Raw genomic sequence first — 126,500 nt, forward strand, 5'->3', positions numbered from 1 at the left:
GAGAGTGGAGGAGTTGCGAGCGCGACTGAGCCTGCTGTGCCGCGCGGAGCTGCGTGTTCGTGTGCGAGCCGGAGAGAGCTCGCCACCTAGCTCCGAACGGTTTGAGGTGATCGGGCTTCAGAACGGTCCAAGCATCGCTGAGGGACGAACGGGTTCTTAAAGATACGATCAACTCCAAAAGAGCAAAGGCCCGTTCATTTCTCTCAGGCGTTGCCGGCCGAGGCCCATACCACCAGGCCGCGGCCGAGCCGTGGTTACGCTAGCTGCCGTGGGGAGGGAGCGTCGTGGATCGCCCCAGCGAGGAAGGTAAGCTGCGCGGTCTCGCAGAGTCTCTGCGGTCGACACGGCTCCGTGCAATAAAGACTCAAAGAGGTCCAGCTTACCCTCGTCTGTCTGGGGCTTTTCTTTGCTTTCGAATGAATGTTGTGGTGCCATGTCTGCAAGTAGAACTGTATAAGGACTGTACATAATAAATAGATGCTCGTCGCACTTTGTCTTGCTCGCGTCTTGTCCCTTCCTGCCAATTCATTGCTTGATTGTATACGTGTAAAAAATAAATGTGCTTGTTTAAATGGCACCCGTTCGTTGTGTCCTCTTTCCCCAATTGAACTGCTATCTTACCTTTGGAATAATAGCAGGCTTTTTGATAGCCGATAAAAGAATCGGGTCCAGCGAGGTCTCGTGATAATGCCCCGCTCGGTTATCCCAGACCGAAACGAACCGCTGAAGCGGTTCGTGTCCAAGCAGACCTTGCTGAGGTACGGTCTCTCGGTAGGCTGCCCGCGCGAATAATTAGGTATATCGACAATTTCGTGATTGACCCTGTCGCGCGTGGGTAGAATATTGACTAGGCCGTGGTGTGCGCTTAGCACACCCGTGACTGGTTTTCGGCGTTGTTCCGGAAAGTCGCGACTGAATTGTCCGTCCCGTGGGCGTACGGCTGCGATTCGGCTAAAAAGCGGCTGTCCGCACTTCGGCGAGCGTGAATTCGTAACAATATTAATGTGATTACAAAACAACATGAAAACGAAAAATAAACCCCTCTCTCCAAGGGATTTTCCCTCATTGGACAAACATCATGTTCACGTGGATAAATAACTCATGGTGGAGTTTCGTGGGGAATCCCAACTGGAAGTGAAAAAACTAAATAAATCATAAACTACAAACACATTTGTTTACATTTTTAAACAGTTGATGTTGCTGTTTCACACGAAACTGAAAGGGAGGAAACTTGACGTTCTTGAGGCCCTCTATGCAAACCTATGCAAACATCCTCTATGCATCCTCTATGCAAACATATTAAATATGAGTTTTATATCGGACTGGTAGGATGAGCTCGAGGTACGCACACAGTTATAAACTGTCATCCCGTTGTTTCATGGACAGGGTGACGTGTCAATGTTTGTGCTGTCCCTCGGATGGACGTTAAACGAGTGATCTGTCTGTCAGCATTCATTGTTCCTCTTTCCTGGAAACATGCATTCGTCCAACCTGTTATGAAGGAGGGTGATCATTCAAATCCTTCCAACTCCCTTCCTTTTGCTCAGCCTTCCACCATTTTCAACGTTTTCTCAAGTATCTTGAACCTCACAGTCTTCTGCCTGATCATCAGTGTGGTTTTCGCAAGGCGAGATCTACCTGTGATATCCTTTCCGATATTACGAACTAAACGTCTGTTCTTATTCTCTGAGAGTTTGAGGAATCCTTTGTTGGAGCTGTCGGGGCCGAGGCCGACTACCTCAAGGAAAGGAATCAAGTAAGTTGATCTACCAGCCGTTTATTTAAATAAAACAGAAAGACACCCCCGTGCACGGAAGGAAGACCCCAACCTGATACATGGTTACAAGCTGAAGACTTAAGGTTACAGAGCTTTTCTGAGTGTTTTATACAGTTGTTACCAAGATATCAGATGGAACTGTGTTGACTTCAAATAAGCCACATACAATGGTATTAGTCTGTCACATATGTCACAAACAATGGTTTTGATTTGTTCAAAGATGCCTCATCCAATGGTTTACAATGGTTGGAGTTTGTTTTCTGAACCAAGGAGAGGAGTGTGGGGAGGGGTAAGAGAGTCATTGTTTCATTCTGCTGACCACATGATGACAGGTCAAGAGTTTATTTAACAGATCTGACTTAACAATAGGTTATTTGGACTAAAGTAAAGATCATGTGTGTGTTTTCTTACAATCTCACTCTGCACGTACACCAAGCTCACTCTGCACGTACACCAAGCTCACTCTGCACATACACCAAGCTCACTCTGCACGTACACCAAGCTCACTCTGCACGTACACCAAGCTCACTCTGCACGTACACCAAGCTCACTCTGCACGTACACCAAGCTCACTCGGCATGTATATTTTCGTTTTTTTTTTCGCATGCTTGTCGATTCGCTCGACCAGTAAATCATTTCTAAACTAAGTTCATTAAATAAATTTTTTAAGAACGAAGTAAATTTTGCTTTTTACGTGATTATTATATTACATTTAATAATCCATCTCCCACAGACCCTTTGATGTCTCAAATGCTTTTGACAGATTGTGGTTTCATGGTCTGATCTCCAAACTCCCCTCTTCCTGATTTCCTCCTTCACTTTGCTTTCTCATTCAGAGTTTGCTGTTCAGAGTTAATTCAGCAGCCAACGGGGCTTGAACTCAGGACACTGGGATCCCAAGCCGCCACCCTAACCAATAAGCCAACACCAGGCTTAGCCAACACCAGGCTTTGTAGGTATATATATATATATATATATATATATATATATATATATATATATATATATATATATATATATATAAATATATATATATATATATATATATATATATATGTATATATATATACATATACAAGTTATTATATTATATATATATATATATATATATATATATATATATACATATACAAGTTATTATATTATATATATATAACCAGGCTATCCCAAGGTATATTTATTTGTCTCCCCTTTTAACCTGGAGGTTGAACCTCATTGAATTGAACACCTGGGGGTTGAACAGCTCACTCATTGAACCTATAAAGATTTGTTCATTCTCAAATTCCTTCAATAGTTTAATTTTCTTTGCACAATAATGCCCATCTAAAATATTGAAAAACAAAACATTTGAATCTTTATATTTTTTAAGATACCCCTTTTGTGCCATTACGAAATGATAAACTTCTCTTAATGCTCTTGTTTGACCACCTCCTGAGCCACATATCATTTTGAGATTATTGTAAATTGTTTTTTCATTGTTCAATTGATAACCATCAAAGTTTTCAGTCCATTCAAGGAGATTCATTTTTTTCTTTACATCCTCCAACTTACTACTTTTTAAATTGATTCACTTATTTGTTTTATTGACCTTTGTTTTAGTTATTTTTTCAATCAGACTTATTTGATATTTTTCACATTCATTATGTTTTCCATTTATATACCAAGACTGAGATTTTCTCCACTCTTTAGTTTGATTAATACTTGGTTTAACCATTTATATATTGCGAAAAAACATGGCGGTAGCCCTTAAAAAAACCCTAACCCATCTTCCCATCGTTAAAACACAACCTATTTTACACACTCTATCATACAATATCCATATGGAACACAATCTATTCCATTATCTAAAATAAATCTCTTATCATCAAAGGCTCCTAATGCCTTTTTATTTACTTCTTCACTATATATATATATGTTATGTTTATAACTTCTTATTGCATTCATTTTCCTATATTCTTCTTTCTTATTCATCAAACAATTATAATAATTTCTAAAAGTTATTGATTTCTTTATTACATATTTCTTTATTCCCTTTAACCTCTTATCAATCTGATCACCATACTTATAAGCATATGCCTTTGCTCTCAATCCAATAAACTCACTCATTACTTTTCCACCCAACTCATCCTTAAACTTACCAATAACCTTTTCATTCTTTTTGGAAAATAACTCACTCTTCTTGCTGAAATTACTTGTATCATATACTCCAATATTTTTCTTCATATCTTCATAAACATCATCAGTTTTTATATCTAGGATAAAACTATCAGTGTCCATATACAACAATGAAACATTTTCACCATACTCTTTCTTTAAGTCATTATACAAATAATCATACATCAATATCTTTGATAAATCAAGAACTGCTGTTCCAATATAAATTGGTTTATCCATTACAATACTTTCCTTTTTCATATGAATTGCAGAAAAGTTCTCTGAAAAAACCTCTTCTCTCTCAAAACTTGGTTTATCTATCAATCTCGAAGCTTCTTTCCAAGATGTTGCGAATCTAATGTTTTCCCTGTTTCTAACATTTTCCATAGTCTTTCCAAATACAGCATTATTCATTAATTTATAAAAGTCCCCTTCAAATTTTACTTTTGTATTTGCTCTCATATCTGTATTGAATTGAATATACTTTTTCACCCAAGGACTTTGTTTAAATTTTTAAACTCTATGAATTTTAGCGACTCTCAATCCTTCTCTCAAAAACTGTTTCAAGCTTCTCTGATGCAAAACATATCCCTCTTTATCATAGAATGTTGTTAATAACTTTTCTGTTGATTTGCCTTTAATATTAAAACTTTTATGATAATCACTGAACCATTCTTTCTTTGGGGTTTCTTTCTCACATGCAAAAGGAAGGTCTTTTTGCTTATTATGAAGATCACTCAGGTACCTCAAATCAACTTCAAAATAATAACCTTCTTCTTCCTCATTCAATTCCTCTTGAGAAGAAATAACAATATTCATCAAAGCCTTTTCATAATCCTTTTCTTCCACCAACTCTAATTTACCATAAGGCAGAGATTGAGACATTGCCCATCCATACAAATTATTAGCATTAAAATACATCAAATAATTACGATATTTTTCACGATCATAATTTGGAAGATATTTATTATTTGCTTTAGCATATCTTTTGAACATACTTGTGATATTCCACTTCTCTTGGACTTCTCAATCATCAAAAGCATATCTACATCGCTGATTAAATCTATATCTTGTTTTGTCATTTTCAACATTGCACTCCAAGCGAAACCATGAGCTGTGAAATAGTGGGCAGGATCTAATCCATAACAATTTCTATTTTGACAGAGTGATCTAAAAGCTTCAAACACATCAGCAAACAATAAAACATCTGTTTTTAGATATAAATCATGATATTCTCCAAGGTTCTTTATCTTAAATATTTTCCAAATTTCTTGTGCGTGTTTATATTCCTTATCACTTATCTCTTCTTCATAAAGGTTATGATAGAAACTTTCTGTTGAAGGAAGTTGTGTTTCTTTAAATCTCATAAATGAATCCATATAATCAGAAGGATAAATTCCCTGACTTGTAAGAATTTTCTCTTTACTTTGAATTTCATTCCTTGTTTGAATTTCCTCTCAAGTTAGAATTCCCTCTTTAATCAGAATTTCCTCTTTCGTTATAATTTCATTCATTGTTTGAATTTTCTTAATAATTTCATCTTCAGTTAGAATTTCTTCATTAATTTCCTCATTTATTAGAATTTCCTCTTTACTTTGAATTCTCTCTTTAATCTGAATTTCCTCTTTGGGAAAGAAAGAATTAAGATTTGGAAAAGTTCCCGTGGAGCTTAGATTTGATGCGAGGTAGGTTAGTGGTGTTCCCATAAACTTGAAAGAATCGAGAAACCTAATACGAGTTCAAGGTTTTGTGAATATCATTTTTGTAAATGAAATATACTTTTGACTTGTGTTTGTTATGGCAGAAATATTCCCTGGTGTTTTTGAAAGTTCATTCATAAATAGACTAGTAGTAATGCCGGGCGTTGCTCGGGATAGCAATAAAGCCCGGTGTTGCCCGTGCTTTCTTGCAAATTTTCTGAATAGCTGTTAGGGGTTCGCGGTTATGGGTTAGTGGTTAGGGTTAGCGGTTAGGGTTAGGGTAGCATTTAGGGTTAGGGTTAGCGGTTCGGGTTAGCTGTTAGGGTTAGGGTTAGCGTAAGGGTTAGTGTTAGGGTAGCTAACCCTAACCCTAACCCTAACACTAACCCAAACCCAAACCCTAACCCCAACAGCTTGGCGTAGTGGAGGTAAACAGCGCCCAGGGCAAAGTGGAAATTTGCGTCCCCCGTAGGCCTTAAACTTGAGTGGATTTGAATGGAAAATCCCATAAGGGATATCGATTTATCGATTTTTTTTTTTCGAATATCGGAAGTGTTATGGAAATTTTTTTAGCCAATGACCTAAGTTGGACCAAAAGCCATAATTGTACCGAATTTGAATGGAATCCGTTGGAGTTTGTGAAAATGCATCAAAACGAATTTTGAGGGGCCTCTAAAGGAAGACAATAATATCATTCGTATATGTGCCAAATCTTGTTTCATTTCATGCAGTAACAAAAATCTGATGGTGGAACAAAGAAAGGGGCATGCCGAAATATTAATATAGATGTGTATCATAGTTGGCGCTGTTGTGAAGAAAGACTAGAATAAAAGAAGGAAATTTATAATCAAGATTATAACAGGAATGAGCGGGCCCTCTATATTTACCAGTAAGATGACAATGATCCCAAACTTTAGACTCCTCAATTTCCTCCTCGCAAATATGACAGATATTGTTCTTTCATAATTCTAATTTTTCTTCTTCAGTTAATTTCATTGGTTCATTTGTTTCTTTCATTAATTTAGTTAGTCTGATACAATCCTTTTCTAATCGTTTTACAAACTCTTGTGAAGCTTTTTTTCCACTATAATGTTCAAGTTTATTATACTTTTCTCCAACAGATGATTTGATATAATAACAGAAACCACAAGGAATATGTTTTTGATATTTATTTGCATATGATTCTTTTGGATTCGGAGCAGCAGTATTTATCTTTTTTCGGATACATTCAAAATCAGCGTATATCACAAATGGGTGCATGATAGATTTATTATAATCTTCAAAAGAAATCTTTTCACCAGGTTTAGGCATTGTAATTACAGCTGATTTATGATTAATACAATATTTTGAATGTTGTTCTAATCGTTCTTTTGTATGAAATGAATTTAGACATCGCTTACAAGAATATATTTTGTTTGATGTTCTGAATACCTGAGAAGAGATTAATCTTGATAAATTATTGATGTATGTATAATGTGAATTCTTTCCAACACGAAAATTCTAAAGATCAATGTGTGTTTCTTCATTTTTATAGTTGTTTGAAATTTTTAATATTTGAACTTTGTTTGTATCCATTAATCCATATACATTAATAGAAAGATTATTCTTGTTCTCAAATTTAGGAATATCTGTCAGTGGCATTGGGAATTTAAAATCTTTCATGTCCAAGGTATTCTCTTATTTCATATATTGTTTTACTCTTTCTGAATTACAATTTGGTGGATGTAAGTGAGCAATGACAGACCAGAGAAAACATTTATTATCATTGTTCTTAATATTAACAACTGCCTTCTTGAGTTTTATTTCTTTTGGTAATTCAATATAAGAAGAAGCTTAAAGAGGGTTTGATTTTAGAATGTGTATATGTGAAAAGATGACTTTTTTCAGATTAAATCCACTTCCTACCACTGTATTATCAACATCCTCCTCTTGTCTTGATAGTTCTTCATTAACCCCACTAATCAAAAAATTTTGAAATGTTATAAGATGAAGATCTGTTCTCATATAAGCAGTTTGTTCTTCATCTTGTCTTTTCATATTCATTTTCACTCCCATATAAAACTTTAAAGTTTTCATTTCTTTTCATGTATTTTTAATAACTTTTTCAACATCAGGTTTCACAAGTTCAATTTATTCAGCTATTGATGATGGACCGGGTTCTCCAAATTGAAAAATCCTAATTTTGATATGCCCTTTAAATGCCCCATCAGTGTTTTCAATGTAATAGTCTCCCTTTACTTTGAACTGATTTTTCTGATGTTTTTGTGATTGAAGATGTCTATTATAACTACTCTTCAAAACATCCTTTGAGCAGATATCACAATGTTTTCTTTCCAACTCAAGAAGAGATATTTGATGAAATAGATTAAATGTGTGTTTGTTGGTTTGAAGGTGTTTTTTATAATATCGACATTCGTGATTACAAACATTGCAGTACGTTGTATTCACCATACTTATATAATAAAACTTTGCTTAAACTAAAATTTTCTTGATGAAAATTTAATTTAATTTATAGGTGAATCTGTGCTTAAAACCATTTTATCCTCCAACTTTTTTTCACTTAATAAATACAATGTTTCAAGACACAAAAGACAAGTTTCAATCAATCTCTTCATTTGTAAAAGATACTGAGAAATATGTCAAGGATGTGAGAGATATGGTGTTTGCAGCTAAATCTTGTGTCCCAAACCCATCACTATCTCTACCCACTTTACCCAGTCGCACCCAACTGTCCCTGGACTCTGTATCCTTTTCTCCTGACAAGGTGGAGAGCTTGCTTTCAAACCTCGAGTCAGATTCTGCAACCGGTCCAGACGGCATCAGCCCACGTGTCCTCAAAGCCTGCTCTTCTGCTCTTGCTCACCCTCTCTCTGTTCTATTCACCCTCTCATTTTCCCAAGGTCATCTGCCATCTGCTTGGAAATCTGCTAACATCACTGCCCTGCATAAAAAAGGTGCAAAAACAGATCCCTGTAACTACAGACCAATCAGCCTTCTCCCAATCATCAGCAAGGTTATGGAATCCATCATTGCTTCAGACATGAAATCCTTCCTCTTCTCCAATGGCTTGATTTCCAATCATCAATTTGGTTTCAGACCAGGTCACTCTACCCTGGATATGCTGCTACTGCTCTCCCATCAATGGATGGAGGTCCTCAATGCCAGACAGGAAATCCGAGCCGTATCCCTGGACATATCACGTGCTTTTGACACAGTCTGGCACCCTGCCCTACTCACCAAACTCTCTTCCCATGGTATTCAAGGCCATCTCCACTCATGGCTCGCAGACTTCCTCTCCTGTCGCAGTCAACGTGTGGCCCTAAATGGAGTTCTTTCATCCCCTCTTCCTGTGCAGGCTGGAGTTCCTCAAGGTAGCGTTCTGGGCCCTGTTCTTTTCTGGTTTTCATCAATGATCTCTCGGACTCTCTGGAAAATCCTCTATTTCTCTTTGCCGATGACTCCACCCTCTGCCGTACCATCTGTCATCCCTCAGACCGGCAAGCAGCAGCTTCTTCGCTCACTGCAGATCTGGATAAAATCACAAACTGGTCCAACACGTGGAACATGTCTTTCAATCCACACAAATCTCACACTCTCACTATGTCTCTTCGAAAGGACCGTTTACAAAACCCCCCATCCACTTTCTCAACAATCCTCTGGAAGAAGTCTTTTCTTTCAAGCTTCTGAGTCTCACTATCTGCCATGACCTTTCCTGGGAAAGTCACATTTCCAACCTTGCCTCAAAAACCAGTCGCCGACTGGGAATCCTCCGTCGTGCAAAGTCCTTCCTCGGCCCTCTTGAGCTCCTGACTACTTACAAAGCTTTTGTCCGTAGCCTGATGGAGTACTGCTCTCCCCTCTGGGCTGGTGCTCCTGCCTCCCACCTTTTCTCGACTTCACGCTGTCGAAACCAGGGCTTTTAAGATCATTGGCATCTCCCGCAATGAAGCTGAGTCTTTGGGCCTCTCACTCAATCACCGCAGGTTGGTCGGTGGTCTTTCTGTCTTCTACCGACTCCTCTCCAGCCTTGCCCCCTGCTCTCTCTGCGATTTGTCCCAACCACATTTCCACAGGGCGCTCAAGGTCCGCCAACAACCCCCTTCTGGTAAAACTACCAAAATCACGAGTCACTGCTCATCTTCACTCTTTTCATTCCTCTTTTTCCCGCCTTTGGAATAAACTTCCTCACTCTATTCTTTCCCATTCTTCCCTCCAGGCTTTCAAAACAGCTGTTCACCACCACCTCTTATCTTCCCCCATCCAAATCCTCGATCTTTTCTACCCCCGATAATCCACCCATGCCCACTTCCTTCAATTCTCCTGCTTTCCTTCCTGAAAGTCCCTGTAATGTCCACCTTCTCCTCGCCATGTTCCCCGTCCCATCCCCATCCCTCTCCCTTCCACAGTTCACCTGTGTCTGTTCCCCAATGTTTTGTCCCTTCCACTCCCACCCCTCTTGTCTCATGCCTCCTTGCTGTGAGTTGTGTGTTAGCTCTCATACGAGCCTCGACCAAGGTATACAAAAAAAAAAAAAAAAAAAAAAAAAAAAAAGGATGTAAAATTGAACAAAGATAAATATAACAACTACTGGATAAAAACTATTATGGCAAATAATATGAGTTCATAAATTTCCTTCAGTGGAAGGGCTTTTTTGTATACCTGGAAGAACATCAATTAAAGTATCTCCAACAAAAGTTTCTCCTCTCCTTCCAATAATATATTCAAAATGAGAAAAAGCAATGAAACAATAAAAAGTATCAAAAAATAAAAAACCTTATGGATGAAGCTTTCGAAAGAAAAGATAAGACCATCTGTAATATGCAAGGAGAAATTTGTATTTTTTTTTCAACAACCCTAAAGATGTAAATCCTGATGAAATAAAGGATGTTAATATATCAGGTGAAATGACATTTTGTTCAATTGTAGTTAAGGATCATTTTAAAATTTCCTTGAATATAAAAAAGGTTGAGGTTGAATCTGGAAATGAAAAAAGTGTATAGATACCAATGGTAATGTTGTTTCTACTAATTAAATATGAGTCTATATTCAACTGAAGATTTTGAAAGTATCGATGATTCTTAAGATGAACTTTAGTTTAAGTAAAGTTTTACTTTATAAACATGCGAGACTTTCGAAATCAAATCACATTCAAAATCTCAACCCCAACCCTCACATTCAAAATCTCAACCCCAACTCTCGCCCAACACAATGTCTTTTTTTTTTCAATACATATTTCAACAATATATATTTTTTATGTTTTTTTTTTTTTCTCTTCTTCCAATACTGTCTTTTCAGACTTTCAGGTTTGATGAAGTAGAAAGGTCGAGTAAGCCTGCACTTTCTTCCCAGAACTAACAATATATATATATATATATATATATATATATATATATATATATATATATATATATATATATATATATATATATATATATTTGTTTTTTTCTCTTCTTCCAATTCTGTCTTTTAAGGCTTTCAGGTTTGATGAAGTAGAAAGGGGGAGTCAGAACTGTCCTGCACTTTCTTCCCAGAACTTTCTTGATATTGCTCTCATCAAGCACCATCCAACAAAGAACTTCATCGATAGGTTTAGATCCCAAAGAGTGGTCGCATTTCAAGTCTCCAAAATAAACCCAACTTTCCAAGTCTTCAAGGTATTACCACTGAGTTTCCAAGATATGTATCACATTGTGAGTTATCAAGCCAGAACCCACATTTCAAGTCTCCAAAATAAAACCAACTTACAAAGTCTCCAAGGGATAACTCATTTCCTGATTTTTTTTTTTCAAAATTTGTGAGTCTCCAAGGTAGGCTCCATATTTTGAACCATCTTGGCAGAACCCTTTTCCCAAATCTCCAAGGTAGTTATTTAAACCATCAAGGCAGAACTCATTAACTGATTTTTTTTCAAAATTTGTAGGTCTCCGAGGTAGGTTTCATATTTAAAACCACTTAGGATAACTCATTTACTAATTCTTTCAAAATTTGTGAGTCTCCAAGGAAGGCCCATATTTAGAACCATCTTGGCAGAACCCTTTTCCTGAATCTCCAAGGTAGTTATTTAAACCATCAAGGCAGAACTCATTTACTGATTTTTTTTTCAAAATTTGTGAGTCTCCAAGGTAAAACTTGTATTCTGGCTCATCAAGGTCGAGCTCGTTCTGTGGGTCTTGGTCGATCACAAGGTCTCCGAGGTATAACTCTTTGGTTGGATCATCAAGGTCGAGCTCGTTCTGTGGGTCTTGGTCGCTCACAAGGTCTTCAACCAAGCCAACAATTTCGCCCCAAGTTGTGTCAAAAGCAGTATTTTCATTTCGTATTTCAGATACAATTTCCTGTGAGAGAAAATAATAATGTATTAATTAAGTTATTTAATTATTAAATGAGTCTATGCTTCAATCAAACTTTGAAAATAGGAAAATAAAATCTTACTTCAACGGATAAGAGGTTTGAAACCAGTTCATAAACTTGAGGGTTTAGTTCCAGACAAGTAGTAAAACTCCAAGGAACGCCAAAATCATCCCACTCAAGGTCTGGCTCGTTCTGTGGGGATTGGTCGCTCACAAGGTCTTCAACCAAGCCAACAATTTCGCCCAAAGTTGTAGCAAAAGCAGTATTTTCATTTCTTATTTCAGATACAATTTCCTGTGAGAGAAAATAATAATGTATTAATTAAGTTATTTAATTATTAAATGAGTATGCTTCAATCAAAGTTTGAAAATAGGAAAATAAAATCTCACCTCAACAGATAAAAGGTTTGAATCCAGTTCATCAACTTGAAGGTTTAGTTCCATACAAGTTGTGGAGCTCCAAGCAAGCACACAGCACTCCATTGCCAGCAAAAAATATGTTTAAAATGGAGCCTGGGCTTGAGGCTTTTATAGAGAAAGACTGTTGGGCATGGTTTCCCTGGGCAACCCCAGGCAAGCCTTGTGAGAATGGAGAAAATTTTTTTTCAAAATGGAGGATTCTTTGAAAATTCCCTGGGCAAGACCAGCCAAGCCTTGTGAGATTGGAGAAATTTTTTTTCAAAATGGAGAATTGGTTAAAAAAATTGCCTTGTAGCCCAGACAAGCCTTGGAAATTTTTTCAAAACCACAACATTCTAGAATTTTCTCGTGATTTCTTTATGAGTCAGAGATTAACTGGAAATGATGTAAGAGTAGGCAGGGCTTGGTAAAAGTGGGCGGGGCCTATGAAAACCTCGTGAAAAGTGGGTGGGGCTTAGTAAAAGTGGGCGGGGATAATTGAAAAGTGGGCAGGGTTTATGAAAGTGGGCGTGGCTTATGCAAAAAATAATCTGAGGCTCAGGAGGTGGTCAAACAAGACCATTTAGAGAAGTTTATCATTTCATAATGGCACAAAAGGGGTATCTTAAAACATATAAAGATTCAAATGTTTTATTCTTTAATATTTTAGATGAGGATTATTGTGCAAAGAAAATTAAACTATTGAAGGAATTTGAGAATGAACAAATCTTTATAGGCTCAATGAGTGAGCGAAACAATATGCATTGCTTATTTGAAAAAGAGTGTCCCGAGGCTTACATGTTTCAGATATTTCTTTACAATCACCTTTAACAAATCACATTACTACTTTACTACTTGAACAAATCTTTATCTTATTGCATTGGTAATTTGAAAAGAGTGCCCCTAGGTTAAAAGGGGAGACAAATAAATATACCTTGGGATAAAAAGGGGGTTTACTTTTTCGGGAAAAAAATATGAATCGCTGAAAATCCCCGATTCACTTACAAGGGGAAAAGTGAGCCAGAATCAGTATATTTACCCTACTCATGGGGGCTGCATTGAGCAGCCCGTGCACCGTGTTTTGCATCCATCCATCCATCTGTACACGGGGACTGCGTTGATGCAGCGTGTGCACCATTCATTCTTTGTGTTTTGCTTGCGTCACTGCCCATCCAGTGCTCTACAGGGACTGCCCTGGAGGCAGCCACACACGGGGACTGCATTAGTGCAGCCCGTGCACCATTGTGTTCACTGCTTAACTGCGCTCATTTCTAGGCGGAGGCTTGGGATGCATTGGGCAGCCGGCCACCTTCTTTGTTCATACCTGCATTTGCTTCATGAGCCAGAGACTGCATTTGGGCAGCCTGTCTCCCTGCTTCAAATATGGCCTGTGGGATGGCATCTGGCATGCCGGGTTGGGGTGAGTGGCCTCCAGCAGCTGAAGACATGAAAAAGGTAATGTGACAGTCAATGGGGCCTTTTGAACAGGTCCCGAAGACATCCGACCTTCAGCTGCGGAGCGCTCACCCAAGAATACTGACAAACTTTGCCATGCCCTTTTTCCCACAGAGTCCATCAGTCCTGGGCCATGGTTTAATGTAAATGTATAAGGTTAAGATAAGGGTAAAATGTACGTGAGTTTTGCTCCCCCTGCATGTTTGTTGTAGTGCAGACAATTGTAGTTAATTTGTCTGTATGAGTGAGTTTGTTTAGTTAGTTACACAGCATGTTGGTTATTTACTTTTGGGACACGGATACATCAAATATCGTACTCAGGGATCCGAAGGTAAATCGTACTCGGAGAAACTTACACATGAAGGCACACAAAAATTTGATGACCCGGGACGAGTCTGTAAAAAAGGGGAGGGGGTAGTGTTAGGGTTGTGGAAATTCACAGAACACCATACAGGTTCCCCAGAGGTCAGTTATGTCGAGAAGTGCGTGTTTAGATTAGATTTCCCCACCGATGTCTCAAGGGAATTATTTGAGTGCCAGGCTGTGCATCTTCAGTTCGCCGTTATTCTTTTGCTATCGTTATTTTAAACATCTCCTCACCACCTTCTCAACAACCAACAACGTCTCCCCACCACCTTCTCAACAACCAACATCTCCTCACCACCTTCTCAACAACCAACATCTCCTCACCACCTTCTCAACAACCAACAACATCTCACCACCTTCTTAATAACCAACAACATATCCCCACCACCTTCTCAACAACCAACAACATCTCCTCACCACCTTCTCAACAACCAACATCTCACCACCTTCTCAACAACCGACATCTCCTCACCACTTTCTCAACAACCGCCAGCATCTCCTCACCACCTCAACAAACAACCGCCAACATCCCCTCACAACATCAACAAACAAACAACGTCTTTTCACCTTCATCTCCACGGCACCTCCGCCAACACATACGACAGCTGCCTTGTTGCATGTCGTGGTCCGGTGATTTCTACATAGTCCGCTTGTCGAGGGAGTGATTTCTACAACGCCCGCTCCCCGCGACAGAAACGGATGAAAATCACAAAAGGAGCGGAGCCCGGGGGGGTGAAGGGTCGGAGGTGAAAGTCCAAACCCTCCACCCACGCACTCAATAAAAGGGTTCGCCGGAGCGCCAAGCACAGTCGAGTTCGGGGAGTGAGTCGAAGTCGGTCGGCAGGGGAGTTGACGGCGAGTTGAGTTCGATCGGGAGCTGAGGAGAGGAGCGTCAAAGCGCAGTGAAGCTTGGAGTCCTGGAGGGGTTCGAGCCCAGTGCAGGGCTGTTGGTCGGTGAAGGCAGCCGGCGAGAAGTTGCCAACCGGCAGCATAACAGTCCAAGGCAATGGGGCCCCGAGACGGTCCAAGCGATGCGGAGGAGTGAGCGGGCTCCTAAGAGAGCGTCAACTCTGAAAAGAGCAAAAGCCCGTTCGCTCCTCTGAGGCGTCATCGGGCAGGCCCGACTTCGTAGGCCGCACAGCTAGGCCTGGACCAACCAAGTCGCCACGCCAGCTGCCGTGTTGATGACAAAATCTCGAGGGTCACCCAGCGAGTCACCACGAAGGTGGCCAGGTAACCTGCGTGGTCTCGCGGAGCTCCTCAGGTCTCCCAAGCTCCGTGGAACATTAAAGGCCTACGGGTCCAGTTCTGCCCCCTTCCTGTGCTGGGGTTTTCTTTGCATGAAAGTTGTGGCGCCTTGTCTCTAAGTTGAATTGCAATAAGTGTACATAATAAAGAGACAATGGCTGTAGGGTCTTTTTCTGCTCGTGTCTTGTCCCTTACCCCATTGCTTCATTGCTTGAATTACGTGTATAAAATAAATGTGCTTGTTTGAATATTTACCTGTTCGTTGCATCCCTTCATCCATTGAGCTGCCATAATTGCTTTCGGAATACACAGCTGGTTGTTCATAAAGATAAACTGATCGGGACCAACGGGGCTTCGCGATAATACATCGCTCGGTATTCGCACAATGGAGTGAGCCGCTTATTTAGCAGCTCGTTTCCAAGCAGGTCCCGTTGAGGTACAACCTCTCGGTAGTCTGCCCATGCGAATAATTAGGTAAATTGACAATTCGGCGATCAGACCCTGTAACGCGTGGGTAGAGTACTGACAAGGGTGTGGTGTGCTTTAAAACACACCTGAAGCTGGATTCCAGCGTTGATCCGGTAAGCTGCAACTGGATTGCCATGGTCGGTGGGTGCGCGGCCGCGATTTGGCTCAAAGCGGTCGCCCGCACGCCGGGGTGGCGGAAACCGACAACACCAGTCAGACGCCGACAATCCAGGGTGGGTGTCGTGCTCATGGCCTATCCCAGACAGGCCATGGCAAGAATCCATGTAGATTTTGCTGGTCCTTTTCAGGGCAAGATGTTTTTGGTTGTTGTTGATGCGTTCTCCAAGTGGCCGGAGATTGTGGTCATGCAATGCACGACGGAGGAAAACACGGTTGAAAAGCTACAATCAATCTTGGCAAACAAAGGGATACCCGAAGTTTTGGTTTCTGATCATGGTCCGCAATTTGTTTCTGGTGTTTTTCATAGTTTCATGGTTCGGAATGGTGTCAAGCATCAAAAGTCAGCACCACGCCATCTGGCAACGAATGGCCAGGCTGAATCGTTTGTTAAGGCGTTAAAGCGTGCTTTGCGGAGAGGGGAGGGTCATCTATGCAAGCGTTGGTTGATGTGTTTTTGTTACAGTATAGAAATGCTGTTCATCCAATCACCAGTGATACACCTGCTAAGCGTTTGGGCGTGCATTGAGATTTAGATTGGATTTGCTGAGGCCTGGGAGGTCGGTGTCGGGGGCGGAATCGCGTCCAACGCTGGTGCGCACCTTTGAAGTAGGGGAGCGTGTAATGGTACGTGATTATTTCCATGATTGGAAATGGGTGCCGGCAGTGGTCTCCGTGATACTTGGGCCAACCAACTGCATGGCTAAAACTGATGATGGGAGAGTGTGGAAATGGCATGCCAACCAAATTCATGATCGCTGTTCAGCGTCACCACCCGTACCGGGTACCATGGGGGCGGGACAAGTGGGTCCACCACCTCTGGTTTCTGTTGAATCGCCAAGGTCAGACTTGCCGGCACCGACTGGGCTTGCGGGTTCGAGGTGTTTACCTGAATCAGTCCTGCCCAAGGAAAACGAACAAACTTGCCTACCTGGTGCTCTTGATGCTAAAAATGGGACGAGTCCAACTGGTATGTCACCCCTTCCGAGTCGGGAGGAATTTGAGACTGTATCTCGTAGCTGCCCCGTTTGTCCGAGACGGATCAGAGAGCGGCCTCAGTATTTGGAGGATTTTGACTGTTAATCGCTGCCATTTGGAGGGGGAGGAAATGTGCTGAATGTCGATTGGATGCTTGCAGTCAAGTGATTGGGGTTTATACCGCCTGCTCGGCGGTGTGCCCAGTACATCTGTGCCATGCAATAAAGCAGAGTTGCCTCTTGCTGCTGTGTCTGCCTGGTTCGTGAACACCAGAATGATCTCAAGGCACCCATCATTCCCCATGACAAAAACCGGAAGCAAAAGGGTCAGAGCCGAGACACGGATTTCAAATTGCCAGAGTATTGTGTTGTTGTTGTTGTTGTTGTTGTTGTTCTTGTAGTTGTTGTTTCCTATTCTCTCATGTGCACATGTGCTCACTTCGTTCGCCAATAAAGATATCTCCCGCATCATCAAAAAATAATTTTTTTATCGTGATTTACATTCGTTGATCGCTGATCCTGAATCCAGACCGAAGTAACCGGAAATTGCATATACAGTTGTGAACAAGTTATCGGTGAAGTCAGAAGCGAATGTCAGAAGAATTCTACATTGGCTTCTGGTATTTTTTTTTTTGATGAGATCATGTTCTCGGCGGTGTAGTTGTTGTGAAGGTAATGTTGAGGTAATATTAATTTTTTAACAAGAGATCCTGTTCTAGGCGGTGTAGTTGTTGTGAAGGTAATGTTGAGGTAATATTAATTTTTTAAGAAGAGATCCTGTTCGAGGCGGTGTAGTTGTTGTGAAGGTAATGTTGAGGATTTTTTAATTTTCAGATGAGATCCTGTTCTTGGCGGTGTAGTTGTTGTGATGAAGGTAATGTTGAGGATATTTTTTTTTCAGATGAGACCCTGTTCTAGGCGGTGTAGTTGTTGTTGTGAAGGTAATGTTTAGGATTTTTTTTTCAGATGAGATCCTGTTCTAGGCGGTGTAGTTGTTGTTGTGAAGGCAATGTTGGGGTCATATTAATTTTTTTAGATGAGATCATGTTCAAGGCGGTGTAGTTGTTGTGAAGGTAATGTTGAGGTATGATAAAGATATCTTTCGCATAATCAAAAAATAATTTTTAATCGTGATTTACATTATTTGATCGCTCATCCCGAATCCAAGCCGAAGTTACCGGAAATTGCAGCGTCGAATGTCATAAGAATTCTACGTTCGCTTCTGGGCTTTACCTATTCCATATTATATTTGACTGGAATCGATGAGTTTGGGTTCATGGCGTTTCTGGGGAAACGCGGCTCTGATCACATCGTGAAACACGAGAAGAAGAAGAGGAAGAAGACCGACATTAAAAATCAAAGTAATAACAATAATATAGTCGTCATCAACGAAAATGGAGATCACTGAATCAAAGGAAAATAAAAGAGGTGATGAGGAGAAAGAAGAAGATTAATGATGTGAGTTAACCGGAAGGACAAAGATAAACTTCCGGGTTGATGTTCCTGTGACCCTTATTCATTCACTCCAACCCAAGTCGTCGTGGTCGGGGAGGAACTCATGTTTAGAGGTATTTTCATAATTATTATGATATATATATATATATATATATATATATATATATATATATATATTGTTTAAGTTTAAATATAAAATCATTTTCTGCTCATTCATGACGGAAATGAAGGGAAGTTAAAGGAGTTTTTATTCAATGTTTGTTGAGGTGTTTGGTTGTTGATTTAATGAGGTGTTTTTCACTCGTTTTGTTTTATTCACCACGTTGTTTATTAATCATCATCACGAAACTTCCTACAACGAGGATTAAACCTCATTCTTCCTTTTAACTACAAAACTACCAGAAACCTTTTATTATTAACTTGTAAATCCAATTTTATCTCGAAATGAGGAGGTGAAACGAGGTACGAGGTCCGATTACCTACTTCCCCCCCCCTCCTCGGCTCGCTGCCCCCTCCCCCAGGAAAGTGGTAATTCATGGTGTGTGTGTGTGTGTTTGTTTGTTTGTTTGTTTGTTTGTGTGCGCGCGCATGTGTATGTGTACTTGTCCGTGGACGTACACATGTGTTTAATCTCCAATATATGTACAACATATATTTTTATGTCCACACACACACACACACACACACACACACACACACACACACACACACACACACACACACACACACACACACACACACACACACACACACACCCTTTTATTATTTATTTTGCCTGTAAATTAAAACAATTCGGAGTCACCACACATGATCGAGCTGCTGACGTAATACTTCGTCATTCACTTCACCTCACCACGTCATTCACTCAGCATTGTCGTGTTGTAAAAAGATACCTCTGGACACCGTGGGGCCACGCCGTATGTCTTGCAAAATACCACTCGGCACTTGCAAATGCCACCAGTCACTTCATTGATGATGTTGGAGAGATCTTTTTCTTTCTAAATTTTATGGCATTTTCAGACCCATGCAGGCCTGTCGGGAGGGGGGGGGAATTTGGGTGTAATGCCGCCCCTCATAGTGCATCTGGTGCCCCCCCCCCCACACTTGTACGCCACCCATTTCTGCCCTGTTTCACCTTGTTAACAACTTAGTGTTTCAGGACGAGCGCCCACTGTGACCTTGCTGTTTAAGAGTTTACCTGTGTGAACTAAAATCCTTATTCCAGATGTTCAACGTGGTGAATAAGGCCTTCTTGGATAAATTGTTCTTGAATAATGTCCTTCTTTGAACAACAGTCAAGAGCTAAGTGTGCGCTTTCCAGTGCATCTCCAAAAGCAATTGGCAAGACAATACAGTCCAAGCCTACAAAATATAAGATAATAATGCAAGCACCAATGCTAGCAGCCAAGACGACAGACAGCCGCAAGACCTCATGTGTGTGTATATATATTGTTGCGGATTCCGCGCCCGCCGGCGTGCGACGGCCACGTAACTCGAATCGCGGCACGTCGCCCACCGGACGGACAATCCAGTCGTGACCCTCTCGGACTAACGCCGGGAACCAGTCACGGGTGGACCTTTCGGTCTCACCGCGATCGAGCCAATCAGCCCCCGCGTGGGATAGGGTTGCTCGCCAAATTCGAACTACCTAAGTACCCACGCGGAGGGTAGACCGGGCGATCGCACCTCGCCGCAGGTCGACTTCGGACACGGGCCACTTAAGCGACCCGTTCCGTACTATCAGAATAACCGAGCGGTGTTATCGTCGACCCGACGGTTCGATTAATTTATCGGGCGTATTCAGCCCACTACCAACCCTTTACGTGAAGCAAGATGGGGATTCAATGGAGGAAAAGACGAAGCGAAAGCGGGAGAACAGTTCAACAATAAAGCACATTTATTCGCGACGAACGGAAAGCACACAAATACAATTCCACCAAATGCACACAAAAAAGAAAACACAATTCCATTTACACAAAAAGCAAACATAAAAGTGAAAACACAGTGCAGAGCTAATACCGACTACCGAGCACACGGCAACACTTATACAATTCTACTTCACAGACGGCGCCGACAACACATACCCAAAACCAAGGAAAAGAAATCCCCCAAGAATGAGGTAGGCCTGAGGCCGAGACCGGGTCGGGCCTACCCGTCTGGTGATGAGACGCGGAGCGGCGATGGCCCCGCAACCCGCGGGCCTCGTGGACAGTGCCTGGCAGGGGGTGGGAACGGGGCCCCCTTGGTCGCACTATCTCAGCGCGGGGGAAACAGGAGGGGGTTGCTGATGCTCGGGGTATAGAGGATCTTTATAATGTGCGACGAGCGTCTCCACCTCGGCCAGGTCGCGCTGTCGGCCTCCCTCGGGTGCAGCTTCCTGCACGACGCGAGCACCCCCTCGTCTGGTGTCGCCGCCTTTCCACAGCTCCGTCCCTCCGTTCCGACTCCAACGCACACGACGAGCAGCTCCACCGCCCGCGAAGTCTTGACCCTCTGCTTCCGACTCTCCTCTTCTTGACTCTCCGACCGCGTTCTTGTTTGCGACTCTCCTCTGACTCGTTCTGCTGACTCTCCTTTTTTCGTTCTCGTCCTGCTCACTCCTTTTCCGTTCTCTCTCTTCGTTCTTTCTCTTCGTTCCCTTTTTGCTGACTCCTTCTGACTCTCGAACACCGTCCTTTTATCCCCCCGTAACTTCGCCTTTGACCCCCTCCCTTTGACCTTTCACCTCGCTCCCCATTGGCCCGAGAAAAAGTGGGCGTGAAGGCTTTTTGATCCACAAATTTGCATATATCGATCGTTCTGGAGGCGGGGCCAAATCGCCCCTCGCTCACCGATTGGACGGCAAAAAGTGGGCGTGTGTCGTTTTTGATCCGTTTTTGAAGCAGAAAATCCGTGATTTTGTACACGCTGTTCAACGTGCGCCCTACACGAGTCCAGCATCGGTGCCCATGAGTGGCGCGAGATGACGGTGATGCGATGGTGGCGAGTTGTGACGGTAAAGGTCATGGCGGTTGTGGTGAAGCGGCGTTGTGGTTGGTGGTTGATGTTGTGGTTGTGATCATGGCGGTTGGTCCAAAATAAAGATAGTAAAAGAAAACGGCTATCCTGAAGAGTCGCAGCTCGCATAAATGACATGTATTCCCACTAGACAACGGGTTTGGGCCTAACTACACATGCACTTACCGAGATACCTCACCTAAGGGACCTGAATGGTGGTTTGCGAATCTGGTAACCACAACACTACCCCCTTCCCTTTTTCAGACTCGTCCCGAGTCGTCAAATTTTCGTGTGCCATCATGTGTAGTTTTCCCCTAGTACATTTTACCTACGGATCCCTGAGTGCGACATTCATGGTATTCGTGTCCCCAAAATAAATAACCTGAGGGCTGCGTAACTACCTAAACAAACTCACTCACACGGACGACTTAAATAAAATTGCCGGCGCTAAGACATACATGCCGGGGGCGCACTCATATGTACAGTACATCTTAACCTTAACTTACAAATTTTACACTAAACCATGGCCCAGGATCATCGAACTCTGCAAAAAGAAAGCAGTTAGCAGGGAGCCAGGCTGCCCGCATGCAGTCTCTGGCTCAAAACAATGCAGGTGACAGGGAACGTGGCTGGCTGCTCACACGCAGTCCAAGGCCTTCCCTTTTGAACTGAACTCAGTGAACCACAACGGTGCTTGGGCTGCACAAACGCAGTCTCCGTGCCAGCTCAAGTGGCACACGCAATGAGCACAACGAATGAATGGATGAATGGATGGACGCAAAACACGGTGCACGGGCTGCCACTGCAGGCCCGTGTTGTAGCTGCCAACAGGGCAGTTCTCGCAGCTTGCAAACTGTTGCCTTGATCCTGGCGCACATGGAAATGAACAGGGGGGGCAAAGCAAAAATTGAACGGGGCTGGTTAACAGGGGCAGTGGGCATGGCATGGCAAAGGCAGCAGGCAAACACAGCCCGCAGAAGAAGGCCGCTGCAGGCAAACACAGCCGGCAGACGAACTGGCCGGCACAGGCCTTGAAGAAAAAACAGCCAGCCGGCAGATGAAGTGGGCCGGCACAGGCCCTGCAGCACAGCAGCTGCAGACGATCCAGCCGGCACAGGCCTTGCAGCAAAACAACAGCTGCCGATGAAGTTGGCCGGCACAGGCCTTGCAGCACACAGCCAGCAGATGAAGCTGGCCAGCTTTGCCGTTCAGTGGAGGTTGGTGGAGGGAGTGCGGTGGTGCTGGCCACTTGGAAGGTGGGCTCGGACCTACCTACCTGTCTCCTCCCACCTATCGCCTTTGCCTGTCACTGTCCATACCCACTCCCTTAATTTGTCAAACCCCAATTTAGCCCCAACTTATTTTTTTATTGTTTTTATTTTTACTTCCCCACTATAAATCGTCCCCTAACCCCTTTATCGTCCTTGTTCGGCTAACCTATTCTGTCACCTAGCCTACTCCCAACCCCCTACGTTCCCTTCCCAGAGGGAACAAGGGAGAGCTAGCGTCCTGTGTCGAGGCCCAACGAAGCCTCAGAATGGCCTCCCCAGAGTTCGGCGATCTATAACCAAAGTGGGTCCAGCGGCCCACAACGACAGCGAGGGGATGGATGGTGCGGAGGGGTACATCTCCTAATCTACCCTAACCATTTAACAGTTAAACTACCCCGGGGCTTTCAACAAGCGCCTCTCGCTTAAACTATTGGTTCTAACAACCCAGATTCCCGTCGCCTGTGTTGGTGTCCTCACAATTTCGGGCCTCGCCCCAATTTTCTCTCCGTGCCCTCACACGGTCTCCTGGCTGGGACACGTGGCTCCCTTTGGCAGGCACGACCCTCTGCCGAATCTCCCGCTATGGCACCCCGGGCACTACACTGCCTCCGAGCGTCCCAGCTCGCTAACGCCGCGGAGTCCCCCCCATGCCACCTCCCCTGAAACGCACACGTGGCAGGCCGGCCTCCCGGGCCCCTTTCCGAGGGTCCCCCGTGCCCACAACACTGCCCACGCGGCCAATGGCGCCCCGGGCCCCCGCACCAACCAGGCGCACCCGTGCCCCCAGCTCTATCCCGGCCCCCATGGGCCCTTGGCCTGGCCTACCGAGCGGCCGACTAGCCTGGTGCCCGGGGTACCCACTCAGCGATACTCACCTTTCGCAGCCACGCTCCCAAGCCCGTCAACAGGGCTCCTGCACCCCTCCAAATGGGTTTCGAGCCTACACTCCCACCAACAACAAAACAACCTCCATTTTTCAATTTGACTAACCCAGCTAACTCACTCTACACTGACCCCGGGGTCCCTTGGGCGGGAGTCACTCCTCCCCCCCATCACTCATCGCACCATGCATTCCCCATTCACTCCACACACACAGACCCGCTGGCCTCACTCACTCACCAAGTACTCACCTCACAACTCACCAACTCTTCAACACACACACCGCTGAACTCTGCCATCCTCCTAACTACATCCCCTAACTAACTCGTGCTCCCACGTCGTCCCTTAAACTATAGCACGTTCCATTTAACACTACGTAGCTGAACTACGTCCCCGCTACACATTCACCAGTCTGTCTCTGTCTCCTAACTCAAAAATTCATTTTATTTCCCAACCTAAATCTGGCTACAATCCCTCTAACTAATCCATTCCACGGACTCCATGAGGACTTACCCCTGCCCCATGAAGTCGGTCTAACTAAGCTAACCCTTCCCCCTAACTAGTTTCCATCCTGTGCCCAGGTAAGGGGGTCTTTCACCCCTTGCCCAGGAATCCTTTGCACCCGAAAGTGAGGCTTGCTTTCTCTTTTTTTTTTTCCATGCGCAGCACCTGCGCGGCAACTCAGAGCTCGCGCACTTTGCACCTGCCCGTGACGTCATGCAGCTGCACGTGTTCCTCGTCCCTCCTTGGACGCTACCATCCGGCAGAGATACCCCTCCTGCCGGATTCCAACCACACGTGCAGCCATGACATCACCGTGCGCATAAAAAAAAAACACAAGCCCCACGTTTCGAGGGGTTCCCCACGCGAACACATGTGCTTTGCCCGTTGGAGCTTAACACACACGATCGCGTGGAGAACCCGTCCGGTCCAAATCCGTAGTCCTGCCTAAACTTTGTCCCGTCCGCGGGGATCGGCAAATCCACCGCGTGCGTTTCCGGACCGGGACTTCACTCTCGCAAGCGAGCACGTGGTGGTCTCGTGCGTTGCACAGCACGAACCGCGTGCTCACTGCTGGGTGAACCCGGCACGGTCCTCGAAACAACTACAGCCGCTACTCGGCTTTCTCTCCTCTGTCGCCGTCTCTGTCGCCATTCAACCCACGCACACCTGCGTGTTACGACGCACACAGTCCACTCCATTAAACTCACACCGGGAGACGCGGCTGCGTGCTCCCGCATGCCAACCGACATCTCCCTCACATACCGCTCTCTCACACACACGGTCTCCCTGGCACACAGCGACCTTGCACACGGCCGTTCACTCACGCGTGCGGGGGCACTCACCCGCGGTGCCTCATCCACACACCGTGCCCCACTCATACACGCGGGGGCACTCAACCGCGGTACCTCACTCATACACACGGCGACACTCACACACGCGGTCTCTTCCACACACGGTGCCTCACCCACACACGCGGGGGCACTAACCCGCGGTGCCTCACTCACACTCCGTGCCTCATCCACACACGGCGTGCTGGGAAGCACGCACTCTGGCACCATCGCCACCACACCACTCACACGTGGTGCCTCACTCATACTGGCCGTTTCACTCACACACACGGCCTCACTCACACACGGTGCCCCATCCACACCCGGCGTGCTGGGAAGCACGTACTCCGGCACCATCGCCACCACACCAATCACACACGGGGTCGCTTCCACACACGGGGACGCACTCACACCTTGCACCACACACACAGGGACAACCATACTGGGGATTCGTGTCCCCACAAGGGTCTCCGGGGCCTCTATACCCCCAAGCTCTCCGTGCACCTGTCCACAGCACCCGTCCCCTCAACCTCGCAAAGCACGACCGAACTCACCTGGTCGTGACTCACCTCAAGGGGGCAGACTCCCTCCCCTCGTTCCTGGAGGAGGCCATCCAGGTGCTCGCACCGGGTCTCTACCCAGTCCGCCAGCTCACCCCCATTATCCTCCACTACCTCCGTGTGTGTGTGTGCGTCACTTACCCCGTCTTCATCGTGTAGTCTTCCCTCTATCGTTCCCATCTCCCGTGTCTCTGCCAACTCTTCACCCTTTACCTCTCTTGTCTCAACTATTATTTCTGTTGTCGTCACCTCGTGTCTCGTCTCACACGTTTTGGTCTCCCCATTTAATTTTTCCCCTTTCGGTCATCGTCACGACCTCGCCCAACACGTTCCACGAATTATTTTTTCACCCGCCTCCACCGCGGCCCTGTCAGCCGTTGCACCCCCACCCAGCTCGCTTTGCTCCCACACGTGGAGTCGCCATTCCCAGCTCCCTGGTCACGGCCTTCATGCCCGCCTGCAGGCATCGGCCCATGTTCTGCGTCTCACCCCGGAACTTTTTCGTTTCTTCCTTCATGTTTGTTACCATTTTAGTTTTCATGCGTTTTATTTCGTTTGTGAATGTATCCATCTTTTCGTTCATGCCTTTCATTTCGTTTTTCATTTCATTTGTGTTTGCATCCATGTTTTCGTTCATTGCCGCTAGCATGGCGCATAGCTGGGGCATGTTGGATGCACTCAGCTGAGCCGTTTCGGCAAGGGTTGGGGAAGGGTCTTGGTGGAGAGGGGGGGGAGGTGTCATACACCGCGGCCGCTGCCGCACCCACCTCGGGCCCTGGGTTCAGTTGGGCGAGTCCGTGTTCCTGCACAATCAACATTTCCTGCTCGGGGATTCCATCCTGGACCATGGACTCTACATTATTACACATATACATTTCTAATACCCCCGGCTCCCGCTCGCCTTGAGACGCCATCTTGCTTCTCGTGAAGGGTTAATTTGCTCGCTCGTAATTTGGAGGGAATCGGGGGTCGCTTCTCTCACCCCTGGACCGATTCCCGTAAATTTAGCCGGAGACAGGAGAGCCCGTTTTCCTGTTCTCCGATACCAGTGCCGCGAGGAGGGCGATGAATTTGTATCCCACTCCTGACACCAGTGTTGCGGATTCGCGCGCCCGCCGGCGTGCGACGGCCACGTAACTCGAATCGCGGCACGTCGCCCACCGGACGGACAATCCAGTCGTGACCCTCTCGGACTAACGCCGGGAACCAGTCACGGGTGGACCTTCGGTCTCACCGCGATCGAGCCAATCAGCCCCCGCGTGGGATAGGGTTGCTCGCCAAATTCGAACCACCTAAGTACCCACGCGGAGGGTAGACCGGGCGATCGCACCTCGCCGCAGGTCGACTTCGGACACGGGCCACTTAAGCGACCCGTTCCGTACTATCAGAATAACCGAGCGGTGTTATCGTCGACCTCGACGGTTCGATTAATTATCGGGCGTATTCAGCCCACTACCAACCCTTTACGTGAAGCAAGATGGGGATTCAATGGAGGAAAAGACGAAGCGAAGCGGGAGAACAGTTCAACAATAAAGCACATTTATTCGCGACGAACGGAAAGCACACAAATACAATTCCACCAAATGCACACAAAAAAGAAAACACAATTCCATTTACACAAAAAGCAAACATAAAAGTGAAAACACAGTGCAGAGCTAATACCGACTACCGAGCACACGGCAACACTTATACAATTCTACTTCACAGACGGCGCCGACAACACATACCCAAAACCAAGGAAAAGAAATCCCCCAAGAATGAGGTAGGCCTGAGGCCGAGACCGGGTCGGGCCTACCCGTCTGGTGATGAGACGCTGAGCGGCGATGGCCCCGCAACCCGCCGGCCTCGTGGACAGTGCCTGGCAGGGGGGGGGAACGGGGCTCCCTTGGTCGCACTATCTCAGCGCGGGGGGAAACAGGAGGGGGTTGCTGATGCTCGGGGTATAGAGGATCTTTATAATGTGCGACGAGCGTCTCCACCTCGGCCAGGTCGCGCTGTCGGCCTCCCTCGGGTGCAGCTTCCTGCACGACGCGAGCACCCCCTCGTCTGGTGTCGCCGCCTTTCCACAGCTCCGTCCCCTCCGTTCCGACTCCAACGCACACGACGAGCAGCTCCACCGCCCGCGAAGTCTTGACCCTCTGCTTCCGACTCTCCTCTTCTTGACTCTCCGACCGCGTTCTTGTTTGCGACTCTCCTCTGACTCGTTCTGCTGACTCTCCTTTTTTCGTTCTCGTCCTGCTCACTCCTTTTCCGTTCTCTCTCTTCGTTCTTTCTCTTCGTTCCCTTTTTGCTGACTCCTTCTGACTCTCGAACACCGTCCTTTTATCCCCCCGTAACTTCGCCTTTGACCCCCTCCCTTTGACCTTTCACCTCGCTCCCCATTGGCCCGAGAAAAAGTGGGCGTGAAGGCTTTTGATCCACAAATTTGCATATATCGATCGTTCTGGAGGCGGGGCCATCGCCCCTCGCTCACCGATTGGACGGCAAAAGTGGGCGTGTGTCGTTTTTGATCCGTTTTTGAAGCAGAAAATCCGTGATTTTGTACACGCTGTTCAACGTGCGCCCTACACGAGTCCAGCATCGGTGCCCATGAGTGGCGCGAGATGACGGTGATGCGATGGTGGCGAGTTGTGACGGTAAAGGTCATGGCGGTTGTGGTGAAGCGGCGTTGTGGTTGGTGGTTGATGTTGTGGTTGTGATCATGGCGGTTGGTCCAAAATAAAGATAGTAAAAGAAAGACGGCTATCCTGAAGAGTCGCAGCTCGCATAAATGACATGTATTCCCACTAGACAACGGGTTTGGGCCTAACTACACATGCACTTACCGAGATACCTCACCTAAGGGACCTGAATGGTGGTTTGCGAATCTGGTAACCACAACACTACCCCCTCCCTTTTTACAGACTCGTCCCGAGTCGTGAAATTTTCGTGTGCCATCATGTGTAGTTTTCCCCTAGTACATTTTACCTACGGATCCTGAGTGCGACATTCATGGTATTCGTGTCCCCAAAATAAATAACCTGAGGGCTGCGTAACTACCTAAACAAACTCACTCACACGGACGACTTAAATAAAATTGCCGGCGCTAAGACATACATGCCGGGGGCGCACTCATATGTACAGTACATCTTAACCTTAACTTACAAATTTTACACTAAACCATGGCCCAGGATCATCGAACTCTGCAAAAAGAAAGCAGTTAGCAGGGAGCCAGGCTGCCCGCATGCAGTCTCTGGCTCAAAACAATGCAGGTGACAGGGAACGTGGCTGGCTGCTCACACGCAGTCCAAGGCCTTCCCTTTGAACTGAACTCAGTGAACCACAACGGTGCTTGGGCTGCACAAACGCAGTCTCCGTGCCAGCTCAAGTGGCACACGCAATGAGCACAACGAATGAATGGATGAATGGATGGACGCAAAACACGGTGCACGGGCTGCCACTGCAGGCCCGTGTTGTAGCTGCCAACAGGGCAGTTCTCGCAGCTTGCAAACTGTTGCCTTGATCCTGGCGCACATGGAAATGAACAGGGGGGGCAAAGCAAAAATTGAACGGGGCTGGTTAACAGGGGCAGTGGGCATGGCATGGCAAAGGCAGCAGGCAAACACAGCCCGCAGAAGAAGGCCGCTGCAGGCAAACACAGCCGGCAGACGAACTGGCCGGCACAGGCCTTGAAGAAAAAACAGCCAGCCGGCAGATGAAGTGGGCCGGCACAGGCCCTGCAGCACAGCAGCTGCAGACGATCCAGCCGGCACAGGCCTTGCAGCAAAACAACAGCTGCCGATGAAGTTGGCCGGCACAGGCCTTGCAGCACACAGCCAGCAGATGAAGCTGGCCAGCTTTTGCCGTTCAGTGGAGGTTGGTGGAGGGAGTGCGGTGGTGCTGGCCACTTGGAAGGTGGGCTCGGACCTACCTACCTGTCTCCCTCCCACCTATCGCCTTTGCCTGTCACTGTCCATACCCACTCCCTTAATTTGTCAAACCCCAATTTAGCCCCAACTTATTTTTTTATTGTTTTTATTTTTACTTCCCCACTATAAATCGTCCCCTAACCCCCTTTATCGTCCTTGTTCGGCTAACCTATTCTGTCACCTAGCCTACTCCCAACCCCTACGTTCCCTTCCCAGAGGGGAACAAGGGAGAGCTAGCGTCCTGTGTCGAGGCCCAACGAAGCCTCAGAATGGCCTCCCCAGAGTTCGGCGATCTATAACCAAAGTGGGTCCAGCGGCCCACAACGACAGCGAGGGGATGGATGGTGCGGAGGGGTACATCTCCTAATCTACCCTAACCATTTAACAGTTAAACTACCCCGGGGCTTTCAACAAGCGCCTCTCGCTTAAACTATTGGTTCTAACAACCCAGATTCCCGTCGCCTGTGTTGGTGTCCTCACACCGGGCCTCGCCCCCCAATTTTCTCTCCGTGCCCCTCACACGGTCTCCTGGCTGGGACACGTGGCTCCCTTTGGCAGGCACGACCCTCTGCCGAATCTCCCGCTATGGCACCCCGGGCACTACACTGCCTCCGAGCCTACCAGCTCCTAACACCGGGGAGTGCCCCCCATGGCACCTCCCCTGAAACGCACACGTGGCAGGCCGGCCTCCCGGGCCCCTTTCCGAGGGTCACCCGTGCCCACAACACTGCCCACGCGGCCAATGGCGCCCCGGGCCCCCGCACCAAGCAGGCGCACCCGTGCCCACAGCTCTATCCCGGCCCTCCATGGCCACTAGGCCCACCGCGGGCGACTAGCCTGGTGCCCGGGGTACCCGCTCAGCGATACTCACCTTTCGCAGCCACGCTCCCACGCCCGTCAACAGGGCTACTGCTCCCCTCCAAATGGGTTTCCCGAGCCTACACCCACCAACAACAAAACAACCTCCATTTTTCAATTTGACTAACCCAGCTAACTCACTCTACACTGACCCCGGGGTCCCTTGGGCGGGAGTCACTCCTCCCCCCCATCACTCATCGCACCATGCATTCCCCATTCACTCCACACACACAGACCCGCTGGCCTCACTCACTCACCAAGTACTCACCTCACAACTCACCAACTCTTCAACACACACACCGCTGAACTCTGCCATCCTCCTAACTACATCCCCTAACTAACTCGTGCTCCCACGTCGTCCCTTAAACTATAGCACGTTCCATTTAACACTACGTAGCTGAACTACGTCCCCGCTACACATTCACCAGTCTGTCTCTGTCTCCTAACTCAAAAATTCATTTTATTTCCCAACCTAAATCTGGCTACAATCCCTCTAACTAATCCATTCCACGGACTCCATGAGGACTTACCCCTGCCCCATGAAGTCGGTCTAACTAAGCTAACCCTTCCCCCTAACTAGTTTCCATCCTGTGCCCAGGTAAGGGGGTCTTTCACCCCTTGCCCAGGAATCCTTTGCACCCGAAAGTGAGGCTTGCTTTCTCTTTTTTTTTTTCCATGCGCAGCACCTGCGCGGCAACTCAGAGCTCGCGCACTTTGCACCTGCCCGTGACGTCATGCAGCTGCACGTGTTCCTCGTCCCTCCTTGGACGCTACCATCCGGCAGAGATACCCCTCCTGCCGGATTCCAACCACACGTGCAGCCATGACATCACCGTGCGCATAAAAAAAAAACACAAGCCCCACGTTTCGAGGGGTTCCCCACGCGAACACATGTGCTTTGCCCGTTGGAGCTTAACACACACGATCGCGTGGAGAACCCGTCCGGTCCAAATCCGTAGTCCTGCCTAAACTTTGTCCGTCCGCGGGATCGGCAAATCCACCGCGTGCGTTTCCGGACCGGGACTTCACTCTCGCAAGCGAGCACGTGGTGGTCTCGTGCGTTGCACAGCACGAACCGCGTGCTCACTGCTGGGTGAACCCGGCACGGTCCTCGAAACAACTACAGCCGCTACTCGGCTTTCTCTCCTCTGTCGCCGTCTCTGTCGCCATTCAACCCACGCACACCTGCGTGTTACGACGCACACAGTCCACTCCATTAAACTCACACCGGGAGACGCGGCTGCGTGCTCCCGCATGCCAACCGACATCTCCCTCACATACCGCTCTCTCACACACACGGTCTCCCTGGCACACAGCGACCTTGCACACGGCCGTTCACTCACGCGTGCGGGGGCACTCACCCGCGGTGCCTCATCCACACACCGTGCCCCACTCATACACGCGGGGGCACTCAACCGCGGTACCTCACTCATACACACGGCGACACTCACACACGCGGTCCCTTCCACACACGGTGCCTCACCCACACACGCGGGGGCACTAACCCGCGGTGCCTCACCACACACTCCGTGCCCCATCCACACACGGCGTGCAGGGAAGCACGCAGTCTGACACCAGCGCCACCACACCACTCACACGTGGTGCCTCACTCATAGTGGCCGTTTCACTCACGCACACGGCCTCACTCACACACGGTGCCCCAGCCACACCCGGCGTGCTGGGAAGCACGTCCCTCGGCACCATCGCCACCACCCCAATCACACACGGAGTCCCTGCCACACTCGGGGACGCACTCACACCTTGCACCACACACACAGGGACAACCATACTGGGGATTCGTGTCCCCACAAGGGTCTCCGGGGCCTCTATACCCCCAAGCTCTCCGTGCACCTGTCCACAGCACCCGTCCCCTCAACCTCGCAAAGCACGACCGAACTCACCTGGTCGTGACTCACCTCAAGGGGGCAGACTCCCTCCCCTCGTTCCTGGAGGAGGCCATCCAGGTGCTCGCACCGGGTCTCTACCCAGTCCGCCAGCTCACCCCCATTATCCTCCACTACCTCCGTGTGTGTGTGTGCGTCACTTACCCCGTCTTCATCGTGTAGTCTTCCTCTATCGTTCCCATCTCCCGTGTCTCTGCCAACTCTTCACCCTTTACCTCTCTTGTCTCAACTATTATTTCTGTTGTCGTCACCTCGTGTCTCGTCTCACACGTTTTGGTCTCCCCATTTAATTTTCCCTTTCGGTCATCGTCACGACCTCGCCCAACACGTTCCACGAATTATTTTTTCACCCGCCTCCACCGCGGGCCTGTCAGCCCGTTGCACCCCCACCCAGCCTCGTTTGCTCCCCACACGTGGAGTCGCCATTCCCAGCTCCCTGGTCACGGCCTTCATGCCCGCCTGCAGGCATCGGCCCATGTTCTGCGTCTCACCCCGGAACTTTTTCGTTTCTTCCTTCATGTTTGTTACCATTTTAGTTTTCATGCGTTTTATTTCGTTTGTGAATGTATCCATCTTTTCGTTCATGCCTTTCATTTCGTTTTTCATTTCATTTGTGTTTGCATCCATTTTTTCGTTCATTGCCGCCAGCATGGCGCATAGCTGGGCCATGTTGGATGCACTCAGCTGAGCCGTTTCGGCAAGGGTTGGGGAAGGGTCTTGGTGGAGAGGGGGGAGGTGTCATACACCGCGGCCGCTGCCGCACCCACCTCGGGCCCTGGGTTCAGTTGGGCGAGTCCGTGTTCCTGCACAATCAACATTTCCTGCTCGGGATTCCATCCTGGACCATGGACTCTACATTATTACACATATACATTTCTAATACCCCCGGCTCCCGCTCGCCTTGAGACGCCATCTTGCTTCTCGTGAAGGGTTAATTTGCTCGCTCGTAATTTGGAGGGAATCGGGGGTCGCTTCTCTCACCCCTGGACCGATTCCCGTAAATTTAGCCGGAGACAGGAGAGCCCGTTTTCCTGTTCTCCGATACCAGTGCCGCGAGGAGGGCGATGAATTTGTATCCCACTCCTGACACCAGTGTTGCGGATTCCGCGCCCGCCGGCGTGCGACGGCCACGTAACTCGAATCGCGGCACGTCGCCCACCGGACGGACAATCCAGTCGTGACCCTCTCGGACTAACGCCGGAACCAGTCACGGGTGGACCTTTCGGTCTCACCGCGATCGAGCCAATCAGCCCCCCGCGTGGGATAGGGTTGCTCGCCAAATTCGAACTACCTAAGTACCCACGCGGAGGGTAGACCGGGCGATCGCACTCGCCGCAGGTCGATTTCGGACACGGGCCACTTAAGCGACCCGTCCGTGCTACTATCAGAATAACCGAGCGGTGTTATCGTCGACCTCGACGGTTCGATTAATTATCGGGCGTATTCAGCCCACTACCAACCCTTTACGTGAAGCAAGATGGGGATTCAATGGAGGAAAAGACGAAGCGAAGCGGGAGAACAGTTCAACAATAAAGAACATTTATTCGCGACGAACGGAATGCACACAAATACAAATCCACCAAAAGCACACAAAAAAAAGAAACCACAATTCCATTTACACAAAAAGCAAACATAAAAGTGAAAACACAGTGCAGAGCTAATACCGACTACCGAGCACACGGCAACACTTATACAATTCTACTTCTGACGGCGCCGACAACACATACCCAAAACCAAGGAAAAGAAATCCCCCAAGAATGAGGTAGGCCTGAGGCCGAGACCGGGTCGGGCCTACCCGTCTGGTGATGAGACGCGGAGCGGCGATGGCCCCGCAACCCGCGGGCCTCGTGGACAGTGCCTGGCAGGGGGTGGGAACGGGGCCCCCTTGGTCGCACTATCTCAGCGCGGGGGGAAACAGGAGGGGGTTGCTGATGCTCGGGGTATAGAGGATCTTTATAATGTGCGACGAGCGTCTCCACCTCGGCCAGGTCGCGCTGTCGGCCTCCCTCGGGTGCAGCTTCCTGCACGACGCGAGCACCCCCTCGTCTGGTGTCGCCGCCTTTCCACAGCTCCGTCCCCTCCGTTCCGACTCCAACGCACACGACGAGCAGCTCCACCGCCCGCGAAGTCTTGACCCTCTGCTTCCGACTCTCCTCTTCTTGACTCTCCGACCGCGTTCTTGTTTGCGACTCTCCTCTGACTCGTTCTGCTGACTCTCCTTTTTTCGTTCTCGTCCTGCTCACTCCTTTTCCGTTCTCTCTCTTCGTTCTTTCTCTTCGTTCCCTTTTTGCTGACTCCTTCTGACTCTCGAACACCGTCCTTTTATCCCCCCGTAACTTCGCCTTTGACCCCCTCCCTTTGACCTTTCACCTCGCTCCCCATTGGCCCGAGAAAAAGTGGGCGTGAAGGCTTTTTGATCCACAAATTTGCATATATCGATCGTTCTGGAGGCGGGGCCAAATCGCCCCTCGCTCACCGATTGGACGGCAAAAAGTGGGCGTGTGTCGTTTTTGATCCGTTTTTGAAGCAGAAAATCCGTGATTTTGTACACGCTGTTCAACGTGCGCCCTCCACGAGTCCAGCATCGGTGCCCATGAGTGGCGCGAGATGACGGTGATGCGATGGTGGCGAGTTGTGACGGTAAAGGTCATGGCGGTTGTGGTGAAGCGGCGTTGTGGTTGGTGGTTGATGTTGTGGTTGTGATCATGGCGGTTGGTCCAAAATAAAGATAGTAAAAGAAAAACGGCTATCCTGAAGAGTCGCAGCTCGCATAAATGACATGTATTCCCACTAGACAACGGGTTTGGGCCTAACTACACATGCACTTACCGAGATACCTCACCTAAGGGACCTGAATGGTGGTTTGCGAATCTGGTAACCACAACAATATATATATATATATATATATATATATATATATATATATATATATATATATATATATATATATATATATATATATATAGCCTGGTGTTGGGGCAGTGGTTAGGGCAGCGGCTTGGGGTCCAAGCGGTCCTGCGTTCAATCCCCGTTGAGCCACTGAATTAATACACCAGGGGGTTGACTCAGCCTGTCATCCTTCCGAGGTCGGCGAAATGAGTACCAGTGTACTGGGCCGGTGTATACCCCGGTTAAAAGAGGTGTACCATATCCCTGTGTCGTAAGAAGCGACCAGGGTTGCGTCAGGAAGGGCATCCGGCGTAAAACATGTGCCAAATCACTATGCGGATCATAATGGATGATCCGCTGTGGCGACCCCTAATGGGAGCAGCCGAATGAAGAAGAAGAAGATATATATATATATATATATATATATATATATATATATATATATATATATATATATATATATATATATATATATATATATATATACGTGTCTTCTGCTTCTTCTTCTTTCGGCTGCTCACATTTTGGGTCGCTACAGCGCATCATCCGTCATGATCCGCACACTGATTTGGCATGGGTTTTACGCCGGATGCCCTTCCTGACGCAACCCTGGTCGCCTCTTACGACACAGGGATAAGGATTGGGTTTCGCCATGATTCCAGGCTGCCTTACACCCTCTCATAGCATGGCCCAGCACAGAGTCCTGTCCTCAATCGATCCTCCAACCCAAGCCTCCGAGTTGCCGGATTACAGGCGCACACCACTACGCCCGGTACATATGTATGTATGTCTACATGTATATATTGTAACGGTGCCGGGCGTTGGCCACTCGCCGACCACTCTGACGGAGCCTCAAGTCGAGTCGGCCCGACCGATCGCCCGGAATATAGATCGCTGCCGGATAAGTCGGAGTCGACGTTCCTTGTACAAGAACCAAAGTACGCCAATGGGCAGACCACGTGGGGTAGGGTCGATTGCCAATCTTCAATTTACCTTAATACCCATGTGATCCAACTCTCGGGGTATTCCACCCTCGACAGAACTCGTACGGAACAGGCCGCTTAAGCGAGCCTGTCCCGCGCGCAATTCTGAGCTGCTTAATCGCCGAGAACCATCGGTCCAAATGTCCCCCTTTTACGGCAAACCAACGGCTTTCAAACTCCCAACACACGAAATGCTCAGTCAATGAAAGAATCGACACGATGAGCTGAAAACATTTATTAATACAAATGGGGAACTAGGGGAAGCACGAAAGAGCAGAACTATACCAACTATACGAAACGCAATGCAAACATTTACAGCACACAAAGCACTTAACAATTTCCTACTTATGAGACGGACCCATGAACACACGTTCGCACACCCACACCCAAGAAATGGTGGCTGAGGCCTTTAATAACAGGCTCCAGCTCGGAGGACAAGTGAGCTGAAATCCAGAACCTATCTCGAACCTCTCCACCTTGTGTGGTCTTCAAGTTGCTCAGACTCGGGCTCCAGCGAGAGCGAACTGGATCCAATCACCGTGAGCCGCGATCCTTCCCGAGCTCCAGCTAAACCTCCCGCGCTTCTGAACACGTGCTGGTGAGACGAGGCGCTGATCCTTCCTGTCGATGCACCGCTTCCCCGAGGAACCACCTCCAAGATGAGGCCGATGAGTCGCACCAAGCCAGGAACAAAACGGAGAGCAAAGAGCTCCATGAACCAAGAAGAAGAAGCCACCACCAGCAGCTCGAGCCAAGCAACCAGCTCAACTCTCTCCCGATGAACAAAAGCAGAGCCCAACACGCGAACCACCTCTCTTTTCCAAACAAAGCAGCTCTCCAAAAAGCCTCCCCCTCACCAAGCAGAACCCGAAGGCCCTACTGAAAGCCAAAGCAGAAGCTGAAGCTCACTGAACCAACCAAAGCAAAAAGCCTCCTCCCTAACCCAAGCCAAGCAGGACCCGAAGGCCTGCTGAACAACAACCAAGCCAAAGCAAAAAGCTTACTGAAAAGCCTCCACAAAGCCTCCTCCCTAACGCAAGCCAAGCAGGACCCGAAGGCCTGCTGAACCACCAAAGTAGAAAGCCTTCAAAAGCCTCCTCCCTCACCCAAGCCAAGCAGAACCCGAAGGCCTACCGAACCACACGAACAAAGCAAAGGATCTCCTCTTTATCCTTCTCCGCCCCCTCCCCTGCTCCCGGCATGACTCATCCCCCCGTGCTCGCACAACCGCGGGTGGGAGGGGGGTTGTTTACGTCCCGTGATTCGGGATGGGAGGGCTCTTCTTCCTCTTCGCAGAAGAGGGGGGAGGGCGTCTCGATTGTTTTGTGATTGCTCCCTAACTATTGATTTGAATAACAGTGCAACTAATCGATTTCTAAACATTTAAACAATGAAAGGTGAGCTATCTTGGGAACAAGCACTTATCGACATAACTGACTATAGGAATATAGGACTATATATCAAAGAGCGGAGGAGCTCCTTGTGAGCCAACGGCCATCAATATCTAGTGCCCAACTGTGTCTGTAGACGTCCTCCTGGAGTTGGGTTACTTTTTTTATTCGGAGGTTGGTGGCAGGATTTGCACTCCGGCTACCGTAAAACCCTTCATTCCGAAAAACACAAAAAAATCTGAAAACCCACTCCGTGGGAGTACCTCCTGTGCAGCTTCCCTTCGTAGGGCAGCTCACCGGATGACGGGATTGGGGCAAAGCCTTCGGGACCCCCAATCTTTGATGATAGGAGGGAAACCATGGGGTAACATCCTTGGGTCAGATTGTGGGAGAGTGTGTCAGAGTGGTGCTGAGGTGTCGTCCACCAGACGGCAGTCTCCTTGGGTTAACCTGAGGCGGTCCCTTCGGGTGGGTGCCTGGAATGTCCTATCCCAAAGAGAGGATGATCACCTGTCTCTGTTAACATCTGAGCTCAAGCGTTTGGACATTGGGATTGCAGCACTCTCTGAGGTTCGGAGACCGGATTGCGGCGAGATAATGGTGGGTGGTTACACCTACTATTGGTCTGGTCGCTCTGATGGTTACCATACCCAAGAAGTTGCTGTAGCTGTGTCCAATGAGCTGACCCCAATGATAATTGAGGTAACACCGGCAACGAGCATATAATGAGATTAAGGATTCCTCACTCCTTGGTTGTCATTTCCCTGGTCTCTGTTTATGCTCCGACTGAGGCGAGTGATCTCACCATGAAGGATGCATTCTACCCCACGCTTGAGTCTGTAGTTGATCATTGCTCCAGACGAGATGCACTTCTCGTCTTGGGGGGGGGGGGGATTTCAATGCATCGACTGGAACTGATAGGGATGGTTATGAGGTGTGTGTTGGTCCCCATGGGTCAGGAACTATGAAGCAGAATAGCACTAAGTTCCTTGACTTTGCAAGAAGTCATGGACTTAGGGTGGCTGGTTCATGGTTTCAGCACCCACAAGCTCATCGCTGGACTTGGTATTCCAACGCTGGCGGTGTGGCAAAGGAGATTGACCATGTCCTCAGTGACGGTCGTTGGAGGATGATCCAGAACTGCAGGGTCTACCGGAGTGCTCAGTTCCTCAATACTGACCACAGGCTTGTTGTAACAACACCAAAGCTGCACCTTAAATCCTGGAGAATGGTACTATCCCAGCCTCGGCTGGATGTTGGCAAGCTCAGGGATGAGAGAGTAGCTGAGGAGTTTGCGAACAGGCTGAGTGGACACTTGGGGGTCTGGGTGCTTTGGGGGGTCCTGAAGAGTTGTGGAGTGCCTTCAAGACCACCGTCCTTGATGTTGCCGGTGGATGTCATGGAACTCACCGCAGGGCAAAGAAGAATTTTGTCTCTCAAGGGACACTGGATACCATTGACCAGAGTCGCAGGGCCAGGCTGAATGGCAGAGCTGAGCTGTTCAGGGAGCTGAGGCGTAAAACTGTACGTGCACTGAGGGTGGACAAGGAGGCCTATGTGCGAGGAATCTGTGAGGGGTAGAGCTTCACCTGTGGACAGGTGATTCTCGTCCCGCTTACAGGGGAATTCGCGCATTGCGTTCATCCAAGCCCATCCCTCGGAGCACTGCATTTAGAGCAGAGAGTGGTTGGCTCTTGACAGGGGAGTCTGAAGTGAAGGCCCGCTGGGCCGGTTACTTTGAGCGGTTGTACCAGGCTGATCCCCCAGCTGTCGAGTTGGACGTCAAGGGTGTTACAATCCCTGTTGCTGACCCTCAAATCAACTGTGGTCCACCTTCGCTTGTGGAAACACGGGCTGCAGTGAACCAGTTGAAACGGTGCAAAGCTCCAGATATCTGTGGCATCCATGCTGAACTTCTCAAGGCTGGTGGAAATGCTGCACTCGTGTCGTTGCATGCAGTTTTGTGCTCTGCCTGGAACACAGGCATCATCCCAACTGATTGGAAGAGGGGCCTTGCTGTTCCTCTCTGGAAAGGGAAGGGTGATCGCCAAGACTGCAACAACTACCGAGGAGCGACGCTGCTCTCACTGCCGGGCAAGGTCTTTGCTCGGATAATTCTTGATAGGGTTCGCCACCATCTGCTTGAGCACCAGCGTCCAAAGCAGTCAGCTTTACACCAAAGAGGTCAACGATTGACCGTATCCTTGCTCTTCGTGTCCTCACTGAACGCAGATGAGAGTTTTGGCAGGGGCTGCTTGCAGCCGATGTTGATCTCTGTAAATCGTTCGATTCAGTGAATCGGGATGTCCTATGGAGGATTCTTGGTCTTCGTGGGGTGCCACTAAAACTGATCGATCTGATGTCTGAACTCTACTCTGGTACTGAGAGTGCTGTGAAGTGTGGTGGTACCATCTCTGACTTATTTCCAGTTGATACTGGAGTTCGTCGGGGTGTGTACTGGCCCCCACACTTTTCAGCACTTGTCTGGACTGGATTTTAGGGAGGATGTCGGAGAGATGAAGCTGCGGTGCATCGTTTGGGAATGTCAAGATCTCGGACCTTGATTTTGCAGATGATGCAGTCATCTTTGCGGAGACTTTAGATATCCTTTTGGGGGCCCTCGAGGTGCTGAATGAGGAGTCGGAGCCGCTTGCATTACGGGTTTATTGGGTCAAAACTAAGATCCAGGCTTTCAGTGACATCTTGGATGCTGCTGTCCTGTCTGTGTCTGTTTGTGGTGAGGATGTTGAGGTCGTGGAGAGATTCACTTACCTTGGCAGTGATATTCATGTCTCTGCTGGCTGTGAGTCAGAGGTCAATAGACGTCTGGTTCGGGCCTGGGGAGTCATGGATTCACTGGATCATGGGGTGTGGCGCTGCCGGTTCCTGTGCGGGAGGACGAAAGTCCGAGTCTTCAGGTCCTTGGTACTTCCAGTCTTGCTCTATGGATGCGAGACTTGGACTCTGACCAAGGATCTGAGACGGAGACTTAATCCCTTTGGTACCCGGTCTCTTCGGAGAATCCTTGGCTATCGCTGTTCGGATTTTGTGTCCAACGAGCAGTTGCTGAGAGAGACTCGGATGAGATTTGTTACCTGCATCGTCCGTGAGCATCAGTTGCGGCTGTATGGACATGTGGCTCGTTTTCCTGACGCTGATCCTGCTCACCAGATTCTCTCTGCGAGGGAGTCTCTGAGTGGAGGAGGCCAGTGGGCCGACCACGTGCCTCGTGGTTGCAGCAGGTTCACCATCATCTCAAGGAGATGGGGATGGGCCTGGCATCTGCCTGGGGGGATGGCCAGACGGAGGCCCCTGGAGTCCCGGCAGAAAGTGGACGCAGCGACGCGCTGTTCTGGCACATGCTCCCATACCTGACCTGACCTGACTATAGGAACCTGTATGTTGTGTGCAATCAAATTCCCAAATTCGTAACACTACCCCCTCCCCTTTTTACAGACTCGTCCCAAGTCATCAAATTTTCGTGTGACCAGCATGTGTAAGTTTCCCCCTCGTTCGTCTTGCCTTCGGATCCCTGATTGCGACATTTCTTTTTCGTGTCCCAAAAATAAATAACCTAATGCGCTGCATAACTAACTAAACAAACTCACTCATTCGGACAACTTAACTAAAATTTCTGGCACTAAAACAAACATGCAGGTGGGGTTCAACTTATCAACAATTTTCATTTAACTTATCCATTACTTAACCATGGCCCAAGACTTGTGATCTGTGAAAGGGGAAAGGCAAAAGTCATTGCAAAGTCATTGGTGCAGGGGAATGGATGGAGATGGTCGCAAAAGCAAACTAACATGATGGATGTACGGGCTGCCTGCAGGTTAGTCCTTGCAAAACTGGATGTTCCTGGCGCACATGGTGATGGACGGAGACAGGGGCAAACACAAACAAGGGTTTGCAGGCATGGGGTCATGGCAGAGGCAGGCAAACTCGGCATGGCAAGGCAAGCCCATGCAGAACAGGTGGCTGCAGCACAACAGGCCGGCAGGTGAAGCTGGCCGGCCTCTGGTGTGGTTCCATCAGGTCTGGAGGAAGTGCGGTGGTGCCGGCCGCTCTGAAGGTGGGCTCGGACCACGCCCACTGTCTCCCCCCACTCTATCGCCTTTGCCTGTCTCTGTCCATACCCACTCCCTTAATTTGCCACAAAACACAACAAAATTTAGCCCCTCTTTATTCTTTATTTCCCTTTTATAATTGTCTCCCTAACCCCCTTTATCGTCATTGTCCAGCTCGCCTATCATATCAACCTAGCCTACTCCCAACCCCTAAAATCCTTTTTGAGGGGAATAGGGAGAAACTGGCGTCCTATCTCGAGGCCCAACGAAGCCTCAGAATGGCCTCCTCAGAGTTCAGCGATCTACCAAGGTGAGTCCAGCGGCCTACAATGAGCGAAGGGATGAATGGTGCGAAGGGGTACATCTCCTTACTGCCCTAACATTTATTACACCCTGAAACTACCCCGGGGCTTTCCAGAAATGCCTCACACTTTGAAACGATCGGTTCTAAAACCATGATTCCCTTCGCCTGTGTTGGTGTCCATTATAAATTTGGGCCTTGCCCTCAAATTTTCATTCGTGCTCTCGCACAATTTCCTGGCTGGGCAGCGTGGCTCAACTGGCAGGAACTCCCCCTCTGCCGAACTCTAACCATGGCACTCCCGGGCTCACAGGCTGCCTCCGAGCCGAGCTGCTCCCTATGAATGTGGGGGGGTTGCCCTCTCTGGCATTGCCCCCCTCTGATGCCCACGTGGCGTGTTGGTGCCCCGGGTCCCTTTCCGAGGGTCGCCCGTGCCCAGTACACTGCCCCTGTGGCATTCTGGCACTACGGGTCCCGTTTCCGACCGGTCCCCCGTGCCCACTACACTATCCCGGCCCCTCTTGGGCCCTTGGCCTACTCTGGCGACTAGTCCGGTGCCCGAGGTGCCCTCTAAAAAAAACTCACCTTTCAGCAGCCACGCTCCCAGCCGGTCCATGAACTCTTGCACCCCTCCAAACGGGTTTCGTGCCTTCTCTCGACACCAACAAAACGACCTCCTTTTGGTAAATTTGAATAACCCACGAGCGAACATTAAACTCACCCCAGGGTCACTTGGGTGGGAATCACTCCTCCCCCCCAACCAGTCATTCGCACCATGCATGCCACATTCGCTCCACTCACACACTTGGGCCCGCTGTCCCACACTCATTCCTCACACACTTTCCATTTCACAACTCACACAAACACTCTATCCTGCCATCCTTTAACTAAATCTCCTGACTAACTCATGCTCCCAAGTCATCCCTTAAAACTCATGCCACGACGTCACTGCGCATCTCAAAGCAAGCCTCGCACTTCGAGGGGTTCCCCACGCGAGCACATGTGTTCTGCCCATCCGTAACCCATGCCGCGGAATCTCCGATGACGTCATTCACACCCCGAACCTGTGTGATCTCTCGCGCAAGCCGGGGTACGCGTAACGCATCGGAGAGGCCGCTTCGCACGCTCTGCCAACAGAATGCACGGCGCTGGCCACATGGAGCTTTACAAAAACACTTGCCCGGAGAACCCGTCCGAATCAAATTCACAATTCCAGCCGAGCTTCTGTACGTCCGCGGGATCGGCTTGTATTCACCACGGGCGTTTCCGGACCGGATTTCACTCGCGCAGGCGCGCACGCGGCGTCCTCGTGCGAAGCACAGCACGGACCCCGAGCGCGCTGCTGTGCAAATCCCGCACTGTCACCAAAACAGCTATGGCCGCTATACGGCCTTTGTCCCTTGTCTGGCTCTGTCTACGTCACCATTCAACACGCGCACTCCCACGTGCTATGATGCTTGCACACCTTGCCATGACACTCGGACACGCGGTTTTTCCACGGAGTTCTTATAATAACCTGGACCAGCAATGCCATCTACTCGCAGCAGTGAGAACTGAAGTCACCGGAAATGGCTCAGCGGCCATGTTGCGTTGCCACTCGCAAGTCGCGCGCGCAATTCACAAAACCTGAAGATGCATCAAGAGTTTTAACTATTTTGCCAGTATTTTGAACCGGTAAACGTAAAAATGCCACGGTGCGTGGTGTACGGATGCAATAATAAGTCTGGGAAGAGCTCCACATGCACCTTTCATCGGTAAGAATGCGATTATTGATGCTTTTTTTTCTCTTTCAATCGTCAATCTATTTTTAGAGTATTATTTTAAGAAGTTACAATTTAAACGGTAAACGCCAGTATAACAATCTAAATGATGGCCAAAGTACAGTCGATAATTTGAAAGAAAATGTAAAAAAACGATATTATCCCGGAATACGCCGGAAATGAGTTTTCCAGGCGTCGAGAATTCAATTTTTTTCTGGAGATTCATTCCCCCCATCGATCGCCGTGGCTGCGTAAATAGTTGGGCGGGTCGCTCACAATATTTGTCCATTTGGGGGCATAGGCCCTCCCTATTCCGAGGGTCCTGGCTCCGCGGTCTACCTAACCCGATTGTTACCCCCAAAATCATTTTGCTTCCTACGCGAATTAGGGTTAGGGGGTCGTATCTATCTTGATATCAGAAATCTACCTCCACTGATGCCAATTGTAGTACCCATCCTTCCATCCCTTCAAATGCCAATAATCGAAAACGTCATTCGGATCTTTTTTCTCCAGATTCCCTAAGGATGAAAAGTTGTGCAGACAATGGGGCCAGGCGCAGAGAAGGGAACACTTTACACCAACGCCTGGTGTGACATTACTTTGTAGTGAACACTTCCTGAACTCTGACTTTGACAGTACGGGCCAGACGAAACGGCTTAAACAAGGCGTCATACCAAGCGTCTTCAAATTTCAACCTCATCTCCAGAAGGTTAGTATACATGATTTATGACAATGGTCTCCACTAAAAAATACATATTTATTTGATACAAATATTACATATTTTCATTTGATACAAATATTTATTTGACACATTAAATTGTTTTGAATCTATAAAAGTTTTAGAATTGATTTTGGGTGCGAATACCCGGAAAAACGACCTCCTTTGCTGCCAGGATTTTTCTATGAATTTCTGTACGATTCTGACTGTCAGACGATGCAGGTCGTTTTTTGTATTCGTGCCCAAAAAAATTAATTCTTACACATTAATTTTATAAATTCATCCACATTCAAAATGTTTATAAAATGAATAAATTCCCGTGGAAATCAAATTCAGCGCAAATTTTCAAACTTCATGGACATCCTGTATATGCAATTAAAATAAATGGAATCTTGAATCGGAGTGCTCCAATTGTGATTCTATCAAGCGGTTCGCACTGTATTGAATTTGCCACTGAAATTTCCTTGAATTATCAGTTTTCTGTTCACCAGTTAATTCGAAATTTCGATACGATATTAATTATGTTATTTTCTACACAGAAACCAATACATCGGAAACCACCGGTTGACAGACACCTGGCCCCAGAGCCAGAATTCACAGCTGCGCCAGATTCACCACCAAGGCCGTCGACTTCAGCAGACCACACGTACTGCGCCGATCCGATTCCCAGTAAAATGAAACGGAAGCTGGGTACGGCAACCGAGACCATTGAGAACCTGAGGAAAAAACTGAAGGTTACACAGCAGAAAACGCGAAGATTGAAGACAAAGGTAGAGAAATTTAAGCTCTGTCGTTGAAGAACTAAAAAACAAAGGGATGGTTTCGGAAAATTGTGTCGAGATACTGAATTCGACATTTTCTGGGGTACCACTGGTGGTTATGAGTCGAATATTAAAGAATCAGGCGAGCAGAAAGAAATCCAGGCAAGAATATGACACTGTGATCAAGTCATTCGCCCTCACGCTAAATTTCTATTCTGCGAAGGCCTACGACTATGTACGCGAGGTATTCGATCTCGCTCTACCTCGTCCTTCAACGATCCGAACCTGGTACAGTGCCATAGACGGATCACCGGGATTCAACCAGGTAGTATTTTGACGCATTAGAGGCGAGATTTAAAGAGGATAGGTGTACGCTATGTGCCCTAATGTTGGACGAAATGTCACTGATGGAATCAGTAGAGATGTCTGGTGACAAGGTGCGAGGATATGTGGACATTGGAGCAGGTAATCTGGACGATACCACGCCACTTGCTAAAAACGCTTTTGTAATTATGTTGGTTGTGGTGAATGATCATTGGAAAGTTCCAGTCCCCCACTTCTTCATCAATGGTTTGACTGGTAAAGAACAGGCCAATCTTGTGTCTCAGTGTTTACTAAAGCTACACGAAATTGGAGTTAATGTCATCTCGCTTACCTGTGACAGGCCTTCAGCGCATTTGACAATGTTGAAAGAGTTGGGCGCAAGTATCAACCCGGATAATATGAATTCGTCGTTCCCTCACCCAGCAGATCCTCACAAGCTCGTTTGGGCATTCCTTGACGCGTGTCATATGTTAAAGCTTGCAAAGGAATTGCCTCGGCACACTGAAGACGATGAGAGACAGTTCTCAGAGGGTCATCTCCTGGAAATATATAGAAAACTTGTATGAACTGCAGAAACAGGAAGGACTACGGTTGGCAAACAAACTTAGTCGGAAACATATTGAATGGAAGACAAATATAATGAAAGTTATTACGGCTGCTCAAACGCTGAATTCAAGTGTCGCGGATGCAATTGAGTTCTGCCGCGAAGAGTTGAAACGACCTGAATTTCAAGGGAGTGAGGGAACTTGCATCTTCATCCGCACACTGGATCAACTGGTCGATCTGTTGAACTCCAGGAACCCTTTGGCACGCAACTACAAGGCACTGATGCATCCTGCTCGCGAGGAAGCTTTTTTGTCATTCCTGGAAAAGACAAGTAATTATCTCACGACCTTGACTAATACTTCTGGTCAACTCATGACAAAGACAAGACTAAAAACAGCATTTATTGGGATGCTGACTTGTATCGGAAGCATTAAAAACCTCTATCTGACATACGTCCAGCCCCAAAATTCATCTTTAAATTATTTGCTGACATATAAGCTCAGCCAGGACCACATCGAGTTGTTCTTTGGAGCCGTCCGTCTAGCATGTGGTGGCAATAGCAATCCAACAGCCAGACAGTTTATCGCAGCATACAAGCGTCTTCTGATGCGGCATGATATCAAAGCCAACAAGGGAACTGTTCAGCCCAGGATGCAGCACGCATCCTCACAGCTGTGTCATTCAAAAATATCACTAAGAGGGCTGTCCCAGATAAGACGCAGGATATGCTCATAGCCAGATGCTACGATTTGCAGCTTCACCAGCCAATGACGAGTCACCACGATTATGCCGATATTCCACCATTTAACAAACTTTCTGTGTCCCTAGAGTCAGTTGTAACCTATATTGCAGGATATGTGGTTAGGATGGTTATGCGGACACTCAAATGTCAAGATTGCTTGCTGGCTCTCACGCAGAATGATAATGTCAATTTACCTGCCTATAGGCTGATTACTGTTAAAACAAGGGGTGGCCTTACCGTTCCATCATCAAGTGTTGTTCAAGTATGTGAAGCCACTGAGAAATGTGTTAAGAGAATGCTAGCGGTGACAAATGGCAAGATTCCTCGTGATAGTTCCCTGAAATCTGCAATCTCTGCATCAGTGTTGGCAGAAGTAGGATCGAGTGCATTTGACTTGCTTTGTGATCACATGTTTGAGACGGAGGCAGACTGTAATCATGCATTTTCTCTCATACAGCACATCTGTGAGTGCTATACAAAGATTCGTCTCCACCATGTTGTTCGAACCATGAACACTGGATTGAAAGATAAACTCAGGAAAAAATTCAGCAAACTGATCCTATTTGCACATCAATAGTTTACTAACCATTTGCATTGAAGTGTTTCTCCTAGGTTTCGACATATCTTATGTTTCAACCGACTGCGATTATAATAGTTGATCGTCATCTTCTATCGGTCAATGCATATTAAACCAGTCTCATTAGTGTGTAGATTATAGATCAGTTTTATTAAGGTTGTCCAATGTCTGTTCAATGTTTTCATGATTGATCAATATATTATAGGCCATACAGGGTAGCTTTAAGCTACTCACAAAGGGGGTAGCTTTAAGCTACCCACTCAGGCCTATAAAATATTGATCAATCATGAAAACATTAATGAGACTGGTACTGGTTCAACATGCTTCGACCTACGACAGAAAGCTACCCTCTATAATATACACATATTAATAGGAGGCCATAGGTTAGTCTGTAGATTATAGAACATATTTATTAAGTTTGTCTGATGTCTGTTCAATGTTTTGATGATTGGTCAATATATTAATTATAGGCCATGAGGCTTATTATTATAGGGGGTAGCTGAAAGCTACCGCCTTGTGGCCTATAATACAAATATTATAGGCCATAGGGGGTTTGCTATACACATTACATTGATTATCATCAACACATTACACTGATTATCATCGGATCATATGACGTATGATATTGTTACGGCTGTGGAAATTCGCAAACCACCGTTCAGGTCCCGTAGGTGAGATATCTCTTAAGCACATGTGTAGTTAGCCCCAAACCCGTTGTTTAGAGGGAATAAATGTGATTCATTCGGGCTGCGATGCTTTGAGTCAGTCGTTTTTCTTTCTCTATCTTTTATTTCAAATAAAACCCAACGAGGATGCTCGGTGGGCTTTTCGCGCCATTCTTCTCCGCGCTTGGTGTGAGGGGAGGGCAGCTGGCGCCGGATTGGTGGATGCGCGGTGTGACGCGGCCAGGGAGGAGGAACGCCCCTCTTCGAGACATTTCTCGAAGTACCTCGAAGGGGGGTGGAGAAAAGAACGGGGCGGAGCAACAGGGCGGAGCTCCGGGATATAAAAATCGGGGACGGGCGAAGCAGTTTTGTGGATGCTCTTGCTCGGTGGATATTCTTGCTTCGTGGTTGCTCTCGTCTTCCGTCTCGCTCGTCCTGGTGGCCGCTGGCCGGGTCTTTTGTGGGGCAGTTGCAAGACCCCGCTGGCGGGAAGGAGCGTCCGCCATTCCCCTCTCCCCGACTTCGGGCATCCACGTTCCCCCCCCCTATCCGTGCTGGGATAGCGCCGAACACTCGGTCCGTGGCATCGAGTGGCCAACACGTGCAGGCGCTAGGCACGCCGGAGAGGCCTCGCCTACCACGCTCGGGCACGGAGTCGCGGCTCGGCGGGACCACGTCGACGGACGTCGGAGAGGGACTCGACACGCTCGGGGAAGTCACGACTTCCATTTATTTTGGGTTCTGTGTAAACGTGTGTGCGTGGCGCCAGTCTGGTGAAGTAAAATTGTATAAGTGTTCTGTGTAGTAAATCGTATTCGGTTGTAGCTCTGCATCGTTCCTTGCTTGTGTTTCTTTACGGTAATTGTAAATACGTGTATTGCTTTTATTGTATCCCTGTGACTGTAATATACCTGCCTTCCGTGCTTCCGTATTAAATGTGCTTTTCCGATTGTTCCCCGTTTCGCTGCGTCCTTTCCTTCGTTTGAATCTCCATCTTGCTTCACGTAAAGGGTTCGTAGTTGGCTTAATACGCCCGATAAGTAATTGGAACCGTCGAGGCCGACGATAACACCGCTCGGTTATCCCGATACTACGGAACGGACCGCTTTCGCGGCCCGTGTCCGGAGTCGACCTGCGGCGAGGTGCGATCGCCCGGTTTACCATCCGCGTGGGTACTTAGGGAGGTCAAGTTTGGCGAGCAACCCTATCCCACGCGGGTGGCCAATTGGCATGATCGTGGTGAGGCCGAAAGGCCCACCCGTGACTAGCTCCCGGCGTTGGTCCGAGTGGGTCACGACAGAATTGTCCGTCCGGTGGGCGACGTGCCGCGATTCGAGTCACGTGGCCGATCGCACGCCAGCGGGCGCGAATTCGCAACAATATGATAATCATTCATGAGAATTATGACACCTCATACTCACTCACCTTATTGATTCTTGCTGCAGAGCTTGTATTAGCTTGGTAGTGATAATGGGCGGCGGAGACTGTTGTTAGTGAAATGAAAATCCTGTTCTTCTTATTAAGCTGTACAAAAATGTTGTTTCCAGCGAGAAATTTGGCACAGATTAATATATTCAATCTGTGAATTCGGATTGGCAACGCAACATGGTGACTTCAGTCAACCTCTGACTTCAGTCGACAGAGGCCGTTGCTGGTCCAGGTTATTATAAGAAGTCCGTGAGTTGTGCCCTCTCGCATACCAACCGCCATTTCTCTTTCATACCGCGACCTCACACACGCGGTTTCTTTCACACATGGCGCTTCTCCCTTAAACACGTTTTCACTCAAGCACGCCATTTCACTCATGCTATGCGTACGTTTCAATACCCTCGCTGCACTCACACCTTTAACCACACACACCGAGACAATCACACTGGGGATTCGCGCCACCACAAGGGGTCCCAGGGTCTCCATACCCCCCAAGCTCCGCGTGTACCCGTAAACAGCACTCATCCGCTCTGCCTCGGTCAGCACAACCGGACTCACCTCGTCGCGATCTGCTTCAAGGGAGCATATTTCCTCCCTTTGTTCCTGAAGGAAGCTATCCTGCTGCTTGCATCGGGTCCCAACACATTCCTCAAGCTCAACCCCATTGCCCCTCACGAACTCCATGTGTGTGTGTTTGTCAATAGTGTCGTCCACTTCACCCCCTGTCTCCGCTGATGGCTGTGGCAGCCATTTTCCACTGCCTTCAAAAATTTTGAGATGGCCCAATATCCAAATCTGTTCATAATATGATAGGCCACTCGTGTGCCAAATTTGGTGCTTTCCTCACAAAATGCACAATTGTTATGCTATAATTAGCTAAGTTGCCCCACCAAAGTGGAAAAAAACCTTCACAAGAGTTTGTAAAACGATTAGAAAAGGATTGTATTAGACTAACTAAATTAATGAAAGAAACAAATGAACCGATGAAATTAACCAAAGAAGAAAAATTTGAATTTAGAAAGAACAATAAATGTCATATTTGTGATGAGGAAATTAAGAAGTTTAAAGTTCGGGATCATTGTCATCTTACTGGTAAAGAAAGAGGTCCCGCTCATTCCTGTTGTAATCTTAATGATAAATTTCCTTCTTTTATTCCAGTCTTTCTTCACAACAGCACCAACTATGATACACATCTATTTATAAATGAACTTTCAAAAACATCAGGGAATATTTCTGCCATAACAAACACAAGTCAAAAGTATATTTCATTTATAAAAATGATATTCACAAAACCTTGAACTCGTATTAGGTTTCTAGATTCTTACAAGTTTATGGGAAGACCACTTGCCTCCCTCGCATCAAATCTCAGCTCCACGGGGTCTTTTCCAAATCTTAATTCATTCTTTCCAAAAGAGGAAATTCAGATTAAAGAGAGAATTCAAAGTAAAGAGGAAATTCTAATGAATGAAGAAATTCTAATTATAAAGAAAATTCGAACAATGAATGAAATTCTAACTAAAGAGGAAATTCTGAGATGAAATTCTGATTAAAGAGGAAATTCAAACAAGGAATGAAATTCAAAGTGAAGAGAAAATTCTTACAAGTAAGGGAATTTATCCTTATGATTATATGGATTCATTTATGATATTTAAAGAAACACAACTTCCTTCAAAAGAAAGTTTCTATAATAACCTTTATGAAGAAGAGATAAGTGATAAGGAATATAAACACGCACAAGAAATTTGGAAAATATTTAAGATAACGAACCTTGGAGAATATCATGATTTGTATCAAAAACAGATGTTTTATTGTTTGCTGATGTGTTTGAAGCTTTTAGATCACTCTGTCATAATAAAAATTATGGATTAGATCCTGCCCACTATTTCACAGCTCTTGGTTTAGCTTGGAGTGCAATGTTGAAAATGACAAAACAAGATATAGATTTAATCAGTGATGTAGATGTGCTTTTGATGATTGAGAAGTCTCAGACAGGTGGAATATCACAAGTATGTTCAAAAAGATATGCGAAAGCAAATAATAAATATCTTCCAAATTATGATAGTGAAAAAGATAGTAACAAGTCTGAAGACGACGATGTCGATTGTTTCAGAAGTCAAGGATGAGAAAATGTGATGTTTGACCAAGTTATAAAAATGATCAACATGATGTGGTACGAGTGACAGGTTATTAGCTGCAAAATGTCGAAAACCCGGTTTCGTTCAACAACTTTCAAAATTTGACCTTTGCATAACCTTTAAAGGTCACAAAGCAATGTTGTGGACATTAAAATAAGGTAACAGGATAGGTGCTATTGCTTATTGGAGTTAGTTCGTCGAAGAAGGTCGAAAACCCGGTTTGATTCCCACAACTTTGAAAATTTGACCTTTGTGAACTTTAAAGGTCAAAGGTCAAGGATTATGACCTTTGGTGCAAAACTTCCTCTGGAAAATTCCAGGAACAATATAACGTCATATAGGCTATATGGCATTTCGCACAACTTGGATTATCCATACTTTGATGAAATCAGCGTAAAAACAAACTTGAAGGGGGCGCCAAGGGCAAGGTGTGAGAGATAGAGCAAAATGGTTTCAAGACTTTAGGTGGGGAATGACCTCAAGATTATGCATAAAAAATAGTCATCCAAGCTCTCAAAGTTTAGGCGGTCGAATGATTTTTCTGTCAAAATTCGAAATTTTCTAAGTTCGTGACCTTGTGACCTTGACCTTCTTGACCTTGGGAGGAAAATGAAAAATCGAGCTCTGTGGGGCTATGCAGGTGCCATTGAGCTAACCAAATACCGAAACCCCTGTCAGATTCGACAAACCCCCTGGGAGAAGATGCAAATTGAAATCGGCTACCCCCTAAAAACGCGTTTTTTTGGGCGTGGCTCCGCCCATCATGAGCGCACCACGACCATTTTCAGAAAAAACACAACCAGATCATGATATAAACCTCCCACCAAAATTTTATCAGGATCGGATCAAAACCCATGGAGCTATGCTCGGGACAGACAGACAGACAGACACAACAATAACGAATATAGTGGTCACTTATTTTTTTCGTGAAAATATTTTTTCACTTTTTTCGTGAACCAATTATTTGATGTATTTTGATATCAAAAGGCTTTGATGAATATTGTTATTTCTTCTCAAGAGGAATTGAATGAGGAAGAAGAAGGTTATTATTTTGAAGTTGATTTGAGGTACCCGAGTGATCTTCATAATAAGCAGAAAGACCTTCCTTTTGCATGTGAGAAAGAAACCCCAAAGAAAGAATGGTTCAGTGATTATCATAAAAGTTTTAATATTAAAGGCAAATCAACAGAAAAGTTATTAACAACATTCTATGATAAAGAGGGATATGTTTTGCATCAGAGAAGTTTGAAACAGTTTTTGAGAGTAGCTAAAATTCATAGAGTTTTAAAATTTAAACAAAGTCCTTGGGTGAAAAAGTATATTCAATTCAATACAGATATGAGAGCAAATACAAAAGTAAAATTTGAAGGGGACTTTTATAAATTAATGAATAATGCTGTATTTGGAAAGACTATGGAAAATGTTAGAAACAAGCAAAACATTAGATTTGCAAGATCTTGGAAAGAAGCTTCGAGATTGATAAATAAACCAAGTTTTGAGAGAGAAGAGGTTTTTCCAGAGAACTTTTCTGCTGTTCATATGGAAAAGGAAAGTATTGTAATGGATAAACCAATTTATATTGGAACAGCAGTTCTTGATTTATCAAAGATATTGATGTATGATTATTTGTATAATGATTTAAAGAAAGAGTATGGTGAAAATGTTTCATTGTTGTATATGGACACTGATAGTTTTATCCTTGATATAAAAACTGATGATGTTTATAAACATGTGAAGAATAATATTGAAGTATATGATACAAGTAATTTTAGTAAGAAGAGTGAGTTATTTTCAAAAAAGAATGAAAACGTTATTGGTAAGTTTAAGGATGAGTTGGGTGGAAAAGTAATGAGTGAGTTTATTGGATTGAGAGCAAAGGCATATGTTTTTAAGTATGGTGATCAGATTGATAAATGGTTAAAGGGAATAAAGAAATATGTAATGTAGAAATCAATAACTTTTAGAAATTATTATAATTGTTTGATGAATAAGAAAGTAGAGGAAAATGAATGCAATAAGAAGGTATATCGTGAAGAAGTAAATAAAAAGGCATTAGGAGCTTTTGATGATAGATTTATTTTAGATAATGGAATAGATTGTGTTCCATGTGGATATTGTATGATAGAGTGAATATTTAATCATAGAGTATATAGAATAGATTGTGTTCCATGTGGATACAAGTTTTAACGAAATAAAATATGGGTTCAGGTTTTTAAGGGCTACCACCGCCTTTTTCACAATATATTGTTCCGGCTGTGGAAATTTGCAGAGCACCATATAGGTCCTTAGATCAGTTATATCAATAAGTCAGTGTTCAGATAGATTTCCCCACCGATGTTTAAAGGGATTTTATTCGTGTTACCCGGGCTGTGATCTTTGAGGTAGCCGTTTTTCTTTTGCTGTCGTTATTTTGGACCAACCGCCTTTCAACCACCCCAACTACACCCGCATCTCAACAAACCACGCCATCCTCACCACCTTCCCCACAGCCACCAACATCACCTAATCACCTTCTCCACAACCACCAGCATCACCTAACCACCTTCTCCACAATGCCGACCGCCACGCCACCATTACAACAACCACTCCACGTTAACCACAACCTTCACAACCACACAACCGCGTTTCCACCTCAGCACAAGGTTGCGAGAAGCCTGGCATTCATCGGGGGAGAACGGACGACGGCCCCACCCTCCAACGAATAACATCTGCGCCGGCCAACGTAGCAGGAGAATAACCATGCGAGTGGAGCGAGATGCAACGAACGGAAGGGAAAGAAAGACCCCGATTCTGGCAAAAAACGCCCTCCTTCTGGAAATTTCCCGCGCGTGCTGGAAGAAAGGAGGGGCAAGGCGCCAGGGGGGATAAAAGGGCGAGCGCAGCGCCAAGCTGGAGTGAGTCGGGGAGAAGGGTGTGGTGTAGGTGAAGGAAGAGTGTCGTGTCGGAGTTGGGGGCAGTCGTGTGGAGCCGCGCTAGAGCCAAGAGACTGGAGTCTCTGCAGTCGGGAAGGAGCCGGAGAGATTGCGGAGCCAAGGCGCGCGGCCTGACGGACCGTGCCCAACCGTGGGTCGCTGGAGAGGGGACGTCGAGGTTCACCCTAGCAAGTCACCACGAGGGTGAAGGTATCCTGCACGGCCTATCGGAGCCCTTTCGGTCTACACGGTTCCGTGTCATAAAGACCCTAAGAGGTCCCGTCTACCCCCTTGTCTTTAAGGGGGTTTTCCCTTGCTTTTCTTTGTGTGAAAGTTGTGGCGCCGTGTCCGTAAGTAGAAGCTGTCGATGACTACACATAATAAATAGACGGTGGTAGCTCTTTTCCTTGCTCGCGTCTTGTCCCGTCCTGCATTCATGGCAATAACTGCATGCGTGTTTCACCCATTCATTACTTGATCGTACACGTGCATGTTGGTGTAATAATAAATGTGCTTGTTCAAATGTTAACCTGTTTGTTGTGTCCTCTTTCCCCAATTGAACTGCCATATTGCAATCGGAATACAGTTGGTCGTTGAAGTGACCGATAATCGAATCGGGTCCAAGGCCTGGCAGTAAGACCCGGCTCAGTTATCCCAACACGGAGCGAGCTGCTTCAGCGGCTCGTGTCCAAGCAGGCCTCGTTGAGGTACGGTCTCTTGGTAGTCTGTCGGTAGTCTGCCCGTGCGAATAATTAGGTATATCGACAATTCGGCGATTGTCCCTGTCGCGCGCGGGTAGAGTGTTGACTTGGCCGTGGTGTGATGAAACACACACCCGTGACTGGTTTCCGGCGTTGATCCGGAAAGTCGCGACTGAACTGTTGGTCCAGTGGGCGTACGGCCGCGATTCGGCAAGGGACGGTCGTTCGCACGCCGGCGGGCGCAGATCCGTAACAATATAAATGGTCGAACCAAGTATTAATCAAACTAAAGAGTGGAGAAAATCTCAGTCTTGGTATATAAATGGAAAACATAATGAATGTGAAAAATATCAAATGTCATTGAAAAAATAACTAAAACAAAGGTAAATAAAACAAATAAGCGAATAAATTTAAAAACAAGTAATTTCGAGGATGTAAAGGAAAAAAAATATCCTTGAATGGACTGAAAACTTTGGTTATCAATTGAACAATGGAAAAATTAGAATTTACCACAATCTCAAAATGATATGCAACTCAGGGGGAGGTCAAATGAGATCAATGAGAGAAGTATGTCATTTCATAATGACACAAAAGGGGTATCTTGAAAAATATAAAGATTCAAATCTTTTATTTTTAAATATTTTAGATGGGGATTATTGTGCAAAGAAAATTAAACTATTGAAGGAATTTGAGAATGAACAAGTCTTCAGTTTCAATGAGTGAGCAAAACAATATGCATTGGTTATTTGAAAAAAAAGTGCTCCGAGGCTAAAAGGGGAGGCTATTAAAATCTCCATTCACTTACATGTTTTAGATATTTCAACAGCAGAGAAGTCAACAGGTTGGGATAAAAAGGAGGTTTTTTTTTTTTGGGAAAAAAATATGAATCGCTGAGAATCCCCATTCACTAAACATGGGGGAAAGTGAGCCAGAATCAGGATATTCACCCTACTGACAGTACATGGAGCGTGAGGAATGGAGTCTGATGAAGAGAGCAACTCTTCCACCAGGACGAGGCTCAGGTCTGTCATACGGGAGGAGGAAGTAACCACGGAGAGATATTTAAGAGTCAGAAACGTCTTGAGGAAGTAAAGTTTCTGTTCGGCAGATTTCTGGTTTGTCAGTAGCAACCTGTGTGGAAAGACAGCATTCAAAGTATTGCAGCACCCTCTGAGGTTTAGGGACCGGATTGTGGCAAGATCATGGCGGGTGGTTACACCGACTCTTGGTCTGTCGGGCAAAGAATAATTTTGTCTCTCAAGGGACACTGGATACCATTATCCAGAGTCGCAGGGCCAGGCTTAATGGCAGAGCTGAGCTGTTCAGGGTGTTGAGGCTTAAAACTGCACTTGCACTGAGGGAGGACAAGAAGGCCTATGTCCGAGGAATCTGTGAGGGGGTGGAGCATCACCTGTGGTCATGTGATTCTCGTCTTTCTTCCAGAAGATGGTGTGCATTGTTTTCCTCCAAGTCCATCCCTTGGTGTCCTGCAGTTCGAGCGGAGGGTGGTCGGCCCTTGACAGAGGAGTCCGAAGTGAAGACCCGCTGGGGTGGGTGGTTACTTTGGCTGAATCAGGCTGATCCACCAGCTGTCGAGTTGGATGTCAGGGATGTTACTATCCCGATTGCTGACCCTCCAATCAACTGTGATCGACCTTCCATTGTGGAAACACAGGCTGCGGTGAACCGGTTGAAATGGGGTAAAGCTCCATGGATCTGTGGCATCCATGCTGAACTTCTCAAGGCTTGTGGAAATGCTGCACTCATGTCATTGCATTCAGTTCTGTGTTCTGCCTGGAACACAAGCATCACCCCAACTGACTGGAAGAGGGGCCTTGTTGTCCATCTCTGGAAAGGGAAGGGTGATCGCCAAGACTGCAACAACTTCCGAGGGATGACGCTGCTCCAACTGCTGGGCAAGGTCTTTGCTCAGATAATAAGCTCGGGGTTAGTTGATAATTCTTGATTCCATCACACACACACACACACACACACACACACACACACACACACACACACACACACACACACACACACACACACACACACACACACACACACACACACACACACACACACACACACACACACACACATCCCTGCACCCAGATTCAAAATACTAAATAATTCTGGCTGCCAGACAGGCTGAAATTTAAAACTTGTATTCCCCATGACTACTGGATCATAATTGTGAAGTTTCACGTTGATTGATGAAGTGATTCAACAGATATTTTTTGAAAGGTTTTTGTTCCATCTTGCCTGGTGTTGGCTTCATGGTGTGGAGGGTGGGCTCGGGGTCCGAGGATCCTGAGTTCAAATCCCACTCGGCTGTTGAATGTGCACATAACCAGGCAGGGTTGACTCTGTCTGTCATCCTTCTGAAGTTGGCAAAAATGAGTGCCAGCGTGGTTGTATACTGTGAAAGAGTGGCGACCCATCCAGGGTTGTGTCCAATGGCCAAGGAGACTGCTTCGGCAGCACCAATACTCTGCACAGAGTGTGGTCCCAATGGATGCCTGGACGGTTCCATCCAATATGGTGACAGACGATCTAACATAAATCATTTTTGAAACCCTGGTATGCTCAAGGCTTGGGGAACAGGTGGGTAAAGTTTCCTCTTGATCTGTCAAGCCGTTATGAAGCAGAAGTTTTTAAATGTTTATTCTTCAAAATAAAATAAAACCATAGCTATCAAACCACATGACCAATGACATCGTCAATTTCTTCCCACCATCGAATTTAGCCCGAGATGATCCTCAAATTTTGAGACTGACCGGATAAATCGTTCCACGTCACAATTATGACATCATCAAAAAACAAAGGCTTCGATCAGGCAGCCAGATGGGTACGAAGGTCAGATTTTTAATCCCCAATCCCTCTGGACCTGTCGTCACTCTCTAATATAATTATGATCAGGTCAGGTCAGATATGGGGGCATGTGCCGGAGCAGCACGTTGCTGCGTGAACGAGCCACCCAAAGTCCATGACTTCTTGCAAAGTGAAGGAACTTCGTGTTATTCTGGTTCACAGTTCCAGACCCATGAGGACGATCACATGTCTCATAACCATACCTATCAGTTCCAGTTGATGCATTGAAATCCCCCAAGACGAGAAGAGTATCTCGCTTGGGCACTGATCAACCACAGTCTCGAGTGTGGCACAGAATGTCCTTCACGGTGAGATCACTCGACTCAGTCGGAGCATCGACAGAGACCAAGGAAATGACACCCAAGGAGTGACGAATCCTTCGTCCCATAATATGCTCGTTTACCGGTGTTACCTCAATTATCATTGGAGTCAGCTTATTGAACACAGCTGCAACAACTCCTTGGGCATGGTAACCATCAGAGCGACCACACCAATAGTTGGTGCAACCGCCCGCCATGATCTCTCCGTAACACGGTCTCCTAAGCTCAGAGAGTGCTGCAATCCCGATGTCCAAATGCTTGAGTTCAGATGATAACAGACAGATGATCATCCTCTCTGAGGAATAGGGCATTCGAGGCATCCACCCCAAGGGACCTCCAAAGGTTCACCCAAGGAGAGTGCCGTCTGGTGGACCTCAGCACCACCCCGAAACACACTCCCACAATCTGACCCGGGAGGGTTACCTTGTGGTTTTCTTCCTATTATCAAAGAAAGAATGGGGGTCTCGAAGGCTTTGCCCCAATCCTGTCATCCGGTGTGTTGCCCTGCGAAGGGAACCTGGACAACAGGTACTCCCACGGAGTGGGTTTTCAGATTTGCTTTTGTGCTTTTCATATGTTTTGCAGAATGAAGGGTTTTCCGGTGGCCGGAGTGTAAATCCTGCCACCAATCTCCTGATAAAAAAGTCACCCAACTGCAGGAGGACGTCCGCAGACACAGTTGGGCACGAGCTATGGATGGCCGTTGGCTCACAAGGAGCTCGTCCGCCCTTTGTGAATGTGAATTATGATCAACATCAAAAAAAGAAAATGACTTTCTGTGGGAGATCTTCACCAAGGGGAGATGGTGGAACAAGGTGAACCCTTTGGTCGGATCCTCGGTGTCGTTTCCAGGATTCTCCCGAAGAGATCAAGGAATCCTTCATGGATTCAGACTCGGATATGATGCTCTTCATTCCAATTCACATGTGACAGGACAGGATGTCACCCGACGGGGTTCTGTATTCAGTGTGTGGTCAGCGAAGATCTGGAGCACATCTTCACTCAATGTCCTCGTTTCGGAGAACCCAGATCGTCCCTTTTCCACACTGCCCGAGAAATGGGGATCGTCGGGTCAGGAGTCGGATACACTTTGCAATCTGAGCCAAAATCTCCCTCGACTCTGTAAATCGGTTTTACAATGTATTAAATAAACGGGGTGAACACCATCAATACCCCAGTGGTGTTGAGCTTCAGCCGATGTGTCCAGGTGTGTGGCATCACGGATCTGATCGCATCATGAAACACACACAAAGGAGAAGAAGATCAATATAAATATCAAAAGAAGAAGAATAATTGAAGTCGTCAAAAACGACAAAGGAGATGAGTGATTGAAAGGACAATAAAAGTGATTATTGAAAGAGGAAGAAGAATAATCTGAGTTAACCGGAAGTACGAGGAAGAACTTCCGGGTTCATGTTCCTGTGACCCTTGTTCACTCCAACCCGGGTCCTCGTGGTCGGGGAGGAAATGATGTGAAGAGGAGGAGAGAGAGAGGGAAATGGTAATTTAAATATAAAATAATTCTCTCTTCCTTCATGACGGAAATGAAGGAAAGTTAAAGGAGTTTTTATTAAATGTTTGTTGAGGTGTTTGGTTGTTGATTTAATGAGGTGTTTTTCACTCGTTTTGTTTTATTCTCCACGTTGTTTATTAATCATCATCACGAAAGTTCCTACAACGAGGATTAAACCTCATTCTTCCTTTTAACGACAAAACTACCAAAAACCTTTTATTATTAACTTGTAAATCCAATTTTATCTCGAAATGAGGAGGTGAAATGAGGTACGATTACCCACTTTACCTGTTCCATGGGATATTTAACCTTCATCACCTGAATGGAGATAAAAACCTGATTCATCATCTAAAAACTCCCAAACTTCGTGTGGGTCTAAAATGTAACATTCCTCGTTAATCTGCGGGGGACATTCCGTGTCAGGAATATTGGACTACTCAGGGAAATTATTCTGGAATTCTATAACTCACTGGGAACGTCATGAACACAATCCCCCCTCCCCCCACGCTGTCCCTACCCCCCCCCACGCTGTCCCTACCCCCCACGCTGTCCCTACCCCGCCACGCTGTCCCTACCCCCGCCACGCTGTCCCTACCCCGCCACGCTGTCCCTACCCCCGCCACGCTGTCCCTACCCCCGCCACGCTGTCCCTACCCCGCCACGCTGTCCCTACCCCCGCCACGCTGTCCCTACCCCCGCCACGCTGTCCCTACCCCCGCCACGCTGTCCCTACCCCCGCCACGCTGTCCCTACCCCCGCCACGCTGTCTCCCCCTCCCCACCACGCTGTCTCACCCTCCCTCCACGCTGTCCCCCTCCCCTCCACGCTGTCCCCCTCCCCTCCACGCTGTCCCCCTCCCCTGCACGCTGTCCCTCTCCCCTCCACGCTGTCCCTCTCCCCTCCACGCTGTCCCTGCGCCCCGCCACGCAGTCCCCCTTCCCTGCCACGCGGTCCCCCCTTCCCTACCACGCGGTCCCCCTTCCCGCCACGCTGTCTCCCCTCCCCACCACGCTGTCCCCCTCCCCGCCACGCTGTCCCCCCCTCCCCGCCACGCTGTCCCGCCTCCACGCCACGCTGTCCCGCCTCCACGCCACGCTGTCCCGCCTCCACGCCACGCTGTCCCGCCTCCACGCCACGCTGTCCCGCCTCCACGCCACGCTGTCCCGCCTCCACGCCACGCTGTCCCCCCTCCACGCCACGCTGTCCCCCCTCCACGCCACGCTGTCCCCCTCCACGCCACGCTGTCCCCCCTCCACGCCACGCTGTCCCCCCTCCCGCCACGCTGTCCCCCCTCCCCGCCACGCTGTCCCCCCTCCCCGCCACGCTGTCCCCCCTCCCCGCCACGCTGTCCCCCCTCCCCGCCACGCTGTCCCCCCTCCCCGCCACGCTGTCCCCCCTCCCCGCCATGCTTTCCCCCCTCCACGCCACGCTGTCCCCCCTCCCCGCCACGCTGTCCCCCCTCCCCGCCACGCAGTCCCCCCTCCCCGCCACGCTGTCCCCCCTCCACGCCACGCTGTCCCCCTCCACGCTGTCCCCCCTCCCTGCTGCCCCTCCCCATCACACTGCCCCTCCCCACTACGCTGCCCCCTCCACACCACGCTGCCCCCCTCCCCGCCACCCTGCCCCCTTCCCCGCCACGCTGTCTCCCGCTCCCCTCCACCCTGCCCCCTCCCCTCCACCCTGCAAAGTTTACCAATGTGGGAACCATCTGTGACCTTCGCAAGGGTCACAGTGGTCGGAAGAGGACAGGACGTAGTGAAGAAAATGTGGAAATGGTGAGATAGGCGGTCGTTCAGAGTCCAAAAAAATCGATTCGACGACTTTCTGCCGAGACAAACATTCATAAGAGCACCGTTCAGAGGATCCTTCGCCAAGACATTCATGCCTTTCCATACAAAATTCAAATGGAAACGGTGCTAACTGATCAACAGAAACGCAAACGACTAGACTTTGCAAATTGGTTCTCAGGAAAGTTGGAGGAAGATGCAGACTTCCTCAAAAAGCTTCACATGACGGACGAATGCCATGCTCACTTGTCCGGCGAGGTAAACAAGCAAAACTTTCGGGACTGGGGAACTGAAAATCCTGGTAATGCATCAACTGAACTGATGCCTCTTTCTGTTCTCAAAGTCACCATGTGGGTGGTGGTTGGTTGGTATGGGATAATTGGTCCATACTTCTTTGAAGATGACCAAGGATGCACTTGCACGGTAAACCAGAGGAACTATCGCGAAATGATTCAGGAATTCTATCTGCTTGAGCTCCGTACTCAGGCCCGTAAGAGAAACAACCTGATCCAGATGAGAACCCAGTGGTTCCAGCGGGATGGGGCACCGCCCCATACAGCCAGGGACACGAGGCGTTTTCTCAACCAACATTTTGAGGGCCGCTTTATCTTCCTCGACAAAGACGTTGAGTGGCCACCGTATTCCCCTGACCTTACTCCTCCAGACTTCTTCTTGTGGGGGTATCTCAAGGACAGGATCTATGGAAACCCTCGGCCTCAGACTCTTGATCAGCTGAAGGAAAACATCCACCGAGAAATCCAGAACATTCCTCAGGAAACGTTTCCCAAAGTGATGGAGAACATGATAGCGGGTTTGCAGGCAGTGATCGGACAACGTGGAGCTTTCGTCGAACATGTGGTCTAAAAGAAAACGACGATTCCATACCAAAAATTAAATTTTGGTGGCAATTTTGACATTGGTCCAATAAACATCAACCTTTCAGCTTTCTATCCAGCCATATATCTTTTTTAAAAAATATGTTATGACCATCCTCTTTGCAGATGAAAAGTTGTATTTTTTTGGGACGCCCTGTATATGCGCACGCACGCGCGCGCGCGCGCGCACACACACACACACACACACACACACACACACACACACACACACACACACACACACACACACACACACACACACACACACACACTTTTATTATTTTTTTGCCTGTGAATTAAAACAAATCGGAGTCACCACACATGATCGAGCTGCTTCTGTAATACTTCGTCATTCCCTTCACCTCACCACGTCATTCAATCGGCATTGCAGTGTTGTGAAAAGATACGTATGGACACCGTGGGGCCACGCCAAATGTCTCTCAAAATACCACTCGTCACATGGAAATACCACCCGTGGCTTCACTAATTATGGAGGAGAGATCTTTTTCTTTTTAAATTTTATAGCATTTTCAGAGCCTCGTGACTCCATATACACACCACATGGCCAGATGTAAAAGCGGTAAAGAAAGGAACCTTCAGCTATTCTATAATACTTTATGGATTTCCTGCTCTCTCTTTTAAAAATGTCAGAACCGCCTTGCAGAGTCAGGAATACTTCTGGTTCAAATGGCTGAAAATGTTTGCCAGATCCAGAACGTCCATCCACACTTCTTTAATATTTCTAAATGGATGCAATCTGGGTTCTTCATACAGAGGCAATTTTAAAAACATTGTTCAAATCTTTGGGTTTCCGACAAGTATCGCAGGTTCTGGTGGAGTGACACTGTATTCTCGAGAGGAATGAATTAAGACGACACGGCAAAAGGAGGGATGACGGCCTTTCTCAAATAAATACATACACTTTGTTGAAAGAATCGCTGATTTCTTTTACTTTCAAGATTCAACTCCATATCTTCTTCTTCTTCTTTCGGCTGCTCCCGTTCGGGGTCGCCACAGCGGATCATCCGTATTATCCGCATAGTGATTTGGCACATGTTTTACGCCGGATGCCCTTCCTGACGCAACCCTGGTCGCCTCTTACAACACAGGGATATGGTACACCTATTTTAACCGGGGCATACACTGGCCCAGTACACTGGTAATCATTTCGCCGACCTCGGAAGGATGAGAGGCTGAGTCAACCCCCTGGTGTATTAATTCAGTGGCCCAACGGGGCTTGAACTCAGGACCTTTTGGATCCCAAGCCGCTGCCCGAACCACTGTGCCAACACCACGCCATTAAGATTCAACTCCATATATTGAAAGTTATTTACTCTACAAGATTGGATCCTCAAATGCGAAACCAGATTTTGAACACAGACATCATTTTAATTCGTCCGTGAGAGGTGATCGTAGTTCCAAGTTGAGGTGTCTTTGAGCAGGCCGAAGAAAATGCCCGTTTTAACCAGCGATGTGACGGAAGTCTGACCAAGATGGTGTGCCACCATTTCTGTAAGGTTTATTTTGTTTGTTTGTTTTATATTGAGCACCCCCTAAATTATCTTTAAAAGGAGTGTTTAAATTTACCCCAACACCCAGTTTTCATTCGCACACTCCCTTTGGGTTCCCTTGATATGCATGCAAAGTTTTGCGTCACTTGGTTTCATGGTTTTGGAGTTATGGAGGATACACTCACTGACACACTCACTGATTATTTTTGACATGCAAATACCACCCATGGCTTTGCTGACAGAGAGACAGAGACAGACTTGACACTTTGCTTTTATGTCCTTTTATTGCAAAAATATGTTCACAAAAAACATTTTACAAAGCAGATGTGAGCAAAAAATAAAACATTTTTAATCTCACGATGCAGTGACAAAGCTTGCCAGGTGTTGATAACACTCTGCAGGTACAGTGGAAGTGATCACATCAATCTCAGGGAGATTTAGTAAAAACAGCTCGATACCAGACAGTGCCTTCAAAAAGTGTTCACACCCCTTCACATTTTGTTGTGTTGCAGCCTCAATGTAAAATGGATTAAATTTAATTTTTTTTGTAACCGATCTCCACAAAATTCCCTGTAATAACCAAATGAAAACATGTTTTTGGAAATCTTTACAATTTCATGAAAAATGAAAAGCTTGAAATGTCTTGAGTCAAAAAGTATTCAACCCCTTTGATCTGGTACTCCAAATTGAGCTCAGGTTCATCCATTTTGCTTTGGTCATCCTTGAGATGTCTCAAAAACTTGAATGGAGTCCACCTGTGACCAACTCAATTGATTGGACATGATTTTGAAAGAAACTCACGTTTGTATATCAGGTCCCACAGTTCAGAGCGGAAACTCCAATATGAAGTCCAAGGAACTGTCCGTAGAGCTCCGATATAGAATTGTGAGGAGGTATAGATCTGGGGAAGGGTATAAAACAATTTCTGGAGTGTTGAAAGTTCCCAAGAGCACAGTGAGCTCCATCATTAGGAAATGGAACGACCCAGACTCGACCCAGAACTGGCTGTCCGACCAAGCAAGCGAGCTATCGTGTGCAGCCTGTGGCTGCTGGTTGCATCATTTTCTGGGGGCATGACTCTGGTGCAAATTTAGTGCCCTCTATTACCAGTGCATTGTTACTCATTTTGCCATCCTCAGAAGGATGACAAGCTGTTAACCCCACCTGGTGTTAATTCAATGGCTGATAGGGGCTCAAACTTAAGACCCGAAGATCTTCAGCCAGCACCCTAACCATGAAGCCAACAACAGGCTTTGGAGGATTTTTTTTTGTTTGTTTATATATCTTTTAGCTCAACAAGTGTGACTCTCAGCACACGTTCTGGTCATGTCCAATACCCCAGCAGCCTTTTGGCATGATTCATATGTATTCCTTCTTCCTGTGTTTCGATCTCGATCAATTCTGCAACAGACTTTCAGTCTGCTTTCTGCCAACCTTTGGAAGTATTTGGAGAAGATTCAGGAAGGTTAATGACAAGCAAATTATTTTTTCAGCCATCCCCTCTGTGGCACGATTTGAACGATCTTCATCCTGCTTGGAGAATGTTCCTGAAACCTCATCTCCAGTGAGGGATATGTTATGATGTTCAAACTTGGCATGCTGTGCTTGGTTTACCAAGTGTGCTTTTGTTACATTCAGCATATATTCACCCCAATATTTTCTCCCAAGACCCTTTGAGAACCATTACACCTTTTGGAACACTGAGACCTCCAAGACCCTTTCGATCCACTTCATCCCTTTCGAACCCCAAAGACCCTGAGACTCCTTTCTACTCTTCAGACCTTCATACCCTTTAATACCCTGTAGACCCCTTTGACCTAACCAACATTGTCGTCAAATGATATCTTTCACGGATGGAAGGAATGTTACACACAAACGGATGGATGAACCAGCATATGAGGACACTTCGATGTATCGTGTAAAATTCTAAAATCATATTTAACAGCAAAGATATTGAGGCAGCGGTCTGTTGCTTCCTTCACCACCCAGGTGGTTTTGACACCACCCTTTCTACACTTCCCAGGTTCAAATTTTTTTATCTGATTGAAAGAAATTGTAATTTTCCTGCAGGTTTGGATTATTTTGAAGCAACTTTTATTTTAAAATTTCTCTCCAAGGAGTGTTTCTGTGTTTCAGGATTTGCCAGACAGACAGCATTAGCCTATTATTACATGTAGATGGTGGGGCCAGGGCCAGATTTAGGGGCAGGTGATCCATGTGACTGCCTGGGGTGATGGGTTTGAGTGAGCCTGCCACGAAGACGCACGACATGGCCAAAAGTACTGTATGCGGACACCTGCTCGTCCAACATCTCATTCCAAAATCATGGGCAGTTATATGGTGTTGGTCCCCCCTTTTGCTGCTATAACAGCCTCCACTCTTCTGGGAAAGCTTTCCACGAGATGTTGGAACGTTGCTGCGGGGATTTGCTTCCAATCGGTCACAAGATCATTAGTGAGGTCAGGCACTGATGTTGCGTGATGAGGTCTGGCTTGCAGCAGACATTCCAATTCTCCCAAAGGTGTTTGGGGTTGAGGTCAGGGCTCTGTGCAGAGCAGTTAAGTTCTTCCACACCGATCTCGACACACCATTTCTGTATGGACTTCGCTTTGTGCACGGGGACATGGTCATGCTGAAACAGGAAAGGGCCTTCCCCAAACTGTTTGCCACAAAGTTGGAAGCACAGATATCATCTGGAATGTCATTGTATGCTGTAGCGTTAATACTTCACTTCACTAGATCGAACGGGTCCAGCTTGAACCATGAAAAACAGCCCCAGACCATTATTCCTCTTCCACCAAACGTTACAGTTGGCACTATGCATTCATGCAAGTGGCGTTCTCTTGGCATCCGGACAAACTCTGATTTGTCCCTCGGACTGCCAGATGGTGAAGCGTGTTTCATCACTCCAGAGAACCCATTTCCACTGGTCCAGACTCCAATGGCGGCTTGTCATTGGGCATGGTGATCTTAGGCTTGTGTGCGGCTGCTCGGTCATGGAAACCCATTTAATTAAGCTCTCGACGAACAGTGCTTGTGCTGACGTTGCTTCCAGAGTCAGTTTGGAACTTGGTAGTGAGTGTTGCAACTGCCGACAGACAATTTTTCTATGCTTCGCACTTCAGGATCAGGCCTTGCATTTTCAAAATCGGACGGGGCTGATAAATAGGCCTAGTCATGTGGGGTGAGGGGCTGATTTTTGCCCACGGGGCTGATTTTCAAATTGCTTCAAAATCTTGTGAATTTGTTTTTGTAAATTCTTTTAACATGTGGTCCAAATTGACCAATGTCTGTACAAACTGAACTGCCAAAGAATCTGAATAAACTGAGCCTAATCCTAACTATGTAATTTCAAAATGTACCTAAAACGGCCCTTCTTGGGGCCAAACACAAAGTTCTGAGAAACAGAACTTTCTGATCAAGCACAGTACTTTCCCACAATCCTTTTCATTAAAAAGTATAAGAACTGAGTTGTCTTTGTTGTGTATTATTACCTGTAATGACAAATGTTCTGACAATTTGCATGAATGATGTGCCGGTACAATACATTACATGTATGCCATTGAACTGGGACCATTCAAGGATTACGTACACAAGTCCAACCCATTTCTCCCCCTGGACGAGCCCACTGTGTTCAACATATGCATGGGGATGAATCTTGACTTTTCACTGCCATTACCTCATCATGTATGTTGTACTTGAATGTCCACACCTGGATCCACCAGTAACATAGTAATAATGTCAAAAGATTTATTCTCGTAACAAATTTAAAACTTTATTCGCCGCAAAGCTGAATGACCAAAAAAAAAAATCTGAACAGTCACAAATTTAATGAGTTTATTGATGCATTTCTGTCTCAAAAAACTAATATATCTGCAAGTATCTCTCTCTCCAGTCCAACAACATAACAGATACATGTGTTCAGTACATTCTGCCAAATACTGATGAACTTTAGTAGGTTTATTATTGATGTAAATCTTCAGGCAGAAACCCCCAAAAGTCACTATCAGACTCATCAGATAATTGTGAAAGAGATTCATCCCCTGAGCTAACTGAAGATAAGTCCAACACAACAGTATTCTCATCATCTGTGGAGATGGCTCCAACCATGTCATTGTCTGTTTCTCGCGTCCAAAAGGAGACCAATGTTGTGGAACAAAGGTGTTTTGTTTTGCCATACAGGTAATCTTCGTTTTTTTTTTGTTTTTTTTAATTTTTTTTCTTCAAAAAAAAAAAATTTTTTTTTTCGAAGCTTAATTTTACGAGGCCGATAAAAAGTCCCCCTGAAAATCGGCCACCAGGTCGCTCATGGGGGCAAGGCTGATCGGCCCCGTCAAAATGCAAGCCATGCAGGATTCATTGGTCTTATTCTTTGAGCTTGTGTGGCTGACAGTAGGGTGAATATACTGATTCTGGCTCACTTTTCCCCATGTAAATGAATGGGGGATTTTCAGTGATTCATTTTTTTTTCCCCTAAAAAGTAAACCCCCTTTTTATGCCAAGGTATATTTATGTCTCCCCTTTTAACCTCGGGACACTTTTTTTTTTCAAATAACCAATGCAATAAGATAAATATTTGTTCAAGTAGTAAAGTAGTAATGTGATTTGTTGAAGGTGATTGTAAAGAAATATCTGAAACTTCGAAGCCTCGGGACACTCTTTTTCAAATAACCAATGCATATTGTTTAGCTCACTCATTGAACCTATAAAGATTTGTTCATTCTCAAATTCCTTCAATAGTTTAATTTTCTTTGCACAATAATCCCCATCTAAAATATTTAAAAACAAAACATTTGAATCTTTATATTTTTCAAGATACCCCTTTTGTGCTATTATGAAATGATAAACTTCTCTTAATGCTCTTGTTTGACCACCTCCTGAGCCACATATCATTTTGAGATTATAGTAAATTGTTTTTTCATTGTTCAATTGATAACCATCAAAGTTTTCAGTCCATTCAAGGATATTAATTTTTTTCTTTGCATCCTCCAACTTACTCGTTTTTTAATTGATTCGCTCTTTTGTTTTATTTACCTTTGAGTTATTTTTTCAATGACTTATTTGATATTTTTCACGTTCATTATGTTTTCCATTTATATACCAAGACTGAGATTTTCTCCACTCTTTAGTTTGATTAATACTTGGTTTGACCATTTATATATTGTGAAAAAACGCGGCGGTCGCCCTGAAAAAACCCTAACCCATCTTCCCATCGTTAAAACACAATCTATTCTGTACACTCAATCATACAATATCCATATGGAACACAATCTATTCCATGATCTAAAATAAATCTCTCGTCATCAAAGTCTCCTAATGCCTTTTTTATTTACTTCTTCACAACATATGTTATGTTGAGAACTTCTTATTGTATTCATTTTCTTGTATTCTTCTTTCTTATTCCTCAAACAATTATAATAATTTCTCGAAGTTACTGATTTCTTTATAACATATTTCTTTATTCACTTTAACCTCTTATCACTCTGAGCACCATACTTATAAGCATATGCCTTTGCTCTCAATCCAATAAACTCACTCATTACTTTTCCACCCAACTCATACTTAAACTTGCAATTAACCTTTTCATTCTTTTTGGAATATAACTCGCTCTTCTTTCCAAAATTAGTTGCATCATATACTCCAATATTTTTCTGCATATCTTTGTAAACATCATCAGTTTTTATATCGAGGATAAAACTATCAGTGTCCATATACAACAATGAAACATTTTCACCATACTCTTTCTTTAAGCCATGATACAAATAATCATACATCAATCTTCTTCTTCTTCTTCTTCTTTCGGCTGCTCCCGTTAGGGGTCGCCACAGCGGATCGTCCGTATGATCCGCATCGTGATTTGGCACATATTTTATGCCGGATGCCCTTCCTGACACAACCCTGGTCGCCTCTTACGGCACAGGGATATGGTACACCTATTTCAACCAGGGTATACACCGGCCCATCCATCCATCCATAAGGACCATACTCTGTGCAGAGCGTTGGTGCCACCGAAGCAGTCTCCTTGGCTATTGGGAACAATCCTGGACGGGTCGCCACTCCGACACAGTATACCAGCATGCTGGCACTCATTTTGCCGACCTCGGAAGGATGACAGGCAGAGTCAACCCCACCTGGTGTTAATTCAACAGCTGAGCGGGATTTGAACTCAGGACCTTAGGATCCCAAGCCCACTACCCTAACCATTAAGCCAACACCAGGCATATACACCGGCCCAGTGCACTGGTACTCACTTCGCCGACCTCGGAAGGATGACAGGCTGAGTCAACCCCTTGGTGTATTAATTCAGTGGCCCAACGGGGCTTGAACTCAGGACCTTTTGGATCCCAAGCCGCTGCCCGAACCACTGAGCCAACACCAGGCGAAATAATCATACATCACTCTTCTTTAATAGAAGATCACACATCTAAATAATCATACATCACTCTTTCTTTATTATAGAAATAATCATACATCAATATCTTTGATAAATCAAGAACTGCTGTTCCAATATAAAGTGGTTTATCCAGAACAATACTTTCCTTTTCCATATGAATAGCAGAAAAGTTCTCTGAAAAAACCTCTTCTCTCTTAAAACTTTGTTTATTTATCAATCGAGAAGCTTCTTTCCAAGATGTTGCAAATCTAATATTTTGCCTGTTTCTAGCATTCTCCATTGTCTTTCCAAAGACAGCATTAGTCATCAACTTATAGAAATCCCCTTCAAGTTTTACTTTTGAATTTGTTCTCATTTCTGTATTGAATTTCATATACTTTTTCATCAAGGACTTTGTTTAAATTTTAAAACTCTATGAATTTTAGCAACTCTCAATCCTTCTCTCAAAAACTGTTTTAAGCTTCTCTGATGCAAAACATATCCCTCTTTCTCATGGAATGTTGTTTTTCTCATGGAATAACTTTTCTGTTGATTTGCCTTTAATATTAAAACTTTTATGATAATCACTTAACCATTCTTTCCTTAGGGTTTCTTTCTCACATGCAAAAGGAAGGTCTTTATGCTTATTATGAAGATCACTCGGGAACCTCAAATCAACTTCAAAATAATAACCTTCTTCTTCCTCGTTCAATTCCTCTTGAGAAGAAATAACAATAATCATCAAAGCCTTTTCATAATCCTTTTCTTCCACCCACTCTAATTTACCATAAGGCAGAAATTGAGACATTGCCCATCCATACAAATTATTAGCATCAAAATACATCAAATAATTACTATCTTTTTCACTCTCATAATTTGGAAGATATTTATTATTTGCTTTAGCATATCTTTTTTGAACATACTTGTGATATTCCACCTCTCTCAGACTTCTCATTCATCAAAAGCATTTCTACATCACTGATTAAATCTCTATCTTGTTTTGTCATTTTCAACATTGCACTCCAAGCTAAACCAGGAGCTGTGAAATAGTGGGCAGGATCTATTCCATAACGACTTTTATTATGACAGAGTGATCTAAAAGCTTCAAACACATCAGCTCACAATAAAACATCTGTTTTTAGATACAAATCATGATATTCTCCTCGGTTCTTTATCTTAAATATTTTCCATATTTCTTGTGCGTGTTTATATTCCTTATCACTTATCTCTTCTTCATAAAGGTTATTATAGAAACTTTCTTTTGAAGGAAGTTGTGTTTTTTTTAAATCTCATAAATGAATCCATATAATCATCAGGATAAATTCCCTTACTTGAAAGAATTTTCTCTTTACTTTGAATTTCATTCCTTGTTTGAATTTCCTCTCAAGTTAGAATTCCGTCTTTAATCAGAATTTCATCTTTAGTTAGAATTTCTTCATTAATTTCCTCATTAATTAGAATTTCCTTTTTACTTTGAATTCTCTCTTTAATCTGAATTTCCTCTTTCGTTAGAATTTCCTCTTTTGGGAAGAATGAATTGAGATTTGGAAAAGACCCCGTGGAGCTGAGATTTGATGCGAGGGAGGCAAGTGGTATTCCCATAAACTTGTAAGAATCTAGAAACCTAATACGAGTTTAAGGTTTTGTGAATATCATTTTTGTAAATGAAATATACTTTTGACTTGTGTTTGTTATGGCAGAAATATTCCCTGGTGTTTTTGAAAGTTCATTTATAAATAGATGTGTATCATAGTTGGCACTGTTGTGAAGAAAGACTGGAATAAAAGAAGGAAATTTCTAATTAAATTTACAACAGGAATGAGCGGGACCTCTATATTTACCAGTAAGATGACAATGATCCCTAACTTTTGACTCCTCAATTTCCCCCTCACAAATATGACAGATATTGTTCTTTCTAAATTCTAATTTTTCTTCTTCGGTTAATTTCATCGGTTCATTTGTTTCTTTCATTAATTTAGTTAGTCTGATACAATCCTTTTCTTATTGTTTTACAAACTGTTGTGAAGCATTTTTTCCACTATAATGTTCAAGTTTATTATACTTTTCTCCAACAGATGATTTGATGTAATAACAGAAACTACAAGGAATATGTTTTTGATATTTATTTGTATATGATTCTTTTGGATTAGGAGAAGCAGTATTTATCTTTTTTAGGATACATTCAAAATCAGCATATATCACAAATGGGTGCATGATAGATTTATTATAATCTTCAAAAGAAATCTTTTCACCAGGTTTCGGCATTGTAATTACAGCTGATTTATGATTACTACAATATTTTGAATGTTGCTCTAATCGTTCTTTTGTATGAAATGAATTAAGACATCTCTTACAAGGATATATTTTGTTTGCTGTTCTGAATACCTGAGAAGAGATTAATCTTGATAAATTATTGATGTATGTATCATGTGAATTCATTCCAACACAAAAAATATAAAAGATCAATTTGTGTTTCTTCATTTTTATAGTTGTTTGAAATTTTTAATATTTGAACTTTGTTTGTATCCGTTAATCCATATACATTAATAGAAAGATTATTCTTTTTCTCAAATTTAGGAATACCTGTTTGTGGTATTGGGAATTTAAAATCTTTAATGTCCAAGGTATTCTCATATTTCATATATTGTTTTACTCTTTCTGAATTACAATTTGGTGGATGTAAGTGAGCAAGAACAGACCAGAGAAAACATTTATTATCATTGTTCTTTATATTAACAACTGCCTTCTTTAGTTTTATTTCTTTTGGTAATTCAATATAAGAAGAAGCTTGAAGAGGGTTTGATTTTAGAATGTGTAAGTAGGGTAAGAATAGATTCTGGCTCACTTTTCCCTATGTAAATGAATGGAGGATTTTCAGCGATTCCCTTTTTTTTTCTCTAAAAATAAACCCCCTTTTTATCCCAAGGTATATTTACTTGTCTCCCCTTTTAACCTAGGGGCTCTCTATTCAAATAACCCATACAACAAGATAAAGATTTGTTAAATATCTGAAACGTCTAAGCCCTGGGACACTCTTTATCAAATAACCGATGCATATTGTTTAGCTCACTCATTGAACCTATAAAGATTAGTTCATTCTCAAATTCCTTCAATAGTTTAATTTTCTTTGCACAATAATCCCCATCTAAAATATTGACAAACAAAACATTTGAATCTTTATATTTTTTAAGATACCCCTTTTGTGCCATTACGAAATGATAAACTTCTCTTAATGATCTCATCTGACCACCGCCCGAGTTGCAAATCATTTTGTGTATAAACCACGCCATAAAAAAAGTTTTGTTTCAAATGTTTTCAGTTCATGCCATGAAAATGAGGAAGTGTTTTTTTTTGACACGGTCGTGCTGTGTGAATGAGGAAGTGGTTTTGGACTGTCATGCTGTGAAAAAATAGGAACTATTCTGTGAGACAAGGTCTCGTGTTTATATTTTATCTCAGAACACAAACTGAAAACATTTGAATCAAAACCATTTTAAGTATGTTTTGTAAATGATTCATGCAATTTGAGAATATATCTCCCAGTTATTTTCCAAGCTGTCATTTCCTGTGTCCACACCCAATGATTAAGCAATCTCCTCATCGTTGCTTTATAAGTGATTCGCCAGACAAAGTTTCTGCCAGACGGGATTTTCATTTTTACAACTGAGACATGGACTCACTCTCTTCCGATGAAGACAACAGCCCACTACAGAGTTGGTAAGTTTTTGTATGGTTTTCTCTTTGAACGATGAAGCAAATGATTATTAATTAAATCATGATAATTCTGATATATATATATATATATTTTTTTTTTTTCCTGACAGGTCGTTGGAAGAAATTGAGTTTACATATCACGATGAGGTGCATCAAATGAATACTCTTGTTGAAGAGATCAATGATTTTAGAAGAGAATTGAAAGACATTTATAATGAGTGGTACGAAGTCTTATCACGTCCTCTGATCTCGAAGGAATTAAACCAATGGTGAGACACGTGTGTGTGTGTGTGTGTGTGTGTGTGTGTGTGTGTGTGTGTGTGTGTGTGTGTGTGTGTGTGTGTGTGTGTGTGTGTGTGTGTGTGTGTCTCTGTCTGTCTTTCTACCTACCTCTCTCTGCTCTTATTGAAGAGGTCAATGATTTATAATGACTGGTACGAAGTCTTATCACGGTCTCTGATCTCGAATGAATTAAACCAATGGTGAGACGTGTGTGTGTGTGTGTGTTGCTTTCCCTGTCTGTTTGTATCTCTCTCTGTCTGTCTCTTCATCTATACCCTTGACTTATTATTTTATTTTTTTTCAGCACTATCACACAACATCAGCTGTTGAAGCAATCTTGTACAACACATGATTTTCTGGAGGTAAATGTTTCTGAATTATTATTAATATCACTCTCTCTTTAGAATGTCGTCTTATGTTGGTTGCATCATTAGTTTGGACGCGGTTTTGTCAGTACACTGGAATTCATTTTATTGACCTTGAAAGGATGAATCCATATAATCATCAGGATCAATTCCTGGCTCCTGGTGTGTTAATTCAGTGGTCAACGAGGCTTACTCATATTACCATGTAATTATCTTTATAAAACCTAATTATTATCCACTTTTTGTTTCAAAACAGAATATGGTGTCTGAGTTTCGAAATCACAAGACATCTGAAGAAGATTGCTGGGAAAGATTATACATTCTCGCAAATGAATATTTAATATTTTCAATTTTAATAAATTATATTTGTTTTGTTTACAATTACTTGATTTTAAATTTCAAGAAGAGGATAAAGGGGGTAGGTGCGCTCCCCCAATGACCCATCACCCCCTCATCCCATCCCTCCCCTCCCCATGTGTGTGTGTGGGGAACACAAGATTGAACACAAGATGATAGTTTCTAAAGATTGATTTGATTAACATATACCCCAGTTGGTATTTTGCCACTCATTTATTTCACAAAAAAATTATGTGAGACGAATCATAACACCATTATCTGTATTAATCTGCAATTCTGTTTCTTCCAAAAGCAAACAATATGGATCTACTTCTTCACTCTCTCCTCTTTCAATGTATAGGGAAGTATCCACTCGATTAGACTTTATAGTTTCCTTTTGAGCGCTCAGGTCAAACGCATAGATTGTATACAAACTTTTAAATGCTGTCATATCCAAAATAGGTTCTTTATTTCCATTACTTTCACACACCTTTTGGTAAGACTTGTATGCTTCAGCAAAATCATTTTTTTCCTAATTAATTTCCAATCTATCTCGTGGATAAAATGTTCCATCTCGAGAAACGCGAAGTTGTTTCACCTTAGCATTATCACTCAATGCATTATTCTTATCAGTCGCAGTATCACCATCTGGCTTTTTCAAAATGATCCACAGATATCGTGGCTTTCCTTCCAGAACACCCAAATTCCACGTGTAAGTAGTTTGGTTGAGTTTAACGTGTTGACATCTTCTTTTGAGGTATGATACACTGAGTGGTTTCTTTGAGTTAAGTCTTCGATTCAACATCTCTTCTTTTTTAAGATTAGTGGTATATTCACTGATATACCAACTCATCTCCTCAATTACAAATTTATTCTGATCACCAAAAGCATTACCAACACCAAAAATCAATCGATTTTCATTATCATTCCTCTGTAGTTGAAATCTAATTTTAAGACCATACAGAACTTTATCATGATCACAAAATCCAAATATACCTTTAAGAGGAACTGCCACAGTAAAACTATTTTCTGTTTTTGCATCATCATTATACATTCCTTTCCTTTGAGTATATCCAGGGTCTGTGCTTGTTCCCGTTGACATATCAGGAATAAAACCTTCGACAGACCCCTTTCCCATTCTATCACTGAATGTATAGAGTGTAAATTTTATCATTTCAGATACAGCAGAGACATAATCAACCGCTTCAACTTCTTGTGTTCCAATATACAAACGCACACTATCAAACTTTTTCCAGAAGAAAACATTTACAAGTGTAGCGTTTGTGTTATTCCCAGCTTTATTGAATTTAAATTTACACAACAAGAAACTTTCGGAGAGATTCAAATAGGTTTGTTGATTATTTATTTCAAAACTTTTTGTACCATTCGTATTCCAGTCTGTTCCAGTTATTGCATTTACCTTGAAGTAATCTTCTTTTTTAGTGGAGTTTGAGATAATAATAGTATCATCCAAATCATAGATACTATCAATTGCTTCCATACTTGTATTTATTTAGGAAAAAAGATGTTAAAACTTTTGAAACCCTGATCCAAGTATTTGAATTACTTTCTGTCGTTCTTGGGGGGACAACTGAGTTTTGCCTTTCTTAATTTCTTTTATTGCTTGTAATTTATGAGATTCCTTCTGAGCATCTTTTATACTCTTTACAGCACCTGCTACATTTCCCACAGCAGAAGCAGTTGAACCAATTAGATCTTTATGTTTAAGAATAGTTGAACCAATACCCATGAGAGTATCAATTATACCATCTCCTCTAAATTGATGTCCAACACCCCTTTGTCTCTCAGGTTTATAGTATCCTCTACCAAGATACATACCTTCACCCTTGTCGTATGGAGAAAGGAACATCCCATCCCCTGTAATTATTTTATATTTTCCCAACTCGTGTTTCCTCACAATAACCATCGTATTTATTTATTGGAAAACTTCACGTAGGTGAATTCTGATGGATATAACTTCTCCATTAAAAGAAATCACACGATTATCTTGGTCGGTTATCCTAAAATTTACTCTGTGTATGGTTTTTCCTGACACAGGGAGATAAACCAAATTTTTGGGTTCCATATTGAATTTATAACCAATTGGGGTTGAGGATGCGCTGAATGAAAATATTGTATTTGTTTTTTTTCCATCATTATAAGCCCCATCAATCAAATCACAGTGAATTAACACCGAATTTATTCCTGAGGATATTTGAATGACATTATCACTGTAAAACGTCCCATTAGTTTCAATCTTTTTTGAGGAGAAACCCAATAACTCTCGAAATGAATTATCAATTGTGAAATCAACCTTGTAGTTATTTTTAACTTTAATCGTTGATTTTGAAGTATGTTTTTGAATGTCTATAACAATATTTTTTGGTTCATCACCCTGTTCTTTCATAAGACGAGCAATTTCGGAAGATATTTGAGAAATCTCATATGCTCCGGGTGAGACTGTTATCGTTTTGTATCCACTTCCGGGATTATAACTAAACTTGTCATTTTTATCTGTTATATTAAATAAGGTATTATAAGTTTCCATGGACAATAAAGATGCCTCATATTATTTTGTTGTGTCAAGTTGTAGTGGGTATGGGAATGAAGATGTGTGGTCATTTGTTGTGAATTGAAACTAAGGATTGTGCTTCTCATCTTATTTAATATGAGATAAAATGTCTTTATATTGATATTTATTAATTATTTTCATCTTCATCAACTGGTCTAAAATGGCTCATGCTTCATTAAAACAATTGTTATTTCCAGCCTTCTTACTGCCTAACAACAATAACAGTCTATTAACTTATTGTGATGGGTCATTTGGAAGAAAACTAACACCTGAACCAAGGATACTTAAAGCCTGAATAATGTGTTTCTCCTTCTCATTCTTCCTACTTTTACCAGAAAGAATAACCTTATAATTTAGAGTGTTCATCAGATCAATATATACTCTATCATCATTATTTTCCATATCCAATGGTTTATCAATATACTTTGATTCATCCCTCACAGTTGAACCTTGTCTTCCATCTTTTGTGAGAAGAAACATTAATCTCGGAGTTAGTTTAACAGGGGGTTGAGCAGAACCCAAGAACCTCAATTCATCATTAAATATCAATACCTTTTCTTGAACAAGATGAAATATTGCTGATTGTTCTGCTGGAATGAGTCCTGCTTTGGTTTTTGAATCCGCTGAATATTCATTGTTTTGAAGAGCATTCACAATATAATCAGGGGGTCGATTCATCTCTTCCAGTTGTTGAAATAATTCTTCATCATGATATTCTAATTCTCCAATATGCTCGAATTCTTCCTCCGTCATTTGACTGAAATCTTTTAACATTTGGAGCTTTCTGGGAGTATATTTTATTGTGGGAACTGTGGAAACATCTTTCATTTTTTCTTGGGAAGTTTTTAAAAGTGGTTTAAAAAATTTCTCTTGTTTTCTTTCAAATGTTTCTTCGCCCGTTAGTTTCTGTCTGCGTTTCTTCTTAATGTCTTCCTGTTGTTTTACAACTTTTGAAACCAACTCTTGCTCTTTCTTTTGCATCCATTTATTTATTGTAAAATATCATTTAATGAATTGTAAAGATCAACAGGGAAATTTTCCTTTTCTTCATCATTCAAGTAGATGTGTTCAAATAAATCCTTTTCTTTAAATATTTCATCAAATTCTTTATTAACATTAATGCGAGTTATAATTTCTTCTTCACTAATACTTGCATCTCTGCTTTTCATACGTTTGCGTTGAGTTTCTTCATCAACATTAAAACCGAATGATAAAATCTTCACTCCGCTCAGATATTTAATAATTTGTCTCCTTCCTTCTGGATTAGTTTCTAATATCCCAACACCACCAGATTTTAGTTTCCTTAACTCACTCTTACAATGTGAATATTTTGTTGTACCAAGAGAAACCTCCTCAAATATTTGTCCTTCATTCCTCAATCGCATATGTTCCTCCAATGAAATATTGTGATAATCTTCACCTTTTACTTCTCCAGGTCTTATTGCTCTAGTTGTTGTTGATACAATGCGTATCACGGGGTGTTTTTTTAAGTAAATTTACAATATTCTCATTTGTACTACACAAGAACCTTGATTTATGAAAGTTTTTTTCCAGAAGCAGATTTACCCACAAGATTTATAATAATAGTTGTCATTTATATATGTAATTGTTTATAAAACAAAAAATATATCCCTTAATATCTCATCTTGTTTCACAACAATATATTTATATTTTTCAGTCGTGTGCTTCATGTAATCCTCAAATTTCTTTTTACCACATAATGTAGAACAATTATCTCTCCAAAAATTATTGATATCTATTGAATTTAACTTGAATAAAATAAAAGTATTAGCATTGTTTCTGATGGAACGACGAGGAAGTTGAAAGTACGATTGACTAAGATAAATACAATTACAAGAAGAATGTCTCCCTCTTGTGTAGTAGCTGTCCATTACCGTTTGGTTTCTCTCATTAACACAATCATCAAAGATAACGAGGTTCTTTTTTGATTTATCCAAATCTTGGGGAGACGGTATATCATCCGTATTATCACTAAGAATACAAGTTATAGGATTTGATTTCTTTTTACATCTCTGTGTATCACAAAATAGTTGAATTATATCTTCAATGTTATAATCATTTAGGTTTTTTTGACGTTTAAATAAACCGATTATATCTTCTTTTTGAAGACCAGCATTAAAACCTTGTGAGAGTAGTTGATACTCTGGTTGAAAACTCGACTTCGTGAAAATTATTAAATTATCATAATATAAAAAGTTGGGAGTCGGGACATCTTCAAAAGTAAGCAGGTTTTTTCCACATCCGCTTGAACCAACTATGAGACATCTTGATGAATTTGGAAGATTTTTATGGTTGTAAAATTTTATCTTATTTTCCCAAATAGGTAAAAAATCATTCATTTATATATTTGAAAAACAGGTTATTTAATTTATTATTGGCTTTTTTAGAAACTCTATATTTTATCCTAAGTCCAGGTTTAATTTCAAGATAATCCATTATTTTATTTATACAATATCTTGTGTTGATATTTCCCTGAAAATTACATCCATGAATAATTTATAACAACAATCCTTTGAACATTTCTCTTATACATTCAGTTTCTTCCCTTGTAAGGAAAGGTGTGTTATCACCCTCATACTTTACATTCATTTCTCGAATCATTCTTGTAAAGTAATTCATTTTTGGTGTAAATCTAAAAGAATTATTTTCCTTTTTATATTTTTTATTATTAATTGGAAGATAATCACAGAATATACATTGTTTATAGGCTTTTGACTCTGTGTTTAATCCCCGTCTTTCACACGCAGGACAATTCTCAAATTTGTCATATGGAGAATCAGGAAAGTCTAGCATATTTATAAAGTAAAACTTTACTCAAACTGAAATTCATCTATACTTTCAGTTGTATATTGACTCATATTTAATAATATTACCATCGATATCGATATTCCTTTTTTCATTATCAGATTCAACGACAACATTTTTTATATTAAAGGTAATTTTAAAATGATCGTCAATTACTATTGAACGAAATGTCATTTCACCTGATATATTAACATCCTTTATTTCATCAGGATGTACATCTTTAGGGTTGTTGAAAAAAATACAAATTTCTCCTTGCATATCACAGATGGTCTTATCTTTTCTTTCTAAAGCTTCATCCAGAAGGTTTTTGTTTTTTGATACTTTTTCTTGTTTCATTGCTTTTTCTAGTTTTGAATATATTACGAGAAGGAGAGGAGAAACTTTTGTTAGAGATACTTTAATTGATGTTCTCCCAGGTATACGAAAAGCCCTTCCACTGAAGGAAATTGAGGAACTCATTATTTACCATAATAGTTTTTATCCAATAGTTGTTATATTTATCTTTGTTCAATTTTACATCCTTGACATATTTCTCAGTATCTTTAACAAATGAAGAGATTGATTGAAACTTGTCTTTTGTGTCTTGAAACATTGTATTTATTCAGTCAAAAAGTTGGAGGATAAAATGGTTTTAAGCACAGATTCACCTATAAATTAAACGAAATTTTCATCAAGAAAATTTTAGTTTAAGCAAAGTTTTATTATATAAATGTGGTGAATACAACGTACTGCGATGTTTGTAATCACGAATATAAACATTATAGAAAACACATCCAAACCAACAAACACACATTTAATCTATTTTATCAAATATCTCCTCTTGAGTTGGAAAGAAAACATTGTGATATCTGTTCAAAGGATGTTTTGAAGAGTAGTTATAATAAACATCTTCAATCACAAAAACACAAGAAAAATGAGTTTAAAGTAAAGGGAGACTGTTATATTGAAAACACTGATGGGGCATTTAAAGGGCATATAAAAATAAGGATTTTTCAATTTGGAGAACCCGGTCCATCATCAATAGCTGAATCAATTGAAATAGTGAAACCCGATGTTGAAAAATTTATTAAAAAGACATTAAAAGAAATGAAAACTTTAAAGTTTTATATGGGAGTGAAAATGAATATGAAAAGACAAGATGAAGAACAAACTCCTTATATGAGAACAGATCTTCATTTTATAACATCATTTCAAGATTTTTTGAATAGTGGGGTTTATGAAGAACGATCAAGACAAGAGGAGGATGTTGATAATACAGTGGGAGGAAGTGGATTCAATATTAAAAAAAATCATCTTTTTAGATATACACATTCTAAAATCAAACCCTCTTAAAGCTTCTTCTTATATTGAATTCCCAAAAGAAATAAAACAAAAGAAGGCAGTTGTTAATATTAAGAATAATGATAATAAATGTTTTCTCTGGTCTGTTCTTGCTCACTTACATCCACCAAAATGTAATTCAGAAAGAGTAAAACAATATATGAAATATGAGAATACCTTGGACATTAAAGATTTTAAATTCCCAATGCCACTAACAGATATTCCTAAATTTGAGAAAAAGAATAATCTTTCTATTCATGTATATGGATTAACGGATACATCAAATATTAAAAATTTCAAACAACGAGAAAAATGAAGAAACACACATTGATCTTTTATATTTTAGTGTTGGAAAGAATTCACATTACACATACATCAATAATTTATCAAGATTAATCTCTTTTCAGGTATTCAGAACAGCAAACAAAATATATCCTTGTAAGCGATGTCTTAATTCATTTCATACAAAAGAACGATTAGAACAACATTCAAAATATTGTAGTAATCATAAATCAGCTGTAATTACAGTGCCTAAACCTGGTGAAAAGATTTCTTTTGAAGATTATAATAAATCTATCATGCACCCATTTGTGATATACGCTGATTTTGAGTGTATCCTTAAAAAGATTAATACTGCTTCTCCGAATCCAAAAGAATCATATACAAATAAATATCAAAAACATATTCCTTGTGGTTTCTATTATTATATCAAATCATCTGTTGGAGAAAAGTATAACAAACTTGAACATTATCGTGGAAAAAAAGCTTCGCAAGAGTTTGTAAAACGATTAGAAAAGGATTGTAGAAGACTCACTAAATTAATGAAAGAAACAAATGAACCGATGAAATTAACCAAAGAAGAAAAATTGGAATTTAGAAAGAACAATATCTGTCATATTTGTGAGGGGGAAATTGAGGAGTCTAAAGTACGGGATCATTGTCATCTCACTGGTAAATATTGAGGTCCCGCTCATTCCTGTTGTAATCTTAATTATAAATTACCTTCTTTTATTCCAGTCTTTCTTCACAACAGCGCCAACTATGATACACATCTATTTATAAATGAACTTTCAAAAACACCAGGGAATATTTCTGCCATAACAAACACAAGTCAAAAGTATATTTCATTTACAAAAATGATATTCACAAAACCTATAACTAGTATTCGGTTTCTTGATTCTTACAAGTTTATGGGAACACCACGAGCCTACCTCGCATCAAATCGAAGCTCCACGGACTCTTTTCCAAATCTTAATTCATTCTTTCCAAAAGAGGAAATTCTCACTAAAGAGGAAATTCAGATTAAAGAGAGAATTCAAAGTAAAGAGGAAATTCTAATTAATGAGGAAATTAATGAAGAAATTCTAATTATAAAGAAAATTCGAAAAATGAATGAAATTCTGATGAAAGATGAAATTCTGATTAAAGAAGGAATTCTTACGAGAGAGGAAATTCAAACAAGGAATGAAATTCAAAGTAAAGAGAAAATTCTTACAAGTAAGGGAATTTATCCTTATAATTATATGGATTCATTTATGAGATTTAAAGAAACACAACTTCCATCAAAAGAAAGTTTCTATAATAACCTTTATGAAGAAGAGATAAGTGATAAGGAATATAAACACGCACAAGAAATATGGAAAATATTTAAGATAAAGAACCTTGGAGAATATCATGATTTATATCTAAAAACAGATGTTTTATTGTTAGCTGATGTGTTTGAAGCTTTTAGATCACTCTGTCATAATAAAAATTGTTATGGATTAGATCCTGCCCACTATTTCACAGCTCCCTGTTTCGCTTGGAGTGCAATGTTGAAAATGACAAAACAAGATATAGATTTAATCAGTGATGTTGATATGCTTTTGATGATTGAGAAGTCCAAGAGAGGTGGAATATCACAAGTATGTTCAAAAAGATATGCTAAAGCAAATAATAAATATCTTCCAAATTATGAGAGTGAAAAAGATAGTAATTATTTGATGTATTTTGATGCTAATAATTTGTATGGATGGGCAATGTCTCAATCTCTGCCTTATGGTAAATTAAAGTGGGTGGAAGAAAAGGATTATGAAAAGGCTTTGATGAATCTTGTTATTTCTTCTCAAGAGGAATTGAATGACGAAGAAGAAGGTTATTATTTTGAAGTTGATTTGAGGTACCCGAGTGATCTTCGTAATAAGCATAAAGATCTTCCTTTTGCATGTGAGAAAGAAACCCCAAAGAAAGAATGGTTAAGTGATTATCATAAAAGTTTTAATAATAAAGGTAAATCAACAGAAAAGTTATTAACAACATTCTATGATAAAGAGGGATATGTTTTGCATCAGAGAAGCTTAAAACAGTTTTTGAGAGAAGGATTGAGAGTAGCGAAAATTCATAGAGTTTTAAAATTTAAACAAAGTCCTTGGGTGAAAAAGTATATTCAATTCAATACAGATATGAGAGCAAATACAAAAGTAAAATTTGAAGGGGACTTTTATAAAATAATGAATAATGCTGTATTTGGAAAGACTATGGAAAATGTTAGAAACAGGCAAAACATTAGATTCGCAACATCTTGGAAAGAAGCTTCGAGATTGATAAATAAACCAAGTTTTGAGAGAGAAGAGGTTTTTTCAGAGAACTTTTCTGCAATTCATATGAAAAAGGAAAGTATTGTAATGGATAAACCAATTTATATTGGAACAGCAGTTCTTGATTTATCAAAGATATTGATGTATGATTATTTGTATAATGACTTAAAGAAAGAGTATGGTGAAAATGTTTCATTGTTGTATATGGACGCTGATAGTTTTATCCGAGATATAAAACTGATGATGTTTATGAAGATATGAAGAAAAATATTGGAGTATATGATACAAGTAATTTCAGCAAGAAGAGTGAGTTATTTTCCAAAAAGAATGAAAAGGTTATTGGTAAGTTTGAGGATGAGTTGGGTGGAAAAGTAATGAGTGAGTTTATTGGATTGAGAGCAAAGGCATATGCTTATAAGTATGGTGATCAGATTGATAAGAGGTTAAAGGGAATAAAGAAATACGTAATAAAGAAATCAATAACTTTTAGAAATTATTATAATTGTTTGATGAATAAGAAAGAAGAATATAGGAAAATGAATACAATAAGAAGTTATAAACATAACATATATAGTGAAGAAGTAAATAAAAAGGCATTAGGAGCCTTTGATGACAAGAGATTTATTTTAGATAATGGAATAGATTGTGTTCCATATGGATATTGTATGATAGAGTGAATAGAATAGATTGTGTTTTAACAATGGGAAGATGGGTTCGAGTTTTTTAAGGGCTACCGCCGTGTTTTTTTGCAATATATAAATGGTTAAACCAAGTATTAATCAAACTAAAGAGTGGAGAAAATCTCAGTCTTGGTATATAAATGGAAAACATAATGAATGTGAAAAATATCAAATAAGTCTTATTGAAAAAATAACTAAAACAAAGGAAAATAAAACAAATAAGCGAATCAATTTAAAAACCAATAAGTTAGAGGATGTAAAGAAAATAATAAATATCCTTGAATGGACTGAAAACTTTGATGGTTATCAATTGAATAATGAAAAAACAATTTACTATAATCTCAAAATGATATGTGGCTCAGGAGGTGGTCAGATGAGATCATTTAGAGAAGTTTATCATTTCGTAATGGCACAAAAGGGGTATCTTAAAAAAAATATAAAGATTCAAATGTTTTGTTTTTAAATATTTTAGATGGGGATTATTGTGCAAAGAAAATTAAACTATTGAAGGAATTTGAGAATGAACAAATCTTTATAGGTTCAATGAGTGGGCAAAACAATATGCATCGGTTATTTGATAAAGAGTGTCCCGGGTGTTTAGACGTTTCAGATATTTAACAAATCTTTATCTTGTTGTATGGGTTATTTGAATAGAGAGCCCCGAGGTAAAAAGGGGAGACAAATAAATATACCTTGGGATAAAAAGGGGGTTTATTTTTAGGGAAAAAAAAGGGAATCGCTGAAAATCCTCCATTCATTTACATAGGGAAAAGTGAGCCAGAATCAGTTTTCTTACCCCACTTGTGTATATCTAAAAAGATGATTTTTAAAATATTAAATCCACTTCCTACCACTGTATTATCAACATCCTCCTCTTGTCTTGATAGTTCTTCATAAACCCCACTATTCAAAAAATCTTGACATGATGTTATAAAATGAAAATCTGTTCTCATATAAGGAGTTTGTTCTTCATTTGTCTTTTCATGTTCATTTTCACTCCCATATAAAACTTTAAAGTTTTTATTTCTTTTAATGTCTTTCTAATAACTTTTTCAACATCAGGTTTCACTATTTCAATTGCTTCAGCTCTTGATGATGGACCGGGTTCTCCAAATTGAAAAATCCTTATTTTTATATGCCCTTTCAATGCCCCATCAGTGTTTTCAATATAATAGTCTCCCTTTTCTTTAAACTCATTTTTCTTATGTTTTTGTGATGGAATATGTCTTTTATAACTACTCTTCAAAACATCCTTTGAGCAGATATCACAATGTTTTCTTTCCAAGTCAAGAGGAGATATTTGATGAAATAGATGAAATGTGTGTTTGTTGGTTCGAAGGTGTTTTTTATAATGTTTATATTCGTGATTACAAACATCGCAGTACGTTGTATTCACCATATTTATAGAATAAAACTTTGCTTAAACTAAAATTTTCTTGATGAAAATTTCGTTTAATTTATATGTGAATCTGTGCTTAAAACCATTTTGTCCTCCAACTTTTTTCACTTAATAAATACAATGTTTCAAGACACTAAAGACAAGTTTCAATCAATCTCTTCATTTGTAAAAGATACTGAGAAATATGTCAAGGATGTAAAATTGAACAATTATAAATATAACGATTGCATAAAAACAATTATGGTGGATATGATGAGTTCTTCAATTTCCTTCAGTGGAAGGGCTTTTTGTATACCTGGAAGAACATCAATTAAAGTATCTCTTACAAAGGTTTCTCCTCTCCTTCTGGTAATATACTCAAAATTAGAAAAAGCAATGAAACAAAAAAAAGTATCAAAAAACAAAAACCTTATGGATGAAGCATAAGAAAGAAAAGATAAGACCATCTGTAATATGCAAGGAGAAATTTGTATTTTTTTCAACAACCCTGAAGATGTAATGCCTGATGAAATACAGGATGTTAATATATCAGGTGAAATGACATTTCGTTCAACCGCAGTTAAGTATCATTTTAAAATTACCTTTAATATAAAAAATGTTGTCGTTGAATCTGGTAATGAAAAAAAGTACATCGATATAGATGGTATTATTATGAAATACGAGTCGATATGCAACTGAAAGTAGAGATGAATTTCGGTTTAAGTAAAGTTTTACTTTATAAATATGCTCGACTTTCCTGATTCTCCAGATGACAAATTTGAGAATTGTCCTGCGTGTGAAAGACGAGGATCAAACACAGAGTCAAAAGCCTATAAACATTGTATATTCTGTGATTATCTTATAATTCATGATAATAAAAAATTTAAAAAGGAAAATAATTCTTTTAGATTTACACCAAAAATGAATTACTTTCCAAGATTGATTACAGAAATGAATGTAAAGTTTGAGGGTGATAACACACCTTTCTTTACAAGGGAAGAAACTGAACGTATTGGAGAAATGTTCAAAGGATTGTTGTTGTATATTATTCATGGATGTGATTTTCAGGGAAATATCAACACAAGATATTGCATAAATAAAATAATGGATTATCTTGAAATTAAACCTGAACTTCGGATAAAATATAGAGTTTCTAAAAAAGCCAATAATAAATTAAATAACCTGTTTACCAAATATATCAATGAATGATTTTTTTACCCATTTGGGAAAATAAGATAAAATTTAACAATCATAAAAATCTTCCAAATTCATTCAGATGTGTCATAGTTGGTTCAAGCGAATGTGGAAAAACCTGCTTACTTTTGAAGATGCTCCTGACTACCAACTTTTTAGATTATGGTAATTTAATAATTTTCACAAAGTCGAGTTTTCAACCAGAGTATCAACGACTCTCACAAGGTTTTATTGCTGGTCTTCAAAAAGAAGATATAATCGGTTTATTTAAACTTCAAAAAAACCTTAATGATTATTACATTGAAGATATAATTCAACTATTTTGTGATACACAGAGATGTAAAAAGAAATCTAAACCGATAACTTGTATTCTTCGTGATAATACGGATGATATACCGTCTCCCCAAATTTGGAAAAATCAAAAAAGAACTTCGTTATCTTTGATCATTGTGTTAATGAGAGAAACCAAATGGTCATGGACAGCTACTACACAAGAGGGAGACATTCTTCTTGTAATTGTATTTATTTTAGTCAATCATACTTTCAACTTCCTCGTCATTCCATCAGAAACAATGCTTATACTTTTATTTTATTCAAGTTAAATTCAATAGATATAAATAATTTTTGGAGAGATAATTGTTCTCCATGATGTCGTAAAAAGGAATTTGGGGATCACATGAAGCACACGACTGTAAAATATAAATATATTGTTGTGAAACAAGATGAGATATTCAGGGATATATTTTTTGTTTTATAAACAATTTCAGATATAAATGACAACTATTATTATAAATCTTGTGGGTAAATCTGCTTGTGGAAAAAACTTTCATAAATCAAGGTTCTTGTGTGGTACAAATTGGAATATTTTAAATTTACTTAAAAACACCCCGTGATGTGCATTGTATCAACAACAACTCGAGCAATAAGACCTGGAGAAGTAAAAGGTGAAGATTATCACTGTATTTCAGTGGAGGAACATATGCGATTGAGGAATGAAGGTCAATTATTTGAGGAGGTTACTCTTGGAACAACAAAATATTCACATTGTAAGAGTGAGTTCAGGAAACGAAAATCTGGTGGTCTTGCGATATTAGAAACTAATCCAGACGGAAAGAGACAAATTATTAAACATCTGAGCGGAGTGAAGATTTTATCATTCGGTTTTGATGTTGATGAAGAAACTCAACGCAAACATATGAAAAGCAGAGATGCAAGTATGAGTGAAGAAGAAATTACAACTCGTATTAATGTTAATGAAGAATTTGATGAAATATTTAAAGAAAAGGATTTATTTGAACACATCTACTTGGATGATGAAGAAAAGGAAAATTTCCCTGTTGATCTTTACAATTCATTAAATGATATTTTCCAATAAATCAATGGATGCGAAAGAAAGAGCAAGAAGATTTAAGGAACATCAAGAGTTGGTTTCAAAAGTTGTAAAACAACAGGAAGACATTAAGAAGAAACGCAGACAGAAACATTCGGGCGAAGAAGCATTTGAAAGAAAACAAGAGAAATTTTTTAAACCACTTTTAAAAACTTCCCAAGAAAAAATGAAAGATGTTTCCACAGTTCCCACAGTAGAATATCATCCGAAAAAACTTCAAATGTTAAAAGATTTTGATCAAATGACGGAGGAAGAATGAGAGCATTTAGGAGAATTAGAATATGATGATGAAGGTTTATTTCAACAACTGGAAGAGATTAATCGACCCCCTGATTATATTGTGAATGCTCTTCAAAACAATGAATATTCAGTGGATTTAAAAACCAAAGCAGGACTCATTCCAACAGAACAACCAGCAATATTTCATCTTGTTCAAGAAAAGGTATTGATATTTCATAATGAATTAAAGTTCTTGGGTTCTGCTCAACCCCCTGTTAAACTAACTCTGAGATTAATGTTTCTTCTCACAAAAGATGGAAGGCACGTTTCAATTGTGAGGGATGAATCAAAGTATGTTGACAAACAATTGGATATGAAAAATAATGATGATAGAGTATATATTGATCTGCTGAACACTTAATTATAGGGTTCGTATTTCTGGTAAAAGTAGGAAAATTGAGAAGGAGAAGCACATTATTCAGGCTTTAAGTATCCTTGGTTCAGGTATTAGTTTTCTTCCAAATGACCCATCGCAATTAGTTAACAGACTGTTATTGTTGTTAGGTAGTAAGAAGGCTGGAAATAACAATTGTTTTCATGAAGCATCAGCCATTTTAGACCAGTTGATGAACATGAAAATAATTAATAAATCACAATATAAAGACATTTTATCGCATATGAAATCAGATGAGAACTACAATCCTGAGCTTTAATTTCACAACAAGCGACCCACATCTTCATTCCCATACCCACTACAACTTGACACAACAAAAGAATATGAGGCATCTTTAATGTACATGGAAACTTATAATACCTTATTTAATATAACCGAGAAAAATGACAAGTTCAGTTATAATCTGTGAAGTGGATACAAAACGACAACAGTCTCACCTGGAGCATACGAGATTTCTCAAATATCTTCCGAAATTGCTCGTCTTATGAAAGAACAGGGTGATGAACCAAAAAATATTGTTATAGACATTCAAAAACATACTTCAAAATCAACGATTAAAGTTAAAAATAACTACAAGGTTGATTTCACAATTGATAATTCATTTAGAGAGTTATTAGGTTTCTCCTCAAAAAAGATTGAAACTAATGGAACGTTTTACAGTGATAATGTCATTCAAATATCCTCAGGAATAAACTCGGTATTAATTCACTGTAATTTGATTGATGGTGCCAATAATGATGGAATAAAAAGAAATACAATATTTTCATTCAGTGCATTCTCAACCCCATTTGGTTATAAATTCAATATGGAACCCAAAAATTTGGTTTGTCTCCCTGTGTCAGGAAAAAACATACACAGAGTAAATTTTAGGATAACCGACCAAGATAATCGTATGATTTCTTTTCATGGGGAAGTTATATCCATCAGAATTCACCAACGTAAAGTTTTCCAATAAATAAATATGATGGTTATTGTGAGGAAACACAAGTTGGGAAAATATATAATAATTACAGGGGATGGGATGTTCCTTTCCTCATACTACAAGGGTGAAGGTATGTATCTTGGTAGAGGATACAATAAACCTAAGAGACAAAGGGGTGTCGCACATCAATTTAGAGGAGATGGGATAATTGATACTCGAATGCGTATCGCTTCAACTATTCTTCAACATAAAGACCCAATTGGTTCAACTGCTTCTGCTGTGGGAAATGTAGCAGGTGCTGGAAAGAGCATAAACGATGCCCAAAAGGAATCTCATAAATTACAAGCAATAAAAGAAATTTAAAAAGGCAAAACTCAGTTGTCCCCCAAAGAATGACAGAAAAGAATTCAAATACTTGGATCAGGGTTTCAAAGGTTTTAACATCTTTTTTTCCTCAATAAATACAAGTCTGGAAGCCATTGATAGTATCTATGATTTGGATGATACCATTGTAATCTCAAACTCCACTAAAAAAGAGGATTACTTCAAGGTAAATGCAATAACTGGAACAGACTTGAATGCAAATGGTACAAAAAGTTTTGAAATAAATAATCAACAAACCTATTTGAATCGATCAGAAAGTTTCTTGTTGTGTAAATTTAAATTCACCAAGGCTGGGAATAACACAAACGCTGCACTCGTAAATGATTTCTTCTGGAAAATGTTTGACAGTGTTCGTTTGTACATTGGAACACAAGAAGTTGAAGCGGTTGATTATGTGTCTGCTGTATCTGAAATGATGAAATTTACACGATATACATTCAGTGATAGAATGGGAAAGGGGGCTGTCGAAGGTTTTATTCCTGATATGTCAACGGGAACAACCACAGACCCTGGATATACTCAAAGGAAAGGAACGAATACTGATGATACAAAAGCATTTAATAGTTTAACTGTGGCAGTTCCTCTTAAAGGTATATTTGGATTTTGTGATCATGATAAGTTCCGTATGGTCTTAAAATTAGATTTCAACTTCAAAGGAATGATAATGAAAACAGATTACTTTTTGGTGTTGCTCGTGCTTTTGGTGATCAGAATAAATTTGCAATTGAGGAAATGAGTTCATATATGAGTGAATCTCCTCCAAATCTTAAAACAGAAGAGATGTTGAATAGAAGACTTAACTCAAAGAAACCACTCAGTGCATCATACCTCAAAACGAAGATGTCAACACGTTAAACTAAACCAAACCACTTACACGTGGAATTTGGGTGTTCTGGAAGGAAAGCCACGATATCTGTGGATCATTTTAAAAAAGCCAGATGGTGATACTGCGACTGATAAGAATAATGCATTGAGTGATAATGCTAAGGTGAAACAACTTCGCGTTTCTCCAGATGGAACATTTTATCCACGAGATAGATTGGAAATTAATTGGGAAAAAATGATTTTGCTGAAGCATACAAGTCTTACCAAAAGGTGTGTGAAAGTAATGGAAATAAAGAACCTATTTTGGATATGACAGCATTGAAAAGTTTGTATACAATCAATGCGTTTGACCTGAGCGCTCAAAAGGAAACTATAAAGTCGAATCGAGTGAATACTTCCCGATACATTGAATGAGGAGAGAGTGAAGAAGTAGATCCATATTGTTTGCTTTTGGAAGAAACAGAATTGCAGATTAATACAGATAATGGTGTTATGATTAGTCTCACATAATTTTTTTTGTTAAATAAATGAGTGGCAAAGTACCAACTGGGGTGTATGTTAATCAAATCAATCTTCATAAACTATCATCTTGTGTTCAAAATCAAAATCCTTGTATCATTAACGTAAATACAATTCAGAGAATAGGAGCAGTAAGAATTGATGTTTTCCTCACAAGAGAACAGGTTAAAATCTTGAATGATACTGGCTCACTTAAAATTAAAATGACAAAACCAATGTTGAAAAAATATTCAATAAGAGAGAGAAGTGGAGGACTTCTCCCATTTCAAATTCCTTTATTTGCTGGTTTAAGTGCAGTTGGAGCATTGACGGGTGGTATTTCAACAGCGGTGAAAACTGCCAATGAAAGGAAGGCTCAACTCCAGGCTCAAAAATAATTGGAAAGACAAAACAAAGAGTTGGAGAAACTAATTAGTGGAAGTGGTGTAATTGTAGATTTTGCTGAAAAACTTGAAGGTCTGCCTGATAAAGCGAGATTGTTAGTTGGAGATATGCTTTCTTCGATCGCACAAGCAGGTGTAAAATTAACGAAAAGAGGTAATGGATGGTTTCTTTCGAATAAATAAATGAGCATTGATGAGTGGTTTGAAGAATTTGGAAAGAAAACAACATCAAATTTACAACTTGTCAATTATTGTAAGAAATTAAAAATTCATAATGTGGTTATTTGTATGAGAGATGAGTTAACAAATGTGCCTAAACATACAAAGAATATTATTATGAACTTCGAAGATAATAATGGGAACGGTTCTCATTGGGTTTGTATTTTTAATAGTCAAGACAAATATTATTTTGATAGTTTTGGTCTTCCACCACCTGTGAAAGTCATAAAATTCTTACAGAATGGTGTTTCTCAAACATTTCAAGTCCAAGAATTAAATTCCAAGTGTTGTGGTCAATTATGTCTATATGTGTTATTTCAACTCAACAAAAATAAAAAAAATTATGACATTATTTTTAATCTAATATAAATGAGTTATGTTGGAAAACATGGTTGTATCTTTGGTGTATCCCAAGAACTGGATGTTGATTTATCAAATTATTACACAAAGGCACAGGCTGAACGACATAAATATAATGTAACCAAAAATATTAGTGTGAAAAATGCTTATAAATTAAAAAATTATCCAAGCCCGACTGACGCGAATGACTTGGTGAGATTAAGCGATTTATCACAATATATATCCTTAAATAAAACGGCCATGTATTCCAAAGATACAGAAGTGTTTATTTTATCTCCAGGTCATCCAGAATTCACAGTTCGAATTAAAATAAATTTTTATAAAGAAGGGCGTATAGTTTGTATGAGAATAGAATAATGGGGGTATGATATGAATGATTTAGGGTATAATTGGTCATTTAAAATTGACCTAGAAGACCTGGAACAATTAAATCAGTCTCGTAAGGAAGAATATTAACCACTTGGTATGGAGAATGAGTTTTGTGGAACCACGATTCGTAAACAACAAATAAAAGAATTTAATAAGGGTAAATATAATAATGGTTTTGCCCGAGTTTATATGATGAAAACAGAAAAAAGAGCATCATATATAATAAGTAAGGAAATACAAAATGATTTAACTATGGGAAGATAGGAGGTGTTTCGTGCCATAAAATTATTCTAACATATATTTCTAATGCATAAATGACAGCAAGAAGGCTTCAAGAAAATTATCATTTCTGTGTCCAAGCATACCTTCAAGAAAGGGGTATTCGGTATTTTAATAAATATGTTCAACATAAGAATGAGGTATTTTCAATTAAAGATTGGCATTATGCTGATGTTGATAAACCGACAACTTTAGATTTAATTTGAATGTTAAATAATGAAAAAATTATAAAGTTAAGAAAAGGGAAGGCTCTTTTAGAAATTCAAAATAAATTTTATTGGTTTCCTGTTCTAAAAAAAATTATTTTGGATGCAGGAATAACAAAAAATCCTGATGAATATATGTATGATATTCTATGGGGTGCAAGTGATTCAAGAATAGTAAGGGACGAGGAAGGAGTTGAAGAAGAGAGGGAAGAGGAGGAAAAGGAGAAGAGAGAGAAGGAGGAAAGAGAGAAGGAAGAAGGAGGAAAGAGAGAAGGAGAGGGAGGAGAGGGAGGAAAGAGTGAGAATGAATAAATATGGAAACCAGTGAGATTTTAAAAAGATTGGTGGTATTACAGAAAATAACTCAACCCACCGAGGAGGAAAACAAAGAATTGACAAGTCGATTTGCAATACTTTCGACAAGACTATTGACATCGACAAGATATTCATTTTAATTCAAGTTTTTCATTTTTTTCTTCAATAAATGGAGGAGAGAGTGAAGGCATTTCTCAGGATTCTATATGTTTTAAAATTAAGATTCAAATGTGCATGTTGGAAACTAAAAAGGTTTTTGCACTCTGCAGGAATTTTTCTCATAAATAAATGAGTTATTGTCTCAAATGTAAAAAGAAAACAAATACGAAAAATATTTCATATATTAAAAGTAAAAATAACAGGGTTATTCAAAAAGGTATATGTTCGGTGTGTGGTTCAAAAAAAAATCAATTTATCTCCAAACACAAACTCGGAGGAGATATACAGAAGTTTTTATCAGGAATAAATTTACAACTACTGGAATACCAGGGGAATTACATCTACCAGGGTATTCTTTCTGTGGTCCATGCACAAACTTGGATAAAAGATTAGATGAGACAGACAATCCTAAATCATGGAGTGAACCCATCAATAGAGTTGATGAACTGTGCATTAGACACGACATTGATTATGGGAATACCACAACTTTGGAAGAAAAGCATGAAGCCGATAGAGAAATGTTGTATAATTTGTCTCTGATACAAAATCCAACCTTGAGCGAAAAAGTTGATCGGTTCATCGTGAAGAAGATGATCAGTGCTAAATTGAAACTTGGACTTGGAAATTCAAAAAACTTATGGGCTCTAATGATTTCATTCAGACTGAAGAGCAATTAGCTGATGAATAACATAAACCAATATTCACAAAGTTTTGTGGAAGGAAGGTTTATTCCAAGGAAGTTGATTATATCTGGTCTGCTGATTTGATTGAACTCAATAATGATAAGGGGTGCAAGTATGCTTTAACCATTATTGATTTCAGGAGGAGATATGCATGGGTTGTCCCTTTAAAAAATAAAACAGGAAATACTCTTATGTTAGCCTGTCAACAGCTATTTCATAAAAGTAAGAGAAAACCTAAAAAATTGTGGACTGATGAGGGTGGAGAGTTTTATAACAAGATATTTATGAACTTTCTAAAAAAAACAGTATTACATTATACAATACCTTTAATGAAGGGAAGGCCGTTGTTGTTGAACGTTTTAATGGTACCTTAAAAGAGAGACTATATAAAAAAATTCACAGAACTCGGTTCACAACAATGGTCATCTTTTATTCAGGATATTGTGGATAAGTATAATGACACGATTCACACGTCAACGAATATGAATCCATCAGAAACATTTGCAAATTAAAAATATGAAAAAGAGATTAATATCAGAAAACCTAAGTTCAAAGTTGGTGATATCGTAAGAATATATAGGTTTGTTATCTCATTTTGAAAAAGGTTATGTTAAACGATGGACGAACAAACTTTTTAAAATTGTTTATGTAATAGATACGGTTCCTTGGATTTATAAGATATATGATTTAGAAGGGGAAGAGATTTTAGGTTCATTTTATTCACAGGAATTACAAAAGACAAAACTAAGCAGATAATACCCATGGGAGCAATGGGTAGGCGCTTCACTCCCTCCGACTATACACTGTTGTGGACACTCGAGGGCCAAGTCCGAGGTGTACAACAGTATATAATGTGTGTGAAGGGGGACGTTCTTCGATCTGTGAACCCCAACACAGAATCCTCAACTGAATAGTCAAGGCTTAACGTGTGTGTGTGTGTGTGTGTGTGTGTGTGTGTGTGTGTGTGTGTGTGTGTGTGTGTGTGTGTGTGTGTGTGTGTGTGTGCGCGTGCGCGTGCGCGTGCAATGGGAGCAATGGGTTGGCACTTCACTCCCTCCTACTATACACCGTTGTGGATACTCGAGGGCTAAGTCCGAGGTGTATAACAGTATATAATGTCTGTCAAGTGGGACGTTCTTAGATCTATGAACCCCAAACACAGAATCCTCAACTGAATAGTCAACGCTTAACTTTTGTTTGGTGGTGTGTGTGCGTGTGCGTGTGCGTGTGCGTGTGCGTGTGCGTGTGTGTGTGTGTGTGTGTGTGTGTGTGTGTGTGTGTGTGTGTGTGTGTGTGTCCCAACCCTCAATTCAAAATCTTAACCCCAACCCTCACATTCAAAATCTCCACTCCAACCCCCCAACCCTCGACCAACACAATGTCTTTTTCAAAATGAGATTTCCACCTATATTTATATTTTTACGTTTTTTTTCTCTTCTTCCAATTTCGTCTTTTAAGGCTTTCAGGTTTGATGATGTAGAAAGGGGGAGTTCGCCTGCACTTTCTTCCCAGAACTAACAATATATATTTTTTAGGTTTTTTTTTCTCTTCTTCCAATTCTGTCTTTTAAGGCTTTCAGGTTTGATGACGTAGAAAGGGGAGTAAGAACTTTCTTGATTGGTTTAGATCCCAAAGAGTGGTCGCATTTCAAGTCTCCAAAATAAAACCAACTTTCCAAGTCTCCAAGGTATAACCACATTCCTGTTGAGTTTCCAAGATACGTATCACATTGTGAGTTATCAAGCCAGAACCCACATTTCAAGTCTCCAAATATATAACCGTCTATCCAAGACTCAAAAGTAGAATCACAATTTCCAGAAATATTGTGGGTTTCGGTGATAGATCTCACATAGTATAACTGTGGATCGTTAAGGAACTCTCCATTTTTCCAGTTTTGATGGGTTTCAGTGATAGATCTCACATAGTATAACTGTGGATCATCAAGGAAATCTCCATTTTTCCAATTTTGATGGGTTTCAGTGATAGATCTCACATCGTATAACTGTGGATCATCAAGGAACTCTCCATTTTTCCAATTTTTATGGGTTTCAGTGATAGATCTCACATAGTATAACTGTGGATCATCATGGAAATCTCCATTTTTCCAATTTTTATGGGTTTCAGTGAAAGATCTCACATCGTATAACTGTGGATCATCAAGCAAAACTCCATTTTTCAAAATGTCTGAAATTTGTGAGTCTCCAAAGTAAAACTTGTATTCTGGCTCATCAAGGTATAACTTGTTCAGGGGGTATTGTCTTGATAACTCACAATGAGTACTATTGTTGCAAAACTCTTTTTCAGGACTTTGCTGGTCTCCAAGGAATAACTCTTTAGTTGGGTCATCAAGGACGAACTCGTTCTGTGGGTCTTGGTCGCTCATAAGGTCTTCAACCAAGCCAACAATTTCACCCCAAGTTGTAGCAAAAGCAGTATTTTCATTTCTTATTTCAGATACAATTTCCTGTGAGAGAAAATAATAATGTATTAATTAAGTGATTTAATTATTAAATGAGTATGCTTCAATCAAACTTTGAAAATAGGAAAATAAAATCTTACCTCAACAGATAAGAGGTTTGAATCCAGTTCATCAACTTGAAAGTTTAGTTCCAAACAAGTAGTCGATCTCCAAGGAACCCCAAAGTCATCCCACTCAAGGCCGAGCTCGTTCTATGGGTCTTGGTCGCTCACATGGTCTTCAAACAAGCCAACAATTTCGCCCAAAGTTGTGGCAAAATCAGTATTTTCAGATGCAATTTCCTGTGAGAGAAAATAATAATGTATTAATGAAGTTATTTAATTATTAAATGAGTCTATGCTTAAATCAAACTGAAAATAGGGAAATAAAATCTTACGTCAATGGATAAGAGGTTTGAATCCAGTTCATCAACTTGAAGGTTTCGTTCCATACAAGTAGTCAATCTCCAGGCAAACACACAGCACACCATTGCCAGCAAAAAATATGTTTAAAATGGAGCCTGGGCTTGAGGCTTTTATAGGGAAAGACTGGTGGGTGTGGTTTCCTTTGGAAATTCCTTGGGCGAGCCCAGGCCAATTTTTCAAAAGCAGAACATTCTGGAATTTTCTGGTGATTTCTTTGTGAGTCAGAGATGAACTGGAAATGATGTAAGAGTGGGTGGGGCTTAGCAAAAGTGGGCGGGGCTTACGAAACGTGGGCGTGGCTTATAAAAAATACCTCATGAAAAGTGGGTGGAGCTTGGGAAAAGTGGGCAGGGCTTAGCGAAAGGGCGTGGCTTATGAAAATATTCTGGGAGGTGGGCGGGGCTTGTGAAAAGTGGGCGTGGCTTAACAAAAAATAACCTGTGGCTCAGGAGGTGGTCAAACGAGCATTTAGAGAAGTTTATCATTTCGTAATGGCACAAAAGGGGTATCTTAAAAATATAAAGATTCAAATGTTTTGTTTTTAAATATTTTAGATGGGGATTATTGTGCAAAGAAAATTAAACTATTGAAGGAATTTGAAAATGAACAAATCTTTATTGGTTCAATGAGTGAGCAAAACAATATGCATTGGTTATTTGAAAAAGAGTGTCCCGAGGCTTAGATGTTTCAGATATTTCTTTGGAATCACCTTTAACAAATCACATTACTACTTTACTACTTGAACAAATCATTATCTTATTGCATTGGTTATTTGAAAAAAAAAAAGTGTTCCGAGGTTAAAAGGGGAGACATCAATATACCTTGGGATAAAAAGGGGGTTTACTTTTTAGGGGGAAAAAAAATGAATCGCTGAAAATCCCCCATTCATATACATGGGGAAAAGTGAGCCAGAATCAGTATATTCACCCTACTGCTGACCACTTCACAGCTGGGCTGTTGTTTCTCCTTGACATTTCCACTCCACAATAACCACACTTGCAGTTGATCGGAGAGCTCTATCAGGGCAGATGCTTGACGAACTGACTTTTTGGAATGGTGGCATCCGATGACGGTGCCACGTTGAAATCACTGAGCTCTTCAGTATGGCCCATTCTCCTGCCAATGTTTGTCGATGGAGATTGCATGGCTGTGTGCTTGATTTTATACACGCATCAGTGATGGGTGTGGCTGAAACAGCCGAATCCACCAATCAGAAGAGGTGTCCGCATTCTTTTGGCCATGCAGTGTACAACAGGTATGAACAAGGAAATTTGGCACAGGAGGTGGCAATTCAAATTTGGTCTGTCATGTCTCTGCTCGACCGATACCAGGATTCAGATTCAATAAATCCGTCAAGCTGACGACTCAATTTAACAAGAGGATTGGGGGTGGGGGAGATTGGGGATGAGAAAAGTGTGGCAGGTGCAGGGACACCACGGGGTTAAAATTAAATAAATTAAAAATTACACAAATTTTGGTGGAGGAGGAAAGAAGGGTGGGTGAGTTGGTTGAGGCAGTTTAGGAGTCAAGAACAGCCGACATCAACCACACACTGTCCTTTGACAAGACCCTTGCTCCCCCCCTCACCTCTGCCTGCCCTCACTACCACCTCAACACTGCCTGCCCTCACCACTTCCTGCACTCGCTGCACCCATCACCACTGCCTACACTCGCTACCCCCTCATAAGTTTTTCAAATGTTGAACAAACGGAGAGGGGGTTCTGAAGACAACTCTTGCGTGCTGCGTCGTGTGTGGGCCGGCCCTGTGTGGGGCAGCAGCAGATTGATCACATCAGGCCTCATGCTGTGTGAAGGGAAATTAATTCATTCATTCATTCATTGGAAGCATGCGCACAGTACGTCGCTGTGTCAGCTTTCCACCAGTACTCCAGGTGTCGCTGTCAGACCATACCCCAGGCAGATGCCTGGCTTATCCCCATCTCTTAGGGATAGGACACTGCTGGCACCCACCCGAAGGAACAGCCTCAGGTTAACCCGAGGAGACTCTGGTGGATGATACCTCAGCACCACCCCAACACAAACAACAGTGTTTTTTGCAAAGTGAAGTGTTTCTTGGTGGCTGGAGTGCAAATCCTGCGACCAACCTCCTCGGGAAGGCAACCGACTGCAGGAGGACAAGCGCAAACGCAGTCAGCACCAGATATGGATGGCTTTGGCTCACGATCTCCTCTGCCCTTTGGCAGGTTTTGTATTTTGTCCTGCTGGGTGTCAGTGAAAGGGAAATGAGGAAGAAGAAAAGTAATGAGGTTCTTCCCAACCATGGCTTTTCTGTTTGTTTTGTCCGTGGTTTGTGCAGCCTTGGTTATGGACATTGATTAAATGCTGATTCATGAAACAATAATTGGAGAGCAAGAGTGGAGGTGAGGTGGTGATGGGGCACTTTCATTTATCATTCTATCATTTTGTTTGCAGTGGTTGCTGGTTACATCATTGCTTCGAGTGTGGCTGTACCGCTGATTTAGTGTCCCCTGTAAATGAGAGAAGAAATTTGGAATTTGGGCAGTGTGCCTGTGATAGCTCACATATTCTTCAAGAAAGATGCCGTAGGGTCTTTAATATCCACCAACTAATGCTGTAAGTGGGGATGCCCTATTGAACGTTCATCTGACGGACGGCACAAACATTGATCCCTTTCCCTGTCTGTGAAACACGACGCTGACAGTTTTTAGCCGCATCGGGATTCAAACCAAGCTGGACAACTCAGGGGCAAGTGTGCCCACCTCAAGGCCATCCTGCTAGCCCACATGGGGTGAACAAACTGGCTGTAAACCACCACATTGATGGGATAGAATACACAGTAAAGAGAATAACATGTACAACCTTTCCTTTATTAACATTACCATTGTGTCCCTGGCAGGTCATCGGTGAAATGGATAACTTCTTGGAATGGCTCCAATCACAAGGTCTGAGAGCAGAAACAGCCCAAGCAGTGATCAATGTTCTTGGAATTGAGAATCGGAACGTTCTTCGAGCTTGTACAGACTCCGACTCATTGCGAACAGAGCTCCTCTCTCTCACCAAAGAGAAATTTAAATTTGCATTGTACGCTGACTTCTGCAAATTTGTGAAATCTTTTTTGAAGCCGCAGATTGTCCAGCTTGCAGGATCTTCTCTGTTGGGAAGTGTGTTCGTCAACTTAGAGAATGTTATTCGAGAACTTTCCAGTTTCTGCCAAAAGTTTGTTGGATTCCAAAATGTGCAGCTGGAAAATGTTCCTGATTTCCAGGGAATCGGTTTCAGTGATGTCTGCTCCCTCCACTGTCAGGATGAAGGATTAACACCCAAGTCTGGTACGTCACTATTTTATACAGATGAGTATGTCAAGAAATACCTTGTTATTCAACCATGAATGTGTTTTTTCTTGCAACTTATGGAATCTCTTTTGGAACAATTTTGTGTTGCTGAAGACATTTGGATTCTTGATATACCAAGTCAATGTTTTTTCCTTGAAATGATATGACATTCCAAAGTGTTCCATGTTTGACAGCACATTTAAGTTATCCACATGAAGGACGTAGTTTGTTTACCGCTCGTATAGGCATGGACGGTGTGAGGGTAATCGGATGAGAGAAATGATTCTGTTGCACTGATGATGTCTGGGCTGTAAGCTGCATCTTGGATTGAGAGATCTGTCGGGATGGAGCGGAGGCCTCAGATGTTTCAGGCTCACACAGTGAGGGACAGGGAGAAGGTGTTGAGAGGGTGGGAGGCGTGGAAGGTGAGGGACTGGGGAGGGGGGCGGCGTCTGCTGAGAAGGTTTGGGGAGGAAGGGGCGGGATTGGTGGGAGGGGATGAGATGAGGGGTAACCTGAGTGGGGAGATGAGAGGGTGTGAGTTGGGGGGGTGGAGGGAAGCTTCCAGAGGATGGGGTGAGGGGGATGAATAAATAAAGTACTGTGCAAGGTTGGAGTTGGTGGGTGTGAGGGGAAGCATTGAGAGGGTCGGGTGAAAAGGGATGCAGAAAGAGGGGACATGAAGTGGAGGGATGCTGATTCCAAATTTCCAAATTGGACAATGAAGATATTCTGCAGAGGAAGAGGAATAGATGATGGTGAAGGTGGGGACCTCGTCATGGAAAAATAAGGAAAGTGAAGCATTTTTAAATGCTTTTAAAAGAGCAAGCATTTCTCATCAATGAAGAGTTTGAAGTGTCTGGTGAGTCGAAGGAAGTCACTGAAAAGACACACACACACACACACACACACACACACACACACACACACACACACACACACACACACACACACACACACACACACACACACACACACACACACACACACGTGCGCAAAACGCCTCTTTAGCATCCATACATCATTTCACAAGGGTTGTGTTTATGATCGGATATGACAGCAACACATGGACGAAGATGCAACAGAAAAACACAAAGAGTCCGGTTTGGAAAAATTCGCTATAATTTGGAAGATACAGCACCTGGGAGTTAGAAGTTCGATCAACAAGTGTAAAAAATAAAAATAAAAAAAAATCCCTAAACCCGGAAGTCAACGTGAGATTTCGCAAAATTATTTTACAGCTAAACTACATCAATTTATGGTTTCACTGTGTCAAGAATGAGGAAACACCGAACTTCTGAAATGGTTGCTCCACACTCCCGCTCATATATATATATATATATATATATATATATATATATATATATATATATATATATATATATATATATATATATATATATATATATATATATATATTTATATTTATATATATATATATATATATTTATATTTATATTTATATTTATATATATATATATATATATATATATATTTATATATATATATATATATATATATATATTTATATTTATATATATATATATATATATATATATATATATATATATATATATATATTTATATATTTATATATTTATATATATATATATTTATATATATATATATATATATTTATATATATATTTATATATATATATATATATATATATATATGTATGTATGTTTGTCATTGTAAACACCTCCTTTCCTCTCCTGTAATTGTGGCAGCATTATGGAGCCTTGTTCTAACAGCGGAAGTGACGTCTATTGCATCCCACCTATTGACCGGATTTATATTTGGCAGTGTTTTAAACTTCATGTCTTTCATTGTATTCAGGTGATGTCTCTCCTGTAAATGTGAAATCCAGACGACACTACGGTTTATCTTTCTCAGAAACTTCAAGATATTCTTCTGTCAAGGAAGATTCAGATGTTCATTTGACAAATGGCAGTCCTGTCTGTTCTGCAATGGGTGAGCAGAAACCTCCAAAATGAACATTCAGTATTTTTAATTCAGGGTTTATTAAATTTTTGAAATTATGAAATATTTTTCATGTAGAGTTTGACAAAAAAAACGTAAAATAACTTGTTTGTTTTTGTAGAACAATCAAGAAGTCCATTTGGGCAGATAAGATCCATGAGCGGTGTCACAGTGAAGAAGATGTCCACTTTGAAGAAACAATCCCAAGAACAAGACTCACGACCTTCAAAATACAAGTGTACGTCTGGTGAAAACAGCACAAAGATCAATATTAAATTAAACAAACCCAAAAAGGTTATCGAAAGGCAAATGCATTATAAGTGTAAAAGAAGCAGTGAAGATTTTACTTCACCGAAAAATGTCAAAATACACATGAGGACCCACAAAGGAGAACGTCCACACAAATGCTCTGTCTGTGATCAAGGTTTCTCTCGAAAAGGCAGACTGAATGAGCATATGATGATCCACACAGGAGAGCATGCTTACAAATGCTCCATATGTGATAAAGGCTTCTCTCAAAAATGCACTTTGAATGTGCATATGATGATCCACACAGGAGAGCGACCTTACAAATGTTCCACATGTGACAAAGGTTTCTCTCGAAAATTCACTTTGAATCAGCATCTGAGGATCCATACAGGAGAGCGTCCTCACAATTGTTCCAAATGTGATAAAGGTTTCTTTCAAAAAGGCACTTTGAATCGGCATTTGAGGATCCATGCAGGAGAGCAACCTTACAAATGTTCCATATGTGATAAAGGTTACTCGGACAAAGGCAGTTTGAAGAGGCACATGAACAGCCATACAGGAGAGCGTGCTCACAAATGTTCCACATGTGAGAAAGGTTTCTCTCAGAAAGGCCATTTAAATATGCACATGATGATTCACACAGGAGAGCGTCCCTACAAATGTTCCAAATGTGAAAAAGGTTTCTCTCATAAAGGCCATTTAAATTTGCATATGATGATCCACACAGGAGAGCGTCCCTACAAATGCTCCACATGTGGTAAAGGTTTCTTTCAAAAAGGCCATTTAAATTTGCATATGATGATCCACACAGGAGAGCGTGCTTACAAATGTTCCACATGTGATAAAGGTTTCTCTCAAAAAGGCACTTTGAATATGCATCTGAGGATCCACACAGGAGAGCGACCTTACAAATGTTCCACATGTGATGAAGGTTTCTCCCGAAAAGACCATTTGAATGTGCTTATGAGGATCCATACAAGAGAGCGTCCTTACAAATGTTCCAAATGTGATAAAGGTTTCTCTCGAGAAAGCGAATTGAATCACCACATGAGGTTTCACGCAGGAGAGCATGCAATAAATCCATAAAAAAGACCAGATAACACAGCAACTCGACAACAAAGCATCCCACAAACACCTCGGAATACAAGAAGACCCCCAGGTACAACACAAAAAATGCGTAAAATGATCAGCGAAGAGGACTTACTCAGAACAAGACTAATTTTAAAGTCATCCCTCTCTCCAATGAAAAATCACCTTCACTCTTTCATTACTCTTTTTTTTTTCTCTCCTTTGGAATAAACTCCCACACTCTCTTCAATCCCACTCTTTCCTCGAGGTCTTCAAAACAGCTGTTCACCAACACCTCTTATCTTCACTGATCCAAAACCATGATCATTTCTATCCCATTAATCCACCCCAAACCCACCTCCTTCAAATTCCCTGCTTTCCTTCGCGAAAGAATCCTGTCATGTGAGGACCTGAAAGTCCCTGAGGTGTCCACCTTGTTTACCTCGTGTTCCTCGCTCCATTCCTCTCGCTTCCGCAGATCTCCTCATGTGTCTGTTCCCCACTGTTTTGTCCTTCCCTCTCTCGCCCCTCTTGTCTCTTGCCCCCCTTGTTGTGTGTTGTATGTTCTCTCTCATATGAGCCTCGACAATGTATACAAAAAATAAAAGAAAACATTCCACATCAGTTGTCGTTCCGATGATGAAAATTTCTTCTTAATTCGACAAGCAGTTGCGGAGAAAAACATTAAAGTTCTGTGCGGACAAACAAACAAACAAACGGACCCCAAAACAATTACCTCTCCTTTTGTGAGGGGAACAAGAATAGTACTCGGTAAAGCAGATACATCACCTCCGCCAGGCTGAATCGTCACCTCTTCCACCGAAGGTGAAGGAGGTTATGTTTTCTCCCCTCTCTGCCTATTTGTTTGTTTGTCTTTGTTACTTGCAAAATCGAAGATTTTTCAAGTATATTGGTCAGTCGATTTTGTTATTCTGTCAGACTGTCTGAGTATCACGTACAGATCACAATTTCAAATGGATCTTCACAAAAGTTCATCACATGGAAGAGTTTGTCATAAGGAAGAAGCCTGTTGTTTTTGAAGTCAAAAGGTCAACATAGGCCAAAGGTCAACATCTCAGGTGAGACTTCCAAAATCCTCAATTTTCATCTGATTGACTGGGAATTTGAAGAGGAGATGCAAATTTGGTCATTCAATTCAACCACCAATTATTTTTGAGGTCATATTTGTTTGATTGATTTTTCAAGTATTGTGATCTACACGACGTCGTCTTCTTGATTGTTTGATATCTCAAAAAGTTGTGGACGGACACGGATGAAATTTGGTGGGCCGGTTGTGTGTGTGACATAGACAAAGTGATTAGATTTTGGTGAAGATCCAGATCCAGATCGGCCAACAGCCAGCCAGTTTAACAAATCCTGCAATTCACAGAGATATGGTCCACAGATAACCTTTTTCAAATGTTTGTGAAAACTGCATTGAACGTCAATCTAGTTCGGGATGACATCCCCAAGGAATAACTGCCTTAGGTCGTGTATGTTAACAAGTGAGCAACGCAGCATACCCAACATACCCATTCACGCACATAACTTACACACCACTGCACTTGCATTCTTACGTATTGTAGCGAATTCGCGCCCGCCGGTGTGTGATCGGCCGCGTGACTCGAATCGCGGCACGTCGCCCACTGGACGGACAATTCTGTCGTGATCCTCTCGGACTAACACCAGGAGCTTCTCACGGGTGTGCCTTTCGGCCTCACCACGATCGTGCCAATCGGCCACCCGCGTGGGATAGGGTTGTTCGCCAAACTCGACCTACCTAAGTACCCACGCGGATGGTAAACCGGGCGATCGCACCTCGCCGCAGGTCGACTCCGGACACAGGCCGCTTAAGCGGTCCTTTCCGTACTATCGGCATAACCGAGCGGTGTTATCGTCGGCCTCGACTGTTCCGATTCCTTATCGGGCGTATTAAGCACACGAAGAACCCGTTACGTGAAGCAAGATGGAGATTCAACAAAAGGAAGGATGCAGCGAAACGGGGAACAAGTTCACACAAGCACTTTATTCACACGACACACGGAGAGCACACATATACAGCCAAACAGGATCAGAATGCACATAAGGCAAATGCAAGAAGAAAAACAATAAAGCAGCGATGACCCAGAGCTACAACCGACTAAGACCGACACACGGCAACACTTAACAGTTTTACTTCACAAGACACGGCGCCACAAGTTCCATACAATAAAACCCCGAAAAGAAATGGTGACTTCCCTTTTGGGCTGTCGAGTCCCTCTCCTACGTCCGTCAATGTGGTCCCGCCTGGCCGCGACTCCATACCCTGGCGTGGTAGGCGAGTCCTCTCCTGCGTGCCTCGCGCCTGCACGTGTTGGCTACTCGACGCCACGGAACGAGTGTTCGGCGCTATCCCAGTGCGGATAGAGGGGGGGGGGGGGAAACGTGGATGCCCGAAGTCGGGAGAGGGGAATGGCGGACGCTCTTTCCTGCCAGCGGGGTCTTGCAACTGCCCCACAAAAGACCAGGCCAGCAGCCACCAAGACGAGCGAGCCAGAAGACGAGAGCGAGAGCAACCACGAAGCAAGAATATCCACCGAGCAAGAGCATCCCCAAAACTGCTCCGCCCGTCCCCGACTTTTATATCCCGGAGCTCCGCCCTGTTGTTCCGCCCCATTCTTTTCTCCACCCCCTTTCGAGGCGCTTCGAGAAATGTCTCGAAGAGGGGCGTTCCTCTTCCCTGGCCGCGTCACACCGCGCATCCACCAATCAGGTGCCAGCTGCCCTCCCCTCGCTTCTCTTCCCTCACACCAAGCGCGGAGAAGAATGGCGCGAAAAGCCCACCGAGCGTCCTCGTTGGTTTTTATTTGAAATAAAAGATAGAGAAAGAAAAACGACTGACTCAAAGCGTCACAGCCCGAATGAATCACATTTATTCCCACTAAACAACGGGTTTGGGGCTAACTACACATGTACTGAAGAGATATATCACCTACGGGACCTGAATGGTGGTTTGCGAATTTCCACAGCCATAACACTACCCCCTCCCCTTTTTACAGACTCGTCCCGAGTCGTCAAATTCTCGTGTGCCATCATGTGTAGTTCTCCCCTAGTACGTTTTACCTACGGATCCCTGAGTGCGACATTCATGGTATTCGTGTCCCCAAAATAAATAACCTGAGGGCTGAGTAACTAACTAAACAAACCCACCAACACGGACGACTTAAATAAAATTGCCGGCGCGAGACAGACATGCCGGGGGCGCACTCATATGTACAGTGCATCTTTACCTGAAAATTTACACGAACCATGGCCCAGGATCAAAGGACTCTGCAAAGAGAAAAGCAGTTTGCAGGGAGCCAGGCTGCTCGCATGCAGTCTCTGGCTCATGCAATGCAGGTGACAGGGAACATGGCTGGCTGCTCACACGCAGTCCAAGGCCTTCCCTTTTGAACTGAACGCAGTGAACCACAACGATGCATGGGCTGCACAAACGCAGTCTCCGTGCCAGCTCAAGTGGCACACGAAACGAATACAAGGGATGGATGGATAGATGGATGAATGGTCGCATGCAAACACGGTGCACGGGCCGCCACTGCAGGCCCGTGTTGTCGCTGCCAACAGGGCAGTTCTCGCAGCTTGCAAACTGTTGCCTTGATCCTGGCGCACATGGAAATGAACAGGGGGGGGGGGGGGGGGCAAAGCAAAATTGAACGGGGCTGGTGAACATGTGCAGTGGGCATAGCATGGCAAAGGCAGCAGGCAAACAGACTGCAGAACCAGGCCGCTGCAGGCAAACACAGCCGGCAGACGAACTGGCCGGCACAGGCCTTGAAGCACCGCAGCTGCAGACGATCCGGCCGGCACAGGACTTGCAGCAAAACAACAGCTGCCGATGAAGTGGGCCGGCCTTTGCCTTGCAGTGGAGGCAGTGCGGTGGTGCTGGCCACTCGGAAGGCGGGCTCGGACATACACGACGGTCTCCCTCCCAACCTATCGCCTTTGCCTGTCACTGTCCATACCCACTCCCTTAATTTGTAAAACCCAATTTAGCCCCAACTTAATTAATTTTTTTCTTTCTTTTTATTTCCATACCTCCCACTATAATTCGTCCCCTAACCCCCTTTATCGTCCTTGTTCGGCTAACCTATCATCCCCTAGCCTACTCCCAACCCCTACGTTCCCTTCCCGGAGGAGAATGAGGGAGAGCTAGCGTCCTGTGTCGAGGCCCAACGAAGGCTCAGGATGGCCTCCCCAGACTTCAGTGATCTATAGCACAAAGTGGGTCCAGCGGCCCACAACGAGAGCGAGGGGATGGATGGTGCGGAGGGGTACACTTCCTAATCTACCCTAACCATTAACCTTTAAACTACCCCGGGGCTTTCAACAAGCGCCTCACGCTTAAACTATTGGTTCTATCAACCCAGATTCCCGTCGCCTGTGTTGGTGTCCTTACAATTTTGGGCCTCGCCCCCCCCCCCATTTTCTTTCCGTGCCCTCACACGGTCTCATGGCTGGGACGCGTGACTCCCTTGGCAGGCACTACCCTCTGCCGATTCTCCGACGATGGCACCCCCGGGCACTACACTGCCTCCGAGCCTACCAGCTCCCTAAACACCGGGGAGTGCCCCCCATGGCACCTCCCCTGAAACACACACGTGGCAGGCTGGCTTCCTGGGCCCCTTTCTGAGGGTCACCCGTGCCCACAACACTGCCCACGCGGCTAATGGCGCCCCAGGCCCCCGCACCATGCGGGCGCACCCGTGCCCACAAACGCTATCCCGGCCCCCCATGGGCCTTTGGCCGACTCTGACCGACTGGCCTGGTGCCTGGGGTACCCACTCAGCGATACTCACCTTTTGCAGCCACGCTCCCAGCCCATCAACAGGGCTCCTGCACCCCTCCAAACGGATTTTGAGCCGACTTTCCCACCAACAACAAAACGACCTCCATTTTGTCAATTTAACTAACCCAGCTAACTCACTCTACACTGACCCCGGGGTCCCTGGGTGGGAGTCACTCCTCCCCCCAATCACTCATCGCACCATGCATTCCCCATTCGCTCCATTCACACAGACCCGCTGGCCTCACTCACTCACCAAGCACATGTACTCACCTCACAACTCTTCAACACACACACCGCTGAACTCTGCCATCCTTCTAACTACCTCCCCTAGCTAACTCGTGCTCCCACGTCATCCCTTAAACTACAGCACGTTCCATTTAACACTACGTAGCTAAGCTACGTCCCCTCTACACATTCACTGTCTGTCACTGTCTCCAAAATGTCATTTCCCATTTCCCTACCTAAATCTCATCTAACATCCCTCTACCTAATCAATTCCACGGACTCCATGAGGACTTAACCCTTCCCCCAAGCTAGTTCCATCCTGTGTCCTGGCCAAGGGGATCATCCACCCCTTGCCCAGGAATCCTGTTCACCCGAAAGCGAGGCTTGCTGTTTTTTTTTTTTTATATTGCGCAGCACCAGCGCGACAACTCACAGCTCGCGCACTTTGCACCTGCCCGTGACGTCATGCAGCTGCACGTGTACCTCGTCCCTCCTTGGACGGTACCATCCGGCAGGGATTCAACCCCTCCTGCCGGATTCCAACCCCACGTGCAGCCATGACGTCACCGTGCGCACCACAAAAAGCAAACCTCGCACTCCGAGGGGCTCCCACGCGAACACATGTGCTTTGCCCGTTGGAGCCTAACACACGCTTGCGTGGAGAACCCGTCCGGTCCAAATCCGTAATCCTGCCTACAATTTGTCCGTCCGCAGGATCGGCAAATCCACCGCTGGCGTTTCCGGACCGGGCTTCACTCCCGCAAGCGAGCACGTGGCGGCCTCATGCGTTGCACAGCTCGGACCTCGCGCTCGCTGCTTTGTAAACCCCGCACGGTTCCCGTTGAAACTACGGTCGCTACTCGGCTTTTGTCCCTCTGTTGCCGTTGTCGTCGCCATTCCACCCACGCACACCTGCGTGTTACGATGCACAGACTCCACTCCATTAAACTCACATTCACACCGGGAGACGCGGCTGCATGCTCACGCATGCTGACCGTCATCTCCCTTACATACCGCTCTCTTACACACACTGTCCCTCTCACACGGACCCTTTCACTCACACATGCGTTGACACTCACACGCGGTGCCTCATCCACACACGGCATGCTTGGAAGCACGCACCTCGGCACACTTGCCACCACACCACTCACACACGGGGTCGCTTCCACACACGGGGGCGCACTCACACCCCGCGCCACACACACCGGGACAACCACACTGGGGATTAGTGTCACCTCGAGGGTTCCCGGGGCCTCTATATCCCCCAAGCTCTCCGTGCACCCGTCCACAGCACTCCTCCCCTCGACCTCGCAAAGCTTGAATGGTCCCACCTGGTCGAGATCCGCTTCAAGGGAGCATAGCATCTCCCTCCGTTCCCGAAGGAGGCTATCCGGCTGCTTGCACCGGGTCACGACAGATTCCCTGAGCTCCCCCTCATCGTCCTCCACCAACTCTGTGTGTGTGTGTGTGTGTGTGTGTGTGTGTGCGCTCGTCTTTCACACCGTCTTTATCGTGTAGTCTCTCCTCTACTTTTTCTATCTCCCTTGTCTCTGTTATTCCTTCCAACCCCCGCGTCTTCGTCACCTCTACCTCCTTCAATTTCTCCGTTATTTCCTTCAATTCCCACGTCTCCGTCACGTCTACCTCCTTCAATTTCTCCGTTGTTTCCTTTAATTCCCGCGTCTCTGTCACCTCCACCTCCTTCAATTTCTCCATTTTTCTTTCAACTCTTGCGTTGTCCCCTCGTGTCCGAGTTTTTTAGTTTCCCCGATAATTGTCGTGGCGGCAACGCTCGTCATCAACTGTGCGAGTTCATACACTTCTCGTCCAATCATTATTATTTTCTCCGTCAATTCTTCCTCACCCGTTATCGTGGTCCGAACCGCCGCCACACTCCCCCTCGACTCAGAATTTCCTTCAGGGGGCATCCTGGTCCCGTTTGCAAACTCTCGGAGCATTTTTATATCCTCCGCCATTGTTCCCAGATCCCAATCCTTTCGCTTCATCGCAAGGTCTATGACGGCCATTAGTTGCTGCATTGTCACATGCCCTGGCCGCATCCACTGACCACGTTCAGTGGTGCAATTGTAATAATAAAAATAACCCGATGCATGGCATAGCCACTTTTCCCATCCCTGGGGTAAAGATGTGTCTTCCTCACGGGTGTCCTGGACCATGGCTTCTACATTTTTACACATATCCATCTCCACCCCCGGCTCCCGCTCGCCTTGAGACTCCATCTTATTTCTCGTAAGGGGTTAATTTAGCTCGCTTGTAATTTGGAGGGAATCGGGGGTCACTCCTCTCACCCCTGGACCGATTCCCGTGAATTTAGCTGGAAACAGGAGAGTTTGTTATCCCACTCCTGACACCAGTGTAGCGAATTCGTGCCCGCCGGAGTGTGATCGGCTGCGTGACTCGAATCGCGGCACGTCGCCCAGCAGACGGACACTTCTGTCGTGACCCTCTCGGACTAACGCCGGGAGCTAGTCACGGGTGGGCCTTTCGGCCTCACCACGATCGTGCCAATCGGCCACCCGCGTGGGATAGGGTTGTTCGCCAAACTCGACCTACCTAAGTACCCACGCGGAGGGTAGACCGGGCGATCGCACCTCGCCGCAGGTCGACTCCGGACACGGGCCGCTTAAGCGGTCTGTTCCGTACTATCGGGATAACCGAGCAGTGTTATCGTCGGCCTCGACGGTTCTGATTACTTATCGGGCGTATTACGCCCACGACGAACCTGTTACGTGAAGCAAGATGGAGATTCAACAAAGGGAAGGACGCAGCGAAACGGGGAACAAGTTCACACAAGCACTTTGTTCACACGACACACGGAGAGCACACATATACAGCCAAACAGGATCAGAATGCACATAAAGCAAATGCAAGAAGAAAAACAATAAAGCAGCGATGACGCAGAGCTACAACCGACTAAGACCGACTCACGGCAACACTTAACAGTTTTACTTCACAAGACACGGCACCACAAGTTCCATACAAAAAAACCCCGAAAAGAAATGGTGACTTCCCTTTTGGGCCGTCGAGTCCCTCTCCTACGTCCGTCGATGTGGTCCCGCCTGGCTGCGACTCCGTGCCCTGGCGTGGTTGGCGATTCCTCTCCTGCGTCCCTCGCACCTGCAAGTGTTGGCCACTCGACGCCACGGAACGAGTGTTCGGCGCTATCCCAGCGTGGATAGAGGGGGGGGGGGACGTGGATGCCCGAAGTCGGGAGAGGGGAATGACGGACGCTCTTTCCTGCCAGCGGGGTCTTGCAACTGCCCCACAAAAGACCAGGCCAGCAGCCACCAAGACGAGCGAGCCAGAAGACGAGAGCGAGAGCAACCACGAAGCAAGAATATCCACCGAGCAAGAGCATCCCCAAAACTGCTTCGCCCGTCCCCGACTTTTATATCCCGGAGCTCCGCCCTGTTGCTCCGCCCCGTTCTTTTCTCCACCCCCCTTCGAGGTGCTTCGAGAAAGGTGTCGAAGAGGGGCGTTCCTCCTCCCTGGCCGTGTCACACCACGCATCCACCAATGGGGCGCCAGCTGCCCTCCCCTCGCTTCTCTTCCCTCACACCAAGCGCGGAGAAGAATGGCACGAAAAGCCCACCGAGCTTCCTCGTTGGTTTTTTATTTGAAATAAAAGATAGAGAAAGCAAAACGACTGACTCAAAGCGTCGCAGCCCGAATGAATCACATTTATTCCCTCGAAACAACGGGTTTGGGGCTAACTACACATGTACTTAAGAGATATCTCGCCGACGGGACCTGAATGGTGGTTTGCGAATTTCCACAGCCGTAACAGTATCATCGGCGGAGATTCAACTCATAAATGCACTTTTGCGATCCACTTGAAGTGCATATTTTGCCAAAGGCACAGAAAGAGAGTGCGTTTTTCATTTAATTGTTCATTGTTCTTTTATATTCTCCAGCCACAGGAAATAAATACGGTATAAACAGAGGAAAATGCTTACTCCCCTTTGTGGCTTCCCCAGAATTTGCCGAGTCTTCATGGCTTTCCGAAAGGTTCACCCTTGTTGATAAAATTATTTCTCCACCAACATCCAGAGGCGTCTGCTTTGAAATATAAAAGGATAAGTGCAACACAGTTCTTAAAACAAGGGAATTATTGCCTTGCTGACAATACACCATTGTGAAGGTGATATTGTGTTCAGCCTCATGCAGGCTCTCTGTAACACCACCATGGCAACAAGGATGATTCAGACCCGTCATATTGGCTTTCATAATAATAATTATTATGCGATGAGCCACTTTATAACTGTGAGCAGATACGACCGGGTTCCAAGTTGCCCCGCTTTGATACAACCCACTTTGTCTTCAGGGTATGTTCAGTCTTCCACCAACGTATAAAAGAAAAATCTCTGATCTGGCCCGCCCTTTTCTCTGGCCCACCTGCCCTTCTCTTCTCTTCTCTTGTGATCTGACTCACTCTTTGGTCTTGGAGATGAGCGGTGGAACGGATCATAAGAGAGTCCACGACCGAGTGGAAGAGCCCGACACCAGACAGAGTCCAATTTGACAGCATAAACATTTGCATGAACAGATTTCTTTCCGCTCTTGGTGGTCTATCCTCTAACACATTCTTTTCTCTTTCCAAAACCCCCTGACCTACATCGTTGCATATTCCTCTTTGCCTTACACCTCATCTGCCAATCATCATACATCCTCTGACTTCACACAGTTGACACCTTAGTTTTCCTCCCTCTTCCCCCTCCTCATTGACTGGGAAGCGTGGGGCGTCGGCCACGCCAGCAACAAAAAGAGATAGTCAACACCTCAAGCTTTTCCTCATCTCTCTTTGCTTTCTTATTTCCTTGAGTAGGTGTTTGATGACGGCTGTTAGGTTAGCATAATTATGGTTGGAGAAGTTTTTATAGGTTTAGCTCTGCCCGATGTCTTCTCTTTCGTTTATAATTGCATTTATTTTAGCGCACCTCATCAATCCTTGCTTTCTGCTGCTGTACATAATGCTTTTGTATTAAAAGGTTTTATTATTCCACATGCTGTTCCTCACCCTTGCTTTGCAAATAAATTGCTTATATTGTTATTGTACCCATTTCATCCTGTCTTTTTATCCACTGGTCCAGTATGGTCCTGACATCATCAGCTGGGTAGCTTCACCCCACAAAATTTGCTCTTCTGAGCTGGTACGTACTCGCAGCTCCACTCGGTTCCACCTGATTCGTTGAGTAAACCGGAGTACGCATCCCAGACATGACACCCTCCCCTCCCCCACCCTTGGTGTGGCCGTCCACATGTGAGGTACCATGCAAAGTTGTGTAACACTGCGGATTGGCAGTACCAATCGGCACTCATGGTTGCTCAGCATCCCGCTCGAGTGCCGAGTTATCTGTGTTCGGTGGCCTCGGGACCTGGTGTTTCGGAGGAACTCGAGTGCTTCCCCTCATGGTGAAACTCAAACCCCAGATCGATAACAGTCATTGCACAGGTAACCCTAAATAATGTTCTTCATGTTTGGATAAAGCGTTGCACTTGTCGAATTTTGACATCATGAAGGGACTGATGATGTCATGGTAAACAGCCCTTATTCCTCCTGTGGTGGACTTGATAATGAGCTGTTTCAATTTTTTTCCATCGAACAGTTTTGGATATATCGAGGTCCAATTTTTTTTTGTTTTTCCAAATGTGGTAACCGCATCAATTTACCAGTGACGTCATAATTATTCCTAAAAAATTCTACACGAGTAGAATATGGCGAAGATTTCGTGACATTCGGACCAACGGTTGCCGAGCAAATGAACATGAAAGCGAATAAACCTGCGAAAAGCTTCCGGGAAAACGGATAACAATGGGATCACGCCGAGTTTGCTGTGAGCACTCCTCTTCCTCTCTTTCTCATAACCGTGCAACTTCAAGATTCATCCGAACAGTCAATGACTGGTGTCTTGCTCCGTGGTGCAGGCACATTCACAGCACACCTCCCGATGGCTGCTGCATCAAAGCTGCGAGTGATCTCTTCCCTGATCCCCCAACATTTCAGCGATAACATCAGCAAGCCTGGAGAAAGAACAGATCTAAATTTCACCGAGTACTATATCAGGATTTAAAGTTTCAATCACTGCAGAATCTTTGGAGGAAGGTTGTCTTGCTTAAACTCCTCGAGAAGATTCTCCACATACATTTGTTTTTGTTGGTTGTTGTGTGTTTTAATAAATGACTCAAAGGTAAAGAAGGAATTGAGATTTTCTGTGACAGCAGATAAACTGAAACTGGTGAAGCAGTGAATGGAGGACATCGAATGGAGTTTGTTCTTGACAAATGTGCCAATGCACATTTGTATAAGGAAAACAATAAGAACAGACATCTCGATTGATCAAGGTACAACAATACAGGAACGAGAAAACGAAGCATCCTTCAAATACCTTGGTATAGAAGAAGGCCCCCCAAGTACAACATAAAAAAATGCATAAAATAATTATAATAATCAGAAAGAGTACCGATGCAGAATAAGACTAATTCTGAAGTCATCCCTCTCTTCAAGAAACAAAACCAAAGCTATTGTTACGGTTGTGGGGGTAGATGGAAGAATTTAATAGGGAATATAGCATTGTGTAGAGTTTCTTGGTGTTGGATGTGTGGAAGGCATCTCGATGTTACTAAGTAGGGAACCTGTGAGCTTAAGTGTTACGTGTCACCACATGAGGGGGTGGTGTCGTGTTAATTATCTGGGGTTTGAGATTAAGCTTCCCCAGTATGAAATCGCTGCTCTGTGATTTTTTCCCTATTTTTGTATATTTCAAGATCGGCAATAAAGGTGGGGAACACATTCCTGAAGCCAGAAGCGAGCTGAGCATTCAGAAGCCCCGCCTTCCCAGATTTCGTGCAAGCAGGCCGTGCCCCAGAGGCGGAGGATTGTTAGGTGTGATGCCTGAAAAGGAAGAGGGTGTGAGAGGCTTCCGACAAAATAGAACGAGAGATCGGCAGAACGCACGCATGAGGTCAGTGTAAGGAACGCACAAGGCAGAGTTGATTTCAGAAGAGAATCAGAGTTAGGAGTTCAGGGCTGGCACATTTTGAGAGGCATCGGACTTCGTCAGCTGGCACTTTTTGAGAGGCGAAAGAGAGAGGAAGCGGGAGTTCAGGGTGAGCACACGCACAAAGCCAGATGCTGGCCTTTGGGTCTTGGTTTCGTCATGAGAAATGGACCCTGAGCCCCATGTATGTCATTGCAGGTTGGTGAGGACGATCAATGCATGAAGCAGTTACACGTTTGAGCCTTGGTGTTGAGTGCCGCTCGTGGAGTTTCTGGTTTAAGTTTGTCCTGCTGCGAGAGAAGTGACAGCGCCATTTGCGCACGTCTGCACGTGCGAATAGAAGCGCCTCCATTCCAAGTAACACAATGACCAGCTCTGGGCCAAGTTCAGTACAAGAATAGTTGAAAGGAAGAGATTTATTATCTTGCCAAAACGAAGTTTTTGAAAGATATGTGAGTCAGCTTGTATGTTTTGTTTTTTGTTTATCTTGCCAAAACGAAGTTTTTGCAAGATATGTTAGTCAGCTTGTATGTTTTTTTTTTTTTTTGTCTGTAATCACGTGTCGATCATTCTGCAGAGCACAATTATCATTGGAAATTTTTGTAACTTCGCATATCAGTCCTATAGAGGTCCCTTTCAGCGCATAAAATTTTCAAGGTCAAAGGTCAAGGTGACTTTGTCGCAAATCAGGGGAGTCGACGAAACCCTTATTTTTTGAGTAATTTTGATTGGATCGTCTTCAAACTTCATGGCAATATCGTTCATAGTCTGGCGCTCAGCTGATTAATTTTTGGTGGCGATCGGCCTTGACCTTCATGATTAGCGCTGGAGGTCGAAAGTTTTTGGCCCCAAGGTCAAATTTTGAAATCTTAGATACCATATCGAGTAATACCTGATATGAAAGCGCTTGATAAGTGCTTTCCAGATCTGTCAAAGGTTTGACGCTCTGACGTCATTTGATGACGTCATGACGAAAAAACGGATTTTTCATGAAAATTTTATTTCCTCAGTTCTCATCAAAATCTCCTGATATTTCATGTACAACGGTCCTGGAGAGACACCATTAACCGTACGAAAATATAAAGGTCAAGGTCACAAAAAGGTCAAGCATCAAGGTCGACGAAACCCTTATTTTTTGAGTAACTTTAATCAAATAAATAAGTCACTCATGTTCACATTTTGGCAAGATACTGGTCACCCTGGGGGTGACATTGGTTTTTTTTTATTTTGTTTCCTCATTGTCTGTATTTGAGTCTATGTGAGAGGCACCTCGACTTTAGGATTTATTTCCTTTATCATTATTATCAATACCTTTTGAATTATTGTCCTTTGTAAATATTTGATTATTTTCATTAAATGTATTCCTTTTAAGAGGCTGCATCGATGTATTTGTCGTGGGGTTCGAGTATAAATCCCCTGTTCATACATTTCATTTTCTGTGCTCCTCCGCCCCTTAGCTATTGTGCCCCATGCCCTTTGAGCACGTGTTAAAATCTCCGAGGATTAACGTGTCTGCCTCCTGTTAATAAGGAACCGCTCTGCTCTCCCGGGGGGGGGGGGGGGTGGCGATGTTAACCCACCCCCCATCACCGCAAGTTGGGTCGGAGGGTTAACCTGGGCCAGTCACCCCCGCGACACAATAAACCAACTTGTAGTATGGGCATTAGACCGTGTACCGCGCTCTTGTTTTGTTTAGTTTTGTGACCCACCTTGTGTATCTACCTGTATTTATAATACGTTGTGTGAAAATATTATAGAAATCGTATCTGAAACTTGTCAAGCACCAAACTTGCACATTTTTTTCAAAATATGGAAAAAATGAAGGAGGAGGAGGAGAAAGGAAACAATAAAAAGGGGTGAATGAAGTAAAAGTGGTTGTTATTGAGCGTTTTAATCGCACTTTAAAAGAGAGACGACATAAAAAATTCACTCCACTCGGTTCTCAACAATGTTTATCTTTAATTCAGGACATTGTAGATAAGTACAATGATATGATTCACACCTCAACAAAAATTAAACCATCAGAAACGTTTACAAAATTAAAATATGAAAAGGAGATTAATGTCAGAAAGCCGAAGTTCAAGGTTGGTGAAATTGTAAGAATATACAAGTGGAAATCTCATTTTGAAAAAGGTTATACCAAGCGATGGACAAATGAACTTTTCAAAATTGTTGATGTCGTCGGTCCAGTTCCTTGGACTTACAAATTATGTGATTTAAAGGGGGAAGAGATTTAGGTTCATTTTATTCACAGGGATTACAAAAGACAAAGATAAATTGAAAAAAACCCTTGAACTTACAAATTATGTGATTTAAAGGGGGGAAGAGATTGTCAGTTCATTTTATTCACAGGAATTACAAAAGACAAAATGAAATTTCTTTTTTAACTCCACCCCCTTTATGACTCCGGCACACAAGCACCACACACACAAGCCCCACCCACACAAGCCCCACCCATGCAAACCCCACCCATGCAAACCCCATTCACACAAACACCACCCACACAAGCAGCTCACAGACAAGGCCCAGCCACGCAAATCCCACCCGCACAAATCCCACCCACACAAATCCCACCCACACAAGCCCACCCACACAAGCACCACGCATACAAGCCCCACCCACACAAACCCCACCCACACAAGCACCACGCACACAACCCCCATCCATGCAAACCCCATTCACACAAATCCCACCCACACAAACCCCATGCACACAAACCCCACTCACACAAACCCCACCCACACAAACCCTACCCACACAAATCCCACTCACACAAACCCCACCCACACAAACCCCACTCACACAAACCCCACTCACACAAACCCCACCCACACAAACCCGACCCACACAAACCCCACCCACACAAACCCCACTCACACAAACCCCACCCACACAAACCCGACCCACACAAACCCCACTCACACAAACCCCACCCACACAAACCCCACCCACACAAACCTCACCCACACAAGCCCCACTCACTGACCCACACAAGCCCCACCCACACAAGCCCCACCCCTCTGTGTGCCCCCACCTTTGACCCACCAATCCCCTCATCGCACCCCCACCCTTCCCCACACTCACACGGGGAGAGGAGTGGGATGAGGGGGGTGGTGGGTCGTTGGGGGAGCACACCTATCCCCCAACCCCTCATCCCTCTCCCCTCCCCACCCCTTTACATCTCCTCGATTCTTTTTTGTAATTCAAAATCAGATAATTATAAGGAAAGCACATATAATTATACAAGATTAAAAACACTGAACAAAATCTTCTTTCTCAGCAGTCTGATGGTTTGTGATTTTGAAACTCAGTCAACATATTCTGTTCAAAACAAAGAGGGAAGAACAATTAGGGTGTGGAAAGATGATTATATCATGATATTAATCAAATAATAAATAACACATTCACCTCCAGAAGATCGAGTGCCATGTTTTGTTCATCCAGACAGGTGTTTAAACTGAAAAATAAAAAACAATAATGAGAGAGAGATATATATATATACATATATATATATATATATATACATATATATACATATATATACATATGTATATATATATATATATATATGTATATATATGTATATATATGTATATATATATATATATATATATATATATATGTATATGTATATATATGTATATATATGTATATATATATATATATATATATATATATATATACATATATATGTATATATATATGTATATATATGTATATATATATATATATATATATATATATATATATATATACATATACAAACCCAATGAGAACCATTTCCATTATTATCTTCTAAGTTCATAATAATATTCTTTGTATGTTTCGGCACATTTGTTAATTCATCTCTCATACAAATAAATACATTATGAATTTTTAATTTCTTACAATATTTGACAAGTTGTAAATTTGATGTTGTATTCTTGCCAAATTCTTTCAACCACTCATCAATGCTCATTTATTTATTAGAAAGATATAATCCATTACCTCTTTTCGTTAATTTTACACCTGCTTGTGCTATAGAAGAAAGCATATCTCCAACTAACAATCTCGCTTTATCAGGCAGACCTTCAAGTTTTTCAGCAAAATCTACAATTGCACCACTTCCACTAATTTGTTTCTCCAACTCTTTGTTATGTCTTTCCAATTCTTTTTGAGCCTGGAGTTGAGCCTTCCTTTCATTGGCAGTTTTCACCGCTGTTGAAATACCACCCGTCAATGCTCCAACCGAACTTAAACCAGCAAATAAAGGAATTAGAAATGGGAGAAATCCTCCACTCGTCTCTCTTATTGAATATTTTTTCAACATTGGTTTTGTCATTTTAATTTTAAGTGAGCCAGTGTCATTCAAGATTTTAACCTGTTCTCTTGTGCGCAAAACATCAATTCTTACTGCTCCTTTTCTCTGAATTGTATTAACGTTAATCGTACAAGGCTTTTGATTTTTAACACAAGACGATAGTTTCTGAAGATTTATTTGATTCACATATACCCCAGTTGGTACTTTGCCACTCATTTATTTAACAAAAAATTATGTGAGACTAATCATCACACCATTATCTGTATTAATCTGCAATTCTGTTTCTTCCAAAAGCAAACAATATGTATCAACTTCTTCACTCTCTCCTCTTTCAATGTATAGGGAAGTATCCACTCGATTAGACTTTATAGTTTCCTTTTGAGCGCTCAGGTCAAACGCATAGATTGTATACAAACTTTTAAATGCTGTCATATCCAAAATAGGTTCTTTATTTCCATTACTTTCACACACCTTTTGGTAAGACTTGTATGCTTCAGCAAAATCATTTTTTTCCCAATTAATTTCCAATCTTTCTCGTGGATAAAATGTTCCATCTCGAGAAACATGAAGTTGTTTCACCTTTGCATTATCACTCAATGCATTATTCTTATCAGTCGCAGTATCACCATGTGGCTTTTGAACAATCATCCACAGATATCGTGGCTTTCCTTCCAGAACACCCAAATTCCACGTGTAAGTAGTTTGGTTGAGTTTAACGTGTTGACATCTTCTTTTGAGGTATGATACACTGAGTAGTTTCTTTGAGTTAAGTCTTCGATTCAACATCTCTTCTGTTTTAAGATTAGGAGTATATTCACTGATATACCAACTCATCTCCTCAATTACAAATTTATTCTGATCACCAAAAGCATTACCAACACCAAAAAGCAATCTATTTTCATTATCATTCCTTTGTAGTTGAAATCTAATTTTAAGACCATACAGAACTTTATCATGATCACAAAATCCAAATATACCTTGAAGAGGAACTGCCACAGTAAAACTATTTTCTGCTTTTGTATCATCATTATACATTCCTTTCCTTTGAGTATATCCAGGGTCTGTGTTTGTTCCCGTTGACATAACAGGAATAAAACCTTCGACAGACCCCTTTCCCATTATATCACTGAATGTATAGAGTGTAAATTTCATCATTTCAGATACAGCAGAGACATAATCAACCGCTTCAACTTCTTGTGTTCCAATATACAAATGCACACGATCAAACATTTTCCAGAAGAAATCATTTACAAGTGTAGTGTTTGTGTTATTCCCAGCTTTCGTGAATTTAAATTTACACAAGAAACTTTCGGAGAGATTCAAATAGGTTTGTTGATTATTTATTTATTTCAAAACTTTTTGTACCATTCGTATTCCAGTCTGTTCCAGTTATTGCATATACCTTGAAGTAATCTTCTTTTTTAGTGGAGTTTGAGATAATAATAGTGTCATCCAAATCATAGATACTATCAATTGCTTCCATACTTGTATTTATTTAGGAAAAAAGATGTTAAAACTTTTGAAACCCTGATCCAAGTATTTGAATTATTTTCTGTCGTTCTTGGGGGGACAACTGAGTTTTGCCTTTCTTAATTTCTTTTATTGCTTGTAATTTATGAGATTCCTTCTGGGCATCTTTTATGCTCTTTACAGCACCTGCTACATTTCCCACAGCAGAAGCAGTTGAACCAATTAGATCTTTATGTTTAAGAATAGTTGAACCAATACCCATTAGAGTATCAAGTATCCCATCTCTAAATTGATGTCCAACACCCCTTTGTCTCTTAGGTTTATAGTATCCTCTACCAAGATACATACCTTCACCCTTGTAGTATGGGGAAAGGAACATCCCATCCCCTGTAATTATTTTATATTTTCCCAACTCGTGTTTCCTCACAATTACCATCGTATTTATTTATTGGAAAACTTCACGTCGGTGAATTCTGATGGATATAACTTCTCCATAAAAAGAAATCACACGATTATCTTGGTCAGTTATCCTAAAATTTACTCTGTGTATGGTTTTTCCTGACACAGGGAGATAAACCAAATTTTTAGGTTCCATATTGAATTTATAACCAATTGGGGTTGAGTATGCGCTGAATGAAAATATTGTATTTGTTTTTTTTTCCATCATTATAAGCACCATCAATCAAATCACAGTGAATTAACACCGAATTTATTCCTGAGGATATTTGAATGACATTATCACTGTAAAACGTCCCATTAGTTTCAATCTTTTTTGAGGAGAAACCCAATAACTCTCTAAATGAATTATCAATTGTGAAATCAACCTTGTAGTTATGTTTAACTTTAATCGTTGATTTTGAAGTATGTTTTTGAATGTCTATAACAATATTTTTTGGTTCATCACCCTGTTCTTTCATAAGACGAGCAATTTCGGAAGATATTTGAGAAATCTCATATGCTCCGGGTGAGACTGTTATCGTTTTGTATCCACTTCCCGGATTATAACTAAACTTGTCATTTTTCTCGCTTATATTAAATAAGGTATTATAAGTTTCCATGGACAATAAAGATGCCTCATATTCTTTTGTTGTGTCAAGTTGTAGTGGGTATGGGAATGAAGATGTGTGGTCGCTTGTTGTGAAATTGAAACTAAGCATTGTGCTTCTCATCTTATTCAATATGAGATAAAATGTCTTTATATTGATATTTATTAATTATTTTCATGTTCATCAACTGGTCTAAAATGGCTGATGCTTCATTAAAACAATTGTTATTTCCAGCCTTCTTACTACCTAACAACAATAACAGTCTATTTACTAATTGTGATGGGTCATTTGGAAGAAAACTAACACCTGAACCAAGGATACTTAAAGCCTGAATAATGTGTTTCTCCTTCTCATTCTTCCTACTTTTACCAGAAAGAATAACCTTATAATTTAGTGTTCAGCAGATCAATATATACTCTATCATCATTATTTTCCATATCCAATGGTTTATCAATATACTTTGATTCATCCCTCACAGTTGAACCTTGTCTTCCATCTTTTGTGAGAAGAAACATTAATCTCGGAGTTAGTTTAACAGGGGGTTGAGCAGAACCCAAGAACCTTAATTCATCATTAAATATCAATACCTTATCTTGAAGAAGATGAAATATTGCTGGTTGTTCTGTTGGAATGAGTCCTGCTTTGGTTTTTGAATCCGCTGAATATTCATTGTTTTGAACAGCATTCACAATATAATCAGGGGGTTGATTAATCTCTTCCAGTTGTTGAAATAAACCTTCATCATCATATACCTTTAATTCTCCTAAATGCTCTAATTCTTCCTCCGTCATTTGATCAAAATCTTTTAACATTATAAGTTTTTTAGGAGTATATTCCACTGTGGGAACTGTGGAAACATCTTTCATTTTTTCTTGGGAAGTTTTTAAAAGTGGTTTAAAAAATTTCTCTTGTTTTCTTTCAAATGCTTCTTTGCCCGTTAGTTTCTGTCTGCGTTTCTTCTTTATGTCTTCCTGTTGTTTTACAACTTTTGAAACCAACTCTTGATGTTCCTTAAATCTTCTTGCTCTTTCTTTTGCATCCATTTATTTATTGTAAAATATAATTTAATGCATTGCAAGATCAACAGGGAAATTTTCCTTTTCTTCATCATTCAAGTAGATGTGTTCAAATAAATCCTTTTCTTTAAATATTTCATCAAATTCTTTATTAACATTAATGCGAGTTGTAATTTCTTCTTCACTAATACTTGCATCTCTGCTTTTCATACGTTTGCGTTGAGTTTCTTCATCAACATCAAAACCGAATGATAAAATCTTCACTCCACTCAGATGTTTAATAATTTGTCTCGTTCCTTCTGGATTAGTTTCTAATAACCCAACACCACCAGATTTTAGTTTCCTGAACTCACTCTTACAATGTGAATATTTTGTTGTACCAAGAGAAACCTCCTCATACATTTGACCTTCATTCCTCAATCGCATATGTTCCTCCACTGAAATATAGTGATAATCTTCACCTTTTACTTCTCCAGGTCTTATTGCTCTAGTTGTTGTTGATACAATGCGTATCACGGGGTGTTTTTCAAGTAAATTTACAATATTCTCATTTGTACTACACAAGAACCTTGATTTATGAAAGTTTTTTTCCAGAAGCAGATTTACCCACAAGATTTACAATAATAGTTGTCATTTATAGATGTAATTGTTTATAAAACAAAAAAATATATCCCTTAATATCTTGTTTCACAACAATATATTTATATTTTTCAGTCGTGTGCTTCATGTAATCCTCAAATTTCTTTTTACTACACAATGTAGAACAATTATCTCCAAAAATTATTGATATCTATTGAATTTAACTTGAATAAAATAAAAGTATTAGCATTGTCTCTGATGGAATGACGAGGAAGTTGAAAGTACGATTGACTAAGATAAATACAATTACAAGAAGAATGTCTCCCTCTTGTGTAGTAGCTGTCCATTACCATTTGGTTTCTCTCATGAACACAATCATCAAAGATAACGAGGTTCTTTTTTGATTTATCCAAATCTTGGGGAGACGGTATATCATCCGTATTATCACTAAGAATACAAGTTATAGGATTTGATTTCTTTTTACATCTCTGTGTATCACAAAATAGTTGAATTATATCTTCAATGTTATAATCATTTAGGTTTTTTTGACGTTTAAATAAACCGATTATATCTTCTTTTTGAAGACCAGCATTAAAACCTTGTGAGAGTAGTTGATACTCTGGTTGAAAACTCGACTTTGTGAAAATTATTAAATTATCATAATCTAAAAGTTGGGAGTGAGGAGCATTTTTAAAAGTAAGCAGGTTTTTCCACATCCACTTGAACCAACTATGAGACATCTTAATGAATTTGGGAGATTTTTATGGTTGTTAAATTTTATCTTATTTTCCCAAATGGGTAAAAAATCATTCATTTATATATTTGGAAAACAGGTTATTTAATTTATTATTGGCTTTTTTAGAAACTCTATATTTTATCCTAAGTTCAGGTTTAATTTCAAGATAATCCATTATTTTATTTATACAATATCTTGTGTTGATATTTCCCTGAAAATTACACCCATGAATAATATATAACAACAATCCTTTGAACATTTCTCTTATACGTTCAGTTTCTTCCCTTGTAAGGAAAGGTGTGTTATCACCCTCACACTTTACATTCATTTCTCTAATCAATCTTGTAAAGTAATTCATTTTTGGTGTAAATCTAAAAGAATTATTTTCCTTTTTATATTTTTTATTATCATTAATTAGAAGATAATCACAGAATATACATTGTTTATAAGCTTTTGACTCTGTGTTTAATCCC

The 126,500-nt window shown here is 42.6% G+C and overlaps 1 protein-coding gene across 1 annotated transcript; it reads left to right on the forward strand.

The window, feature by feature from the left end:
- Positions 1 to 18,550: 18,550 nt before the first annotated feature.
- On the forward strand, positions 18,551 to 114,937 carry LOC147029218 (uncharacterized). The gene is made up of 5 exons (XM_085876436.1): positions 18,551 to 18,639; positions 44,886 to 45,116; positions 101,075 to 101,507; positions 103,351 to 103,485; positions 103,616 to 114,937. The coding sequence occupies exons 2-5, from the start codon at positions 45,021 to 45,023 to the stop codon at positions 104,827 to 104,829; spliced, it is 1,878 nt and encodes a 625-aa protein (XP_085732562.1). The 5' UTR covers positions 18,551 to 18,639; positions 44,886 to 45,020; the 3' UTR covers positions 104,830 to 114,937.
- Positions 114,938 to 126,500: the final 11,563 nt, after the last annotated feature.

Source organism: Eptatretus burgeri, chromosome 4 (assembly GCF_056783735.1).
Source record: "Eptatretus burgeri isolate ZD-2024b chromosome 4, Ebu_testis_v1, whole genome shotgun sequence".
Lineage (NCBI taxonomy): Eukaryota > Metazoa > Chordata > Myxini > Myxiniformes > Myxinidae > Eptatretus > Eptatretus burgeri.

What these genes read in the sequence shown, in the direction of transcription:
- LOC147029218 (XM_085876436.1), top strand. Translation starts at nt 45,021, where the DNA reads ATGAAACGGAAGCTGGGTACGGCAACCGAGACCATTGAGAACCTGAGG. An exon ending in CGCGAAGATTGAAGACAAAG is followed by an intron (nt 45,117 to 101,074) that starts GTAGAGAAATTT and finishes TGTCCCTGGCAG; the next exon opens with GTCATCGGTGAAATGGATAA. An exon ending in TCCTGTCTGTTCTGCAATGG is followed by an intron (nt 103,486 to 103,615) that starts GTGAGCAGAAAC and finishes TTGTTTTTGTAG; the next exon opens with AACAATCAAGAAGTCCATTT.